The following is a 126603-nucleotide window of genomic DNA, read 5'->3' as shown; positions in this document are numbered from 1 at the left end:
CAACAAGCCTTGCAGCATACTGCTCCAAGAGGCTGTGGCGGCATGACGAGTCTCACAAAGACTCATTTCTGGCAGAATTTGGGGAAGAGAAAGATTTCTGATGTTTTCCTTGTGTGCAGCCAAAAGCAGAAGAGACCCTGGCCTTTCTTTCTTTCCCCCAAACTCCGCCAAAAATGAGTCTTTGTGAGACTCATTACAACGACGCCTCTTGCAGCAGGACCCTGTAAGGCTTGTTGTGCCATTGTGTGCATGAACAGCAGCACTGCCGGAAGGTTCATTATACCGAATCTCAACCCTGAATCTCAAACCTTGCTATGCAAGGTTTGTTAAGCTGTTGCGCATGAGTGGCAGCACCACCATGAGCTTCATCATATTGGCGCAGCTGGCATTCTGCCGTTCGCGGCTGCGCTGCTTTGTCAAATCTTGTGGCGGTGCTGCCATTGACGGGCACAATGGCACAAGCCTTGCAGGGTCCTGCTCCAGAGACTGTGGCGCCGTGATAAGTCTCTCAAAGATTCATTTCTGGCAGAATTTGAGGGAGAGAAAGCAAGACCTCTGCTTTCGTTGCATGCAGCCGGAAGTTTGCAAAAGGCAGGAAGTTGAAATGCCAAACTCAACCACTACTCACACCTCATGTATGGGACATTCTTGAGTGGGGTGGAGGTATGGATGCCATTGGACGACCCCCCACTTGCTTCAGCTTCATCTTTGCCAGGGCAGTAGGTTCTAGAAGAAGCTTCCCCACCGCTTAGTTTGGGATGGACGGTGCTCAGCAGGCCCAGGTGTGGTGGGCAGGCAAGTTGGTGGAGCAGAAAAGAAACGGCGGAGAGGAAAACTTGCCTGCAATTCTTGTTATTCTCCTCCATCATTTCTTTCTCTCACACACATTTGATCTAGTCGTGGGATTCAAATTTTTTTACTACTGGTTCTATGGGCATGGCATGGTGGGTGTGGCTTGGTGAGCATGGCTTGGTGGGCGTGATAGGGAAAGGATACTGTAAAGTCTCCATTCCGACCACACTTCAGGGGAAGGATAGTATAAAATCTCCAGTCCATCCCGATCAGCTGGGATTAGGACTAGAGAATAGATCGGGCATTGGTCTTACCTGTGAATGTCCTTTCTCATGATGATCGATGGGAGAGTTCAGGATGGGTTATTCTAGCCTCCTAGACACCCCTGAGAAAAGCTCTAACCCTAGGACAGTAAGCTAGAGAACTAAACCCCCCTATACCAATAACAAGCCAAGGCTGCGGCCTGTCATCAGAGTGTGTTTGAAGAAAGTCCTTTTTCTAAACCTTTCTGCAGGAATTCCAGTACATCCGCCACAGAGGCCAAAGTAGGATCTACATGCCCCTCTGACACCAGGTACTGAATACCTTCCAGGTTGCATTATAAATGAGAATGATGGAAGGCCGTCTGGCCGCCTGAATGGTCCTAATGATCTTGTTAGACAATCTGTTTTCAGAAGATTCCGCTCAATCACCAAACGGTCAAGCGTAACCAAAGGGGCTCTGGTGTTGGATGGGCCCCTGACTTAGAAAGATCTCTGGGGGAAAGATCCACGGTCTGGCCACTGAAAGCCCAACCAGATCAGCGAACCACAATCGCCTGGGCCAATTGGGAGCTACCAACAGAACTTCTGCCCTCTCCAACAACACCTCACTACAGCTGGGATTAGAGGCATTGGGGAAAAGACGTATAGCAGCCCCCTGGGCCACGGACATCACAGAGCATCTACTCCTTCCACTCCCGGGGCTGGAAACCTGGAGAAAAACCTTGGAAGATGAGAGTTCGTTGGAGAGGCAAATAGATCCAGGACAGGATGATTGAAGCAGCTGGACAGTTTTGCAAAGAGACTGGGATGCAAAAGCTACTCTGCATGGTCAACCGTGGCCTTGCTCAATCAGTTCGTTTGCACATTGGACACCCCTGCGATATGTTCTGCCCTGATCAACAGCAGGTGAGCTTCTACCCACTGACACAATGTCTCTGCTTCTGTCTTGAGGGACTCCAAGGGAGTCCCCCCCTGCCAATTGATGTGGGTCTTTGTGGCCACATTGGCTGTTAAAATAAGGACATGCCCCCCCCGAGATGTGTTGGTGAAAAGCCCTGAGAGCTAGGCGAGCCACCCTCAGTTCCAACCAGATTATATTGGGAGTTAACTCCTGAGGAGTCCACTGATCCTGAGCTACCCTGTCTCTGAAATGCCCCCCCCCCCAGCCAAGTAGACTGCCATCTGTTGTGATGGTCAACCTGTCCATCTCCCTAAAAACACAGTCCTTAGTTATAGCTCTGGACCCCCAATAGTGCAGCAAGTGTAAAACCTTTGGTGGCACCGCACCTTCACTCGAGGCATACTGCGATGCACTTTCTGGTAGGGCAGCATGAATCACTGTAGTGGTCTGGTGTGGAATCGTGCCCAGGGCACCAGGGAGATGCAAGATACTTGTTTACCCAACAGCTGAGACAGCAGCGCCAACAGAACCACCTTGTCCATCCGAATCTGGGCTGTCATCGCCCTGATGCTGTTCTGCCGCTCCTGGGAAAGAAAGACATGCCCAGTAAGAGTGTCTATAAGTGCCCTTAAGTGCGCCAGCCCCCTAGAGGGGACTAGATGACATTTGTCCAGATTCACAGAAAACCCATGGTCTCTTAGAACCTGAATGGTAGTATGAACCCTAATCCTTTCCACCTGTCTGTGTAACAAGACTTGAATCAGTAAAATCATCTAGATAACACTGGATTTGGGCAATATCTGAAGATAAGCCATCAGTGGTGTTAGAACTTTGGTGAATGTTGTTTCAGGCTGACGCAAGTCCAAATGGAAGGGCTGCATATTGGAAATGCCTGTTATAATAACAGAATCTCAGGTACTGTCTGTGATTTGGATGGATAGGGATATGGAGGTAAGCCTCCATCATATCCACTGAAGTAAAAAGGTCCCCGTGCCAGATTCCCACCAGAATAGACTGAAGGGAATGCATCTTAAACTTTCCATAAACAAGATGCCTGTTCAGACTCCATAAATTGAGAATTGCCCTCCAACCATCTGAAGCCTTTGGGAACACAAAAAGCATTGAATAGAATCCCTGTCCCTACAATTCCAGTGGAACTGGCTGTATGGCCCGAATGTCCAACAAATGTTGGATTGCCACATCCATAGGACCCCTTTTTTCTGGGTCTCTGGACATGGGGCAGCAGAGGAAGAACCTTGGAGAGGGGCAACGAAATTTCAGGGAGAGCCCTGATCATATTGTTTCCAGTACCCAGGTATTGGTTGTGATTTCTTCCCATCTGTCGGAGAAGAATGCCAGCTGACCCCCTATAGGCAGTGATGCCCTCAAGTCATTTCTAATGACGATAGGGCTTATTGCTCCCACCACGAAATGGTTGCTTGCTCTGAGTTTGCTGTCTACCTCTGGCCCCAGTTCTGATTGGTATCTATCATATTGATAATTGGAGCCCCCGAGAAATGGCCACTGCTGGCGGGTAAAATTAGACCCACCTTGTCCTGACAAAAGGTATGCCGTCTAAAGTACAGTGAAGGAAGAAAATCCGCCTTCCTCTTGCCCTTGGTCTCAATAAGAAAAGGTGCCAAGGAATCCCAAAAAAGCTGTTCCCTCTCAAGTGGAAAAGAAGCCAGCTTCCACTTAGGCTTAATGTCCATGTGCCAATGATGCAACCAGAGCATACGACGGGCCGTAACATTCGCAGCCATAGTTTGAACCTCAAAACTAGCTACATTCAGTGACACATCAGCTGTGAACTCTGCTGCAGCCATGATCTTCAAGATGTCCTGATGTGCACGGATATCGTCTGCTGGAATTCTGTCTTGCAGGTGCCGAAGCCAATACAAAGATGCCCTTGTAAAAAAGGAAGTAGCAGTCGTGGCCCGAATGGCCCAGGAATTAGCCTGATGGCTCTGCGCAGAGACATCTTCCCTCAGCCTTCAAGGCATCCTCAGCATCAGGTGGCATCACTGAGGTTGAAGTCAACGCAGCTACCAGAGCATCCACCTTGGGAACCTGCACTAGGGTCAAAAGGTCAGAGTCAACAGCATACAGAGTATTTTCAAAAGTACTTGGCTTAGAAAGAGTAGCTGGAGCAGTCCACTGCCTCTTAATTACATCCAGGAACATCCCAGGAATGGGAATAGTCATCCTCTGCCACCGAACCTTGGGTGGAATCTGGAACAGCTGAGTCCTTTCCTAGGCGGACTATTGTCTTGGCCTTGGAAAGCAGGGACTTAAAAAGAGATGGGTTAAATAGGGCCTTAAAATTTGGCAAGTCCAGTTGTTCACCTTCTCCCTCATCTTCCCCTGGGATTTCTCCTTCAGATAAGGGAGATGGACTTCGAGCCAAAGGACCAGGAGATGATAGCTCAATCCAAGTCCCTTGATCACTTCTGGGATTCCCCCTTCCCATGGTGCCAAGTGTCCAATTGCAGAGTACTAGTGTGAATCCCAGACACTTGAATTTGTTGAAATACAGCCATCTCCTGCCTAATTGCCTGGGAGATCCACTTCCTAAAATAGGCAGGCATATCCTGCTCTGCCATGTCCACTGGACAGGTCCCCGCCTTAGTGGAAAGGAAGGTGGTCTGTGATGGCCTTAAACAATAGAAGGACCAGATAGTCTAGTCAGGTCGATGTTCTCCCCTTGCTCACTAAGAGCCTCAGATGACCATGCTCTAGGTAGAGGATGTAATTCTATTTGTTTGGAAGGACCAGGCTTGTCTGTACCTATTAGAGAAGCCTCTGATGTCTTCATTTTAGTACACTTACCACTACCAGATTGTTTACTGGCCTTTGCAATTTCTCTGTCTAAGGCTTTTTGGCTCTGTTTTGGCTGCCTTCTCCTAGAAACCCTCTTCTGAGCCCTACCTAGCTTGGCCTTAATTTTGGCTGCTGCTGCCAGGCTAGCAGATCTAGGCTTATTAAGCCCTTTGATATGAGATTTAGACTCCAGCGGTGAAGAATTAGTCTGGGCTCGGCCTGAAGCAGCACTGTTCTCATCCATAGCAGCACCAACTATCAGAGGAGGAAGGTAAGTGCTGTAGTCAATTGTCAAGCCCTCTGCAAAAATCTTTTGGCAGTTGGAATAGCCCTAATGAATATCAGTGATTCTGCAGATTTGAGGCAGTTGTAGGCGCTTTCATCATGCTGAGGCAATTCACCATACAGGTTAGGCCAAGATGACCTGAATCCCTGTAAGCCGACAGCAAGCCCATGGGTTAGGCTGAAATGACTCGATCCCTGTGGCGAATTTAGAGTCCGATAATTGTGTAACAGTAGAATGGCACCAATAGAATTCAAAAATGTCTTGTTCAGCCGATGCAATCAAGCAGCCAGAGGGAAACAAAATGGCCACCTGAGCAGTTAAAATAGCTGCTGGAGCAAACAAAATGGCCACCACTTTAATTAGAAACCTGAGGCAACTGTTTGTGCACCAAAAAAGAAGCAGGAAAAACCGTTTGGGCTGTGCAAGTTAATGGAGCCCTCAGCGCCCAATGTCACGGCTTAATACCTGAAGACTCCCTTTATGCCCCACGTCTGCTATTTTAAACGTCCAGCCAGGGCAGTCAAAAGGGGCTTGGCAAGCTCTGAAACCTCCGCCGCTGCTGTCAATTTGAAAGGTGGCGAGAATAATCAATGTGAAAACAGCAAAGGCTGTCCCTTCGCTGAAATTGGCTCTAAATAGTCCAAATGCAGCCACGCTGCAATCCAAAAGACCTCGAGCTAGATTGTTAATGTGCTCAGTCTTTCTTGAGCAGTTAGAAGTCAGCTTAAACCTCCATTAATCATCCATGAGGCAAAAGTTGGGAGCACCAAGGCCCGCAAAAGCGGCAAGCTATAATTTGGGCTAATGGAGTCCCACAGCGGTGCTTATGGCACTAACTCACAGCGTGATGACAGTTCTTCCTCTGTAGTCCAAAAATTGTTTATAGCAGAAACTGAAAAATCTTTCAAAGTCTGAGTTGATAGCTCAAGAAAAACAGCCCTGCGAGCTGAGACTGAATTGAAAGACTGACCGTTACCAAGGAGGCATGTAGTCAGACTTTCAATTCAGTCAACAAGCTAGCAGGCTAGAATAACCCATCCTGAACTCTCCCGTTGATACCATGGCGAAGGGGGCAGGGGCAGGCAGAAGTGGTATTTACTGGTTCTCCAAACTATTCAAAATTTCTACCAGTTCTGCAAAACTGGTCAGAACCTGCTGAATACCACCTCTGATTTGATCGCTTGAAAGGGACAAGGTGGGCTTTGCTTCTATCATAAGCACGTGCTTCCCACAATCTTCCATAATTGCTTGTCCTTTTCTCAAGCAGCAGAAAGGTAGAGGCGGGGTGAAAGAGCTAATTCTGAATGGTTGCATGGCTTTCTGCCTCTGTTGTGGTCTGCTGGTGGCCTGCAGAGCTGGCAGCAGAGTTGGAAAGTGAGGAGGTTGGGGAGGAACTTGGGCAAGTTCTGGAGTCTGGGGAAGGCTCGAATGAGGGCTCTGCGTCAGAGGCAGAGAGGGGACCAGGGCCATCTGGTAGATATATGCTGCCTCCAAAGCCTCTGGAGTATGACATCAGTGAGGCAGAAGAACAGTGTAAGCCTGTTCCCAGTGTGCGCATGCGCAGAGCTGCCAGAAGGCAAGAACAGTTAAGGCAAAAAGGGTGACTTGGGTATGGAAGGCTTGGAAATGATTGGCCTTTCTCGTAAGACATAAAAAAAGGGAAAACAGAGGTGACCCTTTGCAGGAAGCAATTAGTTCATCTAGTTGCTTCAAGCTCTGAGAAGTCTTGTTTGACTGATCTGTTTGGCCTTGCAAAACTAATTGGCAATTAGGTCTCTGGCAGCGTTTCAAGGGAGATAAAGGCAAGCAGACATGTCGGACTCTTTACAGACTGTGAATCATTATGGGCTCTGAATGACCATAATTCAAGCTGTTTAAATAAGAGGGTTTTTGGGACTAAGATTGTGATTTATGCTTTCTCAGGAAGCCCTGGTCAGAACAGCCTTATCGTAGCAGCAACCTAAGCAACACCAGAGCTCCAGGCCTAGTTGAGCACAAACTGTGCTTGCCGTTTGCTCCATAGGCACAAGGTGAGTCGGGGAACAGAAGGACTTTTGGCTTCAAGGTTGCCTGGCAAGAATGTGCTGGATATATCTCCTGGCAGCCGGAGACAGAACTTCCAACCCCTGCTGGATCAGCTGATATGCAGGCCGTGGTTAAGGGGCCCAGCAGCCATGATGTGTCCAGGGAAAGGCTGCCTCCTGTGCTGGCCACACCCACCCCCTTCACTAGGGCTTATTTTTGGGGTAGGGTATATATTAGACCCACCCCCCAAAAGCCAGAATAGGACTTATTTTCAGTCGGTCTTATTTTCGGGAAAACATGGTAGAACCTGCTTTTAGTTCAGTATCTTAACCATTATATGCTAATTTTTTTTACATCAAGAGTTGTATGTTGTTAAATTAAACTTGTTATTTACTTTGTCCTATTATTCACCTTTTTATAGTGAACTATAAAAATGTCTAAAAATATACCATGTGTGTTCACCATGACTGCTTCTGCTCTACCCTCTCTTCAATAAGCTGTAGAAAAAAATCCTTATAATTAATAACAGCAGCTCTATTGTAATAGTATTGAAATGTGGATATATTATGTAAGAAAAGAATCCCTAGTGAATAAGCCTGCAGATTGTGCCAATATTCCCACTATTTTAGATATTAAATATGAGTACACATAACATAATTTTCTGTCACTAAGAGTACTATTTAGCAATAAAATTTAGATGAAGTATTCTTACATTTGGAATTCAAATAGTTCTCAACTTACAATAATTCATTTAGTGGCCGTTCGAAGTTATAACAGCACTGAAAAAAAACAACACTTATTTTTATACTTACAACCTTTGCAACATCCCCATGGTCACATTATCAAAATTCAGAAACTTGACAACAGGCTCATATTTATAATGGTTAGTTTACCAGGGTGTTATGATCATCTTTTTTAACCTAACAAAAAAGTCAGTAGGGAAGCCAGATTTACTTAATACCTGTGTTAATAACTGTGACAAGGATTGCAAAATTGGGCAATAATAACTTACCAAATGTCCCATTTAGCAACCGAAATGTTTGGCTCAATTATGATTGTAAATTGTGAGAAATTATCCCATAATTGGCTGGGTGAAATTAGCTGGGATCAATAGGATAGGATAGAATATCTGGATCAATATCTATCTGGATCAAAAAGGTCCCAGTGAACATTTGCCAAGAGCCATATGGAAAGAACAGTCCTGGGAAAGTTTTAGATAAGGAAGCCGAATTCATTTCGAGTGTCTATGTGAATAGCAATACACAGATACACCAGAGATGAGAGGCCTCTATTATCTGAGATATAAACACACAGAATTAGCCTTGCATCCTTTTGCCGCCTCGTGTAACAAATCAGTCATTCCCATATGCCTAATGTAGCTCTCTGTGTAATTTACAACTCTATACTTTCTAATCAAAACAACAGTAAGACCGTTTGTTCCTCCTTCCTGCTCTCCTTATCAGGATGTGTTTTACAATTCCATACCTCCTCATTTCCCCTTATCAAAGAGTACCTTTTGTCCCTCCTCCCTGCCTTTCTGCCAGAATGTGTAATCAAGAAGTGATTTGTAACATACTGTGAGATCCTTTGTTTTGTATTAACTGCTGACTAGCTTTCTTTGAACTTTCCTAATAAAGGGGCGCTCTAAAAGAATAGAGATTTGCCATTTTCACCCAGTCTGCAGTGTGTGCGTGTCTCATTGCCAAAGCAGCCTAGGAATTAGAATTCGTGAAGTGGTCCATCGGATTGTGAGAATGCTTGTATTCCCAATGCAAGCTCACTCTCACAAGTGGTGACCCCGACGTGATCCATCTTACAACGCCAGGAGTCAGTCGAGGTGCGACGCAGGGAGGCCCGGACAGGTCAAACGGACTTTCAGCGTGCCCAATATTCCCATCTCTTACCCAGCGCACCTTCCGTAAGTATGGGAAAAGATTTGTCTAAAGGGCGGGAGGCCCATCTTAAGGAAACAGGACCCCTGTCCAGAGAGCAGAAGGCTCACCTTAAGGAAATTGGACAGATTATTGGAGCTCATAAAACTATATTAAAGGATAAAAGTGAACTTCCCACAAAAAAAGAGGTTAGAGAATTAATGAGGTACATTTGGCAATACTGTCCGTGTTACCCAACATTTGGATCTCTTAATATAGACACGTGGGAGAAAATAGGCTCCTATTTACACGAGGAGCCTAGAGCACCGACACCTATATTAATCAGCTGTAAGGCTGTTTCAACTGCTCTCTGTCTTCATCACGGAGACACATTCACGCTTTCCAAAAAGCAGGCAGATGAATTAACATCTCTAAAACCCACTGCCCCTCCCAAGTATGAGGAAATAACAACAAAGGCTATAGGGGGAGAGAAAAGGGAAAGCAAAGAGGAGATTTTAAAGCAAACTCCTCAAGAAGAAAAATCCAACACCCCAGAAAAATCTGATATCCCTCCTAAATATGAAGAAGTAACAACAGAGATTGTAGAAAAGATAAAAGAGGAGATCAAACAACAAGTTCCTCAGGAAGAAAAATCTAATATTTATCCAGTTTTAAAAAGTACTGAGTGCTCACTCGGTCTCCTCACTGCAGGAATGCAAAAAAAGAGAAGTGGGGAGGACGTGAAACTGGAGGACCTAAAATTAATGGCTGCTTTTCCTGTTGATTTTGCAGGAAAAAATCCTGTGTTCACCCCCTTGTCACATAATATTTTAAAAGATTTAAAATCAGCCATAGTAACTTACGGCTTATTGTCTCCATATGTGCAAGGTTTATTGCAGAGTTTGTCTGAAAATTATGTTTTATTGCCAAATGAATGGTACTCAGCAGCAAAAATACTTTCCACTTGGCAGATCGTCGCGGAATGTTTAAAAACTCATGAACAAGCCGTGATGGGGGGAACAGACACCCCCCTGCTATATTTGAAAACCTCTTTGCTAAATTCACACTCTCACTCTGAATCCAAGGCTTTCTTTTCCCTTGTATGCATGCCTTTGTTATCTTTAGCCTTTGAAGTTCCTCAACATTACACTTCGGGAGATTAATTTTGGGGCATTCGGCTAGCCCCACTCAAAAGGCTGCTTCTTATTTTCCTTCTTATTTCAATCTCTTGGCAAGTGAATCTGCCTGGCTCTTCCTATTTCTTCCGGTGATCCCGGCTACCTTTCTTCCATTACCCCCCACGATGTCCCTCTTACAATGTCTCTCCTAGTCTTTCCTCATCTAATTTCATGTCTCAAGGAGTTCTTGCTTACTGATTCTTCTGATTTCTCTTCTGATTGCTTTAAGCACATTTTTATGCCTGAGTACCTGAAACTTTTTCACAGATGTTTCATTTCTCAGAAACATGTACTTTTTGCAGCTCTAATTACAAAAGCCCGTGTCAGATCTGAATTGGAATGGAGAAAAAAAATGTTTTTATGCATGCATGAATGTGTGCCTAAGTTTTTGTGCACCCTCAAGGTAATTGTAGATAAGATGTTTTCAATCCAAAAGACAGGGATTTTAAAGTGTTCAATTTTGTAACAAATTTGCTGACTTTCTGGCCACCATCAGATGAAAATTGTTGCAGCTGTAATAGTTGTCTTTTAAAAGAAAAGTAAGAAATTTAGTAAGTAATGAGGTAAAGCCTGACTGAATGGGAAGACCTAGGTAATTGGACTTGATTACTTTGACGTAATGTCTGTTAAAACAATTCTTAGGTTTCTATCCCGGGTTCTGTAATTAAGGCACGTACCGGTTGTTTTAAAATTGCATGTTAATTTGTGGGGGAGAGATTTGTTGTCTCAGTTTGGGGCAACCCTATCTTTGGAGTAAGGTAGAGAAAGAGTGATAAAAGAGTGAGAAAGAGGTAGAGAGAAAAAAGGAAGTGAATAAAGGTAAAGAGAAAGAGGAGAATTGAATTAAATTGATGTTTGAAGTTTGTAAATGGGCTTTTGGCTTGAAGCCGTGAGGGTGAGAAGAGTAGTTAGGATTTAAACTGCTCTCTGAAATTCCTCGCTGTTTGAAGAATGCATGACAAAGGATTTTGCATGTGAAGTTAATTTACACAAGCAGTTTGATTGCAGTGTTAATATATGTTAAATGGTAAAAGTTGGTATGCACGTACTTTGATTTCTTTCATATAAAGAAACAGTAAGCTGCAAAGATTGTTTAATGGTATGTGTGTATGTTTGCGTGTTATCATTTCCAAGCTTGTTGAGAGAAGGCAGAGTGAGAACAAAGGAGAGTTTGTGAGAGGTTAGCCCAGCCATTCTCCCCCCCCTTTTCCCCCTGAGTCTTTCCTTGGAAGGAAACAGGAGAAGGGGGGAGAGAGAAGCGTGTGTATGTAACTGCTTTCAGACCTAGAGGGAGAGAGACAGTAAGAAAATAGAGCTCATTGGCTTACATATAGCTCTTTGAACTGATGGTAATGAATGTTTTGTATTAAGAATAAATGAAATGGACCCTTTAATGAAACTAACATTAAAAAACAATGACCCGATTTGGATTGAACAGTGGCCCCTCCCTATTGTTAAATTAGAAGCCTTAAAAGAAATTGTGCAACAGTTGTTATTAGATAAAAAAATAGAATTGTCAAATAGCCCTTATAATACTCCTGTATTTTTAATTAAGAAAAAATCAGGGAAGTGGAGAATGCTTCAAGATTTAAGAAAGATAAATGAAGTGATTTGTCCCATGGGGCCCCTGCAGTGCGGTTTACCAAATCCTAATATCATTCCTCAAAATTATGCTTTAACAGTTATTGATTTAAAAGATGCCTTCTTCTCAATACCTTTACATAAAAAGGACAGAGTATTATTTGCATTTACAATTCCTGTACTAAATTATAGTGAGCCAACAGTAAGGTATCAGTGGAAAGTTTTACCCCAGGGAATGCTAAATAGCCCAACGCTTTGTCAATATTACATTAATAAAATTTTAAAACATTTTAGAGCCAAGTATAAAGGTATCCTATTCTACCACTACATGGATGATATCTTGCTAGCAATAGAAAAGAATGCACAAAGTACATATCCACAGATTTTAACAGAGATCATACAAGATTTTAATGATAAAGGATTTAAAATTGCTTCAGAAAAAATTCAAACTATGCCACCATATTTATATTTGGGACATAGAATCATGACATCTCATGCCTCACCAGTAATTCCAAAACTACCTGAGATGGATAAATGTAGTTTGGTGCAGTTACAACAATATTTGGGTTCAATTAACTGGGCACGTCCCTACATGGGATTAACTACGAGTCAATTACAACCCTTATTTGCATTGCTGGCAGGAGGAAAGGAGCCTGCTGCTATACTAACCATAGGGGACAAAGAAAAAGAGTGTATTCAGGTGATTGAGGCAGCCCTAACAAAGACCTGGGTAGACAGGATGGTTTCACACGTTCCTATCTCAGCTGCTATTTTCAATACCAAAAACTTGCCCACAGGGTGTTTGTTGCAAACACAACAGAAAAAAGTGTTAGTGATTGAATGGATACACTTAGCAAACAGCCCGGGGAGAACAGTTTCAACAAAACCTCTATTGTTATCCCAGATAATTATAAAGTTAAGAGAGAGAGCTCGAGCTACACTGGGAACGGATCCAGAAACCATTTACATTCCATATCCACTACCTTGGTGGGAAAAATATTTTCAAATATCAGATGCACTTCAATTGGCCTTAAGTGACTATTTAGGGACAATTAAATACCACTATCCCACAGATTATAGGTTTTTGTTACTGAATCTACAACATTTACAATTGACTTCCTTACAAAGTAAACTGCCAATTAAAAATGCAGTTACAGTTTTTGCTGACGGAACTAAAAACAGGGGTGCATGTGTGTATCAAATCTCAGGACAATGGGTGATTTACCACACGCACCCTCAGAGTTCAGCACAGCGTTCTGAGTTGGCTGCATCCATATTAGCATTTGAGAAATTAAAAGACCAAACATTTAATTTAATTGTGGATTCATTGTATGTTTACCAAGTGATTAATAATTTGTTTGATGCCTATCTTTCACCAGCCCTAGATAAGCAATTGTTAGATATGTTTTTACAGTTACAGCAATTAATTATGGATAGAAAATTTCAATATTTTGTGGCTCATATTAGGAGTCACCAGTCACTTCCTGGAATGCTAACAGAGGGAAATGATTATGCAGACAAAGCCGCTAGGGAAAGTTTTGTTGGATTTGCAACTCCATGGGAAAGCCATGAGTATTTTCATCAAAATGCAAAAGCCTTAGTGAAGATGTTTGGAATTTCAAAAACTGAGGCTGTAGCGATCATCCAGCAGTGCTCAACCTGTAGCAGGCAAGGTAACGCAATTCCTATGGGAGTTAACCCCCGAGGAATTAAACGATGTGAGATATGGCAAATGGATATCACACAATACCCTTCTTTCGCACCCTGGAAATATATTCATGTCACAGTGGATACCTTTTCAGGTTTTATTTTTGCAAGCCCACAGCGGGGGGAAACAACCAAACAAGTGATCAACCATTGTATGCGCTCTTTTTCAGTCTTAGGAAGCCCCCTGGAGATTAAAACAGATAATGGACCCGCATACAGTAGCGCTGCATTCGCTACCTTTTGTGATCAATGGAAAATTGTCCATAAATTTGGCATCCCATACAATTCCCAAGGACAAGGAATTGTAGAAAGAGCAAATTTAACACTAAAAATGATGCTTGATAAACAGCAAGGCCCCTTTAAGATAGGGTTGCCTGAAATCCAAAACCGTTTAAGCAAAGCCTTATACACACAGAATTTTTTGAATATTACAGGCTCACCCATAGCTTCCACAGCCGGGGAAAGACATTTTCAGCATAGCGTAGTTTCTCCACGCCCTCTTGTTTATTACAGACAATTGCCAGACCCTCAGTGGAAGGGCCCAGTGGAGCTCGTTACTTGGGGACGTGGATACACTGCTGTGCAACTCCCGGACAGAGTGTTGTGGGTTCCTGGAAGATGCATACGACCGTTTCATGAGAGACCAGTGAAGACAGATGATAAAAAGGATCCCGAAGCAAGCCTATCCCTTTTGTTTCAAGCAACAGACGACTAAAGTTTCTATTGCGACCAATGTGCTGGTTCTGCCCGTGCCCCTGCGAAGCCTGTTGCTGCTCCCACTGTTATTCCTGTGAGCTGTGCATTGACTGCAGGATCCCGTGTGACATTGTGATAATTGAACAATATCTTCAAGAATATTTTAACTACACCGATCCCTCCCGTATCACACTGAACTTCGTATTACACCCACAGTACAACAAGCTCTCGATAATCCTTTTTCTAACGATTATCACGTAAGATCTATTGACCCCTCTTTTGACATCTAGTACTCAAGATGAAAATCCGTCCGGAACAGGTCGTTGGCCGGTCATATGTTCCCAGAGTACGTCAGCCCCGATGCCCATTTTTCAGAGGACCTTCGCCTGGACAGGAAATGGGATTTTGGGATTTTTGGGCTCCTCCGATGTCTTGTAAGCATTTTCTGTTGCACCTTTTGCTAATGATGTTGGGGATGGGAATTGTGCTTTTAATCATATGGGGGGCATGTGAATATGAACGCAAAAATAAGAAGGGACTAGTGGAGGATATTCAAGAAATTCCTTTCACACACAACCACTCAAAAAGAGCGATCATTCCATACTCCAATGGGGAAAACTGCAATTCTCAAGGGATATGCATCTACCCTCACAATACATACGGAGAAGCCAATACACAAGTTACCTTAACTTGTTATTTGAAAAATCCAGCTGCAGCGTGTTTTATTACATGGCAATTTTTGCCTGCAAAATTCAAAAAGGCAATCCAAAATGTGAGAGGTATTTCACACCCGAAAGAGAACGGCTGTTTATCACACATTAAAGTAAAAATTACAGAGAATTCTATAGGTTGGTATCAATGCACGCAATACCAAAAAGGGTTACCTAATAAAATAATAAAAACAGAAGTAACCTCAAGAGCAAGTATAAAATTTCCCCCAGTTAGTGAGTGGTTCTTAACACTATTGAGTTATCAACAAGAGATAGGAGGAGACAGCTCTCACCACCTAACAAAAAGAGAGATAAAAGAGGACATTTGCACAGCCTGTTTACAAAAAACCAAACAAGGCAAAACAATTTCCATGACCTTAATATATTCTACTATGAAACCTGAATGCAATGGAACCTTAATACCACCATGCACACATAACAATACACAATACAATCAGTGCTATACACCAAATGGGATACAATGTTATGAACCAAAAGCGGTAGGACCTATAACAAGTAGCATCTATGTTTATGGCTATAAAGGAGGATCAACTAGTTTAAAACATCAATTTCTTACAGCACAAAGATTATCAGGGTACATAGCCCATAATGTTTCAAAGGGAATGGCACCCATTACTTTTTGTTTTGATACATGTTTAGCAATTGCTATAGGGCAAGGAACAGGATCCGCGGGGGTAACCTGTGGAGGACAGTCGTGGGAACAATCATATATCCAAAACCACAGATATTTATTCACTCGCTCGACACTTTCAGCACATGGAGGCTATACCCAACCAAGTGTATATTGGTATACAAGTGGCTATGGACCTAACAATTTCGATCTTTCTATTACTCCAGTCACTACTGATTGTCAATCCCATCACTGCACACCACTCTGCCTTACTGCACAGGTAGCAGGTACTTTAGGCACCCGATACTATCATTATGGTATTGGTATAGATAAAGCAGGAAAGGATCCTTATGGATATATTATTGTAAAGACTGAAGCAACGAAATTGACAAATCAACCTGTAAAGTTTTTTTGGAGTTATGAGCAGGAGATTGCTAAACTCAACGATCTACCTACACCTCCAAAAGCAAAAAATATGTTTATTAATTTGGCTCAAGAAGTTGCTACAGAACTTATGTTAAAAAATTGTTTTGTATGTGGAGGAACCACTATGGGAGATCGCTGGCCATGGCATGTACAAGAAGCAAACTATACTGAAATAGCTCAATGGAAAGGGAACTTCACCTTTAATAACAACTTCAATGAAACCTGGCAAGTTACCTCTCATATAATAGGTCACATATGTTATACCAGAAATAAAAATAATCAGACTAAAAGAAATAAACCTATGGGATTTTTAAAATGTTCTAATGAATGGGAAAATAACACTTGGGTTTCACAAACTAATATGACCAAACCTGAAAACTCATTGCTGGAAGTAACTAAGTTACGAGGACTTTCAGACCCTGAAAATGATACTATTGTGTGGAATTCACCTGATGGGTTATATTGGATATGTGGTAATTTTGCCTATAATATGTTACCCACGGGTTGGTATGGGTCATGCATCTTAGGGGCGATTCAGCCTTCATTCTTCCTAATGCCTATAGAGAAAAAACAAAAATTGGGAGTCCCTGTATATGATACTCTTGAAAGACGTAAACGTACAATAGATCTCTCTAAAGGGATAAAAATAGGTAACTGGAAGGATGATGAGTGGCCCCCTGAGAGAATTATTGCATATTATGATCCTGCGACGTGGGCACAAGACGGATCGTGGGGATATAGAACGCCGATATATATGATAAATCGCATTATTAGATTACAAGCTGTATTAGAAATAATTACAAATGAAACTGCATTGGCATTAACTAAGCTTGCAAAAGAAAGTGTATTGTCAAGAACTTATATTATGCAAAATCGTTTAGCCTTAGATTATTTGCTCGCTGCCGAAGGCGGAGTGTGTGGTAAATTTAATCTTAGTAATTGTTGTATACAAATTGATGATTCTGGAATTGTGATAGAAAAAATAACTCGAACTATGATACAAACTGCACATGTTCCTGTACAAACTTGGAAAGGCATATTGGACACTGACGGTTGGCTTGGAGGTATTTTTAACAATTGGAAGCAAGGTTTATTTTTTATTGGGATGATATTTTTGGGATTAACTATGTTGCCATGCATAATACCATTATTGAGATCCACTATGCAGAGTATTGCGGACGCAACTATCCAGAAGCATCACGCATTATTAATAAGTGTCAATACATCAGAATTAATAATCCCTGGATATCCAATGGAAGGGGGATTTGTGAGAAAGAAACAACCCATGGCAATTGCTTCCATTTAAAAAATAAAAAAGGAGATGTGGGAAATTATCCCATAATTGGCTGGGTGAAATTAGCTGGGATCAATAGGATAGGATAGAATATCTGGATCAATATCTATCTGGATCAAAAAGGTCCCAGTGAACATTTGCCAAGAGCCATATGGAAAGAACAGTCCTGGGAAAGTTTTAGATAAGGAAGCCGAATTCATTTCGAGTGTCTATGTGAATAGCAATACACAGATACACCAGAGATGAGAGGCCTCTATTATCTGAGATATAAACACACAGAATTAGCCTTGCATCCTTTTGCCGCCTCGTGTAACAAATCAGTCATTCCCATATGCCTAATGTAGCTCTCTGTGTAATTTACAACTCTATACTTTCTAATCAAAACAACAGTAAGACCGTTTGTTCCTCCTTCCTGCTCTCCTTATCAGGATGTGTTTTACAATTCCATACCTCCTCATTTCCCCTTATCAAAGAGTACCTTTTGTCCCTCCTCCCTGCCTTTCTGCCAGAATGTGTAATCAAGAAGTGATTTGTAACATACTGTGAGATCCTTTGTTTTGTATTAACTGCTGACTAGCTTTCTTTGAACTTTCCTAATAAAGGGGCGCTCTAAAAGAATAGAGATTTGCCATTTTCACCCAGTCTGCAGTGTGTGCGTGTCTCATTGCCAAAGCAGCCTAGGAATTAGAATTCGTGAAGTGGTCCATCGGATTGTGAGAATGCTTGTATTCCCAATGCAAGCTCACTCTCACAGTAAATTGAGGATTACCTGTACTTAATTTTTCCTTCCCTCTATTTCAAAGAAAATGGATCAAGGGCGATTTGAGCTTTGTGAAGTTTTACTTGGTGGCACTAGAAATAATAATACTGAAAGCAAAACACTACCCAGATGATGTGGCTTTCATATTCATTGCTCCTTTTATTTACATTTAAGAAAGATAAAGTCATGTAACTTAACAATAAACCAAATGCAACTTGTACAGAAATTTTTAATGTTTTATTTATCGCACATTAAAAAATGAAACACACTATACAAATGATTTTTCATAGCAGATTACACATGTGCCCAAATCAGATTTTCTCAAAAGTGCTGCCAACGTGTATAAGTGCTGTCTGGGGAAACAGCTCTTCTTTGTATAGCCAATGTATTGATTTAAATGCAGTAGCATGCAACCTCCAGTGGAAGTTTTAGATTCCATTCTGTTCTTAAATTAGATTAAATGGCATTGGTGTCCATATTTACAAACTTGAAATGTATCAATCCTGAGCAGGTCTGATGTAATTCTAGGACTGGCAGGTGGTAGTTCTGGTCTTAGTTATAAAAATGGAAATCCAGACAGCAGCAGACAAACAAGTTTTATTCTCTTTCAAACTTGTTACAATTTAAGAGTGACATTGAAAGCTGCTATAAATTGTTAAGCCAAATAACTGTAGGTATCCTTTTCACCATCCACCCGCTCCAAGTATTCCTTCTCTATTAGAATATCAATGCACTTCTGAAAATAGAAAGAAAAACAATTATTCTGAGATGTTTTAACCACTTTTATCCTGTGACTCTGTGTTTAACAAGCTTTAACAATTATTTAACTAGTGAAGACATACTGAAACAAACAATAAAACCTTTCTTTACCTGACATTAAAAAAAACTGAAAGGGCAAAAGAAATGGTAACTGCTAGTTACCGTTAGTATTAAAAGGTAACCATTATCTGCTAGTATCAAAATAAAGCAAAAAATTTAAAAAGTGCATATATTGCATCTACAAAATAAAGAATTCAGTTTATCATCTAATAAGAATGGTAGAGGGGTTTCAGGGGAATTGAAGTACAAACATGGCTAAAAAGTTGAGTTTGATTATAAAACAGTAAGTACTATTCTAAACAATAAGATTTAAACATAAACATGTAATTGAAGTTACTTAAATTTTTCTTAACTTGTAACCTTCTAATAGCTTAATTTAGTGCAATATTACATATTTTCCAATATGCTAAAAGAAAAGTTTTCCTGTTAAACAATCTTCATGCAAATGAGTATATCAATGTTTGCCAAGTGAAGACTTCTGCCTTCTAGATACGATATTTTTTGGAGTATAAGACACTCTGAAGTATAAGATGCACCTAGCTTTTGGGAAGGAAAACAAGAGGAAAATATCTGCTTCTGCCTCCCACCAATTTGTCTCCTTGCAACAAACAGCACAGACAATATACACTGTTTGTAGTGTTACATTTCAGACTATACTTGTACAGATATTGTTAAAATTGATATACTTTCTGAAGTATAGTTATTCTATGCTATTTAAAAGAGGATATAATAGTACTGGGCCTCTTCAGAGTAAGCATTTATTTTAAAAAACTTCTTCAATTTATTAAGCTGTCTAGAACAATAATAAAGCAGTCTTTAAAAAATAAGTAATAATTTGAACATTCTATAGGCCGTTATAGTTATTGACTTACCTCCTTGTGGCAAACAACTTGATTAGCACAAGAAAAAATTCTAAATCTGCCTCTGCCTCCCAGCAATTTGCCACATGGAGCAAACAGCAAGTTTCACCTTCAATTTCTCCTGATCATCAGCTGCTTCAAGATGCAGGGATTATTATAGCTTCCGCAAGCCCGTTTGCTGCAAGGAGGTAAATTGCTCAGAGACAGAGGTCAAAAGGTTGGGGCTGGTGGGTGGAGGGGGCTACATTCAGTGTATAAGACGCACCCAAATTTTCACCCACTTTTGGGGGGAGGTGCGTCTTATACTCCGAAAAATACGGTAATTCTTTGCATCAGGGGCCACAGCCCAGTTCAGAATCAGGATTGGGAAGTGATAGATGAACACACACGAAGCTGCATTTGTGGAAGTGGCGCACATAAAACTATCCTGCCCCATCCTGCTGCCTCTGCCAGTCTCCAGAGCCAAAAGATTGAAGACCACTGCTTTAGACAAACCTTTATTACTGGGACTCGTGGTTTGAATCTTGATGACAGCTGGGTAAGCACTTCTCCAAGCAACTGCTGATGCTTAAGGACTTTTCTCATCTTCATAATCCTCACAATAGCAGCCTAACATACACAAAATTTAGAGTTAAGGCCCAATCCTTGATCACCAAATATTACCAAAGGCTAATAATCATCAAAAGTGTACAGAGGTGATTGTTATTTCAAAGATGGATGAATGCTAGAAAGTCATTTGACTATTTCATAACAAAAATAAGCTATGCTAGCTTAAATCTTGACACTTTTAAATACATTCTACATAGATATAATAGTTTGTCTCTGACTCAAATATACCAACTAAGGAATGTAGAGAAAATTGTTATTTTTTCTGCCAGGAACAGGTTTATAACGGCAGAGAATAACAACTTTGATCGGAATATACATGCAAATGAATTACACAAATGTCAAATTAATTAGGTGCTGCTTTGGGTCAGAAAAATAAAATTGAAATAAATTTTAAAATGGTGGAAATGGTTTTAAATTGTGTTACTGTATCCCCCCCCCATTTTTTATAAATATCCAAGGATGAAGATAAAAAGAGGTTCAAAACTGGTTGTTTGCTTTATTCTTAATAATCCTTCTTAAAGAATCAGCAAAAGGAACCTCAGAAACACAAGAAGCAAAACCTCATAAAATAATTTAAATATATTAAACTCAGTTCAAACAAAGGCAGATTGGGGCATTTGTGAGTAGGGCCCCTCAATAAATGGTAAATACAGGATAGAACTGTGCAAAAGCCTTTCTGGTCATTGCTGCCAACTGCTCAAGCAAGAAGTGTAAGTCTAGGAGGGTCCCTAGATTATGCATCCATCTGAGGAAATGTAACTCAATCAAAAAAATACAGTTGAAAGGTTCCCAGAAACAGAACATGCACAAATACAACCCTTCAGCATACTAAGATTGACTATAAGGCTTTTCCAATCCATCCAGATCTTAATAACCTTTAAGCTTCATTTGGTCAGTCAGGGGTTACAATATTAAACTGATTAGCATTATTCTTACCAGCAATGATCCTATTCTATGGCCTCATTAAAGAAGAGCAGGAAGTTTCAAAACCCTAGAAAGGTATATCAAGCTTAATCTGAAATGCATCAACAGAAAATGATCTCAGAGAAAGGAGGAGTATCAGTGCAACAATGTCCACTGAAGGAGGATATGATCAATTGTCATCAAGAGAAATCAAGCAGGACAAAAATTACACTATTTCCTGGCCCTATCAAATATTGTCTACAAGCATGATCACTTTAATTTCTGCATTATACCCAGGTTTGAAGTGTGATTGAAAATCGGACAGATTAATTATTCATTCATTTGTTTGCCCTATTTCCATAGCTTGGTGATGGCTAACCTTTTTCTCCTTGCATACCAAAATCATGTGTGCACACATTCATAATGCAATGTACTCTGCCCCCATGCGCATGCATGCACAACCCCCACACACCATCTTTCCCCCCGCATGTGTGTGACCCATCCATGCTCCTCCTGTGTATGCGTGCAACACCCCCCCGCATGCCTAGCCAGCTTTCCTGAGGCTTCCTGGGACTAAAAACAGGCCGCAGGGTATGTGTGTGCATTTTAGGCCTAGCAGACCTCCTTGAAGCCTCAACCCAAATGAGGGGATGCAGGGGGGCGTGCCATGCTCCCTCTACCCTCTGTGCATGTGCGCATCTCCCACATGTGTGGCAGACATCCGAAAATCAGTTGGCACGCACGCATCAGCGGTGGGTTCTGGATGCCATTGCAACTAGTACAGTACAACGGGGCCCGGCGGCCACCACATGAACGTGCACAGTGTGCACGCAGCATGGGCATGCATCCTTACCTCCTGCAACTCTCCGTGACACTCCAGCTGCTCGCTGGAGCGTCGCGCAGGCATTGTACGCTCTGTGCATGTGCCCGTAAGAGCTCAAATATAGGTACGGATGGCAGGCGGGTGAGCCCTCCGGAGCACTGTACCGGTGCCCGTACTGGGGTGTACCGCCTATAACCCACCACTGGTGCACATGCGTGATGCTGAGCTGAGCGATGGCTCGTGTGCCTGCAGAGAGGCTATAGCTGTTCGCCATCACGGCTATAGCTGTTCTATTCAACTAAATAACTCTGAGTTGTTTACAATTCTAAAATTATAAAACAATTAAAAACATTAAAAAGTATCCAGAAGTTAAATATAAAGAGCAATGAGGATTATTACTCAGTTGCAGCACATTTCTAAGTTTTTAACGAAAACTGTGAAAGGACAGTAGGGTTGGAGCCAATCTAATCTCTGTGGGGCAAATATTCTACAAGGCAGAGGCTACAATCCAATCTGCTGGATCAAATTGCACAGGTAGAGACTCTTGAAAAAAGGTCACACCAGTAACCTGGTCTCAAGCCATCTAATGTTGTAAAGATAACCAGCATCTGGAATTGCATGCAGAAATGAGTTCAGCTCAATTAAATAGGACATCCATAGCATCACTTAAAGGGGATTAACTAGACTAGACTAGAATAAGGGACCTTGGAGGTCTTCTAGTCCAACCCCCTGCCTAGGCAGAAAACCTTATACCATTTCAGACAAATGGTTGTCCAATCTCTTCTTAAAAACCTCCAGTGTTGAAGCATTCACAACTTCTGGAGGCAAGTTGTTCCACTGATTAATTATACTAATTGTCAGGAAATTTCTCCTCAGTTCTAAGTTGCTTCTCTCCTTGATTAGTTTCCACCCATTGCTTCTTGTTCTACCTTCAGGTGTTTTGGAAAATAGCTTGACTCCCTCTTCTTTGTGGCAATCCCTATTGGAACACTGCTATCAGGTCTCCCCTATTCCTTCTTTTCATTAAACTAGACATACTCAGTTCTTGCAACTGTTTTTCATATGTTTTAGCCTCCAGTCCCCTAATCATCTTTGTTGCTCTTCTCTGCACTCTTTCTAGAGTCTCCACAACTTTTTTACAACATGACGACCAAAACAGAATGCAGTATTCCAAGTGTGGCCTTCCCAAGGCATTATAAAGTGGTATTAACACTTCATGTGATCTTGATTCTATCCCTCTGTTTATGTAGCTTAGAACTGTGTTGGCTTTTTTGGCAGCTGCTGCACACTGCTGGCTGATATTTAAATGGTTGTCCACTAGGATTTCAAGATCCCTTTCACAGTTACTACTGTTGAGCAAGGTGCCACCTACACTGTACCTGTGTGTTTTATTTTTCTTGCCTAAATGTAGAACCTTACTTTTTTCACCATTGCATTTTATTTTGTTCGATAGTACCCAATGTTCAAGTTTGTCAGATCCTTCTGTATCTTAAGCCTATATTCCAGAGTGTTGGCTCTTCCTGCCAGCTTGGTGTCATCTGCAACTTTGATAAGTTCCCCATTTATCTCCTCATGCAAATAATTGATGAAGATGTTGAAGAGTACTGGGCCTAAAACAGAGCCTTGGGGTATAACCCTGCATACCTCCCTCCATGTAGATGCAGTTCCATTGAGGACTACACGTTTGACTAGAGATATGCAGCTGAGTGCTATCTACACATTGATATCTCACTCTAAACAAATGGATAACCTAAACTAATGGCCTCATGTAGATGTTAAATAAGAGAGGAGAGAGAAACGAGATCTGATCTTTCTGTTCCCATCAATATTAGCTGGCCCAGAAGGGTATCATGACCACCAGGGTTGGTTTTTTGTTTTTTTCTTTAATTCCACTGAGAGATCAAGAAAGTCAGGAGTGTTGTACCACTTTATCCATGCCAGAAGTTATCCATGATCAATACTGTTTCAATCTCAAACCCTGGCCTTAACCCTTACTGGAGGAGAGCTAGATAATCCACTCCATCCAGGTCCTCTGGAGTTGCCCTGCGGCCTTCTTTCCATAACGTTCTCCAAGGGAACATTGGAAATTGAATGAAAACTTGGTTGAGTTGAACAATGATCTTTTGAGAAGGGGTGCACCCTTGCCTCTTTTAGAGTTAGCAGAGCCACTCCTCCTTTCAAGGATGAATTAACTACAACCCAGACTCAAGGTCACAACCCCTCCCACACAGCCTTAATAAGTCAGGAAGAAACATTTTTTCTTTCAAGACATTCCATTCTGAAGCTGCAACACCTTCTCTATAAGTCTTTCATGACTATTGGAAAGCAGTTGAAAAGTGTAATGATTGTTGCTGAGGAAGAAAGCACCACTGCCTCCTTCAAGACAGAAGAGAACCCCTATCACTCCAGGTTGAACTTATTGTCACTTCAACCAACTCTCAGGTCATTTCCTGGGCAATCTTAACCAACCATGATAGATGTTAATTTAACAGACAGGTAGCCACCCAGTGACACGAGATACCCCCAAACTAGCACTTCCTCAAAACTCAGACTCAAGCACTGTGCACTTCCTCAAAATTCAAACTCAAACAACTTAAGACAACAAGGTAAAACTCCACTAGACAACTTGGCTGGACCTGCCCAGATGGAGAGCAACACAGAATAAAACTTATTTGTAAGATACTAAGAATACTATCAATATAGTTAATCAAATGTACTGATAGCCAATAGTGATATTTTGGACCAGAATTTCCATCAGTAAAGTGTAATGTCATGTGGCCATGCTAGTTAGTGATGCAAATTCCATCAAGTACAATTGACATCATTTAAGTGACTCCTTAAAAATAACATCAAGTGGTTGCCATTGACTTTGCATGTAGGAGTGGTAATTACAAATGGTGATTATATGACAATGAGGATGCTGTGAGTCTCAAGTACACTCACTCAGTGCTGTTGTAAGATTGAACATGCCGAAAAAGTGGCTATTCAATGAGTATATCTTAGACAGCATATATGAGGAAAACAAGAGGATCTCAAGAACTAGCCTAAGTAGACCATGATAATCCAAATACCATATGTATAGTCAATCGTGGCACGACAAAACCGTGCTCGTCAAAATAGCGGTGATAAAACCGCGTTGCTAAAGCCGCGACGTCATCACCGCACGTCATCACTGCCACAACAACAGTGTGGCGACAGAAGGGCGCTTTAAAACAGCGCGGCGGCAGAAAGCCGATTTAAATTAAGGTAAGGGTTAGGATTAGGTTTAGGGGTTTGCTTTAGGGTTTGCTTTAGGGTTAGGTTGCTTCGGAAGGTGCGGATTTGCCCTCGCCCTTATGTCAGCGCGGTAAGGTCGCATTTGCTTTAGCGATTCGGACGGCGTGGATTAGCACTCGTGCTTATGTCTCCGCGGATAAGGGCTTTGCGGTATTGTGGTGGAACCATAGTCAATTATTTTTATGAAGAGATTAAATTCTTTCCAAGAAAACAAACCTGTAGATACAGCATAGGGAAGTGAAGATTTCAATGGGAATTTACCACACTGCTAGCAATAAAAAGTTACTAACAGCTTTACTATTGTGGGAAAATTTCTATTTAACAGCACTATTAAATAAACTGTTAGCCACAGAAAATTCCCGAGTACCTGGATCAGGAGTTTCCTATCTTCCTCTATATTTTTGTGTGTTGTTTCTTGTTCCTGCTTCTGTTCAGTCTTCATTGGCACATTTATATTAACGCGTAATTTTTTGCTGCCAAGAAAATTTAGGTAAATAATTAGCTCTACAAAACAGAAATGAAGATCTATAGAAACCTTAGGATGAAACATGTTATGAAAGGCAACAGAATTAATCTAACAAAGGCAGGAATCTTTTTTCTGTTGAATGCTGCATTAGGTAATCCATAGTTGTATCTTTTCTTATTTCCCAGAAGACTTAAAATTAATGTTTGCAAACAGGATATCTTAAAATTGGACTGTGACCTATCCATTGTTTAAACTTTCATTCTCTCCTAAGCACGTAAACACAAAACAAGCATACTAATCAATGAGCTTTGAAGATAGTATCTCAATTGCTTTGTGCTGCCTACATTATGACCAAATTCAACTGAAACAAACATTTCCACAAGTATATGTACTGATAGCAATCTTTATAGTACCGCATTTTTCAGAATATAAGATGCACTGGAATATAAGACGCACTAAGGTTTTGAGGAGGCAATTTTTAAAAAAAGTAGATAGGTAGGTAGAGGGATAGACAGGGAGAGAAAGAGAAAGAAATACAGTAGGTAGGTGGATAAAGGAATAGAGAAAATAGGGAGAGAGAAATAGAGAGAGCAATAGCAATAGCAATAGACTTATATACCGCTTCATAGGCCTTTCAGGCCTCTCTAAGCGGTTTACAGAGAGTCAGCATATTGCCCCCAACAATCTGGGTCCTCATTTTACCCACCTCGGAAGGATGGAAGGCTGAGTCAACCCTGAGCCGGTGAGATTTGAACCGCTGACCTGCTGATCTAGCAGTAGCCTGCAGTGCTGCATTTAACCACTACGCCACCTTGGCTCTTAGAGTGTAGGTAGTAGGTAGATAAAGGGAGAAATAGATAGATAGAAATACAGTAGGTAGGTAGGGAGAGAGTGTGTGTGTAGGTAGGTAGGGAGAGGAATAGAGAAAGAGAAATATATAGATATAGAAAAAGAAATATGGTAGATAGTAGGGAAAGAGAGAGAGTAGTTAGGTAGGTAGATAAAGGGATAGAGAGAGAGAAATAGAGAATCTCCCAGACGGCCCGTTTTTCTTAAAGGCATGAATAGGCTTGGGGGCCTTGCAGAGTGCTCCTCGGGGGTAGGCCTGATTTTCACAAAAATGAGCCAATTTTTTCCAAAAGAGGCATGAATAGTCGGGGGGAGGGGGGCTTGCAGAGTGCTTCTTGGGTGGGGGCAAAAATGAGAAAAAAATAGCCCGTTTTTTGCAACTACAGGCCCATTTTTTGTGAAAAAAAAAACTGCATGCATAGCTTATGGAAGCTTATAGAGTGCTGCTGGGGGCTGGGTGGGGCAGAAAACGGGCCGTTTTTTGCTCATTTCTGCCCTCCCTAGCCCCCAGGAGCTCTCTGAAAGCCTCCATAAGGGTATGCACAGCCATTTTGGTGAAGGTGGGGAGCTTCGGGAGTCAAAAAATGCTGTATTCGATATATAAGACACACCCAGATTTTCAGCCTCTTTTTTTGAGGAAAAAAGGTGTGTCTTATACTCCGAAAAATCTAGTAAATTAAATTATTTTAAATAATGCTAATTATATATAGATTAAAAATAGTCATAACCACTGAATAATTTAAAAATACTGCCTTCCGATGTAGGTTTCAAAAAGTTACATTTTTAATTACAATTACATTTATTCTATTCATCTGTGTTAGTTTGGTCTATTCAATTGGCCTTAACTCTAACTTAGAGCCTATGTCCAGACTAATTAAAAGGCATCCATCTTTTTTCTTGGTTCTAAACTTCCACAACCATAGATTATCACTCATTTCTGTGTAAATATTTTAATTATTGTGATTTTTATCATAAAAGTGACCTTATCCTTCAAAATTTTATTCCAACTTGTGATCACTTTCCTGTCTAATTAACTTTTATAGAGACAATAGAGAAGGATATTTATTTCTTAAGTACATTATCCATCTTCATTTATGAAGAAACAAAAAGCATGACTTCTTGGTTCTCAGAAGTTACTTTATTAAGTTTGCAGGTTCATATTTAATAGTATTCCACATTTTCCCACTTTTACTGTGATAATTTCTACTGTCTCCTTTATTTTTGGCTGACAAGAACTGTTTTGTATTAATATATACAAGTTAGGTTAAGTTTAGTGTTTTGACTTCCAGTAATGTTTTTTAATCCTGCTACTCTTATATTTAGTGTATAAATGAAATTACTACATTCAGTGTTATTTTGCTATTTTCAAAACAGAAAAGCTTTATATACAATATTCTTTGGTGTATAAGTCGCACCTTCCTCCCCCACAAAAGGGGTGAAAATCTGGGTGAGTCTTATACACTAAATACAGCATTTTTGGCCTCCCAAAATCCTGACCCGCGCATCCCGTTTTTCACAAAAATGGACACGCAGTGGCTTTGGGAGGCCTACAAATTGTTCCTGGGGGCTGGGGAGGGGGAAAGCGAACGAAATGGGCCCGTTTTCACAAAAAATGGGTTGTTTTTGCCCTTCTAAGCTTCCAGGAGCACTCTGCAGACCTTCCAAACTCTCTGCACACCCTGTTTTTTTTGCAAAAGATGGGGCTGTTTTCATGAAAAAGTGTCTGTTTTGTGCTCATTTTTTGCCCTCCCCAGCCCCCAGGAGCACTCTATAGGCCTCCCATACCCTCAGCAGGCCCAGTTTTCAGAGAAAACGAGCCCGTTTTTTGCCTCCCAACCCTCACCCTTCCCATGTCACATTTTTTGCCTTCACAAAAAATGGGGCGTGCAGAGAGTTTGGGAAGTGTCTTGGGGGCCAGGGAGGGCAAACGCTTAAAAAAAAAAAATTATCTCTTCAAAATCTTGCTGCATCTTATACTTTGGTGCATCTTATAGTCCTAAAAATACGGTAGCTTCTCTCCTCATTTATATCTCTTCTGTTATATGACTGATCTCTTGCCTCTTTATTTTTTTCTGAAACCTGCATCTTACTCTGGCATTTCTCTATCCATCTAAGTATATTAAGCAAAAAGGTTTGTGAAGAATCTCAATGATTTAATGACATTTTCTTGCATGTCATTCAAATTTTTGCAATCTTTATTCATATAAAGCAATTACCATGAACTGATTTTCCTCTTGAAGCTTTGAACAATCCAATGGATATTTCAAATTTATCTCATACAGGTCCTATTCTGCCTTCAAATTTCAGTATATGGCTGAGAAATCCATTTCGCTAATCCATACATTATATATTCTATATATATTCTACTCTATTCTACTATTTGTGTCTGTGTTTGTGTGTATTCTAGTCATTTGAAGTGAATGAAACTGATATAGAATTGTGAGGTTTTGGTTGGAACAGTATTCTGACAGAAATGCAAACATGCTACTGCAATTATTAATAAATAAAGACCTTTTCACATATTTAATCCACTATCTTAAGAAAAACAATTCTGACTAGGTAGTTTTATTCAACTATCATTCTTACTTTTTATAGCCAAGGTACAATTTTATTAAAGTATCCAGTTTCAATTCCACTTCATCAACATTTGCATTTTCATCTTCTAAAACCTATGAAAAATCACAAAGAGCAATGTCAGAACATATTAACAAATTATTTCACCACTCTCCCAAAATAAAAACACTTACCAACAATTTTGACTTTAACAAAATCTGGAGTACTTGTGCCAAAATATCCTAAAAATCAGAAAGGTTAAAAAAACAGTTAATCAATGCCTAAATTCTCTAATAGGTTTTATAGATGATAGTGAAGAACATATGCAACCAGTGAATTTAATTTAAAGCATTTACAATTTATAAGACCATGTGAACAAACTGCTTTTAAACAGAAAAAAACTTTGATTGGTTGAATGTAATATTAAGAGAAATGAAATTGTGCTATATGATATTTAAAATTTTCTAGACTTGAGAAAAAAAATCAGGGATTTTATGAAACATACTAAAATTCTATTCTACTGTCACTAGATATCTACCCAAACACCTTTATTTATAATAAATGTTTCTAAATGTTAGTCATAATTAATGTTTTAAAACTAATATTCAATTATAAAGGCCCAAAATTTGTTTCACATATAAATTTGAAAGCAAATTTATTGTTATGGTAGATAAAAAAACTGGAAGAAATACAGAACTTTATTATTATTTTTTAAGATTACATTAGTAAGGCAACAGTGCACAGAGATAAAAGTTAGTAACAAAAGAGTGGATTGCAAAAAATGAATTGAGGTATTGGAACAGACTACTTTGGTTATTTTAAGATTTTTTTCAGGTCATTTTTAAACTGGATATTATTTTTTTAAATCTTGGTTGATAATGATGGATAAGTATCTTTGAATTAATGATTAGTTATCTAAATTTGTTTAAGATAAGAGAAATACTGCACTGTTAGAGTTAGTTTAGTTAGTTAGTTAAGTTTAACAGAATAAAAATTATTTGATACTACAGTTTGTATATCTGTATTGAGGAAAATTGGAAGTCTCTTTTTTATATATTTTTTATTACTCTGCCTTTCTTTTTTCCTCATTTTTTAAACTTTTTTCCCCTTTCATTTCCTTTTTCCATCTGTATTTTTAAAAAATGTAATAAAGTTGTTGAAAAAATTGAAAAGTGATAAGTTTTGTGCTCATTACAATTCTAGATTTAAAGAAGAAATAAATGGACGTAGCAAGTGGAACAATAAAGACTCCTCAATAATTAAAACTATAATAACATGAAATGAACCTTACCATTTTTATTTGAGTACTGTCAGTCAGTTGCTGGACTGTGTAGGCGTCTTCTGTGTTATACTGCAGCAGGATTGCCATCTGAAATGTAGATGCCTTAAAAAGCCAAGAAATAACTTTTATTTGAATGAATTTCAAAATTCACTTGAAGAAATTTATCAGCGTGAATAGAACAACATAAAACCTTAGCTTTCAGACTAAACAATTCTTTCTGTATTGTTTGGTATTTCATATAAGCTGAAAAATACCTATTAATCAGATTTTCAATAATAGACAAATCCTGCATGTACAGTGAATGTTTTCAGATTACACAACCAAGAAGAAAGCAAAAAACTAAAGGACTAAGATCTGTAAGTGTTAAATACATACAGTGCTTTCAGAAAACATTTAGTTCCCCTTACATTTGTCCATTTTGTTATGCTGTTATTAAAATTAATTTCTTCTCATTAATCTACACAATTTTACAAATGTCTGTAATTTAATAAAAAAGAAAAAAATCCTGAAATATCACATAGGTGTTAGTATTCAGACTCTTCACTAAATTTTTTATTGAAGTACTTTTGACAGCAATTACAGTCTCAAATCTTTTTAGATATGATGTGGTGAGCTTTGCACACCTGGATTGGGAGATTTTCTGTCATGCTTTGCAAATCCTCCCACACTCAGTCAGGATGGCGATTATTGGTGGACAGCCATTTTCAGATCCCTCCACAGATGTTCAATAGGGTTCAAGTCAGGGCTCTAGCTGGACCACTCTAGGGCATTCTAAGTTGTCCCTAAACCACTTCTGTGTTGTCTTGTCTCTATTCTTAAGATTGTTGTCATGTTGGAAAGTGAATTGCCCAAACTGAGGTCCTGAACACTATGGAACAGGTTTTCATTGAAGATATCCCTGTACTTTGCTCCATTCAGCTTTCCCTCAACCCTGACCAATCTCCCAATCCCTGCTGCTGAAAAACACCCCCACAACATGATCACTGTTGGGGTGATATTGGGCAAGGGATTTGGGATGATATTGGGCAGCAATGAATAGTGCCTGGTTTCCTCCAGAACATTTAGAATTGAGGCCAAACGGTTCAATCTTGGTTTCATCAGACCAGATAATCTTGTTCTTCAGAGTCTGAAAGTACTTCAGATGCTATTTTGCAAATTCCAAGCAGGCTTTTATGCATTTTGCACTGAGAAGGTTCTGTTTATACACTCTGCCATAAAGCCCAGATCGGTGGAGGGTTCCAATGATGGTTGTCACTGAAACCCTCTGTCCCATCTTCACACAGGATCTCTGAAGCTCAATCAGAGTGACCATTAGGGTCTTCACCTCTCTTATTAAGGCCTTTCTCTCCTGATTGCTCAGTTTAACCATGCAACCAGCTCTTAGAAGAGTCAATGTTGTACCAAACACCTTCCACTTGAGAATTATGGAGGTCACTATGCTCTGAGGAACCATCAGTGCAGCATAAATTTTATTGCATCCCCAGATCTGTGCCTTGCAATAATCCTGTCTCTGAGCTTTGCACAGTTCCTTTGACCTCATGACTTTTGCTCTGCTACAGTATGCATTGTCAGTTATGAGGCCTTCTACAGAGAGGTGTGTGCCTTTCAAAATAATGACCAGTCAATTTAATTTACCACAGGTCAACTCCAATCAAAGTGTAGAAACAGGTCAGCAACAAGAGCACTGGAAGGTACTGACCTAAATTTTAAGGATTATTCCAAAGGAACTGAATATGTATGCCATGTGATATTTCAGTTTTTTCCTTTTTAATAAATTTACAGACATGTCTAAAATTCTGTTTTTACATTATGGGGTACTGAGTGTAGATTAATGAGGAAAAAATTGAATTTCAACAACGCCAGAATCAGGCTGCAGCATAACAAAAATGACAAAAGTGAAGGAGGTCTGAGTACTTTCTGAATGCACTGTATATGCAGACTAACTATTCAAGGGATTTTATCTATAAGTGGCTTATTTACACAATTTAAACATATATATTTGATTATATTATGATATTATTAATGTGAATATTAATATTAGTATATATTAGCAACATATTTTGTGTACTTATTTAAACAAATATATATTAGAGAAGGTAAATAAAATGCAGGAGGGAAGACAGAAATATTAGCAAAATTTCCAAATTCAAGATATAGTATCAGAAAAAAACAAATTTCTTAACATTTTACTTGAATATGTTTTTAACCAAATCACAGTGTACTTTACCTGTAGAGTATATCGATTTTTGAAGCAATTGGTAACTAGTTCGCCTTTGGATAGCTGATACAACCATGTTAATTTTCTGCCACTGTGACGACTTGCATAGAAAGCAGTAAATCTCTGATAACTGCGCTCCAGCTGCATTTCAAATCAAATCAAACCAAACCATATCATATTTACATTTACAGTCTTAAGCAGAGTAGAGAAATGGAGCAATAATTGGAGCCAATTATTGTTGATGTCATTCAGCAAGGTTTGTCAGAAGATTTTGGTGCCAGTTAAACATGAACTGGCTATGAGAACACTCAGCTGAGTATGTACTCTTTTAAGGAGAAAGCATGCCATCTACAATAGATTGTACATTTAATTCCTAAACAAAAACAAGCGCTTTGATAGTTCTTTTTCTTTATTAATTGACAATCATACAATCCATTACTGAGTCTAGCAGAGTCCAGTGTGGCATACTACTTGACATAGATGACATAAAACGGACTGTCATTAGCAAAGTATGTGAAAAATATTAAATTTAACATGAAAATGGGTGTTTTCAAAAAGCCTAGCAATACTGAATGAAGGCCTTAATTATGTAGCAACTCCAGAGTTATCATGGGAGCTATAGTACTTATAATCCAATATAAAAAGTACAAGTTCCATAAGATTTACAATCAGCAACTAAAACCAGCAGAAAAAGCTGCACCTCACCTTTTTCCTTATTTCCTAAAGCTTAGCAGAAGATCACCATCTTGACCACTTTTCAGAAACTTTTGATAGACAGGGAGAGAAGCTATTCCATAAGGTTAGGACAACTGCAAAGAAGGCTTATTTTTGGACCCATACCTGTTGGCCTATTCTGAGAGAGAGATTTTCAGCATATTGCTAAATCATGTTTATAGGTATATTGTATTAGGAGATGCTGATTCTATAGCTTTTAGGGCAGATCAATATATTGCTTTATAGGACTATGCTTGAAACCACACAATCAGCTTAGACAGAGTAGAAAGTACACCTGGAGAATGTCCAAACTATTTCTTGGACTCAACTTCAAATAAAGAACACACAAAAAAATAGTCAGTATCGCTGGTTTGCTGTGAAAGGGTACAAGCAGAAAGAGATGGGTAAGCCCTAATTGGATAATGTATGATTACATCAAAGAGACTGCTATCTTATTATGGACTGATCTGCCATTAAAGACCAGCAACAATAAGTTGCAGAATGATCTAAAATATACTGACTAGAAAGAAAAAACCAAAAATTGATAGTTCTCAGGAGTCTTTCGGTACTTGCTCTCAGATTTTAGCTGATCCAGTCTTGGGCTTACATATACATAAGTTTACAATAGTGAAATATAATTCTAGAATTGCAACGTAAGAACTGTTGCAACTATAAAACTTATGGAAACTTTGAAGTGAATAAAACTCAAAATACTCATTCCTTTTTAACAAAAAAGGACCCCTCCTCCCTCTCTCTCAAAAAAAGAAAGTATAAAATGTTATGCTAACATCTATTGACAAAATCAATAAATCCATCCTTCAAATAAGTTGTACAATTATGTGATGAGATGGGACTACTGTGTTTCCCCAAAAATATGACCTGTCCTGAAACTAATGCCTTGCCACATTTTTTGTGTGGGCAAAAATATAAGCCTACCCCCGAAAATAAGCCCAAGGCCATATTTCATGGGACAAAAGAAAATAAGACCCTGTCATTTTCGGGAAAAACAGTATATAGAGCTCACAGTACTAAAAACACGTATGTATGTGTCACAAATTAAAAAAAAAAACATTAAAAAAAAGACATTACTAGATGCCTCAACCAGAACTTGCCATTAGCCTTCCAGAATATTACAATCTCCCTATATCTTAAAATATAGAAACTAAGATGGTCTTACCTCTGATGGGAGAGCAAATGCACAAGACATTTGAAAGGGCCAAGATCCAGAGCTTAGTACTTGTATGCTGAAGTCCACTAATATAAAAACATGAACAGTTAAGTCAGTAATTTTATTTCAATCACTGACCAACAAAATAGATTAAATGAACAATTATTTGGTTAGGAAAAGATAATGCTATGAAGAAATGTTATGTTAAAATTAAACAAAAATAAGGAGTCTTTTATTTTCAAAGATATCGTAAAATATATTGGAGAAAAATTGCATAGAAATTATTTAAAACACAAGAATTGAAGTAAATTACAAATATCATCCAATCAATTCAACTAATAAAAATATTAACTGCACAATTCCACGTCCAAGGCATCCTATATTTAATTAAATATATTCCAGTTTTGCAAGATCTTATCCATGTTTAATTCAGCCACGTGATAACTCCCAGCTACATTTATAGATCATATAAACTGGTAAGTAGAATCAGACCTCATTGATACTTGTACTGATACAACTTCAAAATTCTAGATCTACAGACAAAATTGAGAATAAAAAGCAACAGAAACACTGACTTAGGGACAATTGTCAAGAAAATTGAACATGTATAGGTAGTCCTCGACTTACAACAGTTTAGTGACCGTTCAAAGTTACAACAGCACTGAAAAGTGACTGACTGTTTTTCAGTTACAACCTTCACAGCATCTTCATGATCATGTGATCAAAATTCAGATATTTGGCAATTGGTTCATATTTATGACTGTTGCAGCATCCTGGGGTCATGTGATCACTTTTTGCAACCTTCTGATGGATAGGCCAGATTCACAACCAGGTTACTAATTTATCAACTGCAGTGATTCACATAATAACTATGGCAGGAAATGTCATAAATGGGGCAAAACTCACTTAACAAATTCTCATTTAATAACATAAAATTTAGGTTCAATTATGGTTGTAAATCAAGGACTACCTGCATATCTACACTGTGCACAATTATTACTTTGACCATATTATCATTTTATTCATATTTTCCACCTCTAAATTTGAATAGTTATTGGATATAAGCATATCAGGTGATATGTATTTGTGTAATAAAGGAAGGTGTGGCCTAAGGAGATCAATACCCTATATCAAGGTGTGCATAATTATTAGGCAAAATAGGTAAAAAAAAATTAATTGACTCTGAAAACGTCAAAAATGGTAAAAAGTCTTTCGAAGGGATGCAGCACTCTTGAAATTGCTAAGATATTGTGGCGTCATCACAGAAACATCAAACATTTTGTTGCAAATAGTCATCAGGGTCACAAAAAACATTTTGAGAAAAAAAGGCAGACATCAAGCACCAAAGGTTTGAGATAAATCAAATATGAATTTACCTGGTGCCCATTACCTCCAGTGCTGTCATATTTCAGAACTGCAACCTACCTGGACTGCCCAGAGGTACAAGGTATTCAGTGCTCAGAGACATGACCAAGTTAAGGAATGCTGAAACCTGACCACATGTGAACAAGACACATGTTGAAATGACAAGACTGGGCCAAGAAATATCTAAAGACTGTTTTTTTCAAAGGTTTCATGGACTGATGACACAAGAGTGATTCTTGATGGATCGGATGGGTGGGTCAGTGGCTAAATTAGTTAACAGGCACAGACCTCCAGTTAAAACTCAAGAGCCGGCAAGGTGGAGGTGGGAAACTGGTACAGACTGGTATTATTAAAGATGAGCTATAGCTGGACCTTTTCGGGTTCAAGCTGGACTCAAAATCAACTCTCAAACCCACTGCCACTTTTTAGAAGACACTTTCTTCAAGCAGTAGTAATCTTTCAAGATGACCATAATATTTATGCATCACATGCATTGAAGTATTCCACTGCGTGGCTAACTAGTAAAGGCCTTAAAAGATGAAATAATAATGACGTGCTACCTTCCTCACCCGACCTATTGAGAACTTGTGGGCCCTTCTTAAATGGGAGATTTACAGTGATACCTCTCTGAAAGTGTCTGGGAGGCTGTGGTTGGTGCCGCACAAAAAGTTGATCGTCAACAGATCAAGAAACTGATAGACTCCATGAATGGAATGACTGTTATTGAAAAGAAGTGTGGCTATACTGGTCACTGATTTTTTTTTTGAAATGTCAGAAATGTTTGTTTGTAAATTTTGAGTTTTATTATTCTCCCTTTAATAGATGAAAATAAATGAGTAAGATGGGAAATTTCTCATTTAGTTGCGTAATACTTCTACACACTAATAAATTATTGAATAATTATTTTTTTTAACTTTTTATTTTATCTTGATACAAACAGTCCATTAAACAGTGTGTCATCTGGGTACAATTTTTTTGTGCAATAATAGTTAGGTTTTACAATCATATTCATAATAATGGTTGCCCAAAAATTGTGCACACATAGATATTCTCCTAGGAAAACCAAAACCTCACTTTTACTTCCTCAAATATTCAGGTTTGAGATTCATTAACATTTTAGATTGACAGAGTGCACTGTAGTTGTTCAATAATAAAATTAATCCTCAAAATTACAACTTGTCTAATAATTGTGCATACAGTGTATAGTTCTAGGAACTGAGCCTGACTGGAGAAACCCTTTTTGTTGGCATTTGGTGTAAAACCACTTAGATTAACACACTTCTAAGTTAAAATTGTATCCTAAGTATCAGAACAGTCTTGCACATAAAAGTCGATGTTTGGTTTCTAATCTCTCCCCACACCCTAACCTTCTTTCTTTTTCTCAGCAGTATAATTACTGATAAGACACTTTCTAAAAATTGAAGTTGGCATTTCTTATAGTTCAAAGCAAATCAACTAAAGTTATATAAAGTATTGTCTTACAGAACAAAAATTTGCTGTAGTTTTTGATCCTTTTCACTGCTTGCAATATCAGCTCTTTCCTAAAACGCTTTTAAAACAAATGTTCTTTTCCCATGCCTAATTTGGGCCCTTCTTATTTTGTTTTTGGAGAAGCATCTTACTGATAGATAGAATCTTAAATCCATTTATATAATTTTCAATATTGGATTGATTTGTAAGGAAGACTACTTCCTTCATTAATATACTATTCACTTTCATCAATCTATAAAAATGTATATTAATTTACAGGTTTGAAAACAAATAAATTTTAACTTTGCTTACAATCCAATGGCTCTGAATTGGATAGGTGCTTTTTGAACTGCTCATTCAGGTCTTTGCTTACACCTATATCTTGGAACATCCTTTGAAGTTTGGATGTGTACTCAAAGCCACAAGCTTGCTATAATGAATCACAGAACAATTATGAAGTTATACATTTTGAGATAAAGTAATGCACACACTACAGAAAAATCTTATCTATAAGTCCTCTAGTACAATGTAACCACTATAATAATAATAAAGTTATGTTAAGATTTAATATGACTGAAATAAACAAATAGAATTTTCTAGCAATTTAATTACTTTTAGCATCTGAGTGCAGAAAATTTTCAGCCTTGATCTGACCACCAAAAGTCAACATAAATTTATTGTTTAATTACTTCTATAGTATACACGTTTTCTACCTGCAGCTAGCAATTCTTTATAAAATGGTTCACCTTAAGTTATTATAATTATTGAATTATTTAAAATAATAGATTTATGGAGAAATTACAACCAAAGCTCAATAAAAACAATTATTTTAATCACCTGTTCACTTGTGGTAATTTAAAAGCTCACCAAAAACAATACATGTTTATCAACAACAAATGGTTGTTTACTCTTTCATAAGCATGTAAACATATGCACTCTTAAATTCTGTGTATGACAGGCCAACACACATTTTGAAAATATAAAGTTCTGCTTAAGAGATTTTTGAGAACTAATGATAGTCTAAAAACTGATTTAAATAGATTAGTATTCATGTTCAATTTTCATGTTCCATTTATTCAGCTGTTCTGAATAAAAAATAAAACAAAGCAAAAACATGGATGTGAACAATAACTATTTTTGTGAAGTGCAAAATATCTAGCTTTCAAACATAACATTAAAAATCTGAATGTATCAAGATAAAAAATTATTTAGCCTACCGTAGGAATACTTGAAAATAAATGTTTATTATGAACAATAATGAACAATTTGAATCAATTTCTTGTATTGGGAGATAGATTAAACATGAAGAAAACTATTCTATATAGGTAATCCTTGAGTTACGAGATGGAGCCTGTCAATTACATTTGTAACCTGAGGATTCATTGGAATGAATTATGTTAAATGAACGTGAAAATTCTCTGCCTTTGCCCATGCCTTTGCTAATCAAATGCGCAGGTTCTTTAGTGCACAAGATATCTTAGGGTGGGGAAGAGCATGGGGGGTCTAGAGCTTCCAATCACCCAAGGCCACCCCAACCCACTGAGATATCTCATGATTCCCCTCACCAATCCTGCCTGAATGAGTCCACTTACCTTTTGAAGATCTCGATGAGCTACCCTCTCCAGCATCTCTGCCATGATTTCACCTTGAGCAAAGGCTTGCTGAAATCTAGAGGGTGATTGTGTTTCTCTAGACTCAAGCATCTTTGCAAGAAACCCTTGCTGCCAAAAATGGAGCCGCAACAAAAACGGAGCCCAGGAGGGGATGCGGTAGCAGCTGTGCTTTTGGCGGCAAGGGTTTTTTGCAAAGATGATTGAAGTGTAGGGGTATTCAATGTCCCTCTAGGCTCCAATCATCTTTGCAAAAGATCCTTGCTGCCAAAAACGGAGCCTGGGAGGAACGAGGCAGCAAAGATGATAGGAGCCTTGCATAAAGTCCTTGCTGCCAAAAACGGAGCCGCTGTTGTGTCCCTTCCAGGCTCAATTTTTGATGCAGCTCCATTTTTAGCAGCAAGAGCTTTTTGCAAAGACGATAGGAGCCTAGAGAGAGATTGCATCTCCATAGGCTCCGATCATCTTTGCAAAAAGCCCTTGCTGCCATAAACAAAGCCTGGGAGAGGGGTGCTGGTCCGTCCTGGGCTCCGTTCTTATTAGTAAAGGCATTTTGCAAAGATGACTGGAGCCTACAGGGATGCAATCTCCCTGTAGGCTTCGGCAAGCCTTTGCAAAAAGCCTTTGCCAGAAAGAACAGAGCCCAAGAGGGATGGACCGGCCTCTCCCAGGCTCCATCCTTGCCAGCAAAGGCTTTTACAAGGACAATCAGAGCCTACAGGGATGCAATCTCTCACCCCTGCAGGCTGTGGCAAGGAAACGGCAAACAAAGGGAGGGCTTAAAAACCGAAGCCTTCCCTCTAATTGCAAAGTCTTTTGCCGCAGACCTTGTCCAGGCCTCAATCTGCAGAGAAAGGAGGCCTAAAATAGTATGAGATCATGCAAGATCAATAGCGCAAGATCTCACGCTATTCATCTTGTGTGATCTCACATTTCTTTAGGCCTCTGTTCGCTGTGAAGGCACCGAATGTCTGAAGCAAGCAAAGGCTTGCTAGATCTTTACAAAGGTGGGTCTCTACAGACCCAGTGCCTGTGTAGACCTGGCGGAGGTAGGAGATAATAGGCATGACGAATGTTTCAGTGCCTGTGTGGTCGTTCCTAAAGGTGAATGACTGCTGTAGTGCTGCAACTTTCACAACTTTTGGACAGTGTTTAAGAACTTGGGTGGGTGGGTGGTTATGTTGTAACCTCAAATGCTCACTAAGTGAACTGTCGTATCTCGAGGATTACCTGTAATAAACAAAAGAAAATCATTTTAAATATATTCATTTAGTTACCATATGTCTTTAGATATTTTCAATTAATACATACATGTTTATATAGTTTATGAGTATCATTGGTACATGACGTTTTGGCAAATATAAGCAATAAAAGACACATAAACAAAAGAGAAACACACCTTCAATTTGGAAATCATACTTGCTTCAGCATCATCACTAGCACTGTTCTGGTGTACCAGCCTCTTTGCCAGCATTTTGGCATAGAATTTTTGAAACACATCTTTGTCCTCAATATATTTGAAGACCACCATCTAGAAGAAGCATGAATTTTTAGTATTTATTTTTAGAACAAGACCTTTACAGCCAACTTCATATTTCTCTCAACAAAACATAATTATTTTTATATATTTTAAAAAATATTTATATATTTTGTTTTACATAAAAAGAACTATATACTTTAAGTTACTATGTATTTTTAAGTATGTTGTAAAAGCATACTTCCTGCTTGAAATAATTATCAACTAAGAGTAATATGGATAATGTATAAGTATCACATATAAATAAGTGCTTTAATTATAGAAACAAGAAGGATTCAAGGCAAATCATGTTATCCTATTGAGTCCAGCTCCAATTATCATTGTAAACCAATTTCCAAAAATTATACATAATTATGTATACATAATTACACATAAACTTACCACTTGGTTAAGTGTGTCTTCAAGCTCCGCTTCCTCTGGATTCTTTGAGCTACAGTCAAAAGGGCATTAAAATTGTTATGATCCAGCAAGCCCATTATTTCAATTTTTGTGTATGTTTGTGTGTGTGTGTTTGTGTATATGTATATAGTGTCTTCAAATCCATTAGGTTTTGTGTGTGTGTGTGTGCCTCCTAATCCACAAGGTTCTTTTGTGATTAATCATATCTACTATAACAACAATTTTGTAAATAAACAAGCCCTCCATTGCATTATTTTATAAGAGAAAATTTTTCCATAATTAAATCTGTGGTCACCAACAAAATGTTTTGTTACTTTGATCTGCAACCAGAAAAAGTACATTGCACTCCTTTGATTCTTAATAAATTACGCTCAAACCAAAAAATATAAAAGTATTCTAGTTTGCCACTTTAAGGGAATGATTAAAGTGCTGGCTAGAAATCAGGAGACTGTGGATTCTAGTTTCTCCTTAAGAATGAAAGCTGGCTGAGTGACTTGGAACATGCTCTTTAGCCTAATTCACCTCATAGGTTTTGTGGTGTGGGGAAAACTGGCGAAGGAAGAAGTATTATGTATGTTTGATGTCTTGAGTTATTTGTAAAGTAATAAAGCAAGGATGAAAATTTAATAAACAAACAAATAAAACAATTTTCAATGGCTTTTGCGACAAGAGCAAATTACATTCCACCTATTTATCTATTTATAGTTTTAATTGTTTTCCATTTAAAAAATAATTCCTGAATAGAATACATCTTAAGACAATAAGAACACTGTCACACTAAACATGGAAGTATAATACAACAAAATCCCTGGTTGAAGCAGCTTTCAGTTTTTGATAACTGAAAGCTAATAATCCGGCCACTAATCTAGGTAGGAATTCCTAGTTCTCAGTATTTGGTCTGTAGTGAAACATCCTATTTAATTTACTGCGGGGAGAATCTCTAGCAAATTGGCAAGTAAACAAGGAAGAACTTAATACAGAATGATGTAGGTTCTTTGCTATATAGTAACATTTTACTAAAACAAGGACAATGAACTTAGCTAAAGAATATGCTGCTGGCAGGCAATGCAATTAAAATCTAGTCTCTGAAATTTTACAATAGCTGTAGCTTCCAGGGCAACTTAAAAAAAATAATCATAGGCAGTAATGTTTAAAAGTGAGATATCAGTGAAATGGGGAATAATCTAGGAAATTAGAGGATAAAACTTTCTCCAAAATATGTACCTTTTCTTTAGCAGAGAATCACAATAACGTGCCAACAATTCTGGAGATTTACTAGATGATTGTGCCATTTTTGTTACTGCATTATTATTTATGAAGCGACCACAAGCCTGTTAAATATATAAATGAAATGTTCAGACATTTCCAAAATTAGTCACTGGCTAGTTATAGATAAAGTACTTAAACATATTACCTTGTCTAGAGCTGCAACAAAACCAGCATCATTGTTGAAAGCTGACATCACTAGTGCATTGTATTTCTTATGAACATCCAACACTGTTTGTACATACATTTTTGGATCCTAAAAATTAAAAAGAAAGCAGTGATAAACTCTCCTAATTTCTTTTAACTGCATACTTTGGAGAAATCTTTTCATATTCATCTATTTAAATTGACTTGTAAATAAAAGCTTAACATTTTACATAGACATATAACTTCTACTGAAACCCAGTGTATTTCTTTTAACAAAAAGCTTCTGATTATAATACCACCAAGATAACCTGTTCTTACTGGATAATAACATATGCTCATTCCACAAAATCTTGCCCATTTTATTATATCAAAACAAATTAAATCAGTTTGTCCATTTCTAATAACTCATTTCAGCAGTTCTTAAATTATGGTTTCAAGTTCCTGAAATTCCTGGATTCTACAAAGTCAAATATTTAATAATTGTTATTATAAATATTTATTAAATATTAAAACTTTAATAAGTTTTAATTTCCAAAATACTAATAGAGGTAAATGTAATCCACATAAACCACTTTGAGGTTCTTAATCTCTTTTAATAATGTTAAGGGATACTGGGCCTGAAATGTTTGAGAATCACGGATTTATTACTAACACACAGAATTGGTATATTTGAATTTTTAAACAAGTTATAAAGAATCATGTAGGCCAACCTTCACCCATTGTATGAATCCAAATTCAGTCTGTCAGATGAATGTTTTTCTTGTTCATTAAGAGTAAAGGAAAGTCTATTGTCCCACTGGCATAACTGGTTCTGTTGTAAAACTGTATAATTAAGAAATCCTTCCCTCCCCAATGATTTAATACTGTTGGTATTTGATGACTGAGAAATTTTTAAAAAGGTACAAAGGAATTCAAATATATGCTGAAAATGCTATTATAAAAATGGCATTTTTTATAATCTCTGGTGGAATTTTTATTCATTTATTCAGCATTTTTTTTTATAAATAACAAGGTGGCAAATAGACTACTTCCTTCTCTTATTTTCCCCACAAAAACAACCTTGTGAGGTGACCTGGGCTGAGAGTGGCTGGTTCAAAGTCACCTACCTTGTTTGGTGTTTTACTCACTAGACCAAACTGGATCTCAACTGATTTGTGATAAAGCAAATAAATACTGACACTAGATTTTTATTTTAATCCAGAAAACTGTTTAAATGAATATAGTTTTCCTTTTGTGTCTAATGTAAAAGATCTTGAAAGAAAATTTGAGATTTTGTAATTATATAAGTTAAATACAGCAATAAATTTGTATGACCAGAGACAGAAAGACATACCAATTCCCACAATGGAAGAATGGATGGTAAATGTAATAAGAGTTGGTGGAGCTGACAGAACTGTCTTAATTAAAAAAAAGATTCTGCTTTCAGTTGAAAAATCATTTCTGAACTTTGTGCTCAAAATGGGGAAAAAATGAAACACACAAGCAAAGTTAATGGGGAAGCAAGCAGGGAAGGTTGCAAGTTGCTCAAGTAAATCTTCCGTATCCAGCAGCATCCACTCTATATCTTCGTCTGCTTATACTATGCCAGACCACTGCATGTCCTCCTTCATTTGGTAGCAACTACTGCAGGTCTGTATTTTTTTCTGCAGACCTTTGCAATCTTTTCCATCCCACAGCAGCCATCTGCTGTGCTCATGCTGCACAAGAACATCTTGCATTTCCCCCTGCCCCACAGCAGTCACCTGCAGATGGATCCTTATATATCTTACCCCGTATTACCTGCACTTGTGCCATGCACCTCACTTAACAACAGTAACTGGAACTGCAGGAATTATCATTTCTAAATGATATGGCCACTATGACCACGTCACTTCTAAAGACAAATTCCAGTCTCAATTATTATTATTAAATAAGAACTACTTGTATGCAATTACCTCAATTATAGCTATTAGAACTTGATTTGCAAATCCCTGATAATTTTTGCTACAACTTCTTCAATCTGTTTTGAACTCTTCTTAAAACATGTCTAGAAATAACACTAGTTCATTGTTAATTGCAATATTTTTCTTCAACTCTTATAATTATTGTATTTACTGCTATTATGGCTTGAAATACTATTTTTCTAAGATTGAAACATTACCTTCTTCAGAGTGTAAATTTAAAAGAAACATATATGTGCAAATATGGACGACTCCTCCTTTTATTGCTGCCACAGCAATAGCTTCATTGCAGCCTGCATGGATCCATTCAGGAAATACCAACATTGGCAGATACTTCCATCATCAGAAAAAAACTGGCCTAAATTTGATATATTTGGCAAAGACCACGGACTAGAATTCTAGCTATGTGCCTGCTTTCTAATATAAATGCTACATTTATATCAATTTAAGATTTTCATGTTTTCTTATTGAAGAAAACTACTTATTTATTCTATTATTTATTCCAAGTGAAAAAAGAAAATAGTTTATTGCTAATGTAACATATGCTCTAGAAAAAAAGTCAAGAATATACTTTTCAACTGAGACATGCAATAATTTTACATTTCATTTCCCAATTTTACATTTCATTCCCCTATTACAATTATTACTGTGGAGTTCTTAGCAATCTCTTACCTTGCTGTCTTCAGAGAGTATCAAGGACCCCATAATTGAATCCTGAGCTACAAATATTCTTTCCTATCAATAATTATTATTGTTCTGCTTCTATAAATGAATGTAGTTGAAAATTCCTTTCAAGTTTTTAAAAGCAAAACATTTGAGTTGCACAAAGAATTACTGGAATAATTTGAACATGCTTATTTAAATGTTTACATTAACAGATTTTCATAGCAGAGCATTAATCATTTGATAGAAAGGAGACTGTAAGTAGCAAGATGGTTCAATAAATTTTGAATAAGGAATGATTCATTCTTGACTGCTACATATACAGTCCTAAAATTTTGATATCATGATGTATATACATGCCCCTTTAGATGAAATCACGAGCTAATGAATATAATATGAATTTAAAACACACGGTCAATCTAATACTCACATTTAATGCAGCTTCTCCACATTTTTCAATGGCAGCTAAACCCTGATTATGAATGTGAGTTTCCAAAAGTTTTTTCAGTTCTCCAAGGCCATCCTGAATTCGAGAAACAAGATTATACATGCGTCCTAAATCTGGGAGAAAAAAGAAAACAAGATTTATTTTAATTTGCATTAATATTTTATGTCACCATCTCAGTTATTAACTCAAGTATTAGAAAGAGATTAAGATCTGAAAATATACTAAAATAATCAACTCTAAATTCAAAACAATGCATCTAGTCTCAGAGAGCAAAATGCCAGAGAGAACATCTTCATTTCAATATTAAACTGTATTTTATACAGTTTAACATAAAACTGACATAAAAATAAGAGAGAATACAAAACTTATTTTTAAAAACTTGCAATTTCATGATAAAGCGCTTGAGGAATAATAATAATAATCAGAGCTAATAGTTTTCAAAAGAATTGAATAACAAAGTTGGAGGGGATCTTGGAGGTCTTCTATCCAACCCCCTGCTTAGGCAGGATATCCTACACCAGGATATGCTTCAGACAAATGGTTATCCAATCTCTTCTTAAAAACTTCCAGTGTGGGAGCATTTACAACTTCTGGAGGTAAGTTGTTCCACTGATTAATTGTTCTGTCAGGAAATTTTTCCTTAGATCTAGGTTGGTTCTCTCCTTGATTGGTTTCCATCCATTGCTTCTTGTTTTGCTTTCAGATGCTTTGGAGAATAGTGGCAGCTCCTTAGATATTGGAACACTGCTATCATGTCACCCCTAGTTCTTTTCATTAAACTAGACATACCCAATTCTTATTTGGCCAAAACCGGTAGTGGTTTAGCAGCCTGGGTCTCTGGAACTGGCAGCGATCCAGGCATGCCATGCTCCCGAACGGTTTCTCCAGGCGGAGCCATAGACGTTGCCATCTTGTTTTTCAGTTCTGCGCATGCGCAGAATTTTAATTGTACTCTGCATGTGCTCACAGCGCACATCAAGTGTGTGGCACGCACATGAGCGAACCAGCAGTAGTGCCTGCTGGAATCCATCTGTCTCTAATCATCTTTGTTGCTCTTCTTTGCACTCTTTCTAGAGTCTCAACATCTTTTTTTACATCCTGGCGACCAAAACTGGATACAGTATTCCAAGTGTGGCCTTACAAAGGCATTATAAAGTGGTATTAACATTTCACGTGACCTTGATTCTATCCCTCAGTTTATGTAGCCTAGAACTGTGTTGGCTTTTTTGGCAGCTGCTGCACACTGCTGGCTCATATTTAAATGGTTGTCCACTAGGACTCCAAGATTCCTTTTACAGTTACTACTATTGAGCAAGGTACCATCTATGCTGTACCTGTGCATTTTGTTTTTCTTGACTATACAATACAATAACAGAGTTGGAAGGGACCTGGGAGGTCTTCTAGTCTAACGTCCTGCCTAGGCAGGAAACCCTATACCATTTCAGACTGGCTATTCAACATCTTCTTAAAGACTTCCAGTGTTGGGGCATTCACAACTATTGGAGGCAAGCTGTTTCACTGATTAATTGTTCTAACTGTCAGGAAATTTCTCCTCAGTTCTAAGTTGCTTCTCTCCTTGATTAGTTTCCACCCATTGCTTCTTATTCTACATTCAGGTGCCCTGGAGAATAGTTTGACTCTCTCTTCTTTGCGGCAACTCCTGAGATATTGGAACACTGCTATCATGTCTCCCCTAGTCCTTCTTTCTATTAAACTAGACATACCCAGTTCCTGCAACCGTTCTTCATGTTTTACTCTCCAGTCCCCTAATAATCTTTATTGCTCTTCTCTGCACTCTTTCTAGAGTCTCCAGATCTTTTCTACATCGTGGCAACCAAAACTGAATGCAATATTCCAAGTGTGGCCTTACAAGGCCTTATAAAGTGGTATTAATACTTCACGTGATCTTGATTCTATCCCTCTATTTATGCAGCCTAGATCTGTGTTGGTTTTTTTGGCAGCTGCTGCACACTGCTGGTTCATATTTAAATGGTTGTCCACTAGGACTCCAAGATCCCTTTCACAGTTACTACTATTGAGCAAGGTACCACCTATACTGTACCGGTGCATTTCGTTTTTGTTGCCTAAATATAGAACCTTACTCTTTTCACCATTGAATTTCATTCTGTTAGATAGTTCCCAATGTTCAAGTTTGTCAAGATCCTTCTGTATCTTGAGCCTATCTTCTGGAGTGTTGGCTATTCCTCCCAGCTTGGTGTCATCTTCAAATTTGATGAGTTCCCCATTTATTCCCTCATCCAAATCATTGATGAAGATGTTGAAGAGTAAAACAGAGCCTTGGGGTACTCCACTGCATACTTCCTTCCATGTAGGTGCAGTTCCATTGAGGACTACACGTTGAGTGTAGTTGGTCGGCCAGTTATGAATCCATCTGGTGGTGATGCTGTCTAACCCACATTCTTCTACTTTATCTAGTAATAGGTTATGGTCCACCTTGTCAATTGCCTTATTGAAGTCCAAGTAAACTATATCGATGGCATTCCTCTGGTCCACTAATTTTGTCACTTTGTCAAATAATGCAATAAGATTAGTCTGGCATGATCTGTTTTTGACAAACCCATGTTGGCTTTGGCTATTACTTTGTTATTTCTAGGAGTTCACTAATTTGTTGCTTCATTATCTTTTCCAGAATCTTTCCTAGTATTGTGGTCAGGCTGATAGATCTATAGTTTCCTGGATCTTTTTTCCCCCCTTTTTTGAAGAGGGGAACCACATCAGCTCTTTTCCGGTCCTCTGGCAGTTTCCCGGTGCTCCAGGATCTCTGAAAGATATAGTTCAGTGGTTCTGAGATTTTGTCTGCCCATTCCTTCAGAACCTTGGGGTGTAATACATCCGGTCCTGGTGATTTGAACTCATCTAGGGTAGACAAGTGCTCACTTACCATTTTCTTCACTATTTCAACTTGTATTCCTGATTTTTGTAGTGCTGTTTTGATAGGTTGGACTGTTTTATCCCTTTGTGTAAAGACAGATGCAAAAAATGAGTTAAATAGTTCTGCTTTCTCCCTGTTGCTTGTCACCTTCTTGCCACTTTCTCCCAGCAATGGATCAATTGTTTTCTTAACTTTTTCTTGTTTTTAACATGTTGGAAGAAGCTTTTTTTTTGTTATTTTTTTTACTTTTGTGGCAAGCCTTTCTTCATTGTGAGCCTTAGCTTTCCTCACTTCATCTTTACAGGCTCGGGCTATTTGCTGATATTCTGCTTAGCTATATCCCCCACTTTCCACTTTTTGTACTTATCATTTTTGTCTTTCCATTTGTCAGAGAGTTATTTATGCAGCCATGCTGGTTTCTTTTGGGAGCTGTTATTTTTTCTTCTTCATTGGTATTGTGCTAGACTGGGCTTTTGTAATCTCATTTTTCAAAATTTTCCAAGCTTCTTGAGTTGTTTTCTCCTTGAGGATTCTCATCCAGGGAATTCTTCCCAAGTTCTCTCTAAGTTTATTGAAATTAGCTCTCTTAAAGTCCAAGACTCTAGTTTGACTTTGTTCTACTACTTGTCTTTGTGTAATGTTGAATTCCAATATTGCTACTACTACTTGTCTTTGTGTAATGTTGAATTCCAATATTGCATGGTCATTTGCCCCCAAGGTTCCTGTGGCTTCAACACCTTCTATCATTTCCTCTTTGTTAGTGAGAATAAGTCCAATATGGCTGATCCCCTTGTTCCCTTCTCTACTTTTTGGGAAACAAAGTGATCTGCTAGGTTCGTTAGGAACCTGTTAGATCTTCCACTTGGTGCAGAGTTTGTTTCCCAGTTGATGTCATGGTAGTTAAAATCCCCCATTACTATTGTGGTGTGCTTCCTACATACCTTAGTTAGCTGACTAGCAAAAAGTGCATCTACTTCCTCTGCTCGGTTGGGTGACCTTTAGTATGGCAATGTCATTTCTCCCCCAACCTTTAATATTGACCTAAATGCATTCAAGATAGTTTTCATCATTGTTGTGCTCTATTTCTGTAGAGATGTAGTTATTTATTATATATAGTGCAACTCCACCTCCTCTTTTATTTGGTCTATTTCTTTTAAATAATTTAAATCCTTCTAGCTGTATGTTCCATTTGTGGGTTTCATCCCACCAAGTTTCTGTAATGGCAACAATGTTGTATTTGCCCTCATTTACTTGAATTTCTAATTCACCCTGTTTATTCCTCATACTCTGTGGATTGGTGTATAGACATTTGAGTCTATTTTGATTGACCCTGTGTTTACTGTCTACATAACCTGTGCTATGCCAGACTGCCCCTATTTTCTTGCCACTTGTATGATTCATGCACATGGTATGGCACTCACAATTAAATGCTTGGTTTTGCTTAACAGCAGGAATGATAATCTTACCCACACAAATATCTATTTTACATGCATTGCTAACCATATTAATTTTAGATTGCTGCGGACAGAAATGTTCTGTATCAATTAATTCTCTGTCCCCGCTGTTCAGTTTAAATGTTTAACCAGAAAATCTGTGAATTTAATGCCAAGTAACTCAGTCCCTTTCTTGGATGGATGCAAACTATATCTTTTGTACAGTTTTCCATTGGACCAGCTACAGGCATCATGATTTATAAAATCAAAGCCTTCCCTTTTACACCACTCCTTTAGCCACACATTAAACTCTGCTACACGCTGGCCCTTCCCTTTTTGTTCCTTATATACTGGTAGAACTTCTGAAAAGATAAGCCTACAACCTATACTACTAAGTTCATACCCCAAGCTCTGGAAATCATTCTTCACAGAAAGTACATCTTTTTGGGACAGATTATTTGTGCCAAGATGTATAATAGCATTAACGTCATAGTCCTTACTTGCATACTAGACTATTTTAAGAATATTCCTCTTGTCTCTGCTGGCAGTAGCACCTGTCAGACACCTGACCTCTTTTAAAACCTCCATATCCTTTCCTAAATTTACACCTCTTACAACCGAATGACCAACCAGAAGGTGACTTCTCTTTTTGCATACCTTGCTCTTCTTGTGCGACTGATGTGTGATACCTGGTTCCCCATTTCGCCTTTCCAAATAAAGATCTTCATTTTGGACCATGATCCCCTGCTTATTTGAGTCATCATTAGCACAACTACCTTGGCCTGTCTCTTTAGTGTCCCCATTAAGATCAGCAAGGGCCCTATATCTGTTATGCTGGGTCACAGGAAAAGCTTTGTGTTTATGGTTCACAGCTCTCACCCAGCCACATCCCACAGTTGTCCAGATTGCTATTCTCCTGCAAGATCTTTGCAGTAGAGGGGGCTAATAGTGTGGCATCTCCATAGAGTGGAATGGCCGAATTGGACACCTAATTTCTGCTTGGAGAGCACAGATTAGAGATTCTAGATAGGTAATCTGTCTATGTAGACTAGTAATTTATTTACAAAGGGGACAGTATCCAAATTTGAAGAGAGTACTGTGAAAGACGGGCAAAACAGCTATTACATTGAACTAAGCCTGTCATTTTGAAATAAAATACAATCACAATCTCAAGCGCACTAATCCAGAATGTATTATTGCTATTTTGCCTTATAGATATTCTACCTTAGTCCTTTTTGTCTCTCTGACTCCCCTCTAGTATCCAGCAGCTCCAATCACCAGTCTCAGGAAGGTTCAAATGAATCGTCAAATGAAATGGAGTTAAAGGGCCCCTACCTTTGTCTCTAATTGTCTCTTTGTGATTAATAGTCTCTTTGTGACTAATTGTAGAGCCTTACTTTTTTCACCATTGAATTTCATTTTGTTAGATAGTGCCTGATGTTCAAATTTGTCAAGATCCTTCTGTATTTTAAGCCTATCTTCTGGAGTGTTGGCTATTCCTGCTAGCTTGGTGTTGTCTGAAAATTTGATGAGTTCCCCATATATCCCCTCGTCCAAATCATTGATGAAGATGTTGAAGAGAACTGGGCCTAAAACAGAGCCTTAGGGAATCCCATTGCATATTTCCATTTAGATGCAGTTCTATTGAGGACTACATGTTGAGTGTGGTTGGGCAGCCAGTTATGAATCCATCTGGTGGAGATGCTGTCTAACCCACATTTTTCTATTTTATCAAGTAGTAGGTTATGGTCTACTTTATCAAATGTCATACTGAAAATCCAAGTAAATTGCATGACTTTAATTGCTGACAAATTAATGAAAATGTTCACAGAGAAACAAAAATATTTTCTTATTTGATATTACTCAACTGCAATCAGTTAACTCTTGGTGGATCGATGATAATGAGAAATTATTTCCATACCAAGAATGTAAGTCATGTGGAAACAAGCTCAACCTTCATTTCATAATTTATCAAAAGTAACTGTCTATCAGTTAAACATGGGAAAGCTCACCTTCATTTTTGTCAGCATCCAATAGGTTTTGAAATTCTGTATGAAAGATTTCTAAGTGTTTTTCAATTAGCACTTGTTCACATTTTCGTGCTAATTCATCTTGTGTGCTCTCATGCAGGTATACCTGAACCCTACGTTGTTCCTCCAAAAGACGAGCCTCTGCCTATAAAATAAATACATGCTGTCTATATTCCAAAATCATTTAAACATAGAAACATATACTATAAATACTTGGAGTAATTATATCATATCTCTGTAATTTTGTTTCACTATTTTTATCCAGAAACAAATTAATAGGAAGGAAGTGAGGGAAGAATATTCAATTATTTAATCTCTTTATTTTAGCATTTTGTGATTTATACTTGTTTCTGATATTTTAAAACTATGTTAAATATTTCAAGATTCTATGTTTACCTATTGTTATTTTTCATCCTTGAAATAGCAGTAATATGTTTCAGAATGTTTTTCTTCTGTTTGCAGTAAACAATTATTTTGGTTCCTTTATTTATGAATAAATATCTATATTGGATCTAAATCCCATAACTTTAGTTAAACAAGGCTAAGAAAAACATACCATATGTGTGTTTAACTTTGAAGTTAGTTCCTACTTGTAATTCATCAACTACCAAGCAAAACAGGTGGCTTAAATTTCTACTTCAAATATAGTACCAATTATTTTTAGATCCAGGAAATTGCAATATAACCATAGTACCTTTTTCATGTATTCTGTAACTGGGTTTTGTTGCAAAAATTCAGTGCTCTCTCTTGTATAGAATCTTTCTGTGTCAGCAAGAAATTGAGATTCAAAAGACTCTTTATATACAGTCAATGTAGGCCCCTTAGCAAAAGTATCATCTTCATTCAGTCCCAGCTCCACTGAAAGCACAGAAATTTAAAAAGGTACAAAATTAATTTTAGAGTAAATTTAACTAAAAGCACAGTTTTATTAGCAGATATGAAATTTTACCTCATTTAAAAGTATTCAATTTTTAATAAAAGTTTAATAGGATACAAAAGGACAATTATAATAAAATATCTAAGAGATATATATATACATACATACATACATACATACACACACAAACACATACATACAATTGTGCATTTAAATAATAAGTTAAATTTGAACCACTGGAGAAAAGGCTGCTAGAACAAAGTAATGTCTTTCTTCCTGAAAACAAAATAAAACTGTGGCTATTATTTCCCTTGTATATTTACTTAGAAATAAGTTTAAGATATAATTTATTCTTGATAAAAATGTTTTATCAAAGAAATCATTAGGATGAAATAAATTTAATTTCAAAAACCTTTGACATTTATTAAAATTTGTTATACAGGATCTAAATCTACATTTAACAAAAGAAAATATAATAGGAAACTATGAGAAGTGATACTAGTAAATTCAATCCTTTGAAAAACACCATGTGACCCTCACTACATAATATAGTTTTTCACAAACTTTAGACCAAAGATAGGCAGTTCTCATCCTCAATTTTCATTCTCTCAATTACTTAGCAGACGTTATAGTCTGTGTAATTTTTCATGTTTACAAAATCAAGAAGGCAGAAAAAACCCATGATTTTCCCCACTTGCTTAAAAAGGAGAATCAGAAACTGCATACTTCAGTTCAAAAACTAGCTGTTTGGAACTGTCTGGTTTTATTGATTTAGATAATTCAAGGTTTTTATTGCTCTAAACATAGTCTACGTTTCTCATGGAAAGTGGGGTACTTGAATACAAAGCAAAGAAAGTGATTTTTTTTTTTCATATCTGCCTGCACAGATGGTTCACAAGCAGAAGTGGAAAAAAAAGTGTGCTTTAACGAAGTATTATTTCTGGTAATATCTAAAGCAACATAAATGTAATGGGTCCAAAATATTTTCTATAATATCTAAAATGTCTGAGATGAAACATTAACTTGATTTTGAGACAAAGGTGAATATTTTTGATGCACACTTTCATTTGAATCATTACATGTAAACTAACAGATAGACAATGAAAATGAATTTTCAGTGGCCTTATTTCTGGAAACAGGGGGGGGGAGGGAATTATAGCCACAATTACTCATGCTTTATGAATAACTTGTTTGCAGATAATAGATTATGAAAGGACAATTATTCTAAAACATGATGATATGTATGTATGTATGTATGTATGTATGTATGTATGTATGTATGTTTTCATAGATTTTCACGGGTACAGGTATGCAGGTCTTGGCGTATTCGGGTCTTTTCCTGTGTAAGATTGAGAGTATCTTGGCGACGTCTCGGCAAGATCTCACTCGCCACCTTCAGGCTGGTGCCTTCGGCTTCATGCTTGTGCGAGCAAAGCGTGATCAGAGCTGCCGTCTTTCTATAAATATTGGTGTTTGTGTGTGTGGAGTGCTGGCTTTGTTGCTGTAAGCAGATTGTTTGGCTGTGTTGTTAACATCTTGATTAGTTGATGGAGTTGATGTTTGCAGATTAGTCGGCTGTTTCGTAACATCCTGTGTGGCTGAGGTACTGGCTATGTGCCTATTGTTCTTTTGTGTTGTAACGACCTGGGTAATGGGCTGTGTGATGACATCCTAAGCTCTATTGTAGTGATATCCTGAGTCCTGTGCTGCAACCTCCTGGGGAGTTGGTTGCATTATAACCTCCTAAGCCTTTGCGTTGTAACCTCCTGAGTTGTGTGATGTGATGTGATGTAATGTCCTGAGCAGATGGCTGTGGTGTAACACCCCGGGCTTTGGTTTGACTCCGAGTTTGCGGTCTGGCCATATGTTCATGGCGGGTGTCAGTTTGCTTTGTCTGGGGGTCAGAGGGGGGTGCAGCAATTGTGATGCCGCTGTGGTTGCACACACCCCTCCGATCCCCACACAAAGCAACCAAGGCTTGTTTGTTGACTAGGGCTGGTTTCCAGATGTCTGGTATGTGGGAGGTATCGTCATGTTTATTCATGTTGTGGGGGTGTTTTTCTATTTTGATGGCTTTCATAATTATTCTCTTGTTGAAGTGTTCAGTTTTGGAGATTAATTTGGTTCCTTCAAAATCAATTTCATGTTCTGTTGCTTTAAGATGCTGGAAAGTGAGGAAGTTTTTTCTTTTTTTCTGACTGCGTTCTTGTGTTCTGCGATTTGTGCATTTATTGTCCAATGTAAGTGACAGGGCAGATTTTGCATGGTATTTTGTAGACTCCTTGGTTTTCTAGCTGGATCTTATCTTTGGGGTTTCTTAAGATGTTGGCTATTTTTTGGTCAGTGCTGAAGGCTGTCTTGATATTGTGCTTGTGGAGAGCCTTTGATGTAAGGGAGGAGGGCGATGCTGTTGTCCTGTCCTGTTTTACGAAAACACCATGCAAAAACACCATGCAAAACAAAGGCAACAGTAAAAATATTGGGTTTCTGTCGTGATGGACTCTTGTGACGAGCCGATTGACAGAGAATGGAAGCAGTTAGCTTCCTCCCATAATTGGGGCATACCAGGGGTTGTGACTTTATATGTGTGTGTGTGTGTGTGTGTGCGCACGCGCATGCGCGCACACGCGCCTGCGCCTAAGAAACCATATATATATATATGTTATATGGTTTTTGCATATTCTGGATTAAGGAGAAGGCAAGGATTATTACTAAGTAGCAATCACCAGCAGGTTTGAGAGTTCTCAGAGTTGTGAGGAAGAGAATCATTTTGTTTAAGCCAGGATGTCAAGGCTCTGACTAAAGAACTCAAGCAAATCAGAACTCTGAGAATTGGCTCCTTCTCAAAGGTCTTCTTTAATGAGTACATTATTTTGTGCACAGCTTCAATGGAATTTGAGAAGGAGCCAAGTCTCAATGTTCTGATTTGCTTGAGTTCATTAGCCAGAGCCTTGACACAGGGTTTAGCACCTTCAAATTGGACATTGGGTTCATCTACTTCCTTCTCTTAAACACTTTAGGAAACTGTTAATATTGACATTCTAAATGTTAAGAACCTTCTGAACCTTCCTCAAACTTTAATTAAGTTTGAGGAAATCTTTTAATGGATGAAAAAGTCTTAAAGCTTCATTTTTTGGAAAACAGAAAAAAAATAGTCTTAGATGTTAACTTTAGTTAAGGAATAAGAAAAAACAAGAAAGTTAAGAAACAAGATGGACATAAAAGAATAAAAATATCCCTGTGGGGTGTTTAAAGTACTTTGATCACATGATCATGGGGATGCTATAGAGGTCATAATTGTGAAAAATAGTGATGTCAATTTTTAAGTGCCATTGTTACTTTGAACGGTCACTAAATGAACTGTTTTAAGTCGAGGACTACCTATACTATTTGACTACAGAAGAAAGTAAGGATATATTTCTTATGAACATCCAACACTGTTCGTACATACATTTTTGGTTCCTAAAAATTAAAAAGAAAGCAGTGATAAACTCTCCTAACTAAAATACTATCTGAACATACAGAAGAATAACACATTTTACTGAATAAAGCAAAGACTGAAGCTGATTTAAATGTGGATTTGGATTCTTTACGAAGTGTTATGGAAAAAGATGATGTAGATCTGAAACAGGATTTAAAATACCAAAATATAAGGGTGATATGCAAAAAGATGCTATAAGTGAAACCAGTAAATGTCTTAATTAAAGAGTACATACAAATAATAAATCACTTGAGTGACTTTGGAAGTGTTATTGTTTGGATTTATAAGATATATGGGCAAATAATGAAATTCTTATATATTTCAAATTCCTTTACATAGAAACAAGAAAGGACTGTAAAAAGAGACTGTGATGGTTAATAGGGACATGACAAAGAAATTTAATGTAAGGAAAGGCACAAGACATGGATGTCCCTTGTCCCCCTTACTATTTGTAATAACTTTGAAAGTGTTAAACAGAAATATTAGACAAGACTCAGAAATAAAAGGTATGGAAATCAAAAAAGAAAAATATAAATTACAAGCAGATGACCTGGTATTTACTCTAGAAGTACCGCAAGAAATGGGACCCAAACTAATAAAAATGATAGAAGAATATGGAGAAGTTGCAGGTTTGAAAATAAATAAAGAAAAAACCAAGATATTACTTAAAATGTTACAGACAAAAAAACAAGAAAGAAAAAAGAATTGATGAAGAAAACAGACATTCAGTTAAGAAAGTAAAATATTTAGGAATTCAATTAAAAGCAAGATGTGCAACCATCAAAGAAGATAATTATACTAAATTGTTGCAACAAATCAAACTAGATTTGGAAAAATGGAAAAATTTGAAATTATCATTGATTATTGTAGCTATTGAAGAATATAGAGATATTGAAGAATAGCTACAATAACAATGAATATCTTGCTGAAATTATTATTTTTGTTCCAAACAATTCCAATAAAAGTTAGAAAAAAAATTTTTTTGAGGAGCTAAATAAAATGATGTTAAATATATTTGGCAAGGGAAAAGAGCAAGAATAAGATTGAAAATGCCCCAAGACTCTAAAAACAAAGCAGTTTTTGAGTTGCCAGACTGAAAGGTATACTACAAAGCCCTGCACTTACATGGTGGAAGAATGGATAAATCTGAGGTGTAACAGACTATTAATTTTGGAGGGGCATGATCTTCAACCGAGGTGGCGCACCTTTCTCTGGTATGGTAAAAACAAAATACATAGATATTTTCAAAGATATTATGTTAAAAATCCTTTGCTGTTAGTATGGGGAAAAATCAAAGAAAAATATTATATGAAAATACCAGTCTGGCTCTTCATAATGGAGGCACTGATACATCTGAATGTGGTTAATGTGGGAAAAATTATGCGATATAAAGACATTTTGAATGAAAAGGGACAACTTAAATCTAAGCAAGAGTTGAACAATCAAGGGATTGATTTAGCATGGTGGCCCGCATGTGCAAATACAATCAAGATATGAGAAAAATGAAAAAGGTATGGTTTCTATAAAGGCATAATGGAATTAGATCAGATACTACTAGAGGCAGATGAAAAACTAATAAAGAAATGTATAGCTATTTATTGAGTATTAAAATGGAAGAACAGCAAGTGAAAGAAACAATGACAGTATGGGCCAAAAACTTTGGATACATTATAGAGTTAGATAAATGGTAGAAATTGTGTGAGAGAAATTATATAAACTAACAATATCAATTGCCTATAAGGAAAATCTATGTAAAATGTTTTATAGGTGGCACTTACCACCAGCAAGACTAGCAAAGATGTTTGAAAACGTATCTCTCAAATGTTGGAAATGTACCATATTTTTCGGAGTATAAGTTGCACCCAGGTTTTGAAGAGGCAATTTTTTTTAAAAAAAAGTAGGTAGATAGATAGAGTGATAGAGAGGGAGAGAAAGAGAGAAATACAGTTGGTAGGTAGGGAGAGAGAAAGAGAGTAGTTAGGTAGGTAGGTAGATAAAGGGGGGGGGAGAGAGAGAAATACAGTAGGTAGGTAGGCAGAGACAGAGTGTAGATAGGTAGGTAGGTAGGTAGAGGGATAGAGAGAGAGAGAAATAGAGATAGCGAGAAATACATTAGATAGGTAGGGGGAGAGAGAGTAGGTAGGTTGGTAGGTACATAAAGGGAGAGAGAGAGAGAGAGAGACAGAGAAATAGAGAGGGAGAGAAATATAGTAAGTAAGTAGATAGGTAGGTAATATAGATAGGTAGGTAGAGGGATAGAGAGAGAGAAATAGAGAGAGACAGAGAGAAATACAGTAGATAGGTAGGGAGATAGAGTAGGTAGGTTGGTAAGTAGAGGGATAGAGAGAGAAAAATAGAGAGAGAGAAATATAGTAGATAAATAGGGGGAGAGTAGGTAGATATATAAGTAGATAGAGGGAGAGAGGGATAGAGAGAAATAGAGAGATAAATACAGTAGGTGGGGAGGGAGAGAGAGTAGGTAGGTAGGGAGATGTTTCCAGGTGTATTTATCCATGTGCTGGAGAAGGAAATCGCTGACAACCTGTAGCACCTAAAATCATCAATCACTCTAACTAAACAGCTTTCCAAAGGGGGGGGGATGGTTTTGCATTATGTAAACCTCCCCAAAACGGCCCATTTTTCTTCAAATAAAAGGCCTTGGGGAGAGGGCGAGGCTTGCAGAGTGCTTCTGGAGAGTGGGGGCAAAAACAAAGCAAAAAAGGCCCGTTTTTTGTCAAAAAAAATGCATGCATAGCCTTATGGAGGCTTATAGAGTGCTGCTGGGGGCTGGGGGGAGGCAAAAAAGGCTTATTCTTTGCTCATTTCTGCCCTCCCCAGCCCCCAGGAGCTGTCTGAAAGCCTCCATAAGGCTACACATGGCCATTTTGGTGAAGGGGCGGGGCTTCAGGAGGCAAACAATGCTGTATTCGATATATAAGATGCACCCAGAGTTTCAGCTTCTTATTAGAGGAAAAAAGTTGCGTCTTATACTCCGGAAAATACGGTAATCAGATACCAGGTTTGTAATGTCCAAAGGCAAAAAAAAAAAAAAAGCAACATATTGATTTTAAACCAGAAATATTTTTGTTGGATATTTTACCATATCTAATTTTACACGTGTTGACAGCTGCTAGAATTGTGTTTGCACAAAAGTGGAAAAATAAAGAGATCCCTTCAGATGAATGTGCCATAAAAATATTAGATGGGCAGATTAACGCTAAAAATAAAGGAGAAGGAAGAAAAATAATACTTTTTAACATGGGACTTGTTTTACCACTGGTTAACTAATAGAAACAGAGGTTCTAGATGGCATTTAGATCCTAAAAAGCTGGCTTCTATGTATCCGAATGTACTCTCGATGCTACATATTTTCATATATGGTGGACTTGTCGAAAGGTTAAGGCATTTTGGATAAAAATGTGGTGGATCATGCAAAATATCTTTAAAAGAAGGATAAAATTCACTCCTCAGTTATTTTTACTAGGTATATGTACTGACTTTACAGCGGTAGAGACCAATTTGGACCTAATAACGGCAGCAAGACTGTTGGTGGCGCAATACTGGAAGAAGGAAGATGTGCCTACAACTCAAGAATGGACATTGAAAGTTACAAACCTAGCCGAGATAGCTAAAATATCAGCATATCTTAAAGACCACTCAAATGAGAGATATAAACGAGACTGGAAAAAATGGATTGACTATACACAAAACAAATATGGGACTAAGAAATTCCAGATAGCCTATGCTTAAAATTAGGAATAAGTTAAACTGCTTAAAGTTTGGGTAACAGCAAGAAGCTGAGTTCAACGTAGAGAACTTATTGACTTTCTTTCCCTTTTTTAAAAAATCTCCTTTGTTTTAATATATTTTAGACTGTGTTTGTTAAAAAGCTACACCGTGTACGGGCTCTGGGAAGTCGGGGGGGGGGGAAGGGAGGTGGGGTCTTAGGGGGGATGGGGGAAATATAGTGTGTGCTAGATTTTAAAGTAATATGATTGCACTTGTATACTGTTGCTCTTTAATCCTAGTGTAAAAATAGGACAAGCTGAATATATTGATAGATAGTAGAAATACACCGAAGGGAGGAGTAGAGGGAAAGAAGAGGGGTAGAGAGGGTGGGAGAGAGGATTGGAGGGAGGGTGAGATGGAAGGGAGGGAGTGTATTTGCAGAGAGGAGTGATAGAGGGGGAGGGGAAGTAGGGTAGAGGGGAATGTTGGAGGGAAGAACGAAAGTTGGAGGGGGGCGAAAGAAAGGGTGTATGGTGGGTCGAAGTGGTATATTGGGTTTATATTTTGGGGGGTATTGTTGACAAGAGGGAGGGCTGTGATAATTGTTCAATGTTATATGCCCCGGTTATGCACAGTATATATGTGACTGTACGAAATGAAATGAAAATAAAACATATTTACACTAAGAAACTAAAAAGATTAAGAGAATGATTAATGATATAATGAAAATGTTCTAGTATGGATAAGCTAATCCTAGTATTAAAGGTAAAGGTTCCCCTCACACATATGTGCTAATTGTTCCCAACTCTAGTATAGTAATCCTAGTATTACTGTGTGTTTATTATTAATATGTATACTGTGGATAACATGCTTATCATCTTTGTGTTATTCAAAACTAATTGTACTCATACAACATGCTGGTCAGATATAGTTTTTTATGTTTATTAAAAAAATATAGTCTTTATGTTTATTAAAAAATGTATCAATAAAACATATACAAAAAAAGAAACAAAAATGGACTGAATATAAACCAAGCTTTAATCTTTATAATTAAAGATTAATTTTTAATTAATCTTAATTGAAAATTAATTAATTAATCAAAAATACCAATATTCATTAATATTAATTTACCATAAGATTGCACAACTCCACTGATCAGTCTTGTATTGATAGTTTCACCATTTCTTTCTTTTTCAATCAGCTTCAACACAGCATTTGTTACCTTTGAAAATATGAATTGGGCAAATATACATATTATTCACTTGAATAATATAATGGACCTTAATATAGCAAATAGGATGCTTTGAACCCCTGGGTGGTATGCACTGCCCAAAACCCTCAGATGTGATCCCTAGACCCTAACCCTAGCCCTTTCAAAAGTTGCACCAAAATATTATGTTTAATAAAATGGAAGAAAATGAATATATTGATGTAATAACTTTATATAAAATACAGGGGAAGAATAATTTGAACTGTTTATATAAAATACAGGGGAAGAATAATTTGAACTGTAAATAAATCAATCAATCAATAAAATTTACTTTTGGTCCTCACCCCATTTATTTTTTGAAGTACATGCCATTCAAAATTCCATGTAGATTTTTAAACCTTTATTAATGCTACATTAATGAGACAATTCAAATATTTTAATTATGACCTATTATTATCAAGAATGTATTGCAATAGACCTCAGGTTAATACATACAGCTCTTTGGGAGGTAGCATTTCTGCATTTCAGTTTTTTTAATTACTAAGGATTAACATTAAAATTTAACTATTAAATATTATGTACACGTGATTTATTACAAATGGTAGTGAAATAGAACTAGATATTAACTACATATTGATAATACAGTACTCCAAAGCATCAAATGACTTCCCATGTGGATGATGAAAAGGATAGAGGATAAGAAGTACACAAAACTTCTTCAAAGACATCAGAAAGATTCCCTCCCATTATGAAGAATTCACAATAATTCAGATCCAAATTCCTATTGTCTCCAAGCTCTATATATTGCCAGATAGGGAAGGGAGCCATGGATAGCCTAGCTCATGGGTCTACAAACTACAGTACACATGGCAAATCTAGCCCTCTATCTTTTTTGGGATAGCCTGTAAGGTAATCAACAGATAGAAGATGACAGACCCCAGGGACAAGCCCAAAGTTGACAGCAAGATAACAATACGCATTCTGGGTGGTTGTCCTTTTTTGCTGGGAGTTCAGCACTGCTAAAAATTACCATGCACCTTGTCATATAGACCTTTTCATCGCATCCCATTGAGGTATTCAGGCCTGACAGTCTCTCCAAAGTTAACTCTGCTGACACTGCTTCCACCATACAGAGAAGCTACAACAGGGGTCTCCAACCTCAGCCAACTACTGGGCCAGGGCCTATTTGGAAACAGGCTGCGCAAGTGGCAGGCCAGTGTGTACTTGTGCCCACAGCTCAACTTGTGCCAGTTGAACTGCGCATATCTGCCAGCCTGCCACGCACAGGGCCCAGTTTTCCTCTCCCTCCAAGCTGGGTTGCCAAGCTGCAAAATTGGAATCTGCTGAGCTACAGCAATACCTTGGTACTCAACTGTTTTGAAATTCATCAAATTTGGTATTCAACTCATTTTGTCTTGTAATCATGTTTGGTACTCAATGCCCAAGCTAGAATGTGTCAATGTCAGCTGCTTTGTGACTCACTACATTATTCCTTATGGGAAATATTTGTTTGGTATTCAACATTTTTGGTACTCATCACTCCTCCTGGAAGCAATTAATGACAATGAAGTACCACTGTACTGTGCTGGAATGTCAAAGGGCCAGAAGGAGGGCACCGCAGTAGTGGTTCTTCCCATGCAACCCATTTGGTCCAAAAATAAATATTTGTATTTTTTTTTAATAATCTAGCCCTTTACAGAAAATTTTTACTGATCTGTAGCCCATTCCAAAAAATGTTTTGTTCATTTCCTCAAGATCCACAGGATTCAAACTCCTTGCAGATAATACAGCTGTGTGAAGAAGTCCTGCACGCTTTATGGTTTATGACATTTTTTGGATAGGCCATTGATTTTATGATATTTTATGCTAACTGCTATGCAAGTATTGTTATATTTAAATAAATACTGGTGGTTTTTAAGTGAAAAGCACAAGCTTTTTGCAATTTGGTGCTGTTTGGATGATGCATACCCAGTGGCATACATGTTGCAATGACTAAGGCCGATGCTAGTGTTTTGTTAACATTTTTATTGTTTGTGTCCCTGAAAAGGACCATTTAGATAACCAAACATGGTTACTAATATGAAATTGGCCAGCCCTTATTGCTTATCATCCGGTGGCATTGCTTCGGCATAGACTGGGGCGTTTGTTCTTACTTGATACGCCCCTTCTCTGGGCAAATGGAGACAGCAGTCATGCATGGGTTACCTCAGCCAGTAACCAATAGACTGAATCTACTGATTTGACGTCATAGCCTCTGAGGATAGTCCTCCCGCTTCTTTGACAATAAAAGATAAGTAGACTGCTATGCTGTAACAGGTTGCTCGCAATATTCACCTCTTCAGGTTATCACCATACTGCCCTTCTGCGAACTAGGCCCACACAGAAAAAAGAGGGCGGGGGTGACTGCTGTCTCCATCTGCCCAGAGAAGAAGCATATCAGATAAGAACCAACACACATTCTCCAAAGTTTGTGGAGACAGCAGTCATGCATGGAATGTACCAAAGCTAGGATGGTCCCCGGGAAGGCATGAGACTGGCCTAGGAGACCGAAGAAGGAAGAACTTGCTGGAGCACCCTCCTTCCGAAGGCTGCATCTGCTGACCCATTATCTATCCACCTGGTAGTGACGGATTAAGCGGGTCGGAGTAGTCCAAGCAGACGCCCTGCAAATTTCCTCTACCGAGGTATGTGTAGTCCAAGCCACCGAGGTAGCCGCACTATACGTCGAATGAGCTGTGATGTTGGTCGGGAGAGTGAGATGATTAGCAAGATAGGCCCTTGAGATGGCAGATCTGATCCAGAGCCCTACCATGGACAGAAAAGCTTTGACTCCCTTCTTGGTGGGATGGAAAGAGTTGAAAGGAGCTTCAGTGCATCTGAAGTCAGCTGTCCTGGCAATATAGACCTTGAGGGCATGACGCCCATCCAGCGTGTGCCATTTGTGTTCAAGTCGATGAGTAGGATTGGGGCAGAAATTTGGAAGAATCAGGTCTTGAGAAATTGGAAAACCGAATTTACCTTAGGGATGAAAGTACGATCGAGGCGAAGGACTACACAGTCTGGATGAAAGACACACAGATCAGACCTGACAGCGAGGGCTGCCAGCTCTGAAACCTGCCACGCTGATGTGAAAGCAACCAGGAAGATCATTTTCAGCGTAAGGTGTTGCAGAGAGGCCGATCTGAGAGGCTCAAAAGGTGGTTCTGTGAGGTAGTCAAGGACTTTGCCAAGATCCCATGAAGGGAAGCGATGGATGACCGGAGGGCAGAGGTTAGAAGCGCCCTTGATGAAGCGACGGACATGAGGGTGCAGAGACAGAGGTTCTTTGCGATGTAAAGAGAAAACCGAAGAGCTGCCACCTGCCGCCATAGGGTGTTAGGCGACAGTCCCCTGTCGAGGTCCCATTGCAAAAACTCCAAGACATGGGCTACAGAGGCTTGGAGGGCGATGACCCCTCGAGGACTGCACCATGCTATGAACGTTTGCCACGTAGATTCGTATATTCTGTTGATGGATGACGATCGAGACGCCTGAATAGTCCGGATTACTTTGTCAGAGAGACTAGCCGCTTTCAAGGCCGCCCACTGAGCCTCCACGCGGAGCCAGAGGATGTCGGGGTGATGAATGCACTCCTGAAGAAGCGAGCTGATCATGGAAAGTCGTCATAGAGGATCCACTGATAGGTTGATCAAGCTCACATACCAGGGTCGGCACTGCCAATAAGGAGCAATCAGGATGAGCTCCGCCTCCTCTTCCAGCATTTTGCGAATCACCGTCTGTATCAGGGGGAAGGGAGGGAAGGTGTACAGGAGCCCGGGAGGCCACCTGCACCTTAAGGCATCCGTCCCTTCCATGCCTGGTGTCGTGTAACAAAAGAAGTACCTGGGCAGCTGTTTGTTGGAGCTTGTTGCGAATAGATCCAGTCATGGAGTTCCGTACCTGGTGGGTAATTGTCTGAAGATGTGACAATTCAGGCTCCATTCCGCAGGATCAATTGTTGTGCGGCTTAGCCAGTCTGCCCGGGTGTTGTCTGTGTCTGATATGTGTTCGGCATGTAGGGATAGAAGATTGGCTTCAGCCCAGATCCCTAGGCGAAAGGCAGATTCCATGAACGATATAGCCCTCGTCCCCCCCTGGCGGTTGACGTGCACCTTGGCCTTTGTGTTGTCTGTTCAAATCAGTACATGGGAGTTGCGAATCGATGGGTGGAAGTGGAGGAGGGCCAGATGAATGGCCCTCAACTATAGCCAATTCATGCTGTGAGAAAGATCGGAATCCGACCAGAGTCCTTGAGCCACCTGATCCTCCAGGTGAGTGCCCCATCCTGTCAGACTTGCTTCTGTCGTGATTACGAGTCGTGGAGGATCCCTGAATAGGGACTCCTGAGAGATGGCCGGGGAGACCCACCAGCCCAGAGACTGGATCAATACCTGCATCAGTCTGACCTTCACTAGGGAATAACTGCTGTGGTCTTCTGGTATGCTAATAGAAACCACTGGAGGCAGTGGCTGTGAAGCCATGCCCATGGGATGATGGAGAAGCATGAGACCATTTTCCCTAGCAGTTGGGACATTTGGAGAAGTGGAACCAGATGTTTCCTGCGCACTTCGTTGGCTAGGTCCCTGAGGCTGATCTGATGCTCTAGAGACAGGAAGACCTTCCCCTGAGGGGAATCTATGAGAGCTCCTAACTGAACTAGTCGGCAGGTGGAAACTGATTCTTCTCGTGATTTATGGAGAAACACTGTTCCTGAAGCAACCACGTGGTGATCTGAAGGTCCTGGAGAGCCTGACTGTGCGACCTGGACAGCAAAAGAATGTCGTCCAGGTAGCGCAATATCGAAATGGGTCTGGCTCAAAGGTGGACTACTATCACAGCAAGCAGTTTGGTAAATACTCTTGGGGCTGATGAAAGCCCAAAGGAGAGGGCCCGATACTGGAAATGACTGCCTGCATAGACGAACCTGAGGAATCACCTGTGTTGTTTGAGAATGGGCACATGAAGATAGGCCTCTATGAGGTCCACTGATGTGAGGAGATCGTCTTTGTGCACACTCTCCAGAATGGACAGGAGAGAATGCATTTTGAATCTCCTGTATCTGATGAATTTGTTGAGATATTTGAGATTGAGGGTTGCTCTCCAGCCCCCAGAAGACTTTGGCACAATAAAGAGACGAGAGTAAAACTCCGTCCCACCTGGTCTGGAGGGACAGGTTGGATTGCCCGAATGTGAAGCAGATGAAGAATGGCTTGTTTTACAAGGAGCCTCTTGTGAGGATCCGTGGAAATCGGGCATGTGACAAAGTGGTTTGGAGGGTTGGAGCACAGGTCCAAAGAAAGGCCGAATCTGATTGTGGACTTGACTCACGCGTCGTTGGTGATGTCGTCCCAACGATCCGTGAAGGCTGCTGGACGTCCCCCTATTGGGAGATCCTCCAGACATTCACTTCTATCTCTTGAAGGAACGGTTGGAATTCTCTCTGAAGGATTTTCGGGGCTGGAATCTCTGGCTATTTCTGCCTGATCTATTTGAAAAGGAGGGTTTCTGTCTGGGTGGGGCCTGACATTGCAGACTGGAGTTAGAGGAACCCCTGTCCTGCCCTCGAAAGGGCTGCCTACAATAGAAGGATTGATTCCGGCTTTCCTGCTTTTTAGTGGCTGGTTGCAGAACCTTCCTTTTATCTTTTCCCTCCACTAGAAGAAGCTCTAGAGGAGGTCCAGAGAGAAGAGAAGTAGAATAGGGAGATGAAGCCAACCTCCACTTAGCCTGGGCCTCCACCTGCCATTGTTAAGCCAGAGTAGCCGGAGGGAGGAGACAGTGGAGGCAATTGAGACGCAAAGTAGGCCGTATCCAAGGAAGCATCAGCGGTGTATTCTAGGGATGCCTTTAATTTATTAATGTCCATGCAGGCCCTAGAATCCTGGGCAGGGAGTCTCCCTTGAAGTTGTCTTAGCTACAGGCGAGCAGAACAACTAAAGAAAGATGCAAAGGTAACTGCCCGAATGGCCCACGCAGAGGCTTGATGGCCCTTGACTAGAGTTTGCTCAAGCCTTTCGTCCTCAGGGCGAAGGGCCTCCTCAAGAGCTGCAGAGGCCGCATTAGGAGAGGCCAAACTTAAAACGGGTAAATCAATGGAGGGTACCTCAAGAGCCTTGGAGAGTTTGGGTCCCACATTGTACAGGCGGTTGTCCAAAGTGTTGGGGAGGGGGCCTGTACCTGGCGACAGCCACTGGTTCTGCACCATGTCGATGAAGAGCCTGGATGAGGGAATCACCTCCTTTTCCACCTTGGGTTGGATGAAGAGGGGGTCAGTGGTGTCTGACTTATCCGCCTCCGTTCCCTGAGGAGTCTTGGGAGGAGGGATGCCAGCGATTTTCTTGGCCTTAAAAAGAAGAGATTGAAAATAACCGGTTTAAAGAGGCCTATAAAGGTAGGAGAGTCAGGAGGGAGACCTTCGTCCTCAGATAGGTCCGAATCTCGCGCAGGGCGGTCCTGCTCTCCGAAAACTGGAGGTTGGCTGGAGGTTCCAGGAAGCTTGTATGATGAAAAAGTAGAGAGATCACCATTCCTGTGTCTGGAACTCAAAGAAGAGGACCTGCGTGGAGTAGAATGGTTAGATAACCTGTGCCTAAGACCTGCTGCTATGTCCAGTTCAATGGTGTCGGATATGATAGAAGTCATTTCAGTTGTATAAGTCGGGGGCCTGAACAGAGGAGGCATTCTCCTGGGATAAGAGTTCCTTGTCAGGAGTAAGGCTCTTGCCCCCATCTGACTCATCCCCACTGCAAACATGGTTGCCTGAGACCCTTGCTTCCTTGGGTTGGATTATAGATGCTGCAGAAGATAAACCATCCTCTGACTCCGACGATAAATCAAGAGGGGGGCTAGGCTCAGCAGGCCTTGGCCTGGAAAGGATGAATCTGTGTGTCTGGTCTTGGCCCAGGCCTTCCTAGGAGGTGCCTGCTAGGGGAGGTGCATCACCCTCATGCTGAGAAGGGGGATTAGCAGTGGCCCTGCGACTAGGCCTTGGCACCTTGGCAGGGGGCTCATTAGTTGAAGCCTCTGGGACAGGCCTGCGCCTGTTGGATCTGGGCACTGGAGAGCCAGAGGAAGGATTAGAAGCCTGGGTGGTTGGAGGAGCCTGGGGCTCGTGGGTAGGAGAGGAGGCCATGACCTGTACTCACGACCTGGTGATCCAAAGATGAAGCCTCAAAATGGCCACCGGAGAACTTTGTGCCAAAAAAAAAAAAAGGCCACTGAGGCTCAAAAGCCTCTGGGTCGGGCACCATGAGGTGGAAGAGGCCTGTGGAGCGATGAGGCCAATGAGGGCTCTTAACGAATGTTGCGGGGACAAGTAGGCAGTGGCTGTGGCATTGCGAGTAGTGGTGGTGGCTTGAGTAGCGTCGTCGTTTACTGGCAGCGGCTGCAGTGAGGTAGCGGCCACGGCACTTTGAAGTAGTGGCAATGCTAATGGCAGCGGTAGTGTGCGCTGGCTGCGATAGTGAGGCAGCGAAGACGAGAGCGCTAAGCGTATCCTCCAATGGTCGGTGCCCTGCAGCACTTCAAGCCGCAAGAGAGAAGTCCAGCAGGGTTCGAAGGAAAGCCAGCAAGCCTCGAAGAAAAGGAACTCTCCTGGCTGCACCTAGCTGTAAGAACTGAGGGTTAGAAAGCCCTGTCTCCAGGCAACGCTTTCCCCAACGATTTTTCTTTCAAAAGTTACATTTAGGTAAAATCCAATTGAAAATTTTAGTAATAAGCCAATTCTAAAAAGTTTTAAATAGTCAATCCAGCAATTTGAAGTAAAAGTTGAGGAGAGAGCAATTAGCACAACCAGTCCCAATCGAACTGAGTCTAAAAAAGCAGGAGGACTATCCTCAGAGGCTATGACATCAAATCAGTAGATTCAGTTCTATTGATTACTGGCTGAATTAACCCATGCATGACTGCTATCTCCACCAACTTTGGAGAATGTATAAGCCTTTGCACGTGATCTTTGGTGACAATCTGGTGCCAGGCTGCAATAATGGATTCAATCAGCTCCTGCTTGGTCTTCGGATGCTTCTTGCTTATTTTGTAACCAATCTTGGCCCACAAGTTCTCAATTGGAAATCTTCTGACATACTTATTGCACTGATTCCCAGGCAAGTAGAAATTGTTCTCTGAAGATGACCTTGGCCCACGCATGTTGACGAGAACGGTGAGCGTCTGTGAGCAAAGGTTTACTTTGAGCCCTGCAGCCTTTGAGCCTTCTGGCAAGCAGTCTGTGATGCACTGTGATTGTGCACACTTTTATAGCACATGTTTCACCCCAAATTCTTGTAATCTGAGGTGAGGTGAGCTTCCTGTCAGCCTGTTGCAGAGCCCGATCTTGTCATTTTGTCGACTTTCTTAGTCTCCCAGAACGGAGCCTGTCATCAATTGAACAAGTGATTTGGTATTTTTCAACCACTCTGTTCACTGTGGTGCAATGGCATTTCACTCTCTTGGCTATTTCTGTACAGGAGTAATCCTCTCATAAATCACAATGATGCAATGCCACTGCTCAGTACTGGTGAAAGCAAAGGCCTTCATCCTTGCATGCAGCTAAATTAAATTTCTCAATGTTTTTCATGCCTATTTATAGTCAGAAAGTATGGCAACATTGATTGGCTCATAGATTTAGCCTCTGTGCATTTTGATTGGTCAGCCAAAGCTTGCTGCTGATTGGCTACTTTTGAACCTAACATTCTCGAAAATTCAAGTTGTGTTTGTTCTAGCACATAAACTCATTCAAAACCTTAAAAAGACTTTGATTATATTAATACAAATTATGCAACTCAATTTGACTACAGAAATTTTCATCAAAGTACTAATTTTGCATGGTTTCTATGAGTGAAAAATTGATTAAACCTGTAAATACAGCTTAAAATTGAAAGCATGTAGGACTTTTTCACACAGCTGTAATTCATGATCAGCACTTTACACCATCCGTCCAAGTTAAAATGAAGGGGGGAGTTTATCTAAAAAGTAATTCAGCTAATATTTCATTGTATCTTAGTATCACTATTTGCAGCCTTTCCTTATCTATAACGTTTGAATTAATCTTTAAAAAAATTGTCATATAGCATTCAATGACTGCATTAAGGGAAGGAAAGTTTCCCTTGCACACTTATGATGCTGGCCCAAACTTAGTATTCATAACCATGTCTAGGAAGATTTCCCCTATCTTTCATCAACAGTGCACTGGACATTTCTTGTGACATTTCATCTCCTGGAATTCCTCATGAAAGCAATGAATCACCAAGATTATCAAACAGAGAAATTGTTCAGAAGCAAAACTCTCAGGGATTTAGAGATTGTGTTCGGTCTAAATTGAACTGCTCTCCAAACTTCTAGGAAACTCTCTTAAGAACCTTCTGGTAGCTCCATCAGATGCCTGGGACAAACAATTAAAATTGCTTTCCCCACTCCTATCCCATGCACTCCACACTATAGCAGTTTTAGAAACTAACAAATATATTCTGTATTCCCAGTAGATAGTATCACCAATTATGTGGCTCTCTTATTTAAACTTAACTATTAATTAATTAATTATTTCATCTCTAGATTAATTTATTTTTCCATTACTACACTTTTTATCTAGATGCATTTTTAAAATAGAGATAAAACTTATGAATAATTTGCAGTATTAAATCATAGGCAATAAATATACTATGAAATCTAACTATTTCAGCAAATAATAATCTATTTTTCATCATATACCATTCACAAAATTCGCAAATTTGGTTTTAAATTAGTTACAGCTCAGGAATACAGTGATACGATAAACTAAATTTTATTCTATTCATATTTTTTCTAGACAGACTGAGTTTGGAATAATTTTTTAAAACTTACTTGTCAGTCCCTTTCTATTAATACTGTTTTTGTATATATACACAGAAAGACACACACCAGTACATCAATAGAAATATTACCTGCTTATTTAGTGGCCTGAACAAACAGTCCCGCCAGGTCACCAATGCAAGCTAGGATTTAAAAGGAGATATATTATAAATGCTTGTTCTTGTATTCATAGTTATCTATAACATTGCACATATTACGGTTTTCAAAAGTTCCTTTCTTTGATAACACTGTTCAAATTCATGTCTATAAAGGCATACCACCACTTTGTCATGGGACACCAGCAATCTGAGAGGGTATTGTTCATTAGATCCATTAATAAGGAGGTCCTAAATCTCACAACTGTTCTATTTTACAATATCGTTGATATGAACCAGAACACAAGAGAGCAAGCTTCAACCTTTCTTTTAGACAGGTCCATTTCTGTAAATTCAAGATCAAAAGTACTTTTTTAATATAAAATTTGGACAAATTTAAGCAGACAATCATGTCAGAGTTTAATCTTTAGTACAATTTTTGGTATTAAGAAAATTTAACATTAACATTCAAGGATGCTATTCCTAAGTGTCATTTTCTCTCTTCCAAATGTAATCATAACACTAATATTCAAAGTCAAATGTGTGTAAGAATTATAAATTAGGACTTTTTGTGCAGCATGTATACTAGATATAATACAAAGAAAGTGTATCTCAGGATAGGAAAAAGTTATCTAAAAATTGTTAGAGGTATTTACAAGAAATAAATTTGTAATCAGATTTTCCTTGTGGTCGTTGCAGCTGCACAGAATTTTGCTACTGCACATGTGGTAGCCGGGTCTGAGTCCTGGAGGAGATAGTCTACATAAAAATTGTCTGCCCTCCTTAGTAATCTCTCTAATAAGGGGAGAATATGCATTGATTTAAACTCTGTATAATTCAGTGCAATAAAACATGTGTGATATCTTCGACTTACCACATATACATACTTGTTGCGCTATTGGAGTCTTCTTATACCTCCCTTGGAGGAGTGCTGAGGGGAGGATGTTAAATCTGGCTCTGAAGAATGCTATTCTATGTTTTAGGAAGATCAGGGCCTATAAATATCTTGACGGTTCCCACATCCCCTGTAATTCTATTCTTACTATGGGGAGGCTATTTGTTTCTGAATGGAACTCGATGTCTTTTATTCTATTACTGACTACTGGCTTAGGGTGGTCAAAGCCTAGGGATATTAAAAATGCTGGGGGGAGCCCATAGAGCTCAGCTTGTGGTCTATCACCTGTTTCCAGGAGGAGAGGAAGTTATCTATCAACAATAAATGAGTTAGTCCCTCTGGGAAGAAATGAATTTTTAGCCAATAAATAATCATTAGCTTACAGGCTCGTACCTGACTCTGAGAAATACCTGTATCAATTATTAATCCTTAACCTTGGATTCATAATCAAGGTCTGTATATAGCTCTCTTAAATGTTCTTTACAGGCATAAATTGGTACCTGATTAGATGGATGTAAGGGGAATTTTCCCAATCCTCTAGTGCAGTGATGACTAACCTTTTTGTCCTTGCGTGGCAAAGACGTGTGTCTCCGTGTGAAAGCACATTTCCGTGTGCTCACACCCCTAATGCAATATGTATGCGACCCCCTGTGCCACCTGCGAGAGGCCTCCATGTGCCACCTGTGGCATACGTGTCATAGGTTCGCCCTCACGGCTCTAGTGATATACGAAAAAAGGGATGTATTTTTTGTCTTGACCGATGCAGTTAACCTTTTATTGTCCTTTTAACTGCTTTAAATAGTGAGTGTGATCCTCAGAAGGGGCATTTTTACTTTTCCTGTACTCCTTGTTATATCCTTTTCAGTTGCACAATCTCTATCAAACCATTTTTTATTCTTTAAAGCCAACTTTTTGGAGTGAGCCAATGTTCTGTTGGTAAGAACTGATTTCAAATTTGTAGTTAAGGTTTCAAACCCCGCTAAGTATGATTCTTCAAACTTACTTCTTAAGATGTACGTAGTTCTTTGATTTCTTGAGCTAACATCCATTTAGTCAAAAAAGAGATGGGCTTTTGATGAGACAGTCCAATCCATTATATTCCAGATTATAAGGGTAAGAGGGACATCATTTGCAGCTCACCAGGAAATATGATTTATGCAAAGGCAAGTTGTAAGGTTGTTACAATTGATTGAGATGTTGTAATGGATGAAATTGGCCTTCTCTAAAAGGAGGAAGGGTCCTGTGTAGACTTCTGAGGAACTTGTTCGGAGTAAGAGGCTTTACATCAGCTAACAGAGCGTGCCTTTCAGGTGCCTCCTTTTGAGGTGTAGGGCAACGAGTTATTAACTCATGCTGCAATTGACTCTGAAATGGTGGCAATGATGTAGGTCTTATCTCGATCTCTTGGTTTGGTGCTGAAAGTATAATAGGATGTTCATATAAGGATGATAGCCGAGGTGGTGCAGTGGTTAAATGCAGCACTGTAGGCTACTTCAGCTGACTGCAGTTCTGCAGTTCAAATCTCACTGGCTCAGGGTTGACTCAGCCTTCCATCCTTCCGAGGTGGGTAAAATGAGGACCCAGATTGTTGCTGGGGGCAATATGCTGACTCTGTAAACCGCTTAGAGAGGGCTGAAAGCCCTATGAAGCAGTATATAAGTCTAACTGCTATTGCTATCTCTAGCTCTACCAGGATCTCTATTGGTCCCTGTGAATCTTGGCTTTTGTTCTCCATGATCTCATGTTCATTCAATCCCTTATCCTCGGTGGAGGGGGGAAGCAATAGGCTCAATTATTGGGAAGACAGATCTATAAGCAACTCAGCTGTGTCGATTATTACAACAAAGATTTCTTTAAATTTTCTAACCTGAATAGAACATTATCTTGTTCTTTCCTTGGTAGAGAGCCGAAAGCATTAATGAGGCCAGCTTCTGTTTTGTTAAGTATATCTTCACCGAATAAGGCTGGCTGATTCCCCCTTTATTTCTCTCGCTTTCTCAAGGTTGAAAATGAGGACGAGACAGCAACCTTGGGAGCTTGCATGTTAACAATTAAGGGTTTAACCATTTCCTCACAGAAACTGTGATGGGAAAGATTTGAAAGGAGACTAGGTGAGCCTTCATCTTAAATAGCATCACCAGTATGGTCGGCTGCTTGAAATACAGGACTATTCACTTCCAATTTGGGACATCAGGGAGCCACTCTGCAGCACGGAGATCGATTTGCCCCCATTGGCAATGAAGACGCTGGTTTAGGAAACTTAGTATTAAACTCTTGGTATTGCAGTATCCATAATTAAGAGCAATTTGTTGTATTTGCAGTGAGTGATGTAACTGATGCAATTGGGTGGGGGATGCTTTACTGGCTTCCAAGGAAACTTCTCTATTAATACATCCCCCTCTTACTATCTTGTCAGGAGAAAGCCAGTTTTTTTGAGTCAGCTGCTACTTTTCAGCAAGTTCTTTGATTGTTTCTTTGGCTCTTTGCTCCTTGTCCACAGATTTATTCAGAATATGGGATTTAACCAAGTCTGCTGCAAGGTCTTTAGTGCGGGTGCATGGACCTAGAATTTGTGCTTGAAGAAAAACAGCTATATCTTTTCTTGATGTCTCCAAATCATGTTGTATGGCTATTAGCTGCTCAAATATTGAAACAAGAGTTTGTGCTGTGAGAAGGCATTGCTTTGCCATAAACTCAGTTGTATTTTCCCATGGTAATCTCTCTGTACTGACTTAGCTTGTTGTTCTTCACCTTTTTAGCTTTTATCTCAGACTCCATACAGGATGTAATTGGACTAGCTGTTTGTAAAAACACCCGGCTGTTAGTTTGCTCCCCCCATAAGATCCAGAAAGTCTAATATCTGTTTTGTCAAGTCTCTTTAAAGGTCCTGTTTTAACATCTCAAAATTGATTGGAGATGGGGGCTGTTCAGTTTTACTTAGCAAAGTGCTCCTAAATTCTTGGTTGTTTTGCATTTTTCAAAGGTGGGAGAGATCCCGGGCTGGTACTATGGCATTTCTTTCTTTTTCCCATGTCTTATCAGTCCCATGCAAAAAAAAAAAACCCTTTATCTGTGTTGTAGACTTCCCATTATTTCATCCAAAGAATATTAGTTAAATAAAAAGGACCCAGTGGAAGTACTAAAAATTGATAAAATAAAACAAAACTGAGAGGAGCTACTGCAAACACGCTCAGGGAGCTAATCTCCAGCTCTTCCTATCACTCTCCAAATAAAGTTGCTTTAAACATTGTAAAATGATGGAATTGACTTACGGCTAATCCTAAAAAGGCATAAAGGCTAGATTATTTGTGAAGAATACATGTAAAATGAAAGTAAGTCACAAAGCAACATTTTAAGAAAATAAATAATAATATAGCCTTCCGATTATGTCGCAAATATTTTTCGAATGATATCATTAAAAATGCAGAAGACAAGTCAGCTCTTCAACCCCCTATGAGGGAAAAAGTCATCTAGCATATAAAAGTGGAAAAAATGTACTCTCTTTCCACTTAAAATTAAATGAGGTTCTTCATTTTATAGCATATAATAATAAAACAGAGTTCTTGGTCCAGCAAGCATCTATTTAGCTCTATTCAATTAATAACTAAGAGATGTGGTGGCTCAGTGGTTAAGCCGCTGAGCTTGTTAATCAGAAAGGTTGGTAATTTGGCGGTTCGAATCCCTAGAGCCACATAATGGAGTGAACTCCCATTACTTGTCCCAGCTTTTGCCAATCTAGCAGTTCAAATGCATGTAAAAATGCAAGTAGAAAAATAGGAACCACCTTTGGTGGGAAGGTAAAAGTGTTCCGTGCACCTTCGGTGTTTAGTTATGCCAGCTGCATGACCACGGAGACATCTTCGGACAGCGCTGGTTCTTCAGCTTTGAAACAGAGATGAGCATCGCCCTCTAGAGTTGGAACAGACTAGTACATATCTGTGAGGGGAATCTTTACCTTTACCTTTTAATTCATAATTTGATCTGTTTTTATCTCTATTTTTCTTCAGTTTGACCTGAAACTAAAATATGAATTTTCCCTTCCTTAGCTTTGATCTGAAACAAAATATGTTGTATATATGCAGAAAAGATTGTTTAAGGTCACCTATAGGCAGGATGAAAACTTAAGCAAAAGAGAAGTCAAGTGGATAAAAAAGAAAACAATCCACACATTTTATCTCCCATTCAAAACAAAACTGCCATTTTTTTTTCTATTGAACATAACTACTCTTTATAACAACTCACTGAATAAATTTCATATATTCCCTTCCGGCCCTCATCACATTCACGACGAACCCAGTGTCGATTGAGGTAGGCACAAATCCCATTCAACACTTTGCTTGAAAACCGATAATCCTCCCATTGTTGAGTATAGAATTTCAACACGCTCTCATCCATCAAGTCTTCACCATCCTGAAAGAGATAATTCATCAACAGAACTTAAGCTAAATACAAGCAGGATTTCTTCTGCAGTATCGTCTATTTTCAAGAGCAAAATAGTACCTAACTGATCCTTCATTTGTTAGTCTAGTGACTTATTGGATAGGCCTCTGTCTTTCCCTTGTGCACAATACATCACCTTGACATATAAATAACATAACTACATTTTCTTTCAATAATCAATTTTTAGACTTGAACTGTCTTTTCTTTTTGAAACATTGGCTGAAATTTTTCAGACAAAGACGGAACATTGGTCCCTGAATGTTGCTTTTCAGGATACTGGGGGATGAGCCAGGAATGGGATATTATCACATCCTGATTGGTCCAGAGACTGAATGGTATTTTTTTTCCCAGCCACATCTCTAACTCTCTCTCTTGGCTCCAATTTTCAATGAGATCGCAGCTACAGAGAGTGATCTGAAACGACAAGAAAAACAACCAGCCAACCCACAACCCTAGCTCGCTACAGACTTTAAGTAGGGCGAGACTTGGCCCTTCCAGCAGTATCCTGAGAAACAACATTCAGGTAGGACCAACATTCCTTCTCGAGGTTATACTGCAGGAGGGGCCAGGAATGGGACATACCCAAGCTACCGTCCTAAGGGGGGGGGGGGAGAAACCTATCTAGTCCGGAGCAGCCAAGGTGGCCACAATCTGCGGAAGTACCCTGCGGCCGAAGGACGTCTTTGTAGATGCAAAGGCATCCACATGGTAATGTCTGATAAAGGGCAATGGCGTTGCCCAAGTGGCTATCTTGCATATATCCTCAAAAGGAGCCTTAGTTGCCCATGCCCTTGTGGTGGCAGCGCTCCTAGTGGAGAGGGCTGTAATTCCAGATGGCGGTGGATGATCTTTTGTCTTGTAAGCTCTGATGATCTCCCGGTGCAACCAATGACCAATTGTTGTGCGAGTGAGGGTCACAGTGTCGCTGGCAGGAAAAAAATACAGATCCACCTATGGATCGAAGCTCTGCACCTAAGATAAATCTGGAGTGCTCAATGAACATCAAGCCTGTGCCAGAGGCAATCTCTATCACGTGAAGGGGCTGGACAAAACTCCGGCAGGATAACCTCCTGCGCCCTGTGAAAGGGAGTATTCACCTTTGGAATGAAGGTGGGGTCGAATCTAAGAACAACCCTATCTTGGTGAAAAACACATAGGTCCCCTCTTGAAGACAGAGCCCCCAGCTCTGAGATGTGCCTGGCCAATGTTGTGGCAATCAGAAACACGACCTTGAGAGTGAGGAACTATAGGCTGACCGTTTGCAGGGGCTCAAAGCACTTAGAGGACCATAGGCAGGTCTACGTGGGAAACTTAGGATTGGTGGAGGGTCGGAGGTACACCACCCCCTTAAGAAATCTCTTAATAATTAGATGTTGCGATAGTAGCACGCGTCCCTCCCCACAAGCACTGTGGACAGCTACCTAGCGGCGGACTGTATTGTGGGAAAGGCCCTTTTCCAATCCATCTTGCAAAAATTCCAGAATCTGTGGTACTGAGGCCACCATTGACACTACGTTGGCTGTTCTGCACGATTTGACGAACGTCAACCACATGGAGTTGTAAATCCTCATTGTCGACGGACGGCTAGACACCTCAATGGTCAAGATGACGCGTGAGAAGTTGGCATTCCTCAGGAGGCTCCATTCAAGTGTCAGGTGGTCAAGTGGAGCCACTAACGCTCCAGGTGGCACAAGGAGATCTCCTCCTGGGGAATCCTCCACAGGAGGGGAAGGGAGAGACACAGACAGCTGCACTAAATCTGTGTACCATGGCCTCCTGGGCTGCTAGTAGAATGACCCCTGCCCCCGTAACTATCTTTTTCAGAGTCCCCAGAATGAGAGGAGTCCACTCAGCCATCTGCTGGGTAGGACGTCCATGCCTTCTGCTCCTCAAGTCGGGATATCTGAGAAGAACCAAGGGAGCTGGGTATTCGCTGGGGTCACAAATAGGTCCATCGCTGGGGTGCCGAAGTGCTGGCAAATCCTGTGAAACTGACACTCCCCATGGTCCATGGTTGCTATGCTGAGCCTATTGGTCTTGTGGTTAGCCAACCCTGAAATGTGCTCCGCCTTCCGGCAACTGAATAACCCCACAGGTCTCACTGAATAACCGGCCCAGAAGGCACGCCGACACTTTAAAGTGCATGCCGCCTCGGCCTGCCATAGAGCAAAACATGTCCTGGTTTATGGCTGGGAGGCACACTGGCACTTTAAAGAGCATGCCCTGCCCCAGCCATACAGCAGGTGCCGCACGCCGGGCTGGGCGAGTCCTGGAAGATGGGAGGGAGCCCCTTCTGTTACCGTCCTGAGGAGCCAGTGCTGCTGCCTCACTCATCTTCTTCATCCTCGAGCGGTGACAGTGGCAGCCACGTCTCACAGAGTAATTCACAGCTACTAGTTAGACACTGAATTCAGTCTTTTAAGACATAATTATTATTTGGGACAAAAGGTTTTTCTTTTGCTAGTAAATCCCCTTCTCATCTTTTTTAAAAAAAAATACTTTTATTTCAAGATAGCATTGGAATGTATTTTCTGGGCTTTTGTATTCACTGTTTATCATTGTAATACTGTTTGCTTTGATCTCCACTCTTGAATAATTAGGACCAGCTTTACTTTAAGATAAAAACTGGCCTTGTATAAAATTCTGAGGCAAAATGGGGGAAGGTGTTACAGTATTATGTGATAAATAAATTACAGCTTAATGTGTTGTATGGAACCACCATGCATAGGTAAGTAAGATATATTTACTATCACATATGAAATCCACTCAGAGAGGCAGATACACCAGACCACAGATGTTGGGACATGATGAGGCAGCAATTTTTTTCATTTCATATTATTTTGTGAAGATGATACTAAAGATGCAGCACTGTGTTCAAGGATTTTCTGCCTTGCTATTTTTGGGAGGGGGGATTTTGACTGGGCAGGTGTGTTTTTCCTACTTTGCCTGCTTTATTCTGCTTTGTTAGCATAGAGATTTTAGGAAATCCCTTTGTTTTGTACATTGCACAGTGTGCTACCAGATATAGAAATAAAAATAAAGATACCCTATACAGTAATTATAAGTACTCAAACTTTTCATTTAAAAGAGTTGACTTTTAATGACAATTCAGTGGCTAAATTACGCCAGCTTTTATAATTCAGCAATTGACTCTGACAACAGTTCCGGGCAGGAGGAGAGAGTGGCATTAAACCTAGCATCCCCCTGAACTGGTATCCTAGCAACAGAGATATTTGCAGGAAAGACAGAATCATCTAGTTGTGTTGTCTAAGTACCAAGGCATTGTAGATAGGGAAAACTCTTATGCCAAGCAAATAAGCTTAACTAGGCCATTCTCTCTTGCACATATGGTAAAAAGTGTGTGTTGTGCTGTTGTGGCCATGTTATCCTATAGCAGTGCTGTCTCTGAATAGGTTTCACAAGAGGAAGCATATTGGGGACAGGATAATTGCACATTATTACATGGCAGGTCTGTGCCATTTCATCTGTTGTTTAGATACTTGCAACAAATCTTGATACTGAAAGAAGTTTCTATTTGTCTCTCCATGTATTGGAGAGTGGGGTATCCATATTGCTTTCACCTTAAATAGCAATATGTCTGGTCCTGCCTTGGTATAATTTCATTTTGGATGGAAACATCAGTATGACTGTATGTATGGGACATTCAGCAAGTTCTACAAGGTTACAAAAAATCTTTGTAAGGCTATAAAACTGTGTCCCAGTTTGTCTTCAAGCGCATTTACTTCAGCTGGATTTTCTGTAGAAATAATATACTAGTATCTTAAAGCACAATATAAAGCCTTAAGTGGCAGATAATTTTATCAAGAAAAGGTAGTATGTACAGTATATTATATAAACTGTAAGTAAATCTAACACTGTCCTCTTAATTGAGAGATTAGAGAGAGGGAATGGGACTGGATACACAGGAGGAAGGTCTTCCAGCCATTATTTTCAGCCAGAATAGTTCAGAAAAACCAGCCTACATAATTCACCTATGTATTTCCTTCTCTCCTAGTATAAGACTAGGGTAAGAAAGATTTTACAGCCAGGTACCAAATTGTGTTCCATGGTTTTCTGGCTAAATTCTTTTCGAAGATTAACAAAGTCTATTATGTAGAGAAGTGGGAAAAATAAAGTATACTGTGTTTCCTGCTGTTAATCTCTGTTCCACAGGGATATTTTTGAAATAGTACTTAGAAGTGCAATAAGGAACAAAATATATATTGTTGGTAATGATCTTGATTCTGTTCAACACAACAAGAAGAAATCCACTGGCTGACTAGAGCGTAGTAAAAGTAACTTTGTTCTTTGAAGTGCTATATATTAAAGAAAAACAGCAATATGTAGCTTGCTAAGTTGCAGAAGCAACTATTTCATAAAGCTTTTCATGAATATCCTTTTATATAAAATGTGAAATGTTTCTGTTCCTCAGCATCTTGGGTAATGCTTGCACAATTGTGGAATCTTGGTGTTACCTGCAGTCGCCTTGGGATTCCACCAGGTGACCAGGGAAAGTTCTGACTTTTTGAAGATCCATGTAGATCTCCAATTCTCTATCCATGCCGACAATGCCAGAAACTAATCTCTTTGGTGATTCTGTATGAGAATTAAAAAGTCAAGTGCAGTCATTCATTTCCCCCCCCCTACCTTTTCTACTTTCAGAAATGGAGGATTACATTTCTAAACTAAAAGATTTTTCTAAACTGGACTTTCAATCAAAGCAGGAGGTAATAATTAAAGGAAGACCAACACCGGAGCTAAAGGGCCTGCTTCAGAGGAATAGACAGAATACCCGCTCTTTCCAAACGGTGTGGTACACACGAAAAGGCTGGCTGTGTGGATGTTCAGTAAGAAACCTCCTTTTCTGCTTTCCCTGCCTTCTTTTCTCGACTTGCGACAATGTCTGGACTCAGAGGGGATATTGTGACCTGAAGAATTTGCAGAGAAGCTTCATCAAACATGAGCAGTCGACCGCCCACATACATAGACAGACCACGCTAAAAACGTTTGTCATATCCAGGGTAGACATAGCTTAAACGAACAACGCAGACTCAACATCAGCATCCACAATGCTAAGGTAAAGGAAAACTGAGAGATTTTAAAAGATCTCATCAATGCCACCTGCTTCCTTGCCAAACCACAGGTGGCATTTTGTGGAAATGACAGACTCTATCAATCGTGGAAACTAAGTTGAACTCTTACATTCTTATGCTGAGAAAGATGACAGGCTAGCTAAACATTTGAAAACATCCACTGTATTTTCCAGCTTGTTAAATAGAATACACAATGATTTAATTGAAGCAGTCAGTGATGTCATTAGAAATGACATTAAAAAAGGGAGCAGTGCAACTCCATTTGTTGCTGTAGAAGTAGACGAGACCACAGATGTCACAAACCGAGCTCAGATTTCTGTCATACTGCAGTATGTGGCTATGACTGATGCCAAATGTGAGGTGAAGGAGGTGTTTTGGAGATTTGATGATGTGAGTGAGGACAGACGTGCTTCCGCAATTGCTGAGTATATCCTGAGAGTGTTGGAGAAGTATGACTGTGTTGGAAAGCTTGTAGCTCAGATCTACGATGGGCCCGCTGTAATGGCATCAGAACTTAATGGTGTGCAAGCTAAAATAAAAGAAAAAGTGCCCGAAGCCATGTTCACACACTGTTATGCACACAAGCTGAACTTGGTGCTTTCGCATTCAGCAAAGTGCATGCCGGAGTGTCGCACATTTTTTAAAACAGTTGAGGGACTAGCGTCATTTTTCAGCATCCACAAAGCGCACTCACTTGTTGGATGATATTGTTAAGCGCCATTTACCCAGAGCAGCGCCCACAAGATGGAGTTCTAACTCTAGGCTGGTGCAGACAATAAGCATGCACCACAATGATCTGCGCGCGTTATTTCATGTCATTATAGAAAATCCTGACAACTGGGACAATGACACACTAATGATGGCAGCAGGATACGATTGGTGGCTGTCAAAACCATCAACATGCTTTCTCCTTATGGCATATGAGGACATTTTCAATGAAACTGACACACTTTTTAAAGTACTGCAAAACAAAGTGATGGACATTGAATATTGTCTTGCACGCATCCATGACACCTTTACAGCTCTTGAGCGCATGAAACTGGAGTTCAACAATTTATATGACTGATTTGAGAAGAAATGCAGCTCACTTGGCCTGACAGGGACTGGACGTAGAGAGTCCGTTATATCTGAACAAAAACGAGTGTTTTGTAACAGTTTGGAGAACATAGACCATCAAATGCAGGTTAGGTTTGATCATTTTGGTGAGTTGACTTTCCTTGGTTTGGTGGATTGCACAAAATTTAGTGAAATGTCCCAACGTTTTGATGACACGAAACTGAAGAGCTTTTCAAAATATGCCAGATTTTTTGACTTTGTGAAACTGAAGGCAGATCTCGTTGGACTGTACCTGTTCCTCAGGCCATAAAGTTGCTCCAGCTTGTGCTCACTGTTCCAGCTACGACAGTATCGGTGGAGCGGTCATTCTCAGCACTGAAGAGACATACAGTCGGAATAAGACCAATCAAGGACGACTTTCTTCTCTGGCCGTGCTCGCCATTGAGACAGAGAGACTTTTAAAATTAAAAGAAGATAACGAAAATTCTACGAGCAAGTCATAGATGCCTTTCTTCAGAAGGAGCGGTGGATGGACTTCATTTATAAGTAATGGTAAGACCCATAATAACTTCATTTTTTTTTCAATTAAATGTGCTTTTTTGTGTGCTACAGTATGTGTAAAGAATGCTGATATGAGACCTCAAAGATAACCCTTTAATTGCTGCCAATCAAATATTGGTTAAGATAATTTGTAGGGTTTTAATGTTTGTAAATCTGATTGTGATGATATCAGTGCCTCACCAGCCATAAACCTCACCACATGTCACTGCTCTGCCTCTACTGCCCAGGACATCCTCTTCTCCAGCCCCTTCTGCTGGCGCTACTCAGCTCTAACTGTGGCCCTAGAGGTGCGCTGAGCAGCCAAGGCCTTGGTCTTCTTGGCTGTGGTATGGGGCCTAGATGAGCCTTCCTCCACTCCTGGGGCTCTTTCTGGATCTAACAGCCTCGGATCGGCATCGGTCCTGGAGCCCGCCATCTTGTGACCTTGCCATGGAGTATTCAACTGCTGTCGCACTCTTTGTTTCCTTGTTGCAGCCCAGATGCTTTCGACATCTTGCCTAGGCATTGCGACTTTTAAAGAGACCAGCGGCTGCTTTGGAGAGCCTCCTCGCTTGCCAGAGTACTTCTGCCCTCACGGATCGCTTGTGGAGTCTCTTAGACCTAGCCACTTTAAAATGGCAGCCACCTGCTTCCCACTCAGCAGAAACCTCTCTGCATGCAATGGTGCCGGTGTGTTACCCGATGAACAGGTCAGAGCCGGCCGAGCAGAACGCTGCTCCTTGAGCCTAGCACACCCCTCCCCCCCATGAACAGCGATACCTCAGGCTCCATGTGGCAAATGGAGCTGGAAAATAGTTGCCAGACCGGTGTTCCAAAGCCCCAGGAAGGTGGCAGCTTTAAATGGCCCCTGAAGCAGTCAACAGCCTGTCAATTTCACAATTTGGAATTTAGAGTAAGCCAATTTAAGAATTAATTTTTAAGAAAGGTTTTTCCAATTTAGAAGTAAGAACCAGGAATGGCATCCAATCAGGAGTCAAGAAATAACAATCTCTCTCGGACTAGACTGAGTTGAAAACAGGAGCCAAGAGAGAGTTAGAGGCATGGCTGGGGAAAAAAGTACCACTCAGTCTCTGGACCAATCAGGACATGATAATATCCATTTCTGCCCCCCCCCGCCCCGGCGGTATAAAATGGAGAACAAGAATTTTTTCTACAATATACCATTGACATTTTAAAATTTACTCAACTTTCTTATCTAGCATTGTCCTTCTAAAAGTAATACCTATAAGTTGAAGGGGGGAAAAATCCATAATGACATATCCCAATTATTTTTTTAAAGACTTGAACCACTAGAAACATGGTTTGCTGAAAACTGATACAATGGGAGACAATGAATAATGATTTGGAGAAAATGTTTATTGGTGGACAAAGTAATGCTTGATACAATTTTGTACCAATCTTCAAATTAAGCTACTGCTGAAAGAACAGATTAGGGAGAGATTGTCATGTCATAGACAAATTTATATATGTTGTTAGGAGTTGACTTGATGGCACAAAACCAATCATCAATAATTTAAACAACATAATGCAGAGTCTTAAATTGAGTAATCCTCCCTATCATTCACATTGGAGAAAGTGAAAATTCTGATTAGTTTAAATCAGGAAACGTTGTTTCCTGTTTTTTCCCCCAACTAAAAATAAGGCCTGGAAGAAGGAGGTATGAGTCCAAAAACCAGTGTTAGTATACATTATAATGTAATTATATGTTACAAAATGTGTAGTCTAAACAACAAACAGTTATCTAATCATGAGAGCCAGTATTATATAAAATGGGCTAACAGTTAAGACTGGCAAAAATTGTTCAGAACAATATTCTAGATAAAGAGTAAGTTACGGCAGTAGTCTGCTCAACAAATCTATCTCTGTGGGTCTGGAGATTATGCCATGTCTTCTCGAAAATAAGACAGGGTCTTATTTTCTTTTGATCCCCAAATAAGCACTTGGCCTTATTTTCAGGAAGATCTTATTATTTTTGAGGTGCAGGAGGCGACGAGCGTAGTCACCTCAGGGCTGTTGCTGTGTTACAATATTTTCAGGGAGGACTTATTTTAGCGCATGCACTCAAAAGCTTGATTGGCCTTATTATCTGGGGAGGTCTTGTTTTGGGGGAAATAGGATAATTTGCCCCTTCTGTAAGCTAATGTTCGTCTCCTGTAGAAATCATTGACAGATACTACTCTAATGGATAGTTTTGTCTTCAATCTGTCCTTATTGCAGAACAAATGAGCAAGTAATTATGCTGTAATTCCAGAGAATCTTGGAGGAAATAGTTTATATGGATCCCTTCCAGTCAGGATTCAGGCACAGAGGTAGGGCAAAATAGCATTGGTCCCACTTTTTTATTATATATAGACGGAGCAGGAAAAGGTTATGTATCTATCGCTGCTCTGCTTGATCCCTTAGCTACTTTTGATACCATCAACTATGGTAAACTTCTTGAACAGTTTTGGGATTGGGAAGCACAATTTGGCTTAACTCTCTTCTTGAAGACTGTTTCCAGTCAGTGTCAGTTTCTTTATCTTGGAGAATTAATTTTAACCCTAATAACAAAATTAAATCAGCAAAGAAAATTTACTGAATAAAGTATACTAAATTAAAGAGATCATGAATAAAACAACACATCCTAATTGTAAAGGAGAATGTGTGACTGAGAGATTCTGTGAAGGTTGTAAATATTAGTTGCAAGATTATTTTTTCATCACTACCATTATTGAAAATGATCCCTCTCTGAAGCAATTGTTAAATGAGGGCTACCTATATAGATTACCTGTATAAGAGAGGCACGTTTTCAAACACAGTATCTTCAAGATATTTAGGAGTTTATTGGTTAAATACTATTAAATTTGGTATTACAATTGCTTCCATACACTTTGCAAAATTAGATTTACATTCATTTGTTTAAGCAGCATTTCTCACCGCTTATTATTTTTATTGCTTGTTCCCTTGACTATTTTACTGAAGTGCACTTTAGAGGTGCATAAGATGGATAAAAGAAATGTTCCAATCTCAAACTTAATATCTTAATATTTTATATTCTGTACATTGTGTGTATGTGTGTGTATGCTGACACTTTATTTAAACTAAATTTGTGTAAGTCATTGCATGATTTCTAAAAATGCCATAAGCTAAATAAATATTTATGGAGATTCTAAAATAGAATTTATAGACATGTCCTTTTTTCAAAAAATGAGAAATATCTTTTCCAAAAGATAAAATTATTGTCTTACCTTAAGGAGATTTGTCAAGTAATTCTTCAGAAATTCTTTAAGTCGTTTGTACAATTCTAAGCCAACAAACTGAGCTCCTCCAGGTGTTTGGCCTTTTTTAGATTTAGAAGTGGTTACACCAGCTCCTCGGGCTTGATTAGACTGATGTACACTAGTGCAGTAGTTATAAACATGACTGATGGAAGAGTTAAGGACATGTTATATGTTACAATTAAACAGTAAATTAATACTGCATGAATACCTTCTACACATACACACACACACACACACACACTCACTCACTCAATACAAAATCACTGAAATTAGATCAGCAAATCAGCTAATTCATGCCCAACTAATTTTCAATGAACTGCTTTGGATTCACCAATGATTTCTATAATTCTTACAATGTTCTTTGTAAAAGTTATCAGTATTCTGATACCATTAAAGCAAACGGTGAGGATAAACAATGGCCCAGAAAAGAATTCACAGCAGAAGTATAAACCTGGAATTCCTGATTCATAGATTACAATATAGCCAATTTAGACAGACTGAGAGACGTTTAACAGTAAGTTGTACAAATAATATTGGAAATCACATTATGTCAAAGGTGTTTTTGTTTTGCAATTGCATAACTTTCCAGTTCTACTCTTTGCATGATTACAAATAAGCAAAATCTCTATGTATGACTGCCATATATATTTAGTTTTGTAATTGTTTTGAATTGTTTTCATGACTGTTCATCACCTAGAGTCACTTGTCCAAGTAGGACAAGTGATGACATGATAACAGAGATGAAATGATAGAAGATGTTAACGTTATAGGAATCTTGGCATGGGGGGTGGGGGGAAGAGAGATCATGCAATATTGGAATTCAACATTATGCAAGCACAAGCAATAGAACAAAGTCAAACTAGAGTCTTGGATATTAAGAGAGATGATTTCAATAAACTTAGAAAGAGCTTGGGAAAGATTCCATGGATGAGAATCTTCAAGGGGAAAACAACCCAAGAAGCTTGGGGAATTTTGAAGTGAGATTATAAAAGCCCAGTCTAGCACAATTTTAATGGAGAAGAAAAATAACAGCTCTCAAAAGAAACCAGCAGGGCTGCAGTAAGAACTCTCTAATAAATTGAAAGACAAAAAGTGTAAAAAGAAGAGAGATACATAACTAAAGCAGAATTTAAGCAAATAGGCCAAGCCTGCAAAGATGAAGTCAGGAAAACCAAGACTCAAAATGAACTAAGGCTTGCAACAAAAGTAAAAAATAACAAAAAAAGCTTCTTTCAACAGATAAAAAAACAAGGAAAATGTCCAGGAAATGATTGGTCCATTAATAGGAGAAAATGGCAAGAAGGTGATGAGCAATAAGAAGAAAGCAGAACTGCTTAATTCATTTTTTGCATATGTTTTTATATAAAAAGTCCAACCTCTCAAAAACAGCACTGTAAAAATACAGATTAGGAATATGAGTTAAAATAGGCAATAAAATGGTAAGAAAGTATCTATTCACCATAGATGAGTTCAAATCACAGGACAGATGGATTACATCCCAAGGTTCTGAAGGAACTGGCAGATGTGATCTCAGAACCACTGAACTATATCTTTCAAAGATCTGGGAGCATTGGGGAACTATAAGAGGACTGGAAAAGACTTGATGCAGTTCCCATCTTCAATTCTCCTCACAATAACCTGATTGGTCCCTCCTATAACAACACACTACATATACGTATACCAACATCAACCTCTACTCATCACAACATTCTGAAGAAAGCATGCAATGGCAGTCAAAACCAGACAGTAGTAATGCATTTAAGAAATTAATATCCCAAACCTCACATTGCTTCACTTATGAAACAGAGTAAGAGTATGATGACAAAACCATTAAAGCCATTTATTTTGGAATATTTGTTTAGGATACGTGTAGAGTTCCATATATCTGGACTTTGCCATGCTTTGCCTTGTATATACTTGTTGAATTCCAGCTCTTAGGTCATCCCATATTTGATCAAGACCAATCTGTTTAAGTCCATGAGGATTCTGACTCCTATTTGATGACATTTTAAATTTTCTGCAAAGTCTTCCAGTGTAGCAGTGAGAAATCTAGTTAATCCTCCATCAGAGGTAGAAATAAATCAACATTACAAATTCTATCAGTCACGCAGAAAAAGTGTTTTTATATGAAGGCTGTTATTGTCTCACAATAACCTCTGTAGGGAAGGAAAAAAAGAAAACAGATTCAATTGAGAACTGAAATTTAGCAATAGCTAAAATAAGCTATTGTAAAACCATAACATCATATGTAAATAAACCATGAGAGACTTACAAAAGTTTTCTTAGTAAAAAACTATATGGGATAATAGATTCATGAATACATGTATAAAGACATACACATAACACAAACCTAGGCAGAGGGAGAAGGATGATAGTACCGTATTTTCACGACCAAAAGCCGCACCGGATTATAAGCCGCAGTATCAGTTAACGTTAATTTTTCAAATTTTTTCCATATATAAAGCGCACCGGGTTATAAGCTGCACGTTTCCTGACGCTTCTGGACATCTGTTGCAGTCGCGAGGAGCGGAGAAGAGCGCGAAGGTTCTTGGCGCTCCAGGAAGCCGCGAAAGCAGCTGGGAGAGGCGCACGGCTTGGTTTATCCTCCCTGGACGTCGCAGCAGCAGCCCCAAGCGCACCGATCTCTGTGTTTTTCGCATCGGGGCATGCTGCAAGAGAGAGTGAGTGAAGACCTTTCCGGATTGCTGGTGGTGGAGGTGCGGGCCCGTCGCCCTGTGCTCAGCAAAAAAAGTCCGGGGGAGTCCTTTGCGCTGGCTGGAAAAGGTCTTCACTCATTCCCTCTTGCAGCACACCCCGATGCGAAAAACACTGAGATCGGTGAGTTTGGGGCTGCTACTGCGACATCCAGGGAGGATAAACCAAACCGCGCGCCTCTCCCGCTTCCCGGAGCGCCAAGAACCTTCGTGCTCTTCTCCACACTCTCCTCGGCTCCTCACAACTGCAATAGACGTCCATATATAAAGCGCACCGGGTTATAAGCCGCACTGCCGGTTTTTGATCAAATTTTAGGATTTTCAGTGCGGCTTATAGTCGTGAAAATACGGTATTTCTTTTTGGCAAGAGACACATAAAAGGGGATGGAAGAAAAAGATCCTCCCAAGCCAACTCAAACAACATGTGACAGGTGGGATAAAAAGTGCAATGCTACTCAATGGTTTGTAAGGGAGATGATGAAGATAACAAGTTAAGGAGCTAAAAGCAGCATCTAAAGTCCTTGTGTGGCAAACTAGCAAGGAACAAAAAGTACACAAGAGATGAGGAAATACTGAGAATATGCAAAGCATCACTTGGTTGGATCTTTTCTTTCAATTTTCCACTTTGAGGATGAGGAAGTATACAGCTTGTTTCTTTCCCACATCAGTACCGTGATTAAAGCCATATGAGTATAAAAATATTAGAATAAAATACTAATGCAGAAATCAATATTTTTGGGGGGAGGGATTGATGTAAATTTATTCCACTGCATTCAAAGTTTAGGAAAACAGTTTGATCTAAATGATCAAGGGCATCTGCTTGAAAACACAAGTTCTAGTCCTGCATTAGTTAACAACCAACTGGATGACTTTGGAATAGTTGCTTTCTCTTAGCCCTAGAAAGAAGATAATGTCAGACCGTTTCTAAAAACCTTCTGACAGAATTGAAGGGCCCTTACAGGAGAATGGGCATTGGTTCTTACCTGAGACACCCGTTCTCTGGGTAGGAGGAGATAGCATCCAGAATGGGTTAACTCTATCTGATCCAATAGGGACTGAGTCTGCATGTTTTCCAACATCCTGCTTCCTGTATTGGCTCCACCCTGCTTTAGGCAAAGTTGAAACTGCAGATTGACAAAGGACGAATTTGAACCAATATCTCTCCTCCAAGACAATGGACCAGCACTCCATATTCCAGGTCGGGGCTGATGCTATCTCCACCTGCCCAGAGAATGGGCGTTTCAGGTAAGAACTAATGCCCATTCTCCATTGATGGTGGAGATAGCATCCAGAATGGGACATACCAAAGCCTGGACTGTCCTTAAGGGTGGGCTGATGACCGGGCCCGATTCCTGGATCATGTGCACCGCCTGTAGAACCCACCTGCCAAATGCTGCATCCGCTGATGCAAAACTGTCAGTCTTATAATGGTGGATGAACTGTGATGGCGATGACCATGTGACCACCCTGCACTCCTCCTCAAGCAAAACTTGCATGGCCCAAGCTGTTGAAGTAGCTGCACCGCTAGTTGAATAAGCCAAGCTGTGGCCTGGAGGTCCCTGTGACTGCAGTCATAAGCTTTTGAAATACATGCTGATGCATCAGCATACATGCATCACCCCAATGATGAAGTTGTTGCCTTACATCCCAAAGATGTAGATTGATAAAAAATAAAAAGTGCCTCTGTATGCCTCAATGCCAACGTCCGATGCAAATAAATCCAGAGAGCCTTCCACATGTCCAGGGTGCCACTGTCAATCCAATCGATGAGTTGGAGCCGGGAAAAAGTTCAGCAAAATCACCTCCTGCGCCCTGTGGAATCTGGAGTTGATTTTTGGAATAAAGGAAGGGTCGAGCCTCAACACGACTCTGTCCTAATGAAAGAGATACAAATCTTGCCTCACCGACAGGGATGCTAGCTCAGAAATCCTCCTGACGGAGGAGATGGCAACCAAGAAGACCACCTTGAGGGACAGGTAACATAGAGAAGTATCCCTTAAGAGTTCAAACAGGGCTTCCGTGAGCGCAAGCAGCACCTAAGGCAGGTCCCAAGTGGGATAAAGATGAACAGTCAGAGGACGAAGGTTGGCAACACCACAGAGAAAACAGTGGACCAAAGGATGATGCGCCAGAGACAGAAACTCTCCGTAAACCATGACTTATGAAAGAGCAGCCGTCTGCCTCTTGAGCATGTTTGGAGCTAGGCCACTGTCCAGCCCTTCTTGAAGAAAATCCAGTACCATGTGAATCAGGGACTGTGATGGGAGGAAGTGCCCAACGGGGAAACATCTTCCAGGTAGCGTCATAAATATGGTTTGTGGAAGAATGCCTGGCAGCTTGAATGGTGGTAATGATGCTGGGGGACAAATTGGCCTCCCTCAGGGTTTGCCACCAAGCGGTCAGCTTGATCCACTGCGGGTCCGGGTGTGTGATGGAGCCTTGGCTGGGGGAGTGGGGGTCATTGGAAGCCTCCAATGAGGTGCCACTGACAGCGAAATCAGGTCCATGAACCACGGGCAAAATGGCCAGAAGGAGAGTTCACCATACTCCTCCAGCATCTTCCTGATGATCCACTGGATGAGAGGCGGGCAGGAAGGCATAGAGAAGGCCTTTTGGCCACTTGCACCACAGAGCATCTGTGCCCTCCGGTTGTGTAACATGCCAGAAAATGCTTCACCTGCCTGTTCTCCTTCATCACAAACAGGTCGATAATTGGGTTTCCGTAATGTGCTATCAGCTCAGTGAAGAGGGTGGGATGCAACATCCACTCCGTATGGTCTATCTGGGAGCGGCTGAGCCACTCCGCTTGAAAGTTTGAGATGTGCTCGGCCCTTATGGACAGTATCTGTTTTTCCACCCAGCAACCGAGCAGATTGGCCTCTTGCATGAGGGACCTGGACCGTGTCTCTCCGTGTTGATTAATATGCGCCTTGGCCATCATGTTGTCAGTGAGAATCAAGACATGGTGGTTGACTACTTCCCATTTGAATTTGATGAGGGCTAGATGTATGGCCCACAGTTCCAGCCAATTGATGCTGTATTGGCTTTCTGTGTAAGACCACAGATCCTGGGTCATACTTGATCACAGGTGAGCATCCCATCCAGTCAGAATGGCAACAGTGATCAATGTGAGACGAAAAGCTCCCTCAACAACGATCCCTGGCATATGGCAGGGAATGTCCACCACTTCAGGGACTTGATCACCTTCAGGGCAGGTGCACCACGATGGAAGAGCAGCTTCTGTTGGCCTTCTGGTGTGGGAGCAGGAATCATTGCAGGGTCGGGCTGTGAAGACCGGCCCAAGGAATGATGGAGAAACAGGAAACCACCTTCCCCAGGAGTTGTGACAACACGATCAGCTGGCTGGCTGTTGTGCTGGGACTTTACATTCCTGGGCAAGGCCTGATGCTGTCCTGCCTGAGAGAGGAAAACCTTGCCCCTTGTCATGTCTATGACCACCCACAGATGAAGGAGATGGAGCGTGGGGGAAAGGTGGCTCTTTTCCAGATTTATAGAAAAGCTGTGGTCTCAGAGTACTGCCATCATCATGTCTATGTCTGCCTTGCCTGATCCGTTGACCTGAACATCAGAAGGGTATCATCCAGGTAGCACTGGCTCCTGATGGGAATAGTTCGAAGATGGGCAGCTACTGCGGCTAGGTCCTTTGTGAAACCCCTGGGGGCAGATGAGAGCTTGAAGGAGAGGGCCCTGTATTGGAAGTGTTTCCCTTGGTAGCAGAACCGCAGGAACTGCCTATAGTCCGTATGAATTGGGATGTGCAGGTAGGCATCTGTGAGGTCCACCGAGGTGAGAAAGTGGTTCCTTCATACACACTCTAGGATGGTCAGCAGAGCGTGCATCTTGAACCCCCCCCCCCCGGGTAAACAATATGGCGGTTTAAGCATTTTAAGTCAAGAATTGCTCTCCAACCCCCTGAGGCCTTTGGAACGATGAACAGGAGGGAATAAAACCCGTCCACTCTGTCCCTTTGCGACTGGCTGAATTGCCTTTATGTCTAGAAGATACTGAATAAATTAGTCTACTAGCCATTTTTTGTCCCAATCTCAAGATACTGGACATGTTCTCAAAGACCTTGGGAGGGGAATAGGAACTCAAGAGGCTGATTTTGACCGTCTCCCTGACCCAGATGTCTCCTCCCACCAGGAGGCAAAGAAGCCAATCGACCCCTGATGGGAAGGTTTGGAATGCAGTCACTTCTGCTGCCAAAAGGAACCACCAGATCCCCCTCTGTAGGACCTCTGGAGTTGGTACTCCTGGATATCCTTGCCTGATCTATCCTGCTATTGACCCTGATGGGACTGGAACTGACGTTGAGGATGGGAGAATTTGAATTCCTGTCTGCCCCTCGAAAGGGTGACCTACAATAGAATGGGGCTGAGCGACCGTCTGCCTTTTTATATTGAGATGGGATAATCTTTCTCTTATCTTTAGACTCGAACAGCAGGGGCTCCAGGCTCCCCCCGAAAAGTTTGTCTCCGTCGAAGGGCCCAGATGCAAGACACCATTTGTACCTGGTGTCCACCTGCCATTGGTGGAGCCAAAAGAGGCATCTGGTCACCACCGAGGCTCCCATGGCCTTGGCAGCAAACCAGGCCGCATTCAAGGAAGCGTCAGCCAAGAATTCTATGACAGCCTTAAGCTTATTGAGGTCCTGATGGGACCTGGAATCCGACGCTGGGATCCTATCCTGCAAGTCCGTTAACCAATGAAGAGAGGCGCTAGTGAAAAAGAAGCAGTGGAGGCCCTCACCACCCTGCGGATTCTGCCCTCTTCCTCCTCAGAGTTGGAGGATCTGCTTGGTGACCTATCAACTGGAGCAGTGGACTGGGATCTTGACCTGCAGTCTGTCGCGACCCTCCTAGGGGCCCTGCTGCCCTTTGAAGAGCGACTAGAACGTCTCTGCTGGAGCACCGCAGCAATGCCCTGTTTAATGGCCTCCGAAATTATATATATAATTACCATATCCGGTAATGGTGTCTGCACCCTCTGCGAAGAGCTATGGTCAGGTGAAGGGGATGCAGAAAGGGGTAACCCCAGGTCAAGTGAAGGCAGTGAGGCAGAATGGGAATCCAACTGCAGGCCCTCAGGAGGTGACAAAGCAATGTCCTCCTCACTGTCTGGAGACATCTCCCCCAGCTGGAGAGAGACCTGGGCTGTAGTGAATTCAGGTCGAGATGGAGTATCCTGGTTTTGGGGATGCACAGTTGCCTTCTTAGCTGCCTCCTGGACCCTTGCAAATTTCCTGTCAAGGGCCCTTTGATGCCTGTTCTCTACCCTCTGTGAGGCCTTAGATATTTTAGCAGAAGGATCCCACTGGCTAACTTGGGGAGGGGCAGCCCTCTTTCTCCCAGCCTTCACCCCTGATGGCCCAGCTATCACCTCTTGCAGTGGTGATGGTTCACCGGGTGGTTCTGCATTAGCCATGGCCTGTGTCCAGATCACAGCCATGCTGGGACAATCAGGCAAGTTCCACGCCTCGACTGGGTAGCTGCATGCCGGATTAGGCTCTCCTGAGCACTCTCCACTTCGAAACTTGGGTTCACCTGGGCCCTAAGGAAAGTTTGGCTCTCCTGGGCCTTTTATTGCACTCCACTAGGCTCTCCAACCTGATGAAGCCAACTGCCACAATATGGAGCTCTAAAATGGCAGCCGGAAGTATTCGCGCCAAGATGCAGTTCATAATGGTGGCCGAACCCAGGAGGACTCCCAAAATGGCTAACGAGGGAGCAAGCCCCAGCTCCCTGACAGCCCAAAACCTTGCCTCGCTGCTTTTCACACCTCCGTGGTCACACGGCACAGCAACCTGGAGCCTCATTCCGGCATTGGAGTGCTGGGGATGCCAACTGGCGGCTCGATGAATCCTAGGGGCCCCAGGAATGTCTCGGGCTGTTTCACCTGCGGCTGTCAATAAAAGGGAGCAAGCCCTATAGAAAAATTTCCTTTTAACTCCCAAAAATCAACTTTTCCTGAAGAAAAAAAAACACTTTTTGAGGAGAGCAGCTTTTTTTGGTCTGGTCCCAATGGAGACTGAGTTGGAGTCTGTGGAGCCAGTACAGGATGTTGGGGAAAATGCAGACCCAATCCCTATTAGATCAAAGTTAACACATTCTGGATGCTATCTCCACTAACAATGGAGAAATGAACATGACTAAACAGAAGTAAACAAAATCTAAAGTTTAATAAATGAGGATCTGTTAAATCAAGACTTGACTATATTGTTATAGCACTACAAGGAGTCATGTTACTAATATTCAGGTAGTCCTCGACATACAACTATAATGGAGGCAATCCATAATAGTCGTTGTCATAACAGTTGTAAAATAATATTTTTGTGATGGTCATTAAGCAAACCACCAATGTTGTTAAATGAATCCAATCATTAAGTGAATTGTTTATTATCAATGCTGTTTTGCTAAAAACTGGAAATGATGCATTTTGGCAAAGCAGATGTTACTGTGGGATGCTGCAAACATATACCTGTGGTTAGGTTGCTAAGCATGCAAAATTTGGTCATGTGGTCACCTAATTATCAAAACTGGGCCATAAAACCCCATTTTTGGATTGATCATGTCAATCTATACATTAATAACCTTCTTTCTCAAGCAGGAATGTCAGAATGCTAAATAATGCAAAAAGAATAAGTGTGGTAATCAGATTAACAGTTTTTTATATAAAATTAGGGTAGTGCAACTTCAGATTCAGATTCTTCAAATTATCTGGGGTTGCTCACATGTCCCCCATTGAGAGATCAGTTGTATCTTTTCAAGGAGCACACAAAGAAGTTGCTGATGGATTTCACATTTACATATAGATATGCTTCAAAGTATAATTTGACACAGATGTGTATCAAATAGCCAATTCCCATTTAAACCCCTGCAAGTTTTAGCATCCTAGCACTAATATATAAATCCATAGCGGTGAGTTAGCTGGCTTTAAGCCATTTTATCGAAACACTGATGGATCAACATTAAGGATTCAACAATGATATATATTCATAACAGCCAATATGCCATGATCATGCCTTTTAACTACAGCGTTTAAGAGTATCAGGCTGCCATTCCCCACCAGAAGCAATTCTTGAACAAGAAAAATTTAAAAAAATTCTATTGTATTTTATGTTTACAGGAAAATCTGACTTTTTACAGTTTTGCTCTCTATCACATTACCGTATATACTCGAGTATAAGCCGACCCGAATATAAGCCGAGGCACCTAATTTTACCCCAAAAAGCTGGAAAAGTTATTGACTCGAGTATAAGCCTAGGGTGGGAAATGCAGCAGCTATGGTAAATTTCAAAAATAAAAAATCAGTGTTATTTGAAACTCAAAGTTATGTTTATTCAAGGGACCCGCTTAATTAAAGTGTTCTATAATATCAGTATGACTTATAATACTGCAAGTCTGCAATATTAAAATACTTGTATAGGGGATCCCTGGGATCCCCCGAAGAGATCAAATCACAACCAGTATGCCACCTTCTTGGTATATTGTTTTTATTTTCACTGAGTTTTTAAAAATGAGCATTATTTCATCCTTTTTTTCTTTATGTTTGATTGGTATCTGCAATTTGTGTTAATTCTGTTCATACATATAATATAAATGAAAAACCCAGCTCTCTTAAAAAATATTTTAAGTTCTTTCTGGTGCTCCCTTTTAGAATTGGCCAACTAATATTTCTGTTCACCCAACTAATGTCAGGCAGAGTTAACTGAAAAAGTAATTTTTCATGAAAGGACATTTTCCTAGGATTTTAATTGTTCTTACTGTCAGATTTCTCGTTATTTCCAGCTTGAGTCTCCTTCTGACAAGTTTCCATTGCTTCTTGTCCTGTCCTCAGGTGCTATTGCTGCCGCCGCCTCCTCCTCCTCCAACAGCACCAGCACATTTGCTGCCCAGCGCTGCGGCTGAGGTGAAGCCGCCAAAGCTCCCGCTGGCGCCCCCGCAGCGTTGGGCGGATATCCGGCAGTGCTGTTGGAGGAGGAGGAGGCGAACCAGCCTGCCATCGCCGGCCACCGCTAGCCCCGCCGCTCTTCCCACCCCCTTTCAAGCCCCACAGTCCAGCGGATGGAGCAGAAGCAGCTCGGGGGCTTCGCTGCTGCTCCCCGCATTTGCTGCACGGGGATCCCTTGGAGAGGGGATTCCAGCCTGCCATCGCCAGCCACCGCTAGCCCCGCCGCTCTTCCCACCCCCTTCTGTGGGGCTTGGAAGGGGGTGGGAAGAGCGGCGGGGCTAGCGGTGGCTGGCGATGGCAGGCTGGAATCCCCTCTCCAAGGGATCCCCGTGCAGCAAATGCGGGGAGCAGCAGCGAAGCCCCGGGGCTTCGCTGCTCCATCCGCTGGACTGTGGGGCTTGGAAGGGGTCGGGAAGAGCGGCGGGGCTAGCGGTGGCCGGCGATGGCAGGCTGGTTCGCCTCCTCCTCCTCCAACAGGCAACAGCACTGCCGGATCCAGTTGTAGACTCGAGTATAAGCCGAGGCGGCTTTTTTCAGCCCAAAAGTGGGCTGAAAAACTCGGCTTATACTTGAGTATATACGGTAGTTGCTGCTGGGACCTTGTTTTTCAGGACCACCTCTTTCAATAAATATTCCGATGTAAAGAACCACTTGCAAAGAATTAGTGCCTAATATTTGTTTAATGTTTCTCCCATTGCTTTCAAAGTTTTAGACTTTTGGCCTGCAGGCTGGAACTGTGATGCTTTTTATTTTTTATAGAGTCCCTAGAAAACATTAGCACTAAATAAATAATGAATCCCAAAATGCTGTTTAAAGTGCCTGTACTACAAAGATAACCAAAATAGATGAGACTGAAATGATAAAGAAAATAGCAGGAATTGAAATTCCACAGCATGTAAATGAATACCAGTTGGGTTTTGAATGAAGCATGCACCATTGCTGTGGCCTGCAAGTTTCTGCCTAGGATTGCTGGGAATGGTGCATACTGCTCCACGACCCTAGAGAAAGGTTGGGCTGCCATTTCTCATATTTGATCTTTTGTATGGGAACGGGGGGTGGGGGGGGTGCTTCATGCCAGTCTTTGGAGCTCCTTGGAATTTTAGGCATAGAGGAGAGGTGGATGAGGAGAGCACCTCTGTGTTTGATGGTTAAGGGGGGGGAAAAAAAGGCAAGTGACCAAATTTTCATCACCCGATCCCATGGGCAATGCAAAGGTCATACCTTTTGAGCTCAGGCTGCAAGTCCTTTTGTTCTGCACTGTCATCATTTTGAATGGTTGTGAATAAATTGTTACAAATTGAGGACTGTCTATAGTTCAAAGTCACCTGCATTAATTACTGCCAAAACTTCATCCATGCATAGCCAACTTTTACCATACAGTGTATGTTGTTTACTTCAAAGAATCTAAGATCTAAGAAAATTAGACAGTAATATTTTCTTCTTTCAAATTTTATATAGATTTCATAAATGTACGTTGCATTCTAAGATTTATTATAGGTTTGCACCTAAAACACAACACATATGTTTTCATGTAAAAGTGGTGTTTTGGGGACAAGTTTATTATCATATCCATATTCCTTTTTAAAAAATCTTGTTTGCTGTTACTTGCAAGTTATTCTAATCATTGCTGACTGTATTTAACTCTGGTGCTTTCTTGCTGGCTATGTAATTTTATCAGAGAATACCAAACACATAACATATCACATATTAACAGTGTAACATCAAAAGATAAAGCAAGGTTTAGTAGAACAGATTAGACCCGAGCTGAAAAGCTTAAAAAACATTAAATTTAAGGTATCCAAACTGGCCATGGCTTATTCTTGTGTATGAATTCATTTGAAATGAAACCAATCTTAAGAAATTTTGCTTCTTGTAAAATAAAAAAACCGGAAATCATAAATCAAGTTCATGCTGTAAATCACTGAAATCTATTATCATAATGCTATTACACTGCTCGTAAGTATTTGCAAACAGAACAGAGCCATATTTAACTAATGGTTCAAGTGGAATATATTCCACAATTTATGAATAAATCAAGCTAAGAGGTCACTATAATTCGTGTTCAGCAACATGGAAAATTAGAAGTCAATTCTAAGGAAAAATTCAGGAGAAAAAGCAAACAATATAACACAACCAATGTAAATTATAATTAATATTAGATTCAGAGGAACAATTTCCCTAGTACCAATTTATAATACTTAACCAATATCAGCAAATCATTATTGTGCTAGTAACAATTACAGGTTTATATCTCTTCAATGAAGACTTATTGCAGAAAATTTGCCACTGAAGGTTTGGGCAATAAAAAAATAGTGAAAAGGATGCTCAAGCATAGACAATACAGAAACTAAATACTGTGTATTTCTCCCTTAAGTGTACATTCTCCTTTGGAATTACTGAGCAACCATATCAGAGCACAAGGATATACTGCCAACTTTTAAAGACAGCCTCATCTTTTCTCTGAATTTGCTAACTTCCTATGCAACTACAATACAATCCTAGGAAAAGATAAGTTTGATTTACTTAGTACTTGAGCTACTGATAGAAGCTACATATAACTCTGTCTATCCAAATATTCTTTTTCCTTCAAATGTGAAGTACTGCAGGATCCGGTATTTTATTACTAGTTTATTACAATTAATAATAAATCATCAGCACTTTTGGCATCCACCGAGGATTTCTAAAATAAATATGAAATTACAAACTTCCTAACAATAACACTGCATACAAATACATACCTAGCTTTGTTTTTAAATAAGGCTTAATATCAGAGTATTGTAAGATGGCCAATGTGACAACAGTTTTTAAAAAAGGACAAGATGATATGGGAAAATTAACAGCAGTAAAATTTCTAAATTCTAAAAAATGAGGTATTAGCTGGCATATGAGTAAAAGTGGCACTGAGCAACTTTTGAGTAGCATATGAGTAATCATTGAATCATGGTGGCATAGTAGCCACAGTAACCATTGAATCATGGTGGCACAGTAGTTAGAGTGTATTATTGCAGGCTAACTCTGCCCACTGCCATCTATCAAGATTCACAGCCTTCCATCATTCTGAGGTCAGTAAAATGAGGGCCCAGAATGTTGGAGGCAATATGAAGACTCTGTGAACTGCTTAGAGAGTCCTGTAAAGCACTATGAAGTGGTATATAAGCCAAAGTGCTATTGTATAACCTGGATTTTCAAATGGCCCTTGATAAAATGTCTCACCAAAAGATTCTCAGTAAACCTATAGAAGAAGGTGACTTGGCTTTTTAGATTGTTAATTAATTAAAAATGAAAATGTTAAGATCATAATGCAATGGCAATCTCCTAAATAGATAAGAGTAAATAGTATGGTTTCTTAAAGTTCTGTCTTGAAATCAATAAGGCAATTGGTCAGCTAAATTTGTAAATTTTGCTAACTACTCAAGGTGATAAAGGGCAAAACTAATGTGTTTCAAAAGAGTATTTGTGAAATGTGGGAATATTCAAATCTATTAGAAAACAGGGCAAAAATGTCTCTCTCTCTGCTATCTTCATATATGCATTGATATCAACTCTCTAAAAAAAAGCATAAAAGAGTTCTAGAATTAGAATGGACAGATAAGTGAAGAAACTACTGTATATACTCGAGTATAAGCCTAGTTTTTCAGCCCACTTTTTGGGCTGAAAAAAGCCGCCTCGGCTTATACTCGAGTCAGTGAAAAATTTGCCCGAAATGGAGGAGAAAAAGGGGTGGGGCCATGCCGCTGGGTGACACTCGTGAATGGCCCAGTGCCCCTGTGAGTTTCCCCTCCCTCTGTGTCAGTTTGCCGCACAGCGCGCACCGCACCATCCCCCCTCCTCACGTTCTAATGTAATGCAGGGCTGTCTTACGATTCCCCTTCCTCCCCCTCCTGCCGCTCTGCAACGATGTCCCACCTCCTCCTTGTTATGGCAAGCAGCCACATAGCGATGTCCCACCTCCTCTGGTACAGTGATCCAATGATAGGAATCACTGTGCCGTGTGTCATAGGAGGCGGGACATCGCTCCCGCGGCTGCACGGGACATCATCATCACAGCGGGACATCAGCATCATGAGGTGAGTGAAGTATTTCATTGAATACACCGCTAGTTTACTGTTTTTCTTTGAAATAAATATTCAAAAACATTATTGGTATCTATTTTTATTTTTGAAATTTACCGGTAGCTGCTGCATTTCCCACCCTAGGCTTATACTCGAGTCAATAACTTTTCCAGTTTTTTGTGGTAAAATTAGGTGCCTCGGCTTATATTCGGGTCGGCCTATACTCGAGTATATACGGTAACTCACTGTCCAGCAATTGTGAAAATAGCAAATTCCAATCTTGGGTTCATTAATAATACAACTAAAAATAAAACTTCCAATATGGTATTGTCTTTATTCTGATCTATGGTACATCTTCATCTGAAATGCTGTCACAGTTCTGATTGCCAATTAAAGAAAATACATTATAGAGCTAGAAAAAAGCAGAAGCAGGCAACTAAAATGATTAGGTTGAAATATCTTATTTTTTAAAAAGTCTTGAAGGTTTGAGGCTACTTGGGTTATTAAAAAAAGTAGTTGAAAAGAAATGCTTTATTCTGTTATAACATTAAGAATAGTGAACTTTTAAAGAAGCTTAACTTAAAAAAAAATTCAGAACATTTTAGAAAAGACAACAAAATTTAGAAAAGCCACTCACAGAGGCATAATTAATCCACAAATATGACAATATCAGTAATTCTGATAATTTAAAGGAAGTTTAGATACATTTATGGAGGACATAACTACCAAGAAATAATAGTCATAGCAGCTCAAACTATTTCCGAGTTTATTATTTTCAGGGAAACAATGTGAAGACAGGGGCATGTCTCCATCTCATCTCCTATGAGTACCCTAAGGAAGCCAGCATTCTTTGACATAGAGAAACAATGAAACAGACCCAAGAGTTTTAATAGTATATAATATTTTTAATTAGTCTTATCATTAATCTCATGTTAAAAATAAACAATACTACCAACACATCCCTTAGAAAACTTTGATTTAAAAAAGTTTCACTTACAATGAACTTCAAGGGTTATGTTTTTATATATAACAACAATATTCCTTTTCATAAATAGATGGCTTAGCTTTTATTAATTAAAACTTGGTATAATACTCAAGTTTACAATTAGGTTAATTTGTTTGGTGTTGAAAGTACTGTCACAGATGTGCTCCAAAATAACAAATTCTTAATAACAGATTCACAAGCTGTGGATTCAAGGCAACTCACATCCTAGGGTTGAAAGCAACTTTGTGGGAATAGGATTTTTTTAAAAAACCACCTTGATCAGGCTTGGACACCAAAGTTTAAACAATGGGAAAATTCACTCTGGGATTCAGCTCCTGCTTTCAATATAAGATCACCCAAGTGTAAATATTGTAATATATACATAAAAATTTAACTATATAAACATCTTCATTGCCAAACATTCAGTAAAATTCATTTTATCCATGGGTTAAAAGTCTGCACATATTAATCACAGTAGCACAAAGTTCGACAACTTCTGCTTTACCATAGATGCACTTTTATAAATTCTCTCTCTTATTGGAGAATCCTGATTTTTCCAAAGTACATAACTTACAGCAAAATCAATATAGAAGCCCAATAGTCTTGCCATAATAAATTATATGTTTAAGTACGTCTACTTATTGGGCACCAAGTCATTCTAGTGTTTAGAAGTGGAAACAAGCTTTTAAGTAATGCCTTTTGATACTTCTCCACTTAATATATCTTGATATATTTTAGACTAATATAGATTATAATTGTCATATCTTTGAAACTTAAACCTGGGGCAATAGAATTAGCTTTAGAGACAGCAACTAATCATGGATAAATAAGGCTCTGAATCCTGTTTCCTCAGTTCCCTTATCAAAGAACCATTCAACAAACTACAATGGCTTATTTTATTTCTATACTTGCAAATCTCAAATTTTTAAATACATTCTATGATGCACATATTTTTGTAAGAAAATTGTTTTCTCAATCCACACTCATATTCCAAGAGGTGTAGGAAATGATTATAGGTTTCACATAACATAACAATAACTAAAATGACATTTTTAAATCATTAATTTACTGTGCTACTTTTCTATGCTACCTAGACAAATAGAGTACCAACAATAATTTCCATATGATGAAATTCAACTGCACTTCAAAAGACAGGCTTTCACAACAATTTGCTTAAAAAAGGCTTTTGTTGCTTATAATTTAATTAAAAGCTAGAATTGTCATGCTTTTCTCTAAAAATGCTATTTGTCATTAGATAGTGAAACAACTCAAGGAAAAAAAAACCTACGGTGGCCAAGAGTGAAATAGAAAACTTAAAGAAGACAATATGTATGTCAATAGTTAAAAAGTTGAACAGGTACAATGAAGGGATGAAGAGCTTGTTAAAACTGCTTCACTAATGGAATAGGAATTTGGTGCAGATAAAGCGTCTGCCTACTTTGCAGACAAAAACAAACATTCTTGGTCCTCCACTATTTTTAATCCTAAAGGGATGAAAAAACCTAAAGCAGCGTAAATATCTATTAACTCAACTGGCAGCAAACTTCAGTTTTTTGCCCACTTGAACAACGCAGATACCCACTTGAACAACCATATCTGGCCTGCCGAACACGGGAGAGGCAAGGCACCCCACCCCCACGAAAGGGGCCACCGCGTGAGGTTTGCGGGAGGGGCAGGGCAGGGCAGACGCACATTCGAAGGCGGAACACATCAGGCCAACGGCAACTGGGAAGCTGGGGAAAGCTTTACGGGTGAGGAGTAACGAAGCAAGAGCACAGCGAGGTGGAAGTGAAAAAAACGCTGCACAAAGGAGGAACGCGACGGCGGCATTCGGCGCGCAAGGGGAAGAAAAGGGTTGAGGTCAGGGCCCAGAGGAAGAAAAAGGAAGAGGCCGTGCTGCTGAGTGACTCTTGGAGCTTTGTTAATGCACTAGAAAAACGGGCCGAAGGTGATGCGGGGCTAATTGCAGGCTGCCGGCAAAAGACGACGACGACGACGCCGTCATATTGCGCCGCCGGCCTTCGTGAGGGGCCTTACAATGAAAGAGCAGGAGAGGCGGCCGCGAGAAAGCCAGGCGGTTCTTAAGCTCCCCTCCCTCTCCCCCCCCCCTCCGCCGGTTCAGAGGATCCCGAAACGACACCCCACCGCTCTGCCCGACGGCACGATCAACCTCATTTGACCCGGTTCAGGCTCGCTGCGCCACAACCTGGGACCGGGCCTACTACCGCCGCCCTACTTCCATGGCTCCTCGTAACCTGTGGCTCTCTGACCGCCTTCGTCCCCTCCCTTCCCAGACGGGCCAGAGGTTTCCCGCCCCTCTCGCCCCTACTCACCCCCCACATCGCTCGTTCCGCAGTCAGACAATCATCCAGACAGGCCCCGGCACCCTCGTCCATCCAACCTGGCGAGCCCGCCTCTTCCGGATCCGCCGTCGTACAACCAGCGTCATCCGCCTTCGCTGGCTCGGCTTTATCTCCTAAACGGGGCGCGAGGGCGGCCCCTCCATAGACACTTGCCATGCGCCCCTCCCCACGTCCAGCCAATCGTTAATTGTTCCCGATTACGTCCGTTGCCATAAGTGAACAAGAAAAAAAGGAAATAGTTAATTCGCCCCTTAATTGGAAAGATTCCTTTTTTTCCAGAGGAACCGCCAGAGCTGGGCGCACCTATTTACATCTTGTATGCTCAAACTCGTTTTGCCCATTTATCTCTGTGTTCCCAGCAATAATTAAACTGGTTTAAAACGGAATAAGGCACCCGGTTTCAAAAAACCAATAAGGCCCATACCATCTAATTAGAGCTCTCCTGAAAATGAGACGGTAAACCAAACAGCCCCGCTTACGCCGATTAAAGCATAGCCTGTCCAAAAATCTGATTGAAATCGCGAAGATAGGAGAACAAAACACTATTTCTGTAACTTCAATTTTCTTTGTAAGTGTTGCCCACTCTGCCAGTATTTTTAATTATTAGTTTCCAAACGCAATACTTTGGAATAGATCAATAAATACTACTGTACTGTACAGGCATTGTATGACATGCTAACAGCCACTAGACCTTCAATTCCTTAGTAACTCATTATCTCTTGTTTTTAAGAAAATGAGGACCATCCGCAGACACCTTTTGAAGCAAACATTGCAGATGCCCATAGAAATTTTTCCCAGGGAGGGAGTACATTTCGATGGTTCAAGGGCTAGAAAAATATAACCATCAGAAACTATAACATGCTCTGTTCTTGCCTTATAATAAATATAAAGTTTTAAAAATAATTTAAATTGATTATGGATTACCAATTGTTGGATCATTAAGATTAAGCATGCAAATATCCACAGGTGACATTGATTCAATTGTTGTCCCAAAACCTGTTTGTAAGATTCTTATTGTGCATGTTGTCTACAAACTTCGAGTTTGGAATATAGCTGATAAGAATTTGGGCCCTGAATTTGAGAGAAAACTTTTACCCTTAACAAAGGGTTTCTTTGTCCAACTAAAAATATAAGCTGCGACAATCATCATTCAGGCAAAGCAAAAAGCATTTATTAAGACATATCTTTTTATAGGGTACACAAATAAATGACGTGTACATTTGATATATGTGATACATCAGAAAAAAAGTGATCAAACAATAAAAGACATTGATTACATGTTATACTTGAACAATAGAAAATATTAATTCTAGGTAGTGTTCCCCAAGAGTGTCAAATTTAAAGATTACATTACTCTTTCCCAGCTGGGTTTGTATTTTAAAACTTGAAAACATATTCAAGGACATTCTCTATTGTTTAGTGCTGAAACAGTAAGTTTTCACTTACCAAAAGAAATGGTCTTGATGAAGAAGAAAAAAACATGATTTCCTGGAGTTAAAAATAAAGACCTAAAACTGTCATGTTAAAACTGCTAATATCATCTTTTAAAATGCTACTAATGAAGCCTAGACTTCCAGATAACAATTCCCTCATTTGGTTCTAAAATTATTTATAGTTTGCTGAACCACTATTATATTTAGAAAGTGTGTAGTTAGTATTTGAAACTACACAGGATCTGTGGGTTGTGGAGCAGTAACTAAAAAGTTGTTGCAGGCAAATACAAATAAACAATTGCATAAGATAACATTAAAGTCCAACAATGAGTACAATGTGATAATAATGCCAAGTAACATTTCTTGAAAATTTTGCAACAGAATCAAAAGTCCAACAGAAGTCATGGTTCCTTAAAAGTAATCAGTTCCACAACCCACAGATCCTGTGTAGTTTCAATCAGATTTTTTTTAAGAAGTTCATTAGGAACATTCCAGGAGTCTAACAATCTTTGTCTATGAAGAATCAAGGACCCTTTCCATTTGCTTAATCAGCAAAAATCTGGAAAGATATTTTAGGTTGGATCAAGAGTCTTGTGCTAGAACTTTTAAGTAGCACACATTTTTGCTGCTGGAAAGAAAGGCTTTAGTTACTGACAGGAACTGTAGAGCTTTCACTGTGTTCTGCTTCTGAAAGGATAAAAACTATCTGGTAATTAGTTCATTCCTCTCAACTATGGATGCACTGAACTGAAGTGGCAGTGACAACCCCTTTTGTGCATTCTTGGCCTAGAAGAAGTTCCTGAACATTTTCACATTTATAGGAATAAGCCAATCTATAATAATTTTAGTAACATGATTCACATGGAGTTGCTGACAAAGAAAAACACATTAGGCACACGAGGTTGTCAATTAGAAACCACCCAGAAGAAGCCATTCCAAGAAGCATTGTAGTAACACTGCAAGTTGTTCTCCCAACATTAATAAGAAAATTCTCATAGGCAATAGCAGAGGGAACCTGAAATACTGGTACAAAGACTGAAAGATAATTGAGCAGCTTATTTAGCAGCCTGTTCAGCAAAAATCAGGATTTTGTAGAGGCTTATTAGATTTGTGCAAGGTTTCTATACCAGATTTATGGTCTGCAAACAGTTATTTTGACAACTTCTGTAATATCAGAAAACAGAGTTGAAGATTCATAGTTGTACAGTGCTTCAGTCTTACATTTGGAATAGCTAGAATCTCTAATTAATAAATGGCTAAAGCTTAACATTTGAAGAGTGGAACAAAATTTATTCATGAGGAAAACAAAAGATTAATTAAAAAGAATAATTACTGATGTTAGAACAGACAAAATAGTAGTAGCCAAAAGTCTCAGGCACCCTTTTGAACCAAGAGTGGAATATAGGTTGCTTTTTATTAGTCAGAGTCATAAAATATTTAATCAGGCCTGGCAAATGTTGTTATCCAAAGCTTACAAATATCTAGAGTTCCTTGTAAGAGTGTAACCTATAGTTTGATAGAAGATAGAAGCAACTGAAAAATAGCACCCACACTTGCAGTGAAAAGTTCTTTTGTGTTCAGGTATATAAAATAATCCAAGTAAATGATTTAAATAAACTGGACTGCAGCTTAGCTGGTGAAGCTTGGTGAACCCATTTCGTGACACCAGAGAGTTAAATCTTTGGATCTCTGAGGTAGGATTCAGCAGGTTTTAAAAATACAATATCAGTATAGGAGCAACCCCAAAATGATTCAGGAATATCTGTAAACAAGAGGAGGTAATTTAAAAGGAGGTTTATTGAAAATGTAAATGTAAATAATAAAGTTAATAGAAAGGTTTAATGATAAAGAGCAGTTTAGACCTAAGATTTATAGTGATTGGTGTCTCTCTGTGTACAGACTTGTCACGTAAAAGAAATGCATGCTTTATTCATAGGTTTCATCAACATCAAGTTCATTTTTCCCTATTTCAATTATCCTTTCCAATCCTTGCAATTCAAAATTAACTTTTCTAGGATACACAGTCAACAAAGATCAAGTTCTGCATCAAGTAAACTGACATTCTTTTATCTCGATTTATAATGTAACATAAGATTCATCTCTATCATAATGTTCAATAGGAAAAATTGTAGCTTCATTAACCAGTGCTTTTCCTTTCCATAGGATCTGGGACAACTTACTATTGCTGGGTGAATGTGGCCAGGTGAGCTGTGTGCTGGGTCTGCACAGAGAGTGTGTGGCTGGATCAGTACAGATGACTCTGCATGGATAACTCAGCACAAATGGTAGGTGCAGACAAGTGGGCATGAATGGTAGGTGCAGACAAGTGGGCAGAGCTGGATCAGCACAGAATAAGTCACCACAGCCAATTGGACATAGGGACAAATTGGCACCCCACCAGAAGAAACCCTTCATGTAGGGGAAAAGGACAATTTGTAATGAGGGGAATCATCGCTGAGGAACAATCAGACCAAGTAGGAAGGAGAGAAGACACTTCCTGTCACCAGAAGAAACATGTCCCATTCCAGACCCAAGATGCAGTGGGTTTGTGGAGCTCATAACTAGGACTACTTACCCCAGTAGGTGCCTTTCCGCTTTCCAGGATGGGAATCACAGCCTGGTGAGCATCCGGACTAAGCACCGCAATGAGCCTTTATCTATGTCCAGATTGTGACCCTGCTGCTGCCATTCTAGGGATGACTGCTTGGGATGTCAACCAGAGTGCTCCATGAATGGGCTCTGTCCATCTGCCTGCAGCATCTCCTACAAAGAAGGTAGGGGGTAACAGTAATTTTCTAAACAATAATCCCATGGATTAGGATGACCTGAGAAAGAGAGAGAGGGAGGAGGAGGAGGGAGGTGCTCCCTCACTTGCTCATTCCTTTTGATTTTTATAATTTCAATGAATGCTCCATTTTCTCCTGCTACCTATTAGGCACAACTTAGTGCTGTATATCTTTAAGAACCAATAGAAGCAAGGTGAGCAGGCTTTTTTCTTAGGATCCTTGCTGTCACCCAACCTCTCTCAGACTCCTGCTACCTTAACTCCTAGAAATGTGTTTTTCAGGCTTACTCCCTTTTCTGTAGGGAAAGCTGCAGGCAGAAGGCTAGTCTTTTTATGGAGCACTCTGGCTGATAACAGTCATCCCTAGGATGGCAGTGGCAATAATCTGGATGTGGATGGAGGCTTGCTGCGCAATCAGTACAGGTGCTTTTCACACTGTGCATCTCATCTTGGGAGGCGGCCCTGGCTTGTTTGGTCAGGTCAGCCCTAATTATGAGCTCTTTCACTCCACTGACCCTTGGGCCCAGAATGGGTCAGTATTACATCATTAAATCTAATATAAAAAATTCCTTAAAACACTTCGCAATATTCTGTTGTAATCATCAGCTGAAAACCTTTCTAAAACAATACATAATTGTTTAATCTTTATCTCAATGTATTTAAGCATTCCTATATCAATCATAAATTCATGTATGTGTTCCTCATGTGCTGCTAGTAAAGTAATATTAATCTTAATACATTTCTATCCTTTTGCCTGCTTTAACCCACACAATACTCTTCTCAAAGTAGGACTGATTTATAGCTATATTTACCATGTGTAACAGTACCACAGATAGATAGACAGACACATACATGTATGTATGCATGCATACATACATGTATAAAACTTTCCAAAGAGCATTTGGATTCATTAAGATGTTTCAGGGATGATTGTTTGTAAAATTCATTTGCTACTTATCTTGCCATGGCGCTATTCTAGATGGTTTACAACAATAAAAAGGAAGAAAAGAAGTGTAAACAAAACAGAAGCAAAATAATGGAATAATAAAATAAACAACAAAAAAGAAAAGGGGAATACATGATGACAAAAAGATGTATGGGTGGAAAGTAGTAAGTAGGGCCGTGGTGGTAGGTGGAGTCTACCATCAATCCACTAACCACTTCCAGCATGGGGTTCCCCCATTTGGTCCCTAGGCCAATGGCAGAGCTATATTTTCAGGCTCTTATGGAAGTGTTGGAAGGTGGGGGCAGTTCTAGGGTAAGAACTAGGGCAATTCTTAGAACCAGCCTAGAGCATGGGTGTCAAACTTGTGTCAAGTTGCCATCTTGTGGTGTATCATGATGTTTTTTTGCTGAGCTGAGCTGGGTGTGGCCTGCTGTATCTGGGCCGCAGGCCGCAGTTTGACATCTCCTGCCCTAGAGGGTAGGCTGTTCTAAACAATGGGCACTGCAGCGCCTCTTCTGGATTCTGTTAGTTGGAGTTCTTTGATTGATGGGATCCCTAGAGGCCCTCTCTGTCTGCATGAATAGGACTGGCTTGTCCTAGCTGGATGAGATAGTTCATCAGGGAGCCTGGACCTAAGCCAATAAGAATGTTTAACACCTTGAATTGCACTCAGAAGCAGACCAGTAATGAATGAATTCTTGAACCTATCCTAGGAGCCACAAAGACTGCCATACTTCACACAAGCTGAAGCTTTTGAATGATTTCAAGGGTAACCTGTGTACAGCCATTGCAGTTGTCAAGATGAGAAATGACTAGGTTTTGAATAACTGAGTGCAGGGAGTCATGAGGCTGGCGCAGTGGTTAGGGTGCAGTACTGCAGGCCACTTCAGCTGACTGTTATCTGCAGTTCAGCGGTTCTAATCTCACCGGCTCAAGGTTGACTCAGCCTTCCATCCTTCCGAGGTGGGTAAAATGAGGACCCAGACTGTGGGGGCGATATGCTGACTCTGTAAACCGCTTAGAGAGGGCTGAAAGCCCTATGAAGCGGTATATAAGTCTAACTGCTATTGCTATGATCCAGGTAAAGTTAACAACTGGTGCAAAAACTAGAGCTGTACAAAAGCTCTTCTGGTCATGCCCACCACCTGCATTTTAAGCAGGAAATGTGAGTCCAAGAGAAGCCTTAGGTTGTGAACTGGGCCTGAATAAGTAGTGCAACCTCATCCTTAATTAGAGATGATAAACCTGGATGCTGAGACTCCCTACACACAAAGCAACTCACTTGCCAGGGTTCAGTTGATTCTTGTTCTTCAACCAGGTCTCTACAAGGACATCTAGCAGGCATTGGGAGAGGGCAGAGAGATTGTAACTTGTATAAGGCATAGAACTGAGCATCATTAGTATCTTGATGAATTTCAACCATGGTGATGAATAATCTAATGGAATACTTCAAAAAATGTTACATTAGAAAGGATAGAGTCCCAAGCTCTGTGGGACACCATCAGCAAGTGGTTGGATTTCTCATTCCCTGTCACTGATTGGGACAAATTTTGGAGTGCAAAACTGCCACCCAGTCCCAACTCACATGATTGGCCCCAAAAGATACCATGACTTATATTATTGAAGGAAGGTGAGAGATCAAAAATGGTGAGAATGGTTGCACTTCCCTCATGCTGCTCCTGCCAGAGATCATGCACGAGTGCAACCAAGGCTGTTTCTGTTGAATTCTAACTGAAAGACACCCAGGAAATCTTTCATTGATGATCCCCTGGAGCTGCCGAGCAACCACCTTTTCTATCAATTTCCTCAAAAAGGAGAGATGGAAGACTAGATAAAATTGTCCAGGTAGGTGCAGCCAAGTGAGGATAAACTAGGGCCTCTTTAAAAAGTCCCAGGCATGTCCTCTCTTGAAATGAGGAATTTAGTATTGTATGTATCCACCTGCTGGTCACCATCCTGGAGGCTTTCACCAGCCAGAAGGGACAAGGTGACAAGGATCTAATTGAAGATGGTTGCATTGACAATGCAAAAAACCCTTTCCACTTCCTTAGGCCCAGCAAGGTTAAATCATTCTCAAATTACTTGATAAGACACATCCCTAGGCATCTTATAAGACTACCACCTTGCAATGATTCTAATTCTGAAAACTCATGAGTGATTTATACAAAAGGTGTTCAACAAATTCTTCTTCCCGGTTTTGAAGATGATTACCAAGCCTCCTCCCCAACCTAGAAGGGGGATTTAGATTTCAAAATAGTGGCTGATAATAAGGAGTAGATTCAAATCAATATTTTTTTAAAGGGCTATTTCTTGTACTTTGTTTCCTGGTGAATAAATAACAAATAGGTAATAATCAAGTCTGTAACTGATTTGGACAAGCCTGGTGTGCCCCAGGGGTGGGTTCTGGAAGGCATTACTGCCAGTTCACTCTTGTGTGTGCTTGATGTGTGCTGTATGCACTTGATGCACAGTGTGTATGCCTGATGCGCAATGTGTGTGCATGCACAGTGCAATTAAAATTGTTCTGCGCATGCGCACAAGTGAAAAATAAGATGGCGCTGCCAATGGCACAGACTGGGGAACCGGTTTGGGGGGTGTCAGGCCTGGGTCGCTGCCTGTTCCAGCAACCCAGGCTGCCAAACCACTACTGGTTCGACTAAAGTGGTCCGAACCGATAGGAACCCACCATTGGTATGTCCTCTAAGTTTATTTCTAAAGAATGTGATTCAGAGTAGGGAATGCTTAAAGTTCCATATGGCCTAGGGCCTGGCTACTTGATGGAATATCTGTCTCCTATAGTATCTCTAGACACAGAGTTCATTCAGTCTGGTTTCTATTGATTAACCAATATCGTTGATGGCAACCTCAGAAGTGCATCTTCTCCATACCAGTGCTCAGCTCCTAGAATGAAATTCCCTCTAAGTTCTAGATGACCTCCACACTGCTGTTGGTTGGAAGAATGTTGAAGATATGGCTGTTCATTAAGTTCTTTGATGACGGAGATTGTGACTTTTGCTTTATTTCCTTCCTTTTGCTCTTTTTTTTCTTTTTACTTGATTTTATTGTAATTTTTTTCTTTTGAATGTTGTGAGCCACTGAAAGTTGTTGAATGTTGGGTGCCATACAATTTAAATAAAAAAATAAAAGAATGTTCTTTCTAATTTTTACACCTGAAAAAATTGCAGACTATTATGTAGAATACTGAGTAAAACAAAGATCAAACTGGTGTGCTATACATGCCTAGTAATTTTTTTGCTGATCAAATTATAAAACTTACCCCTAAATAAATAAGGGAATTCCAATAAAGCAGAGATAATATATGTAGATGTTGGATTTCCTGCTACAATATTATATTTCTGATTGTAAGAAAGTATAAGAATGATATCTGATGAGATGGGCAACAGCTACATACATACATACATACATACATACATACATACATACATACATACACACACACACACACACACACACACACACACACACACACACTACGTACAATCAGAAAAGAATGGCATGTAGGAATTGGCAGTGAAATGTTTCAAAGGATGACTTAGTTTGAAATTCTGCTTTCAACACATTTGAATTTAAAAATAAACTGGATTTCTGTATGTTAAATTTAAATGTAATGGTTAAAAACAGTTGATATAATATTTTCTGTGCACATTAATTTTAACTACATTTAACATTTGTGGTTAACTATAAATTTTATTCCATCTATTCATTGTGTAGGAAGTACCTACAGCTCGTCCTTTCAGCAGTTCCAAGAAAGCCCCATACCCATTTGCCCTACTCTGATGACCCTGGGGACACAGATAAACATCCAAGTGAAATCAAGGACTCTCTAAAAGAATGCAAATGACCAGGTGTCTGCAAGGAATATAAATCCTTCTGTTCCCCACCATCCAGTCAAACCTGAAGAAACTTATTGGATGAGAAGCAAAAATCGCCAAGAAAGTTCAGTTGCCTCTTGAAAAAGCATCTTTGGACATTATATTGGAAATGTGAAAAAAATGAAGGGTTGCTTTTATCCCATATGATGGCTTTGCAAAAAAGCTAGAAAATTCTGAATCCAAATATATAAAATAATTTTAAAGATTAACATTAAGTTGAAAACATTTTTTTTAATTGGGATTTATGAATAGTAAGTAAAAAAGACTCATAGAAGACTGGTTATTTTTTTAACCTAGTAACATTTATTTTCTTAATCTTTATGAGCAGCAGCTAATGAAATAAAGCATTAACAAGGAAATCTGCAGTACAATCAAAATCACAAGTATACTGTTGACATTCTTAAATGTTGCAAAAACAAAAAAAGGGGAGCCTTAGATTTACTACTGTGGAGCATATAATAAAAGCCTTGCATGAATAATTCATTTCTCAAGTGATTTCAGAAGCAGAGAAACTGATTTCCTACTTACAGCTTTGTTGCTGGAAAGAAAAGTTATCTTTGTTCAAGCAGCAAAATATCCAACAGCACTATCAAAAGAGGAGTAAGGCAGACCTGTATTCTTTAATTTAACTTTTGTTTTGGACCAGCCCACACTCATTTAAGATGCCAAATGAGATGGAGAGAGGCAATAAATAAAAACACAGTCTACTAATTCAACTGAGGATCTGAAAGATATAGAAAAATAATCAGCATAAGAAACCTTGTAAAACCACCCTGTAACAGCATCAAGGCATTAATCCTTGCTGATGTGAAAATAACCTTTTCTGATCGGTACACCTCAGATTTTCAGAATTGAATGAATAGATAACTTAATTTTGATTTTATAAGACCCAACAATGAATTGGAATGTTTAGTGAAGAAACTGAATAATTTTGATGCACTGGTTATTTTTAAGATAAACAAAAAACAAAAATTAAGATGCAGATAACTTTGTTGAGAAAAATGTATATAACTAAGATGTATATTTTATCTAAAATATTCTTATTCCAAATGTTACCCAAATTGGTCACAGATGTTCCACTTAAACAATAGCAAAAATATATTTCTATATACCCAAGAATTAAATATAAATTGTTTTAGGATGCAATAGAGAGTAAAAAATTGGGTCTATCATATATAAATTTATGTATTCACACTTGCTTTTGGTTTGGATGAAAGAAAGAGTGACCTTGAAGAATAACAAGCTATTAGATTGGAGAACCATAATTTGAGATTTGTTTGGTATGATAAAGCCAAAGTGAATGCAAATTTTAAGAATAATTTTGTTAAGTTTAGTTTATTCATATCAGAAGCATCACAATTAAAATAAGGCATACTATACAACATAAAATTTAAAATATAAAACATAAGATTAAAACATGTAGATGTTAAATAAATATTGCCCAGTAACCAGCAATATTAATTGTGTTCTGTCATGCTGCCATGTGTTCAAATGGACACTGATCAGGATACAAGGGACAGGTATAAATATGTGTTGTCTAGTTATGTTACAACAATCACAAAGGGCAGAAGACACCAGATAGCTCCATTTATTCAGAGTGTCTCTGGATCTGTTGTACCCATGCACAGTCTATTCAATTATTTCCATATTTTCCAGCTTTCACCAGACCCAGATGCCAACTTCTCCATTAGTTCCATCCAGTGTTGGTTCTTTGTTGCTTTCCATCGGTCTATTCTGATTCCAAATTTTTCGAAGTGTTCCTTCAATCGAAGGAAGTCTCTTTATTTTATTTTAATCACTGTTGAGTTGGTTGTAGGCCATAGCGGGGATGATGCCTAGATTTAGATGATTTAAACTTGTCTCTGTATGCTTCTTCTTCTATGCAAACAACAGGGGTTGCAATGCTGGCTAGGTGAAACTAAAACTACTAGAGGGGTAGTATTAAGGGGCCCAGTAATCATTCATAGCAATATCTATTTTCTAAGCATGTATGCTGGTTTATATAAGATTGGGCAGGCATATTCACCTGCTGAGTAACAATAAATCAAAGCTGTTGTCTTAAGGACCTTTGGTTTTGCACCCAGGTCAATATCCAGGGTACTAGAACTATCTGGCACCCAAGGTAGAGTTCATTAATTTCTGAGAATATTTCATCCACTGACCTTCAGTTTAGCGTTTGTATAATGCTGTTTATATGTTAGGGCCCTATCTCGGGCCTAAATATTTATGGCTGTAGTAATATTTTAATAATGTTCCTTTCCTGCTTATTGGAAGGCACATGCCTGAGTTTTTGCTGGATTTGATCTTAACTGGTTATGACTGTTTACAGAATCTAAAAGAATTCTGGAGACGAGGTTCGGAGTAGAGTAATAAAATTCTTCTTTATTTTCAAAAATCAAAGCTAATTTGAAAACGGTTTGCAAAGCGTTGGTGGGTCTCACCCTGACTTCACCTGAGTCACAAAGGAGAGCCACACCCACAATGAAAGTGAGACAGCAGTTATACCCTCCCTAACTCCTCCTACTCCCACATCAGCTAGCCTGATCGGGGCGGTCACAAACCAGTCAGCAATAGTAACGCCCTAACTATTACCTTATATAGAATTATGACATTTAACCAATCAACTTCTAACATTGTTTTTCTTTAACCAATTAAATGATTACAAAGTTCTCTTCTAAAACTCTCTCTTGGCTCCCTCTAGTGTTCATACAAAATATTAACTCTTTTTCAATTTCATTCCATCAATTCCCCCATCTCTTATATGGCAATTTTCTTAATATTTTCCCTTATTTCTTTCAACCTTTCTCTTTCTATTATTGTACTTTCCATAGGGAATGTATTCATGCTTTCCAATAATTGGATCTGATCCCCAATTTCTTTCAATACCATCATTGACTTTTCATGTTGCTAAGCTTGTATTATGCTTCCCACCGTGGAGGTGACAACATTTCTTATTATGGGAATTAAACATGGTAGCATCATTAATCCAATAAAAATTATACCAACCATGAACAATGCTTGTTTCCAATTTCTAAAAATGCCCCCCTAAAAAGCCCCCACCATCCAAATTGAATCCCCGCCATATCTGGTCAGGATTATAAGTTAATTGCCGCATCTCTGCAGTTAACTGCTTCACAACGGCCCCAGTTTCATCAATTTGTAAACAACAGTTAGATAGATTAAATTTTCCACATACACCCCCTTCCTTGTGGATTCTTTCTAAAACCTGTCTTAGGCAAGCCTGCCCATAAAGTAACGTTAAGGCGAACTGGAGTGTTGGGATTATAACATACAGTTTTTCCCTTTAGAGTACACAAACTGTACATCGTTTTGTTGTGAAGGCAATCCATTTTAGTAGGTTTACATCCCTGGGGTGGATGCGTATGATATATTAAGGTGTTGATAGTACGTTCACCCACCTTAGCCTTGGTAATGCAGGGTGAACAGTTCTCTGACTCAACCTTAGTTGCAGCAGTTGGGTTCCCATAATACTTTACACATCCCACTCCATCCTAATTGCATGTTTTGACTCTTATTATTATTATTACAGAGAAATTGTATATCTCCAGGGCTTTCTTCTGAAATTTTGCAGCTGCTAGACCATAAAATTTTATCAATCCAATAACACCTTGGTTCTCCATTATCTAAATCTTTCTTAGTTGCATTTTTACATATTTCGAAAAGTCCCTTTCTCCACCCGTCATTTTGATTCTCACATGACCAGGCCAATCCTCTCTTAGTTTGTTTTGCCATTACTTCTAATGTTAGATTGCATCCCTCATGTGTCATTTTCGAATATTGGAATTCTCCTTTCTGTAGTCCTCCTCCTTTTATACAAATGGTGTTTACAGGTGAGTTTATGAATTTCTTCGCATGATGGTGAAAACTTATCTCTCTTTTTGAGCGATTCTGTTTAGAGGGAGGTCCATAGAAATCCTCTACTATTCCCTCCTTATTTTGATATTCACATGCTCCCCACACCACCAAAAGTAACATACCCATCATTATTGTCATGCCTAGAAAATGCAACAGGAAATACTTGCAAGATGGTCGAGGAGCCCAATAGTCCCAAAATCCCGTTTCCTGTCCAGGTAACAGTCCTCTGATGGAAGGGCATCGTGGTTTCATCTTCTTTAGGCCCCGGCGGCGTGATAATTGTCAGAAAAGGGATTATCAAGCGCTCTCTGTACTGTTGGGGTAATACGGAGGTCTGTGGTGAGAGCTGTTGAAGATAGACTCGGATAATAAAAATATGCCGCTAGGTATTGTTCAATCAATATAATGTCACAGGGGATCCGGCAGTGGATACAAAGTACACAGTCAATACAATGGGAATAGCAGCAAGCTTCACACGGACAAGAACAGAACCAGCACATTGGTCACAAGCCAAGAACTCACGGGCCTTTTCCTTTAGAAGAATTACTGCCTTTTCAACACCAACTTCAATGGCTCCTTCTGAAAGGCCTTCCAAGTTTCCGACTCCTCCAAGTTGGCTCTCTTCGCTCTGGTGTAGTGGGTCCAGCCTTTTTCTTCCGTCCGGATGGCAGTGTCTGTGGTCAGCAACACCAGGAATGGTCCATCCCACTTCGGCTTTAGGGAATCGTCCTTCCAAGTTTTTATCCACACCTGGTCTCCCACTTCAATTGAATGTACTTTGAAGCTCAATGGAGGAGTCTGTATTAAATAGCCCGCTTTCCTGAAAGAGTCAAAAGTCTGGGACAGTATTTGCAAGTATTGTATCAATCCTTTGTCTTTACTAGGTAAATTCCCCATTCGTATCCCAGCATTCCTTAGTGGCATTCCAAATAACATTTCATAAGGTGAGACTCCCACATCCCTCCTGGGTTGTGTTCTTATTCTAAATAAGGCTATCGGCAACGCGTTTATCCAATTCACTCCTGTTTCCAAATACAATTTTGTCAACATTGTTTTAATCTTTCCATTCATATTTTCCACCTTCCCACTAGAGGGCGGATGCCATGGACTGTGTAAGTCCCATTTTATTCCCAATACGTTAGCCACTGCTTGAGTAATTTTCCCCGTGAAGTGTCTTCCCTGGTCACTATCAACTCTCTGAACAATCCCATATCTTGGTATAATATGTTCTAATAATAATCTAACAACAGTTCTAGCAGTTTCATCAAAACATGGGTAGGCTTCTACCCATCCTGTCAAATGATCTATAATAACTAACAAATATTTATATCTTCCCACTTGTGGCATTTCGGTGAAGTCTATTTGTATATTTTGGAAAGGATAGAGCGCTAAAGGCCTCCCTCCCTTTTGTTTTTCCCTTAATTGATTTCTATTTACCCTTTGACAAATTATACATTTTTGAGTTACTTGTTGTGCTGCCGTATAGACTTTTACTCCTGCATATTTTTTTAATACTTCATCAATCAAGGCTTGAGTTCCCCAATGACTCCCCTCGTGTAGTCTTTCAAAGATTTGTCTCATGAGGGGGTAATTGAGAATTTGTCTCCCATCTGGTAACCACCATTTCCCATCTTCATCTTTCGTTCCCCCCATCTGTTTAATTTTGTTTTCCTCTTTCTCATTAAAAATTGGTATCTCCTTCATTTCAAATACATGGGGAATCATAATTTTAATTTGTTCAATAACTTCATTCATACCAGCTTCTTTAGCTTCCTGGTCTGCCAACCTGTTTCCCTTCTTCTCAACCTCATCTCCCTTTTGGTGTGCTCTCAAATGCACTACAGCAATTCTATGGGGCAGGGCAAGGGCTGATAACACCTTCTCGATTAATTGCTGGTGGATCAGGTCCTTTCCCTGACTTGTCACATATCCCCTTTCCCTCCAAATCTTCCCAAAGGTCTGCACCACTCCAAACGCATATTTAGAGTCGGTGTAAATCGTTAAATTTGATTTTTCCCCCAATATGAGAGCTCTTTTCAAGGCATACAATTCGGCTGCCTGTGCAGACCAATGGTTTGGCAATCTCCCCCCTTCTAGAAGAGCCCATGTGCCCTTCTGGATTATAGCGTATCCATTTTGTCTTTTCCCTTCTACCACTTGTGAAGAACCATCAATGTACCATCTTTCTCCTTTTTCCAAAGGGGTATCCTGTAAATCTGGCCTGATTTTTGTTTCTAAATCTACTATTTCACTACACCAGTGTTCAATTTCTTCACTTTCAGATGAACTGGTTTTGTTGAGGAATTGGGCTGGATTCAATGCTGAGTCAGTTGTCAGGACTAAGTCAGCATGATCCAGTAACATCCCCTCATATTTTAGCAACCTTGAATCAGTCAACCACCTCCCAGCTTTTTGTTTCAACAATGTTCTCACTTGATGTGGGCTGCTTACAATTAGCGCCCCTCCCATTGTGATTTTCTCACTCTTCTTTACTAATAACGCTACTGCTGCTATGGCTTGAATACATGTGGGCCATCCTTGAGCTACAGGGTCAAGGTTTTTGGACAAATATACTACTGGTTTCTTTTGCCCTGCCCAACTTCGTGTCAAAATCCCCAGGGCTGTCCCTAACTTAAACTTTTCTAAGGTCTGTTCTAATACTTGTCCAAACAAATTTGGAGATTCTGTAAACCCTTGAGGCAACACTGTCCATTGATACTGCTGTTTCCTCCCAGTGAAAGGATTCTCCCATTCGAATGCAAATAGAGCCCTACTGTCTTTGTCTTACTACCTCACTATTGGGTTTCAATTTTATCTTTAGAGGCTCTATCTCTAACCCGCCCCTATTTCCCGGTTGCACCCACACTAAAGGGTCAATCTTTTGTTCTTTCTCTTCTGTTAGAACATAAACTGTTTCACTTTTGTCAAAGCTTATTGTAATTCCCAAGGCAGACATCAGGTCTCTTCCCATGATGTTAATTCCTGCTTCAGGCACATACAATAATTTTAGAGTCCGGATCTCATTTTTCCCATATCTTATTTTCACTGGTTCTAACTGCTTTACATTAAAAGCTTCCCCCTTTACCCCACTAACTTTTATTTTTGCTTGATCATCAATTTTTCCCTCCTTTGGCATCACACACATAGAGGTGCGAGATGCTCCAGTGTCCACTAAGAAGGTATATTCCTGGGTTCCCACCTCCAAATTTATCAAGGGCTCCCGGCGGGAACTCCTAATGAAGGGCCCCTGACTTCCCTAATATATATCTTCATCTTCCTCCATCAATCGGTTAATTTGCTCCTCCCCGGCCAGAGTGGGACATTCTCTCTTAAAATGTCCTGTCTTGCCACAATGGAAGCAAGTTCCTCTTTCTCCCATTGTTCCCCTTCTCATCATTCCTCGGTTAACTCCGCCTCTGCCTCTCATTCCGAGCTTCCCTCTAAGTCCGGTATCGTCTCTCCCTCGTCCGTGTGGCACCCAGCCCCGCCCCCTTCCTTGCTCGGGCTGTGTTTGCATAGCCCCCCTTACTGCTATAGCCATCATTCGACTTGTCCTCTGTCCGTCCCTTTTCACTTTTTCCTCTTCCCTATTCACATATATTTTCTGCGCTTCCTTTAACAAAACTTCTAAAGATTCTGTAGCCCAATTCTCTCTCTTTTGTAATTTCCTTGCAATATCTGGCCATGCTTTAGTTACAAATTAAATTTTAACTATCTGTACATTTAGGGCATCGTCAGGATCCGCCCCCGCATACTTTCGCATTCCGTCCTTGAGACGTTGCAAAAATGTAGCTGGTGCTTCTTCCTTTCCCTGCTCTATATCCATGGCTTTAGCCATGTTCTGAGTTCTTGGTATTGCTTCCCTCATCCCCTTTATAATTATTGATCTTAAATCTTGCATGTTTCTTCTCCCCTCTGCTTCATTATTATTCCAATTTGGCTTTACCAGGGGATATTTAGTATCTCCTCTATCTTGATTCCCTCCCGCCACCACAGGGTTTTCTCTTTCCCACACTGCCATGGCGGCTACTCTGATTAAATTTCTCTCTTCGGGGCTAAACAAAATACCCATTATATTTTGTATTTCTTCCCAAGTATATATGTTAGGTCCTAATAGGGAATCCAATTGATCGCTAGCTGTTAATGGATCCTCAATGAAGTTTTTCATTTCCTTTTTAAATGCCCGAACCTCCGTTGCCCTTAGCGGTTCGTGTACATATGTTATAATTGGGGCCCCTTGGGCATTTACTCCATTCGGGGTCTCTCTTAGAGGAAATTGCTTAACCTGTTCCTCTTCACCCAATTGGTTTATTAAATTCTTCCTTGCACTATCCAATTTGTCCTTTGAACATCCTGTTTTCTCATCAACCCCCGGAGAGTATGGCATTAAGGACGGGATGGGGGGTGTGTTGCAATTAGGAGTCCAAACTGGGTTCTCCCCTCCCTGTGGACTTAATACGGGCATCGGAGAACCAGGCCACTGCCCTGGGGTAAATTGGCTTATCCCTCCCTGCATTCCAGGATATAATGGGGGAGTTACTGCATTAGCCGGGTGTGGGGGATTTTGGATATGAACTGGATTATACGGAGGAGGAATATTTTTCAACAAATCCCTTTTTGGGGTTTCTTCCTCTTCTTCCTGCTCTCCGGGCTTCACCATCAGAATACGTTCTGATGGCCAAAGGTCCGGGTTCCAGAGCAGAGCATAATCTAACTCATTGTCCAAATGTTTACACTTTTTCTGTTTCACATAATCATATAGATTATGGCATTTAAAGAAATTCATAGAGCCGTCCCGCGGCCACTCAACATTATCATCTTGCCACCAAATAAAACAGCATAAATTTACCATATTTTCTTTAATCAATCCTAATCTCAAAATTTCCCGATTATAAGGTGGGGACCCCCATCCAGCCAGCATTTGGCCCAATGGGCCATTCGGGTCAATTTTAAGCTTAGGATTCTTTCTAATTTTCTTTACACACTGTGTTCCTTTCTCAGCTGAACTTGTATTTCCCCCCATCTCTTATATGGGTAGGTAGCCCTCCCTTAAGTGTGTGCTTCTGTGTCCCTCCCAGCAGCTCTTTTCAATTCCACACGTCACCGTCTCCAGATATTTACAATATCCCCATCACTCACTCCGTCCTCAAAAGGACTTATGCCCAGCCCCACTGCCAGTTCTCACATTCACACACTCCCTGACCGCCCTGGGTCTTGTCTGGTGTTTTCAAAACCGGTACTCACCAGGGTCCGCGCGCAGGAGTTATCCGGTCTGTCTTCAGGCTTTTTCTTATTTTATTCACTCCCCTCCTACTGTTCGTCTATGACACAATTTTTACGGGCTTCCAAAAGCTACGTAGTCCTCTGGGTGGCTCCCCTCCTCTCAAAAAAGGAAAGGGGTGCACCTGAGGGGGACCCCTCAGAGCCCCAACGCAGATTGGATCCCGGACACGAGCCCCCAATTTGTTTACAGAATCTAAAAGAATTCTGGAGACGAGGTTCGGAGTAGAGTAATAAAATTCTTCTTTATTTTCAAAAATCAAAGCTAATTTGAAAACGGTTTGCAAAGCGTTGGTGGGTCTCACCTTGACTTCACCTGAGTCACAAAGGAGAGCCACACCCACAATGAAAGTGAGACAGCAGTTATACCCTCCCTAACTCCTCCTACTCCCACATCAGCTAGCCTGATCGGGGCGGTCACAAACCAGTCAGCAATAGTAACGCCCTAACTATTACCTTATATAGAATTATGACATTTAACCAATCAACTTCTAACATTGTTTTTCTTTAACCAATTAAATGATTACAAAGTTCTCTTCTAAAACTCTCTCTTGGCTCCCTCTAGTGTTCATACAAAATATTAACTCTTTTTCAATTTCATTCCATCATGACAATAGTATTGATCCAGGTCTACCAGGGCTTCAGCTAAATGTTGTTCCGTCTCTTTAAATATTTTGCCCTGTACAGCCATTGCTAAATCATTAGCATATATATAGTTATTACTGCCTTCAGAGAGGAGCTGATCACTCATGTAAATATTAAAAAGAATTGGAGTCAATACATTACCCTTTGTTAACAGTTCCTTTGGTTCCCTCATCTACCTCGCCTTCCCTGAAACTCCACCAAAACATACAGTTCTGAAGCAGATCTGATATGCTTAAGTTTAAAATTTTTACTCATATCATAAACTTTCTGCTTCAGTCTTCTAAGATTGATGGTATTATATCTGGCTGTGAGTTCTATGAGTTCCTATTACATTGCCCTTTTGGAATTCATCTTCGATATACTGAGTTAAATTCAGAATCTGGGTGGTGCAACTTTTTTCAAGGTGAAGTCCAAACTACTGCAGTCTGAGAAGGGGTTCTACAGCTACAGTGAGGCAATTTTGTATTATTTTTTCAAATAGTATGGCACAACAGAGAAACTGGATGGCAATTCTTAGGTTTATTGGCCTCTTTACCTGTTTTTAAAACTGCTACAACAATAGACTTTCGCCAGACAGTAGAAATCTTACCTTGTTCCAATAATTCATTAAACATTTCTAGTAGGTGTCAGACCAAATTGCTTTATCTGTTCAATATGGATATCATCCAAACGAACAACTTTCTGTGGCCTACTCTTCCTTATAGCTTCTCTCAGTTCTTCCATAATAAAGTTGGAACAATAAATTAGTCAGTTTACGCTCATTTCTGTTAATCTTAATCTTGTGTTTTGGTGGCCTTTGATCTGGGTTGCCATTCTTAAGAAGCTGACTGGCTATTTGGCCTGCAGTTATGTTGGCATAATCTCTAGTGTGAGTTGGAGTGGACTCTAGAGGGAGTGGCTATTGGTGCTCATGTCCAATTCCTCTATTGTTTTAATCCAGCTTTCTCTCTTGACTTTTCTTATCTTCAGTTATGGAAGTAATTTACTGCTCACCTGCGTTCACTGGATTCATATAAACTACTTCAACACATTGCTGAATTATATAATTGCCTACAAATATCAAGTGTGGATTATATCCCCTGCACTCCCTTCCACTATTAAATGAAGCTGGTAATGTTTTGTCATGTAAAATAGCTAGGGTATTAAAATCCACCCACTTTATAACAGGCTCCCCATTTTTGTCATCATCGGGATACCACCAGATATTTCTGTAACTATTAAAATCTACAATAATAAATTTTATTTCATCCTTATTAAATGTATTAAATTCATCAAATTTGATCTGAATTAGTGATGGCTTATATACTAAAGTGGCCGTACAGTTGCTGAGCTCTACAATTATTACTTCTGTTATTTATTTCTGACGTTGTGGACCAAACCTGGATACCAGACTTCACAAAGACCATGCTGTCGTACTGTCAGTTGGGCCTCTCTGCTACTAGCCAAATGCTTTATATTTTAGCTCTTCTCTGTGGATATCCTGCATAAACAGGACATCACAGTTATTATTATTTTTTTGGCAGAAGTTCCACAATAGTTCTTATTTATTTGTAGACGGAAGTTCAATGTTTATTGAAATTATAGTAATCTGTAGATATTAAAAACTTTGTGGGATACACATAATGTCCAGATAGACATGAGCACCTCACTATGCTTTGGATACTTTGCTCTAATCCACTATGCTTTGGATTAGATTGAATGGATTTTTAAAACTTTTGTTTTATTTTTTAAGAGTCTGGATTAAATACAAAACAAAACTTTCTTCTAAGATACATCTTTTGTTGTTACCCCAAGATGGTTTGTTTTAAAGACAAGAAAGCAGAGATGGCAAAACTAATTAAAAAGAACTTAGCTAGTTTTGTTTCCATTTGGAAACAGTTTTTGAACTTTTTTGCTTCATACTGAAAAAAATGAAAATTTTGATTCTAGGTTTTGGCAGTAAGAATGATTTTGTTAGTTTAGAAATAGTTTGAAATATTGTGAAGTGTAAAGGAAAAGGTTGAGGGTGTATTTTTCTGAGGTTGTATTTCAGTTTTTTTTTTACAGTACTGAAAAAAAGTTGAAAGTTATAACTTTTTTCTTTTAGCAGTTCTCCCTGTCTTTTTCTTAATTCGTTAACTTTTGTTTTTCCTGTATTACATATTTTTTATTGAAACTTAAAAATATTATCCAAAGCAATTTTAAGAAAATTTTAAAGAAAAGGTAAAACAACACCATAGAATATACTCAATCTGACAAGGCTCCTTTAATGTACTTTTACATATATCAGATAAGACCTTACAGAGTTACACTCTTTAGAAATTTACAAACCATTCCCCTAAAAGAGATAGTTTTTATCATTTTTCTGTACTGAAGTAGGCATGATTATTATAGCATAACAGAACAAACATTTGATAGGAAGACATGCCTAGAACTGGAGGAATCCAAGATATCTAATATTCTTAACTCTAGTTGTATGAAGAGGCCACATTCTGTTTCCATTTCTGGTAGAGAACCTTTCTGATAGATAAAGAGGGCATACATTTTGCACAATGTGAATTTATTCCCTTAAAGAAAAGAAATAAATATATTGAATCTTTTACTGAAGAATTCTGAAAATGTGGAATTTTTAAACAAAATCTGTCAGATCTTAAGTTAATTTTTAAAAATTATTTATCAGTTCTTCATGGCAGTATCATTGAAAAAACAACTGAATTTCAAACATTTCAGGAAAAATAAGCTAATGTGTTAAATGTGTCCATCATTCTATATTCATCAGAATTAAGAAAGTCCAGGCACAACTGATCCAAATCTACTTGAACATATTATCATCTTATTAATATATAGTCCATGTTATAGCTAACAGATGACAAGAATTCTAAAAATCTCACCATTGTTTTGTAAATACTGGACAAAAGAAAAAACCAAAAGGCTAAAAGAGGGCAGGAAAAAAGGCTACTAAAATGGAAAGCTTTTGCTGCCTGAAAAATCACTGAGAAAAATACTTATTTCAGGTATAGAGCACTGCTCATTTTAACTCACCCCCAATAAACTCTTATAAGAATTTTATGCAAATATTTAGTGTTGCTAAGCAAGGATTAAAAGCACCTTAGCCTCACAAAATCCCCATTCATTATGGAAAGAAGCCCACTTTTATTATGCGTAGGTATAGAATGAATGGCTGAGAAGGCTTCTATAATGAATCTACTACACCTGAATTCTGGAATGTGACATTACCTCTGCACTAGACATAGGGTTTATTTCTGGATTCCTCAGAAAGGTAGTCTGAGTTTGAGAGGAAGGCACTAACTTAAAAAATGGAAAGGCTGAGATTAAAGAAAAATTCAGAACATGCAAATTGCTGGTGTGTGAGCAAGCCTGCCTTCTCATAAGAAATATTTTCCTTGTAGCCTAGAATTTATGGTCTGATGTACAACTGCA

The 126603-nt window shown here is 39.6% G+C and overlaps 1 protein-coding gene across 3 annotated transcripts; it reads right to left on the bottom strand.

Annotated features, from left to right (window-relative positions):
- Positions 1 to 18076: 18076 nt before the first annotated feature.
- CUL1 (cullin 1) lies at positions 18077 to 104515 on the bottom strand. Of its 3 annotated transcripts, none has more exons than XM_032237679.1 (22): positions 104296 to 104515; positions 88108 to 88396; positions 86208 to 86382; positions 76073 to 76240; positions 70933 to 70983; positions 60901 to 60991; positions 52377 to 52540; positions 51665 to 51827; positions 45309 to 45439; positions 42277 to 42384; positions 42087 to 42193; positions 40845 to 40893; positions 40326 to 40457; positions 37629 to 37746; positions 34491 to 34567; positions 32609 to 32740; positions 30391 to 30483; positions 29294 to 29341; positions 29133 to 29215; positions 25599 to 25704; positions 20116 to 20229; positions 18077 to 18677 (listed from the first exon to the last, which is right to left on the bottom strand). In XM_032237679.1, the coding sequence occupies exons 2-22, from the start codon at positions 88245 to 88247 to the stop codon at positions 18597 to 18599; spliced, it is 2331 nt and encodes a 776-aa protein (XP_032093570.1). In that variant the 5' UTR covers positions 88248 to 88396; positions 104296 to 104515; the 3' UTR covers positions 18077 to 18596. The 3 variants fall into 3 exon arrangements, with proteins under 3 accessions (XP_032093570.1, XP_032093572.1, XP_032093571.1); XM_032237681.1 differs by lacking the exon at positions 104296 to 104515 and adding an exon at positions 104133 to 104204; XM_032237680.1 differs by lacking the exon at positions 104296 to 104515 and adding an exon at positions 104108 to 104196.
- Positions 104516 to 126603: the final 22088 nt, after the last annotated feature.

This window comes from Thamnophis elegans, chromosome Z, assembly GCF_009769535.1.
Source record: "Thamnophis elegans isolate rThaEle1 chromosome Z, rThaEle1.pri, whole genome shotgun sequence".
Lineage (NCBI taxonomy): Eukaryota > Metazoa > Chordata > Lepidosauria > Squamata > Colubridae > Thamnophis > Thamnophis elegans.
The sequence above is the reverse complement of the archived record's forward strand: the minus strand, read 5'-3'. Positions and strand labels throughout refer to the sequence as shown.

Excerpts from the sequence above, each read along its gene's own strand:
- CUL1 (XM_032237679.1), bottom strand. The coding sequence starts at position 88,247 with ATGTCATCAAATAGGAGTCAGAATCCTCATGGACTTAAACAGATTGGT. Across the intron at positions 40,458-40,844 it reads AAGACACACTTAACCAAGTG|ATGGTGGTCTTCAAATATAT; the intron begins GTAAGTTTATGT and ends TGCTTCTTCTAG. Across the intron at positions 30,484-32,608 it reads AAAATCGATATACTCTACAG|GCATCTACATTTCAGATGGC; the intron begins GTAAAGTACACT and ends TGGCTTTTTAAG.